Raw genomic sequence first — 144179 nt, forward strand, 5'->3', positions numbered from 1 at the left:
CACCATGTCTTATTTATTTACTTATGTATTTATTTACTTATTTATTTATTTACTGTTAGTTGACCCGGTTAGTTCCACGAGGCCAATGGCTTCTTTTCAGGGAAGACCAGGTAGTCATTTATATTGACTAGCAGATATTTTACCATGGAATCCAGCACTTGCAGATTAAGTTTATCTTGGGCACTGGGCTATTTTCAAAACTGTGCCCCCTGCCCATGGTTTTTGGATCGTGCATAAATGCATATGTTCTTCTGGATTCATCTTCCTGATTGTTTTAAATTATATTTCTTGTTTAATATAGCAACATTGGTTAGAGTGCATTTTCCATTCATAGTTTTAAACAAATTTTCACGTAAGCAGAGAAGCAAAGTATATTAAGCAGTAATGACAAAAAGTGTCCATGTCAGAACATTTCAACTGTAAAAGGTCCTCAAATTGCTAAAATTATAATCCACCATTATATGTACTCATCAGTTTCGTCACTTTATTGACTGTGTGCACATCACATGTCTAATTTTAATAAAAATGGACACATTAGAGAATTCCAATTTGCTTTACACAAATAAGCACTGATCCTGCAAAGACAGACTAATGACCTTTTAACTTTATCAGTTCAACAGGGTCAATATTTTTTATCCACAGATATCCTATACACCCAGAAATTATAGCTACATCATTGGTTGCATTCTTCTTAGATGTCAACACCAAAACATCACTAACAATAATAATGACCAAAGAAATATGCCTCACATTTGTTCCACACAAGCTCACAATAGCCATAATAAAGTATCCCAACTTAGTTTGTATATACACACATGCACACTAGTCCTGCAAAGTCAAATTAGAGACTGGTAAGAATGACCAGATACTAACAGCATAAGGTAATTTCATCCATAAATAGCCACCATCTCCTCCAACAGTTACAGCCACTTGGCTGACTGCCTGTGTATACCCCTTATTGTTATGAAGAAATGAATTACATTTACTGTTTTGATAGTTTTGGCTGAACTACATGAATGAGAATAAACTAGTTTGCTGTGACAAACACTGTCCCCAGAGTTGCAAACCAGATACTCTTGACATTGTATATATTCTCACTCCAACTGTCTAATCAATAAAAAGGGTCTGTTGCCATGGATATGAACTTTCCCATTGTCTCTGTTACCAGCTTGGTGGATATGGGCATCTTGAGGCAATGTAGAAATTGCCTCATGTTTACTAACAACCAGTTAGTTCTTAAACAAACTGATATGGTATGTGAGAGATGTATTTACACAATGTCACAGGAGTCAAAGTTCTCACATAAAAGTACTCCTAATGTCAATAAGGTTGTCAGTAGTACACATGCTGCACCCATCACACACAATCCAAAGTAGACATACAGAACCAGATAAGCTGTGGAACTTAAATGTAACCTTCCTAAGCCCCAAAGACATCATAGATGAAGTAAACATAATGAATACCCTCAGGAGCCCCAGATACATTCTTTCAAAACAACTCCCACATCAACACATACAGCTACATCTCATGGAGCCTTTACTTCTAAACTCATAAGGTAAGCCATTACACAATCCAGCCTTCTGGTGACTGGGGACTTCATTGTGAAGCACACTGATGTCCCTCTCACCAGGTTGAATAAGGAGAAAGTCACAGTCAGTTACTTATCAGGGGCTAGGAGCCACCACATTATACACACACTCAGGTCAGTGGACCACAAGTACCAGTATGACTCAGTCATATTCCATGTGGGAGTAAATTATCTGAGACATACCTCCCTAAACTATATGAAGAGAGACATCATGGAGCTCTCAGAATATGTGTCTCAGGCTGGTATGAGCCAAGTATTAACCAGCACTTTACCTTCTCCAAGGATGATTTAACAATACGAACAAAAAACTGATTTTAATAATTGGCTTAGTTTCTGGTGTCATTCTATGGGGGTGCAATATTTGTCAGCATGGAAGGATATGGTCAACAGACCATGGTGCTTTGTCAGGAATAGTCTGCACCTCTTCCCTTTAGGCTTTTGGATATTAGGTAAAAAAATGTCTTCTCCCATAGTGTCTTTTTTAGGCAATGCCATACTGAAAGTACTTCCAACATAGCAAATCAAAACCAAGAAAATCTAAAGGTATTACAGCTCAATGCTAAGAATCTAAACAAAAAACTCCACTCCCTAGGAGCTCTCTTGACCCAAGAGAATGCTGATATTTGTATGGTCACTGAGACTAATTTAAATCCATAGAGACCACACCAACAGTGCAAGGTTATAATGCCTTTAACACATTTAGATCAGCTACTACGTAGACAGGGGCTAAAGGTGGAGATGTCTCGATTTATATAAAAAAATATACTTCAAGGCTGGTGAAACAGAACAATGCACTGGAGCTGCTCCATGTTCAAATCACCATAGGCAAAATCCTATACCACTTCCTCGAAAGTTATAAGTGACCCAGAAAACCCATACCATATATTTAAACTTACTGGAAGCACTCACCATCCAACCCAATGCCATATTCATGGGAGACTTTAATTACCCCACTATTAACTGTGAATCCTATATGACACCAAAAAGATTCCTGGATTTTGTAAATACAAACTCTCTGGACCCTGCATTTAGTAATGACTGCCCAAAACCCTCCTGGACATGGGCAGTCATCACTAAATACAGTCTTGGGTATTGACTAGCATTTCTATGGTATTACATTGGGATGAAATGACTAGGCTTAAAATGACCTCTGGGTCGACAGCCTAGTAATCTCCTATGGTCCTATGAATACACCAACCAGGGGTGCAACCATACTGGATCTAGTCCTCACTAATATGGGAGTATGCTGCACATTCCCTACAGTAATGTCTTCCCTGGTAAGGTCAGACCACAAAATGGTCTCCTTTGAAGTAAAAATAAAACCTGGACCCCCAGCTAAAGCTGGAATATTCAGGAACTACTATGAGGCTAAATTCTTGCTATTAAGTGATAACCTGTCAAAATTAACAGCCCCCATAAACCCTGAGAACACTGTTGCCTATGCAGAACTGATTACAGAAACCCTGTATAAGCATGTTAATGGCTACATTGTGGAATCACAAAATCAGTAGGCTGTATAACAGCAGGAAGAAAATCATGACAAAAATTAAGAGGTGCAGCATTCAGCAGGATAAAAGCACTCTCATCAAACTAAACAAACAGCTCATAGAACAAATAAAATCTACAAAAGCCAAATATCAGGTAAATTTGGCCTTCCAGGCCAAGGACAACCACACGGCATTCTTTAGCTATGTCTGCAGCCTCAAAGGCAATACTCAATTGTGTGCAGAGCTCATTGTAAATGGAGCCATCTATACTAAGCCAGAATATAGAGCAAACCAACTGGCCAATAAATTCAGCTCCAATTTTACCCATCTCTCCCACTCAACCTTTCCTCAGGAAATACCATCAAATATAACTCCGTCTGCTATCACTAGGGAACAGGTCTTTAATACTCTCTCTAAGGCCAAGAAAACTGCATCAATGGGCCCAGACAACATTCCAGGATGCCTTCCAAATAGCATGAAACATGACCTATTAGGCCCTCTGGAATTGCTATTTAACTGCAGCCTCCAAACAGGCTTTGTCCCTCATGAATGGAGAACAGCAACAGTTAACCCTCTGCACAAAGGTGGGCCACTTACAGACCATGGAAACTACAAACCCATAAGTCTAACTAGTCTTGTATGTAAAGCCATGGAGGGAATTACCATGGAAATGATCAATAGTAATATAGTAAACCTCCAGACACTGGATCCAACCCAGTTTGTTTTTTCCAAGAGCAGGTCATGCCTACTCAAACTGGTGGACAACTTTGAGAAGGTCACCAAAACAATGGATAGGGGCAAAATGGTTCACACTACCTACCTTGACCTGACCAAGGCATTTGACATAATACCACACTCAAGCATTGTTGACAAACTCAAGAGATTATTTACAAACTTACCCAGTGGATAGCCAACTGGCTCACAGACAGGAACCAGGAAGTTAGAATTGGGGAATCAACCTCCACAAAGAGGCCACTCACAAGTGGAGTCCCTCAGGGATTGGTCCTTTGACCGCTCCTTTTTGGCATTTACTTCTTTGAAGTCAAGGCCAATGTCAATTATCTCTGGCTGACTACATTTCCATATGATTGCAAATTAGGAGCTGTCATTGAATCCCGCATTGACACAAATGTTCTTCAGGAAGGGCTGACACATACAAACAACTGGTGTCAGAGCCATGGCCTTAAACTAAATGCCAAGAAATGCATAATAGTATCCTCAGGGAAGTCTCCTACCCCCAGTAACTATCACATTGAAAAGACACCCCTTAGAGATGATCCAGTTGTCAGGGACTTAGTGACACACATAGACAGTAATCTAGCCTTTGACCACCATATATCTACAGTAGTGAGGAACTCATTCTGTGTTGCGCAACTTATAAACAAAAGTATGGCATCTAAGTGCAACAAAGTCATTATTACACTGTATTTGGCATTCATCAGACCTGTCATTGAGTACAATGCCCCCTTTAGTATGTATCTATCCAGGCATATCCAATAACTGGAACGTCCACAGAGGTTCCTCACAAAAAGAATACAGGGTGTAAGTAAAATGTAATATGCAGACTGCATCAAGGCCCTATCCCAGTATTATATCTCCAACAGGCTTTTGAGAGGATATCTATGCCTGGCGTACAGGGAATTATCATACCCTACTCTGGTGGACCACCTGCATATCCACAAAACAAACAGCACCAGATTTACCCATTCCAAAGACTTAAACCTTGCCTGTGATATAAATAGGACCTGCTGGAGATACATTTATGTATCCCAGCGAGTACCCCATTTCTGGAACAGGCTCCCCATCCATGTGAAGCAGAGTTCCTCCCTAACCCAATCCAAGTGCAACTTGACAATTAGATGGGGAATGGAAAATTCATCCCTGGGTTTGGTACCTATGTCTCTAATGGACACAGGCAACCTGTAAATGTTTAATCTCCCAAGCCCCTACTTGCACTAATCTAGGTTATCAGAACTTGTCTGAGATTTGGGTTGCATGGCTATGCTTAAAAAAGCCCTTGTGATTGTTAGCCTAGTAAACACCTATGAATCTATGAACCTGTGAACACCACAAGACCCAGTCAAGTGGAGCACAGTTTAAATGGAAGAACATTTTTTATGAGGATATAAGAAATAATAATCACCTGATAGCATATGCTTAGTCAATTTGCACAATTTCTGTAGAAGTGAAAGACATTTGAATAATCATAATTTAACGAGAGCTATTACTAAATCAGATGTAGCTATTGGCAAACAAATTTGAATTTCAGTACTTTGCCAACAAATGCAGTCCCTACTGTCATCAACGAATGAATGCCTTATTTGCATTAAAATGGTGTCTTCATGGTATTGTCATTAACAGTTCATGAACTAGATCAGATATGCAATAAGGAATGGCTAGCAAAATAATAACCAGATATCCATAATTAATCACTATGCATGCAGTCTATGAGATCATTAAGAAGCCTAGCCCAAATTCTCAATTGTTCAATTGGCAGACATTTTCTAAACAAAACACCTTCATATTGAAAACAGACTAAGTATGAAAACAGTAAATTTCTCTTCCCTTGAAACTCACATTTAGTGAAAATGCATGTGATAACCCATTAAACTACAAGAGACATGCTGAGATTCATAATCAGATGGCATATTGTAAGTATTAATTAGTGGCTATGTAAGGGGTACAAATGTGTAAAGCATTTGTGAGCAGCCTAGGACATTTCACTGGATACAAGTATCTTTTTTCAGGAGTAGCCTAGGAGTACTGTCTGGTGAAGTAACTTAGAGTCACACAAAAAATAAATGAAGGCTGGGGGAATCATCCCATGCACTAATAAAAGAAGATCTAACAGCTCATAACCATACTCACCTGCACTAAGTGCTGGACAAACTGTTACAACTCAAATACAGTGTATTTTATACTTGCATGCATGCAAAACTAAATGAAAAATGCATCAGCAGTTAAAATGGTAACGTTAAATTTGTAGACTTTATGCTGTCCAATTTATGCACAGCTAAATAATAAACTCAGTGACAAAATTCAACAAATCAAGTAAACCAAGGATCATACCTCATAAGAGGCCACTTCTGTTTACTATAATCAATTTACTTCCTTTGCACTATAACTACTGTGGTTTATAAATATTTACCAGGTTTGCAGTCCAGAGGACCATTTAGGAGAATAAGTCCACATTTTCATTTGCCCAAAAAGTGCCCTGTAGTTAAGTGACTTCCTCAAGTTTATACAGTAGAGAAATGAGATCTGAAAGAATCAAACCCTACACCACAGCTCAACGCACTTACTCCCTCCACTTACTTCCAGACCAAAGCAGAGAGGGAGGGAAAGATCCAAACCCCATACTCCTGACACAAGAAACAGCAGAATTACTATGATAATTCATGTTATACATGAAATAGTAGGATGATAGACAACTACAACTCACTTAAAGCATTAAAAGATCAATACATTTTGTTTGTGCATACATTTTCTGAGAAAAACTTAAGCTATACTATCTAGCATGACTGACTGACTGAGTATAATCCTTCGTGATTTACCAGAAAAAAGAAATTAACAAGGGGCAGGACATAATATGAGGCAATTGTGAAGGTTGCCAGCCTAGCCAGATAGAATTTTATAGATAATTCTGTCATTTGTGAATATTAATGTAAACCATAGGCTTATTGTCTTAAATGGTAAAAATAGTGTTACATGTGGAACTGCAAAAACGTAACAACAGTGCACTCTGCTATAAGGAAGCTAAGTCAAGCATTTTCTGACTGTCTTTGATCTTTAAAGTTGGCTCCAGCCTGTCTAGATGAAGGAATTCTTGCTATTGTTTTAAGGCCAGAGTAAAAGCCAGAATTTGCATGCATAAATGTTCTTAATGGCTTTGCTTCCTGACCTAGAGTGAGCTTACTAAAGAATGTAGACTGTTAGCCTGGGAACCCCAGGGAAATGTGTATAATGATGTAATGTGAACCAGGAATATGATTTTAAAACAGAGAGAATCAGAGAGCATTAAGCATTTTTATCTTGACCATCCAACTCAGCGCTGTCTTGCTCTATATGTAAAATTATCTTAAACTTGTGTTTTCTCTTAGAAATTGCTAGAAACTAGAAAGATTAGACTAAGTATTTTTCTGTGATGCCAGAACTGTACTACTGAATTATTTTATGTATTTCTCTGTGCTCTCTGAACTCTTGACTAGTACTGTGTAGTAAAAAGCATTGTCTTGTGTTTTGACTATTTATTATTAAATATTTTTAAACCATTTCAACTGTGGCTGTTTTTGTAGAGATAATTTAAGCTCTTTAGAGTACCTGTATGCCTTTGATAAAATTGTACAAAGCCACTCCAATAGCTTTAGCCGTGGGCTATACTACTAATTGGATAATAATATTGCACAGTAATAATTGGACACCCTTTTTAATGACCTTTAAGTAGCTGATAAATATTAGTGGGTGGTGGCAAGTGGTACTACCTTTTAGACTTGGCAGAAAAGGGGCATAGCTGGAGAACCTGTGCCAGCCTTCCCCTGGAGTGTCTGTGTGGTTGTATAAACTCATATCTCAAAGTGTGTGTGTATGTGTGTCAGCTACTTGAGCAGGGACATGAAGCACTGGTTGGACAGAGAGGGTGCTGGAGATTTTAGCTTCCCCACTAGGCTGAGATCTGGACCCTAAAGTTGTGCCAATGGGGAGTCTTATTGGGGACCTGGAGAGCAAGGGAGCGACAGCCCCGGACTGACTGTGATCTCTGTGTGCTCTTAAGGGAAATTGCACTTTACTGTGTGCATTTGTTATCCTTTCCTCCTATATGAGAAGCCCCTAACTGGTGTTAGTGGTGAGGATTGAGGATCCTTGATTGCTGGGCCAGGGCATGGGCGTAATAGCAATATCATAAATATTCTGCAAAACTGGAGACAAATAAGAGGCAGACTACAAAATTTCACTTAAATCATTAACAGAACCACACCACAAGTTTTGCATCAATTGGATGGGAAATGGGAAATTCACCCCGTGGATCACTTCTGTGGCTCTGCTCGACAGGGGCACAGGAAAATAATTTTCTTGGGTGGCGAAAGCCAGGGTACATTTTTTGGCTAGGCTTGTATGGGCCCTAGGGCCGATAGCCTAGTACCTACCTATGAATCTATATGCATGTTTTGAACTACAAAAACTGTGAAACTCTAATAGCTATCATTATTAACTGACTGTACCCCTCAGTGACCTTTTACCTTCAGTGTTTTTTCAGAAAATAAATTGTATGAATGTTTGACAGTTAGTGTCGGGGGTTAAAGTTCTAAGCTTTTAATGAGCTGCTTCCTGTAGTTAAGGATGCAGGATTTAATTTATTTTGCCTCCAGTTGCCTTCTGTGTAATGGTTCTGCTACGTTTAGTTGTACTTTGGGGATGTAGAACTGCTCTGTTCTGCTAATTGCTGTGGAAGTGTGGAAATGCTTTGGTATTTACTGTGCAGGTGTGGAACTGTTCTGCTGTTATCGGCTGTATGTGGGGGATGCAACTTGCTGCTAGTTCATGTACTGGTTACACATCAGTCTGTGAAAAAGAAAGAAAGAAAACAAGGGATAGAGTGGGAATTTTCTTTAATTTTTATTCTTCAGGTCACAGTAGAAGGGCAAATCAATTACATTGTTTTATTGTCAGGTCATAGGTCCCCCTTGAAGCTGTGGGCCCTCGACAGCTACTTGTTTTGCCCCTATTATAATCTGCCATTGGACACCAGGAAACTACCCCTGCCTTTTTCGATAAGTGCTATGGAATCTTTTACATCTACCTGACCTACCACCAGCTCTAGCAGATGAGGCCTTCATTTCCTCTTGATATTATAACATTTCTGTGCTACTAGGGCAGGAAAATTTATTTCTTAAGTTGTACAATCTGCTGCAGTACTTGGCAAGAAGTCACACTGTAACACCAAGACCAAAGTTTGAGCAGCTGAACAAAGTGGATGAAGGAAAGAGAAGGCCATCCTGAAATCTAGTGAATTAAAACCATAGTCCCCCTGTAAACATATACGTAAGTATTAAAATAAAACATTTACTTCCAACAATTAAGTCCCAGGGTTATCTGAATACTATATCTTTGCAAGACAGACAGACATTTCTGAGTCTGAACTGAACATGACTTCACTAAGCAAGGCCAGAAATAGGAATAAATAAAACACACTACAGTTTAGCGCCTTACAATCTGAATGGAATTCTTCATATTTCAGAATTTCAAAATGTTTCTGTTTTATTAAGCTTTATTAAAGCTGTATATATGGAAGTTTTCATAAGTGAATTTCCTATTAGTAAATGTTTTGAAATGAAACCATTAATGACATATTCTCATCATTAATGTAGCAACCCCTCCCGCACTCTCATACAGCCTTATTCTTTGTGTTCTCCCTCTTTCAGTCTTACAAGTCACCAACAACTCCTAGATTGACCCCAAGCACAGCTGCTCTGGCACTATCCAAATCAGGCCTCTGTAGATTCCTTCAGCTTATTCCCTAAGCTATAAATTCTGATGCCTCAGAGCCTCACCATACTATGCATGGCCCTTCAGTTAAGCCTACTTTGAAACCTTAATAAGATAATAGTCTTCCCAGCAACAAGGCAGTATGAACCCCAGCTGCTATGTTGTTAGTCTGTGAATGAAAGGGGACTTCAACAATGTGTTGGAGGGGAAGGTAAGAGAAAAGACAGGATTGAATATCTGAAAGTATATTCTATGTTTTTTCTCTGTAATTTATGTACTGTAACTTTGTGTCAGTCACGTAACCAGACATTGCTCCTGGGTCCCCCTTGAAAAGGGATAGATATGTTCAGCAGGCTTACCCAATTAATTAACAAACAAAACAAACAGCAATAAACAAATAAATAAATTATATTAGGAAAGAAAGAAAAAAAGCATTCTGATGCTACTGTTTTGCTTCTTTCCCAGTAGATGCTTTCTGTCTAGTGGCACTCTACCTAGGGTGTTAGTACCCTCAGGAAAGCCAGCATTGAGGTAATCTGTCAGGTGTCATACAAGTAACAAGATGCTACAGATATTTTAAGGTTTGGTAAAATGTATATTTTTTTGCCACTAGTGGGAATCCTGTCAGTAGTTATTGTATTAAGCTAAGGTTGATTATTAGTGAATTCAGGACACAAAAGGCCTTGTGTGAAATCATTTAGGTTTATAGGTTCATAGGTAGGTACTAGGCTATCAGCCCTAGGGTCTATACAAGCCTTGCCATAACAATTCCCTGGCTATTGCTTCCCACAAATATTTACTTTCCTTGACCCCTGTCTAGCAGGGCTACTAATGTGATCCCCTGGGTGAATTTCCTATCTCCCATTCAATCGTCAAGGTTCCTCTTGAAGAGGGCCATTGAGGCAGTTTGCCTGACATGTATTGGCAGCCTATTCCAGAGTATGGGGAGTCTCTGCGTCAAGAATCTATCTATCCAGCATGTTTTAGTCATCGTGATAACAAGGTTAAGATCCCTGGCGCATGTGGCTCGGAGGGATTGAGATTTCTTTAAGTGTAGCATGTCCAATAACTCTGGGTTTGACATGGTCTTGTATGTTAGGCAGAGATCACCTCTGAGTAGGTGATATGTGACTGAGTATAGCTAGAGTTTCTTTAGATGGTCAGCATAAGGTATCTGCTTTAGGCCTGTGATTCTTTTTGTGAGGTATTTCTGCGGCCTTTCTAGTTATTGCAGATGTCTTGTGAAGTACATACCAAAAGGGGCATTGTATTCTATAATGGGTCTAATGAGGGATGAGTACATAGGGACAATGTCCTCCTTTTTTCCTGGATGAAAAGCCCTTAGTGATGAGGTGTGCCACATAGAAGGATTTTCTAACTGTTATGGCTATGTGGTTATCAAAGGTGAGACCACTGTCCACCAGTGTCCCTAAGTCTCTTATCACACTTTCAGTGTTTAGTGTACTGCCACCTATGTGGTAGATCATAGGTATGTGTTTTTTCCCAAAGGGGGCAACTATATATATTTTTGGCATTTAGCTTGAGCCTATGACTCTGGCACCAGGCATCTGTTTCGGTAAGGCCCTTTTGTAGTATATCCACATCATGTATGGATTCAATAATGGCTCCCAGCTTACAGTCATCTGCGAACTTTGTAAACCAGAGTCCCTTAGTGTTGGCCTGTACTTCAGATAAGTAGATGCTAAACAAGAGTGGTCCCAGGAGAGACCCTGCGATACACCACTTGTCACTTGTCTGGAGCTGGATTTAGAGTCGGCTACTTTTACAGTTTGCGTTCTGTCAGTAAGCCAGTTTGCAACCCATCGAGTGACATAGGGATTAATGCCCAGCTTAGTAAGTTTGTCTGTATTTCCAGAGTGGGGGATAGTGTCGAAAGCCTTGGCAAGGTCCAAGTAGGCCGTGTGAACCACCTTATCCTCGCCCACAGCTCTGGAGACGGATTTGAAGAAGTCGATCAGGTTCAGGAGACAAGATCGGCCCTTCACGAACCTAAACTGCATGGGGTCCAGTGTTTGAAGGTTTCCAATGTCTTTGTTTGCAAGTTCCATGATAATATGTTCCATGGCCTTGCAGATCAGGCTCATCAAACTGATGGGATGGTAGTTCCCTGGATCCAAAGTGGATCCCCCCTTGTGGAATGGGATGACTGTAGCTGTGCGCCCCTCTGTGGGCACGAATTCTGAGGTGAGGCTATGATTAAACATGACACATAGGTGAGGTGCCAGTTCATTTTGTAGTTCATGCAGTAAACAGCCCAGGATGTCATCTAGTGCCATGGATGCTGTATTCTTGGCTTTGGAGAGTGCATTTTTTTACCTGAGTGGCCGTGATTACCGGAATTTGGCATTCTTTCGGTGTTGAGATGGGCCCTTTAGAGGGTGACGGGGGGTGAAGTTGGCACTGAATTTATCTGCCAGGATATTGGCAATATCCTTGGGATCAGTATATGTAGTGCCATTCTGCTGTAGCTCAGAGCAGATCTGAGTATTGCCATTTAGATTTTTGACATAGCTGTAGAATGCATTGTGATAGTCTTTGGAATCCCTGGCAATTTTGTTTTCATAACTAGCTTTGGAAGATTTTATGAGGTATCTCAGCTTTCTACTGAGGCTGGTGAGGGAGTTTTTTGAATCCTGGGTTCTTCCTCTTTTCTGCAACAGTTTCTTCCTTCTGTTGTACAGCTTGTTTATGGCAGGGGACCACCAGATTGGCTTCCTTTTTTTGAGGACAGCGTCTTGGTTCTATTTGGGGTGGCTCGGTCCGTTCATGAGTGAATGTGCTCGTACAGCACCTTAGTGTAGGATTCAGCAGTTGAACTTCCAGTTCCCATCTGTATGGGTGTCATGAAGTTTATTACTTCTGACTTGAGAAGCATGAAGGTGGCTTTGGAGAAGTTTTTACGGAGGTTTCCTTAAAGGGGTGGGGGTGGGAAGTGGATGTCAAGGGTGATCAGCTTATGGTTTGATCTGACCAACAAGGGAGTGACCACTGGTGTGGAGCATCGATATCCCATGTTGGTAATGACCAGGTGTAGAATATTGGTACCCCTGGTGGGACTATGAATTAGTTGCTCTAGGGCATTGAAATTTATGAATTTCAAAAAACGTTGAGCAAAGGTGTTGGTGCAGGAGTAGTTTTCCCAGTTAATGGCAGGGTAGTTGAAATCACCCAGTATTAGGGTGTTTGGTTGTATCTTAATATTTTCCAGTATGTTAGAAAGGTGTAGTGATAATCATGGTGCATCGTGGAAGACCTGTAGCAAGCTACAATTTGTATTGCAGACTTACCTAGTGTTAGTTGCACCTGGAGAATTTCAGATGCATTGTGTTCATAGGTTCATAGGTTAGTACTAAGCTAACTGCCCTTTTGAGCCATTTTAAGCCTAGCCAATTATCCCCTGTGAGACTCAAACCCTGCACCTTGTGTTACTAAGGCAACCACCTTAACCATTAGGCCACCCTCCCAACCCCTGTTGGGCAACCACCTTGGAGGTGTGAATATCCTTGGTGAATATAGACACTCCTCCACCTTTAGTGTTTTGGTCCTGGTTTGGTGGCCAAAAAGTGTAGCCTGGCATTGCAGAGGTGCTCTCTGGATCTTTGAACCAGATCTCAGTTACTGCACAGATATCGATGTTCTCCATTTTTAGGAGAGCCTCGAGTGAGTGCATCTTGAGATTTAGACTTCTACCATTGAATAGCATTACCTTGAGATTTTGCTTGCTTGTACCTGTTACGGTGGTAGTTTTGTCCTTTGAAATATGCCTAAAAAAGGCAATATAGGGGTGGTAAGAGCCTTAGCCAGTAACCTGAATCCCAGAATTTCCAGAAAACATATTGACAGACTATAATGCTCCAGTCACTCTGTGGGGATCAGCTAAATGTCATGTGTTTTCTCTCCTTTTCTCTGAGACAGAACTAACATCAATTTGTTGCATGATACACAAGGTCCAAGTTCACTGTATAACGCCATTAGGTGTATAAACTCATTTTTTCTACTAAACAAAGTGATAATACAAAAGAAACAGGAGATAAAATCAGCTTTGGTGAGTGTGTGTGTGCTTTGTTGGCTAGCCATGCCCACTTGAAACTGTGGCCCCTGAGCAGCTGCTTGTTTTGCACCTATTATAATCTGCCACTGGGGAACTACTCCTACTTTTTTGATAAATGCCATGGGCAATGTATATCACATTGCTGCTTGTAAGTTACATGTAAAGGTTTGAAGAGAATGCACACATTATATACCCATAAACCATCTATTTTAACCATGCTGTTTGTGTTGAGATTAACTATTACATAACATTTCTGTACAGGCCTCTGTGGTGTAGAGTCACCCAAATGAAACCAAATATTTGCCGAATTATTTGTTTGTGGCATGTTACACCATAACACAGGACACCATTTTATTTGCTTATTTCATATATTGCAGTGTAATGTGTGACTGTGACATGTTTCTATTTTTTTTTTGTTTTATATATTACCTCAGACTATATATGCATATCTATTTTAACTTCTATAGAACTTCCAGGAACAAACTTGTTTTGCTGTAACTTTGGACCTTTATACTTCAGGGCTCCACCATCAATGGGCTCAATCTACTTGCAACCTCCTGGTCATGGAAGACAAATAATTATGTCCATTTCTGTGGCTACATGTAAAATAGATTACTCTAATGTAAATAATCCACAGATGTGTTCAACAAAGAGCGAGAGACTTATAGGAAAACATACAAGTATGTTGAGTGGATACTGTGGAACCTGGCATGTCCTACACTGATGCAAAGGCTTCATGGCAAGAGAATCCTAATAGTAAAATATGGTACTGAGGAGGTACAGTGAAAGTGAGGACCTCTCAGCATGGAGGATAATTGGGCAAATGAGTTCATGTACTGGAAAAGATAGTCTCTCAATGCTCTTTTAAAATGGGGTGAAGAGTGCTAATGAAACCTGCCACAAAAGCTGTGTCAGTCACCTGAGAAGGCTCACTGTCAAGATATGGGCTATGAGACATACTACTCAACATAATCTGTCCTGAGGAATTCAGATGTGATATATTCTGACACCTGATATACTTCACTAACCACACATGGCCAACAAACTCTTTTCTCTACTATTACAGATAATTGTAATGGAATGCCATGCTGCTGTGACAGGGTGAAGAGTCTAAAGTTCGCAGATAGGGACAAGTAGTTTAATGCTTACCTGTATGTTTTGGGCAGGGTGTACAACTCCCTGCTCAAGGAAGAAACTCTGGGTGTGGTAGAGGCCAAATGAAGTTCAACTTTAGGATTAAGAAAGCCCGACAAAAAGCTGCACAGAGCTTAGAATTATAGAGCATGCTACTTATCTTCTGTAAAAGTCAAGTTTCCATTTCTGGACACGTTAACCTATTTAATTAGTACTGTATTTATTATGATATAATATGAACTTATAAAAAGGACTGGCAACATCTGTGCTTATTCAACTTTTTGTGTCTGCTTTGCTTTTCTAAACATGGAAAACAATGCAGTGATAAACCGGGATTACCGTATTAACCAAAATATCCTGCAGGCAGCTAAATAATCTACTGTGAACATGAACGTATAGCAGTGCTAAATCATTTTAAGTATGACATGCATATTTTAAACTGTAAGCTCTTTTCTATCACATCAACTGCTGCCCTGCTCAAGGTTCCAGTCACTCTGCACTAGAGTACTTGAGCTCCTCAAATAAATTACGGATTCAAATTTGTCCCAACAAGATTGTCAAAGAAGACTGTGAGCAAGAGTGCAGTGAAACTGATTTCATGTACATTTTGTTTGAGAAAGAATTGACTTACTTCCCTTCTTCTCAAGTCAAATTAAAATGTTGAATTAAGCAACTTAATGACAGTTTTGCTACCTACTGCTTTACAGCTTTACATGGGCAACTCATATCTGCAAATTTCTTTTTATGCTCTTTCTGCAAAAAAAAAAAACTTTAATATATTCAGAAACGTACACATTTTACATTAATTTTATTGAAGCAATGCATTCTGCCACTATGAATCAAAGCTTCTCTACTTACTGCCTACCACATGTAAAATTGTGTGTTCAGAAATATATAGATAAAATAATAAGAATGAAAACTGTTTCTGATGTCATCTCAGAAGCAGAATATCTGAATTTGCTTTTAACAAGCTCATCCTGTGAAAAGTTAGTAAAAAATGTTTAGCACAAATTCCTTAATCAAAAAGTAAGCAAAATATCTAGAATAATATTATGGTAGGATTCTTACATGCTTATTTGAAGAGACACAACACAATGATACTTTTGGAATTTGCACTCAGGTTTAAATGTTTATATTTCTTGTGATGTTACTAGCTTAAAATTAAAAACGATAAATTCTGTAAACTAGTGCATGTCATATGAAAATATCTTAAAGCTTCATTTCAAAAGGGACTAGTAGCAGTGAAATCTTGGTTGCAATGACCTGTATGGTTACACCCATGCATTTTATCCACTGCCAAGACTATTGACAGAAATGGAGAAGAAACATAATACAGAGCCTGAGGAATTTAACCTCAACCCTTTTTGTCAAAAATGTCTTTCAGAGATACACACCCAGCTCTGTAATCTTAAACTTCCTTTTTGAAAAGCAATATGCCTGAGAACTGCACAGTGCATTTCGGTGCTGAATAAAAGTCACACATCATATTTCACTAAATGACATTGTTCTGCCATAACAGTAGTCACATAGTTAATATTCATATTACTTCATGCAGGAACGTAAGCTCTGTCTTGGCTTTCTTCATGTTGTGTCTCTGTTTATTGAAGTCACTAAGGAACAGGTCTGTAACAATCTATAAACTATCAAAACCTTGAGTTACTGCCCACCAAAAGAATAAAACCAGCCACAGTGTACTTCTGCAGTCACAAGTGCAGTTTGCTGATTTCTTAAACTTCTCTGTATGCATGAAGGTCACAGACTAAATAGACGAGATGTCCAATGAGAGCACATGACAGGCTGTAGCAGTAAAACTGCTCCAGGAAGAAGATTTTGATACAGAATACAGCCCTTTCACAAACTGCACCCCCATTTCTACATGTGTGATAACCCATTTCTTCTCTCAAATCCGCAAACCCAGATCACAGAGCCTCACCCCCTTTTTATTGGCATTTTTGTACTTAACCTCACATTTGCCCATCACAATCCTGCCTAATTCCAGCAGCCAAGATCTCGAACTACAACTAGATACACTAAACAGTTCGCTATTAGGATACACTCGGATCAGTTATCTTAAGTATTTCTTGTACCTCTCCCTCTAACTTTTCCTATAAATCTTAATTCATTTCAGTTCAGTTCAGTCCAACTTTATTTAAGTCATTCATTCATTCATTCATTCATTCATTCATTCAATCATTCATTCATTCATTCATTCATTCATTCATTCATTCATTCATCATAATGGACTATAAACTTCAGTCCATTATACCAATAGTAATATATTCCCTTTTATGTCTTATATTTCTTTTCTCCATGGCAGAGATCTATTTATCCTTGTTTTTATTGTTTTTCTTCTGTCTGGCAGAGTATTTCAAATTCCATGAATTGTGATGCTCATCCAGTTTGTTTTTCTTTTAGCTTTCTTACCTCACGAATAGTCACTATTACTCACAAATTCATCAGCCATATTTTCCATTTAAAAAAGTGTCAAATATTTGACTTCCATACTAATTATTAATTCCCACTCACTTTTCTAATGCAGTGAAATGAGACCCAGAATCTCATGCCATTTGAGTAGAAAGCTAATCTTCCAGATGTTTAAATATTTAACCTACTGTCACAAGCACCTTACCATATTTTTTACATCTAGAGATCAAAATTCATCCGTCAAATTCTAGTTTTGGCTTCACTAATATTTTTAGCTTTTTTAACTTTATTTATTTGTTAATCATGTAAAACCTCAAAACATAAGCACTGCTTTTCATGGAGGATCTGTAAACACCATCTTGTTAAGCATTTGTTCAGAATCTCACTGAAGGCAAATAGGAACAAAGCAACACAGACAGAGGGCTAAAGGATGAAACTCATTAACACCTTATACCCTTCTTCCTCTGTGCTAAAATGTGAAAACAGTATGCTTTGCTTTTATTGTTGATGTTCCTATATTTGTATGACATTCAACATATTATCTGATCTTTTTCTCTTTTTAATTTCTCCAAGTCTTTTGGGTTTCTAATACCTTGACAGGAAAGGACCCCATTCCTAAGTCAAAGTATGATTAAAGTTCATGAAATTGGTATTGTTTCAGTCCTTGATGTTAGCCAGAAGTGCTCTTAGCAGCACATGCAATGTGCCCAGTATTAACTCCCTCTGCATTTCATAAACAGTTACATGTATTAGTAACATGTTTAAGTATGATTGTAAATTCTTTTTTTAAAAGACCTACTGCTCCTACTAGGAACTGTCTAGGTATCCTTCTTCCACAGGGCACTCATTTCTGTCTGTAAATCCTGCTATTTTATGACTTTGTGTGTCTCTGTGTATAAGACACTGTAGTCAGTGGGTGTAGCAATTTCAATGGACAATGCTACTTTTGTCTTCTTTTTGTGGAGTATTATATTTGACTTTCTTGCATTTATTTTTTGAACTCTTGATAATGGGCACTCCCATGTGATCAGTCTTGCCACATTATATTGCCTTTCAGTATACAGTCCTTCTACCATTAGTATATCACAACCAGCAACAAGATGTGCAAATTTCTCCAATTTTGTTTTACAAAATCTACATTTGTCTGGTTCTCCCACATGTTCAATGGACTTTGGAAATCAGTGTGTATGTAGTCCACAGTCTTGTGCCACCAATATTAAACTTTTGTCTTTTGGTTTAAATTCCATACCTGCATTCAGTCCTGTTTCAAGAATTTTCTGTACTTGCAACTATATTTATGCATTTTCCAAATTTCTTTCCTCTCATCTGATCCTTCACCTTATATTCTTTCTTTTGTTTTCTGGAACATTCAGTTGCTACCTGATTTTTTATCTACTTCTGGTTTGATTTTCGTTCCTGCTTTTCACCAATATGCTTCTGCTAAACTAAGCAGGGAAGTCATCTTAGACTCCTTTTCCTCATGTTTTAAAACTTTCACTACGTTTGGGTCTTGTAAGGTCAGCACATATGTATGCAGTCCTATGATTGCAGATCTATACATGTAATCAGTTTTGAGGAGGTCCATACCTCCTGCAGAACAGGGAATATATAGTCTTTGTATACATTAATTTGTTTTTATAATTTTTTGATAAGCATGATGCATCCTTCTTGTTTTCCTGTCCAACTTTTCCAACACCTTTTGGGGACAGTTAACCACTCCAAAACTGTAAGTTAAGACAGGAAGAGCAAATTGGTTTACAACTTGGACTTTGTTCCTAGATGTCAGTGCTGTTTTCAGTATTAATTTCAGTCTTCTAAAATATTCCTTATTAAGTTTTAATAGTATCTGTTCATGTTTTACTGTTAATCCTTTATTACTTCCCAAATTTATACACTCCCTCTTGGCCAAGTTCTTTTTTATCACATTCCTGTCCCAGTGCTGCAGCTTTCCTGCATTAAAGGTTGCTTTTGCACATTTATCATGATCAAATAACATTCTTATATCGTCTGAAAAAGTTTTGACCACTTACTTGCAGTTGTACTTTCAGTTCCTCATCTGATGAATTATACAGTTTTAAATCATCCGCAAAACAAAAATGAAAAGTCTTTACACTTTGCTGTTTTCTGGGAGCCAAATTGAAGCCATGACCTAATTTTGTTAAGTAGATGACTTAATGGGTTAAGGGCAAGATGAAAGAGCAGCAGTGACAAAGAGTCACCCTGGAATATGTCCCTTTGAAATTTTTATCCTTGGAATAATAATTTGTCTTTTATCATGGCTTAACTGCAAAGTGGTTTGCCACTGTTTCATGGTTGCTGTAATGTAATCGATCAGTGTAGTAGGGTTTATCTTATTAATTTTTAAACACTCTTTTATCCATGAATGTGGGATTGTGCCATGTTTTTTGTAGTCTATCCATGCCTTACTTTGATTCTTCCCCATTTTAGAGTTCTTCATTACGACTTTACTTAACAACAAAGGATCCTTTGTTCCATGTCACTTTCTATTGTTACCCTTTTGTTCTATTGCCTTGATTAAGTTTTCTTCTAAATGACTATATACTGTGTCAGCATCAATTCCAGGGTATAGCTTATATGTTGAAGGAACATTATTGGTCTATAGTTTTTAAGATAGCTTGTAGGTTCACTCTTAAGCAGGAGTATTGTTCTTCCTGTTGTCAACCAGGTTGGCATCTGTTCAGTGTGTGCATATAAACAGTTCTTATTCATGGCTAAATCTTCATGTAAAGATGTTAATACTTTTTGCCAGAAGTTAGGTATTGAGTATGGGCCTGAGGTTTTCCAGTTAGGAGCTTTTCTTAACTTTGTTTCAGTTTCTCCGGCTGTTACTTTATCCCATTTCATATCCTGTACATTTGAACTTCTTATTCTTTATTTTACTTCTTCTGCCCATTCAGCCTCTTTGTTATGTTCCACAGGATCTTCATAGATATTCCTCCAAAATGTATATCTTTCTTCTTTTTTTTTTGGTGGTGTTTCAATTCTTTTTGCCTTGTTTCCCAATTCTCTATAAAACAATTTTGGGTCATCAATAAGTTGCTTATTTTGTACTTTTCCTTTATATTTATCTGCATATCTTCTATGTTTTTCTGTCTTTGCTGATATTTTTAGTTTATTATTTGCCATAGTACACAACAGATCCTGATCTGTTCTGATACTGTGCATTGCCTTTATCACATTTATCTTTCTGAGTATTTTTGTTGATCTGTTCCCTCTTCTGTACTCTTCTCACAGTAACTCTGGTCTTAATCACGTTGTAGTTTTCTCTATTCGAAACTTCCATGATGGAATTTGATTTCTCCTTTTCATTTCCCTTACTGCCTTGTGTTTTTGTGGTAAGACCTTATCTGTTATTAATTTAGCTGCACAGTAATATATCCTATTTACTTCTGTTATATTGCATGAATTTCTATATACAGTAGTCCTAATTACTATATTCATTTGTTTTATCAAACTTCAAACTTTTGTGGTTTTATTGGCTTTCCTTAGTCTACTTCTTTCATTGATGTTAATAGATCTATCCATCTCTATTAAATCAAGCAACTCTTCTCTTAGATCAATTTCTTCTAAAGTGAGGGCACATTCTTTGTTCTCCATTTCCTGTGGGCATTCTACAGAAAGTTCCAGAGCATCTTCCTGTGCCACATTCTCTTCAATTTCATTCTGTATCATCAGTTGCTCTGTCATATGAGAACTCCTGGCCTATCACTCCACAACATTGACTGCATCAGAGCTGCCACAGTTTCCTGTTCCTACCCTTGCTGTGCAACTCAGACTGAACTTTTATACTAGTTTCCTGTGGAAGGCTCCAAAGTATCTTTATATGGAAACTGATCAGATGTTTCCTACTCAGCTGGTTTCTCCTTAATTTGGCAATCCATTGCTCTATCCTGCTGTGCTGTTATCAGAGTTAGATTTTCTACACTAAATCCTTCACGTTGCAGGTAATCTGTAACCTCAGTTTCTGTTGCTTTAACTTCTCCATTATGAATCCTCTTTTCTACTTTCCTTTTTCTTTTATTATTTTTTGTATTGTAAAATGTTCCATATCTGGATGGCTTTGCCTGTATTTCTCTTCAAATATCTGTGGTGCTGCTCTTTTTATATTGATTCGTTTTGCTTTTTCCTTTGCATAGATACTGCACCATATTGAATCACTTTTTCTTTCCCCTTGTCTATATTTCATCTTCAGATGTCTTCTGCTCCTCCTGTTTCTCCTTGTTTGGAGACTCATTGTTCCATCATGCTGTGATATAACCTGTGCCAGACTTTCTAAACTAAATCATTCACTTCACAGGTATTCCATAACTTCAGCTTTTATTTTTTAACTTCTACTTTACTAATTTTCTTTTCTACGTTTCCTCTTTGTCATCCTATTTTTTGTATTTTCCATATCTGGATGCCTTTGCCTGTATTCATTTTGAATATCTTTGGGTCTGCTTTTTTTGTATTGATTAATTTTGCTTGCTCCTTTGTGTAAATATTGTACCGTATCAGATCTCTCTTTCTTTCTCATGTCCATATTTCTTTTTTATACCTTTCAAAAATCTCTAGATTATGTTCTTTATATTTTTACACTTCCTCAATCACTTCTTTTTTCCAAACGGCCCAAGATTTCTTGGTGTATATAATGTTTTTCATGAACCTGCTGTGTTAAAGAACACAAATTTGCATTTGTAGTTTTTGACAGTTTTTCTTAAGCAAGTATTTTTCTTTCTTCTAATTTCTCTCTGTTTTAATCTTTTTGTATATCTTCTGTCTGGAAATTCTGGGCTTCCTGCGTAATAGTAATAATAAATCATATTTTTCTTATCCACAGTACTCTACTCTATCATTTTTATTACTCTTTTTTGTGATTTTTGTAGACTATTACTTCCTTCTACAAAAGGGGGGGGGGTGCATCCTCCCCATGAGTCTGGCCTAGCCAAATTGTAGTGATATTTCTATGTCTTGAGAATTCTACACTGTCATTTTTTCTATTCCAGGCACCAATGCACCAACCTGGATTGGGCACTTTTCTATCCTGGGACTTGAACACCCAGCTATAGTTTTTTTTTTTATTTTTAAACTACTTCTGTCCATGATATATGGTATATAACATACAGTCTATATATCAGTGCTATCATGGTGAGATTTTGTGAAAAACATGGTGCACCTTGTGAAGGTACTTACCAAGACATGAGGATGAATTAAATTCCAGCAATAGTACTGTCCTTTGCTGATTTATCGTCTCCCCATTTGGACCCCTCATGCAACAGCCATGTTTCTAAACTCTAAGCTGCCTGCTATATTTGACTGGGTATTTTTTTTTTGTCTGTATTACTACAGCTGAGTAGTATTTACTAAATCACCTTCAGATAATTACCATATTTTATAAATATTAAACCAACTTTATGTGGTGTATCTTGCAAAAATAAGTGGAATAAGACAGTCTCTTCACTCATAAGGAAATCTACCATCTAGTACATAAGCGATTTAAGTTTCATCACATTGTCAAGTACTTAAGGATTAGCTGGGGGAGGGTAGGATTTGAATGGTTGAAGACCAGTTCTCCACTTTTCAGGAAGGAGGGGGGTACAGCATTTTACACTATCCTCCAGTCCTTGGAGGAGATCAACAAATTGCAACCAGAATGCAACAGTTGTGGGCAGTTATATATAGCTAACAACAGTGAAGCACACATGTACAAGCAACCAAGCTTTTTCTTGTGGATATCATTATATACAGGGAACAGGAGAAAGGCAAATAGAAAGCAGGTCATAACAAGAACAACCAGAACCTAAAGTATGGCAGCCACGGGGCTTCATCACCCTTTGAGCAAATTCCTATGGCAGCGGACAATGGTCAATTCTCAGGGGCTTGAAGTGAGCTGCAGTGACCCAGTGCCCTGCTCACACAGAAAATAATAATACTAATAAACACAGATAAAACACTGTTTTTCCTACATTTTCTCTCTGAAAAACATATTTACTTTTACCAATCTAATCCAAAGTGTTTCTCTCCCTCTCAGTCATCTTTCTTTTTCACTCTGCTCAGTCTTTTGCCAACATATCATTTAAGGATTTGAAATTATCTGACCAAACACAGCTATGAAAAGTTCACTGCAGTTTACCAAATTAAACAATTTCTCTGTAGCATAATATATTTACTTTACTTACTTCTGATTGCTTTACTTATCAAATCCTGTAACCTTCTTAAAGAGCCCATATGGTTATATTTAGCACAGATACCCCTTAGAAAAGGTTTGCAAATGCCTGAGGCATGTTCTTTTATGATTTTGTCACCAATGTACTCTAAGACTTTTTGTTCCAGTGGCTTTCCATTATCCAGTGTTTTTTGTCAGCCTATCATTTTCTAAGCTACTTTCTAACCCTAGGAGCAGTAGCCATTATTTTCCACGGACTGGCACTATGCCAGTCTGAGTGCAGATGTTTCGGCTGATAGTGTGTTTGGCCAACATCTGTTTAGTTAACTACTTTTGGTCTCCTAAACAGATGGTCAACAGGTGTATGAGACCTCACAATTCTCATGCATTGGGATTATTCCATTTTTATTATTTTGTCTGATCTCAGCATTAGTATATATAATTAAAAGGGAATGCAGGGGAGCTTGCCTCCTGCAAAAACATTTCTTTTAATTTTTTTTGGTTTTCAGTTTTACATACTCTGAGGTTGTTCTCAGAAGATGTGTTGTAGTGGGTTAACATTCACATTGTTGATGTATTGTGATGTCTGTTTGGAACATTGACAAACACAAATATCAACCAAAGCAAATATAGTCACCAGTGGCATGAGTGGAAGCATATATATGCCTGGGGAAAGGAGTAGCAGGCCCATGCATCAGTGAGCTAACATGAGCCAATCAAGGAAGGGTTAGGTCATATAGCAGGAAACCACCATCCTTGCTGAAATACAGCCATCCTGCCTAACTCTTACCCAAGCCTCACCTGTATATAAGAGATGTATTTTTATTACTTTGTTAACCAGCTAAATGCACTAGACCCAAGGCTCTTTTCAGCAGTGACCCAACAGAACTCTTGTTAAATTGCTTGATCAAAGTCAAAGTGTGGGAAAAATGGAATTTCAGAGAATCAAAACCCACACTAAAAAGGTAAAGCATGTTAGTAGCGCATAGCGTTAGGCTGCTGCACCACAATGTTAGACATCCAGATGTATCGTTAGAGATGTTAAGGAGAAAAGAGGATTAATGGATCAAATGGTGGAAAAACAGACTAGATGATCCCAAGGATTTGAGAAAAAAAAAAGATCAAGGATTATAGAACATGCAAAAAGAACATTGGTTTTAACTTCACCAGTTAAGTCAAACATGAAATATGAAGAGAAACATGATGCATTCAAATGTTCATTGGAAACAGTGTGATTGGTCATAGACCATCAGGAAACACAGACACCTTTACATTGTTTATAAGTTTTTATTACCCAGCCCAGTTTATAGTGGTATAGAGATAAATCCCTTGAAGCCTAGTGGACCAATGGAAACTTATTGCATAGCTGGAGTAAAGCAAGAACCACAAATCAGTCTCTCCTGACAGAGTTACTGAGCCTTGTAATAATTGTAATCCATAGGTTAGCATGCAGATATATGCACAAAACCACAGGCTGGGATTTCATGCAGTGAACACGTTTTTGCAGATTTCCCTTGTGTTAGTGGCAGTGCTCTTTTCCTGTGTTATTCACTCCCAGATCATGCTATAATGCATCTGGATAGAGCACTTTTTAGTGATGCCTTTTATCCTTCCATTTTTTGTTTTCTTATGAGGAGAATGAGATTTTCTAGATCCAATTCTTCTTTGCAGAGCAGTGCTTACATACAGTGTGAGGTCAGAAGGATCAACTCGATCATGGAGATGGCTGCAGTGCTGTTGGTCACACTGGATGACTGATATCAAAGTGCAGCAAAAGAGTAAATGTTATGCATGACCATACCATGAGCATAGGAGAGAAGAATCCTTACGGGAAGTCTGCTCAGTCCACTCAATTCACTGGAATAGCCAATCGTTACTCTAGTGTTGTCCAGTTGAGATGAAGGTAGAAGTGTTGTTTGCACACTTCAGCAAGCAGGTGTGTGTGTGTGTGTGTGTGTGTGTGTGTGTGTGTGTGTGTGTGTGTGTGTGTGTGTGTGTGTGTGTGTGTGTGTGTGTGTGTGTGTGTGTGTGTGTGTGTGTGTGTGTGTGTGTGTGTGTGTGTGTGTGTGTGTGTGTGTATACCACATGCATATGTAACTTCTGCTAGCATATTATAATATGGTATGGCGCATACCTCTCAACTCTACAGATTTTTGCAGAATGTCCATATTTTTGTCTCATATTTTCACTCTGTTTCTCATAAAAATGTGTTTTTCAGGCAAATCATTGAGGGTTGAAGTCAGACAATAATGACAGACATTTGAGTTTCAGAATCTATACCCTTCTGAAAATTCATGCTAATGTAAAAGCTCTCATTCTATCAACTTTCTAAGTTTATAAGAGCAATATTTGAAAAGTGTCCCTATTTTGGGGTCTTTGTCCGCCCATTATTTATGGTTTTGTCCAGATTTCTTGCCCTAAGAGGTTGAGAAGTATGGTTGTAATGCATTCTGCACCTTGTCTAGGTCCCCCCATTATTTATGGTTTTGTCCAGATTTCTTGCCCTAAGAGGTTGAGAGGTATGGTTGTAATGTATTCTGCACTTTGTCTAGGTGATGTCTCACTATCTAGTTCTCAGCTTCCAACCTGAGGGGACGTGGCTAGTATGGCTATGATCTGAGATATTGATACCCATGTAAAATACAGCTACCATGAGGTCACTGAGTATCACAGTGACACAGCTACCTCTGCATCTGTGGTTATATGCAAGGAGTCAGATAGAACTCATTGAAACACTGGTCTCTTCACACATGCTGCATATGCTTCTACTTCAGTAATGTGCTTTCCATTTTCTGGTGTCCTCATCCTGACAAAGTGGCAGTGGTATATAGGTTCCTAACTTTGAGAATACACATTCTCTAAACTTCTGGGCACCTGTCAAGAAAGAAATGTTATTATGAGAGGACTGTACCAATGACTTGTCTGCATACTACAGCATAGATGTTGGCACACTCTGTTCTGTCATAAATGAATCTAATGCAGTTAGAGGTAGCAGTCAACTTGAGGGGACATGGCTAGTGTGACTATTATCTGTGACAGTGATAATGCCCATGAAAAGTACAGCTGCCACCACGTCTAAAAGGAAGGTAGATACAGTAATGAGCACACTGCTGTTGTAATGGATGTTGTTCCCTACACTAATGGTGCTTTAACTCAGGTAACCATATCTACAGTCACAAAGAAAACTCGCACCCCCCCACACACACACACATATATATGCAAGCACTTGCAGACTGACCACTATTGAGTTATCCTACTGGAATGCAGGTATGAGGCACACATACAGGCACAGACAATGTTTTTTTTTTCTGTGCTGCAATGCCAAAAGCAATACATGATGTAACAGTGAAGACTGCAGCTTTACAAGATGGCTGCTGGCAATGCAGTGGCACAACATGCTGAGATGCAGAGGGGGAGCATTGCCTCATGATACCAGACACCATAACCCTGTCTTGCACTGATAATTGTCATAGCTGTGGTATTGCTGGGACATATGAAGCATCACATAATGAATATTACTTCTCCTAAAGAGTGAACCTGCTAGCCATCCTAAAATCTATAGACCAATAACTTGCATTGCGATGATGTACAAACTATATCCTGGAAATGATGCTGACAGAGTTTATAGTCATTTAGAAGAAAACTAAATTATGGCAATAAAACAAAAGAGTAACAAAGAAATGTCATATGGAACAAAGGATCATTTGCTGCTAAATAAGGCCATAATGTTGACTTTAAAAAGGGGAAGACTAACAGTATGGCATGAATAGACTGCAAGAAAACATTTGACAATATTCCACATTCATAAATAAAAGAGTGCTTACAGCTGTATAAAATACACCATATATATTTATTGATTACATTACAGTGACCATGAAACAGTGTCATACCACTTTGCAGCTAAGCCATGACCAGAAATGGATCCAGCACTAGGTGACCTAGGCAGTTGCCTAGGGTGCACTGGTTTGGGGAGCACACTGGGCAAGGGGCTGCCACAACATTTGATTTAAACAAAAAAATACATTTACATGTGATTTCATGACACTGTTTGTACACGGTTTTTAACTCTGATGAAGTTCTAGTGAAATAAAAGTGCAAAAGAGCTCAGTCAGTAAAAAACTGTGTTAAAGACTGTTTCCTTCCTGGGCTTTGTGGAATTATTTTGGTTGTGTCTCAATTCAGTAAGTGTGTGAGATGTGAGAAGGGTGTATTGTGGCGCACATGAGGGAGGGGGGGTGCTGCACTCCTGAGTGTGTCCTTTCTTGGATGAGATACCCGTGAACCTCTTGTTAGTTTTCCAGCCATTCCCTAATGCAACATTAACTGCTTCCCATTTTTTTTTTTTTTTGTTGTTTTAGTGTAACATAGGCAGTTTATTCTTCAAAGGAAGCAGGCACTGAATTTGTACATGAAGCACTGAAATGTAAAGTTGTCTGCCAGCAGCAACCTCTTCATTTGTTACAGATTTTTTAATGTGGAATTCATCAGATGACTTTTACTTCTGCAGAAAGTGAGCATATTGATTGATCTTGCTGGATTGCAATGACAGAAGTTTGAGTGACCTTTTTTGGTTGAACTGTTCTGAAACGGGTAGTTTTGTCATTATTGGCTCATATGTTTTGTTTCATTGATTACTGGAAAAATTTTAGAATGTACAAATTTAAAATACTTTCTAACAAGTGGTGCTGTATTATGCAAGGAATATAATTTAATACAATCAGGAAGGTGAATCAAAAAACATATACATGTATGCACAGTCCTAAAATGTGTGCAAGGAGTCTATGGTTTGAAACAGCCCAAATTTAAACTTAATTTGCCACTGCCCCAATGCATTTTCTTTGAATGTGTGTTTCAATGCTTAATCAATGAATGTTAGTTTCACGGGTAGTGAAATTTACTGTTCATGCTAAGTCTGTTTCGGTATTTTACTAAGTCTGTTTCATTGCAAGACTGCACTGTTTTGTTTAGCAAAGAAAAGAAACACTCACCTAGGCTCTGCAAACCCCAGTTGTTATCCTTGGCTCCTGTTATGCAATGGTATGTGTTTAATGGATTTGTCATTGGTTTCATTATTTGACTTGCGCAGGCTTGTCTTTTAAGTCCTGGAAATGTGCAGAAATAATTTACATGATAATTTTTAACAAGTAAGTATAGCTGATTTATTGCAGCTGGACCATGAAGCACTGTTTATTTGCAAACTAATTTTTGCAGCTTAAAACAATGTTAGCAAAATGTATAACTTTTCGAAATTAGGATATAGTTCTTATGGTTCTACAGAGGACCTTTCTTCTGTAAATAAACAATGCCCATTCAGATTGCCGTCGACTAAACATAAATGGTATGCAGGCTTTCTGAAAAACAGTCTTTTCCTTGTCATTCTTGTTTGAATTCCTGTAGTCCAGCACATTTCAGAGACACAGTCCACACCTGGGCATGCCACTTCACATAACTTTCACAGCCATTCTTTCTGTAACCATTAAGCAGTAAAACAGAGGTTTATGGTGAAGAACAAGCCATGCCTTCTAATCCAGTGACACAGTCTAAGTCAAAAGTGCCTAAAATAGTGCAAATTACTGGCGGAAAAATCAATCAGGTGACATGATGGATGCCTACTGTTCAAAGATAATTTAAGATCAGATCAGGTAGGCACTCCCTATGATATCAATGATTTGACAGTGTTGTAATGTGGATAGCAGTCCCCCCCACCCCCTGAACTGACCACAGCATTACGTTTTCATAGCCTTACTACAGGAGCAAATGGGCTGAAAATATGATTTCACAACTCATATGAAAAACTGGGGTCTATATCAACATCTTGAATGCTGATAATATTGAATTTGATATTGTCGCATTGAGAATGCCGAAAGGGCAGAACATCGAATGGGTAAATGAAAATCTCCGTAAGGGGAAATTTCCGTTTACCTCAATGTAGTGCGGTCTCGGAGTTGGTATATTTAAGTAGAGGATGTTGTGGGGGGGGCAAGCTCCCCTGCCTACACCCTTTAGTATTTTTGTTTTTGGGGGGGGGTTATTTTTTTATCGGCATTGGAAAATGTAATAGGTCAATCATTTCATCTATTATATGCTTTTCCATTTTGCATACTCAGGGATATGATGCCAACCAGTGAAAGTCACGTGGAAGTGATATGATCCATCCATGTTCTTCACACCTATCACATATATTGGTGTTATGACAGTTACAGTGGATTAGACAAAAGTCTATCAAGAACTCACATTATAGGCAGCACGTTTTGTTCAGGTTGCTTAGGAGCAGTTAGCAAGACATGTAGTTAGAGACTGGAGCCTCTTATTTGAGTACATAAAGGATGTCAGTAGCGTGCAGGACATGTAGCATGTTTCTGCACTTGTCAGCAGTATCGTATTGTATCTCCTCTCAAAAAACAGATAGTTTTAGAATTTCATATTTCCTGCCAGTAAAACCACTGTGGCAGACTCTATTTACTGTTGATTCTATTTTTTAACTGTAAGAGAGGGCTAGTACCCCTTAAACCCTACTTGGCTAACTTTATAAAGGTAGCAGCAGCCTCCCCATACACACAGAAAGTATAAAAAATACAGTTTGTTATCTACCTGATGTGGCTGATTGGATATATATATATATATATATATATATATATATATATATATATATATATATATATATATTTTTATTTTTTATTTTTATTTATCATTTGTTGACCGGGAAAGTCCGACTAGGTTCCACAGAGCCTGTTTTCAGCGGAGGCCGGGGAGAAATGCTCCAGATGCATGTCTTTGGAATAAAGACTGTTTATATACACTCAGTATATATATATATATATATATATATATATATATATATATATATATATGTGTGTGTGTGTGTGTGTGTGTGTGTGTGTGTGTACATATATATATATATATATATATATAAAATGCAAAAAAAGCTTCATTCTAAAATCACACAACCTGCAAAACAATCTAGTTCTCAAGTCATTTTAGGCAGGGGGAGCAGACATTGTTTAACTATGCCCATTTATCTTTGACAGATCAAAGCCTGCCAAAGTATGCCAGGAAGAAAGCAGTAGCAGTTGTGATGGATCACAATACGTCATCACTTGCTAGTACTTGCAGAAGCATGTGAGACAATTTGCAAACTGATACCACCTTAGCAATACACTTTTGATGATTGCCAGTATCAAGTAACTACATTTATCAGAAGCTAAAGTGAATGGTCAAAGAATAAGTAACCAGCTAGTGAGTCTGGGAAAAGTTAATTTACCCAGTGAAAGAGATCTATCAGCCAAGCTTTATGAGCATCAGAACATCACTTCAGTGACACTGCAGTTGCAGTAGTCCAAGGTCTAAGTAGGAGTACAAGCCAAAAGATATCCATTTTGAATCATGTGTAGGAGACCGCCTGTTAACCTTTTCTTTTCAATGTATCTTGTGAGATATGCCCTTTACTTCAGAACAGTGAAGATGCCATTTCCATGTTGTATTTACTAGTACTAATAATTGTACTTTAGAGGCCATTGCATCCACCCACTTCCTAAAACTAACAGGAGAAACAAGATGCAATATTTTAATGAACAAAAATTAAATCCTCAGCATCCCATTACCTCTTAGTACCAGCATTACAGAGCAAACAAGAAAAAAATTATATAGTGAAAAAGGATACATTACTGTTTTATAATAGTAATAATAATAATAATAATAATAATAGTAATAGTAATACCCATTTGCTATATGGGTTGGCCGTCTGGATACACAGTTCTTTTTCACGGGCAACCGAGGAACAATATCTGGTTAAGTGACTCAAAGTAGGCAAATGAGGGCTGAGGGAATCAAACCTTGGTGTGCTACAGATCACAATCTTAACACTCTACATCAACTGACATCTTCAATGACTGTATTGAAGAGTCTGTGTCAGGAACTACTGATAAATAGTATGTCATTTTTAAATTCTCCTACCAATTAACTATCATTTGTTAAAAATTCTGATGGTCCATCACCCCTTTCATTCACTTATGGTCAAGAACTTTTAGCTGTGGTGTCCTGGTTCTATTACGTTGTAGCTATGACCTATCTATTACAATCCTTCTACAGTGTAACATGCAGTAGCTGCAACCATTGACTGTTTCACGCTTCTGTTTAGACCTGCAGTCTGCCTAGAAAGTCTATTGCTTCCTATTTGCAAAATCCTTGTTTCTGTTTCCCAGATTCTCCTCCAGGTTCTACATTGCAATGATGTTTGCAAGCCTCAGAATCACCTTGTATGGGAAGTGATATGGCAAAGTCTGTTTCTTTCCTCCCTCCCTAGGTAAGCAATTTGAGAGCTGGGTTATTTCTTGAACTTAGGTCTCCAGTATCATAGACAAAATCCCTGCCGCTATGGAAGTTGGCTGACTCAGACAAGCAACATATATTAGAAAAAAGTCTATCTTTCAGCCCCTATGATCAACAGTTGGAACATCATTTCTAGTGCAGACCAACAGGTGAAAGGGACAACAGCCAACATGTACACAGAATGAGGAGGTTTATACCTGTTTCTTTGAAGAGGAAAAAGGCATGAAATAACTCCAACAAAACTTCTCTAGTGATAGTTTAACTAATACTCTTTAGTGGAACTAACTGTCAGTTTGATTTCACTGAAACAACTGTGTTAGTGGGCTCGCATGATAAATAATACACTTTTTATTTTGCAGTCAGCTAGGGATACAGCTGCTGTACCAGCACATGAACCCAGAGTTGTAACAGGTATATCTGAAGTGCTGATTGGGCTGTCTATGAGCTGGGGCAGCATGTTATATTCCAAGTCAAGGCATGCTTTCTTCTGTTTACCTGTGGTGCTTTTATGTCCAGGAGTGCATGCAGTGTGCAAGCATGACATTGTCCAGTATGCAGCTGGTGTACACCATGACATATGTGCAGAGAATCGTCTGTATAGTTGTCTTGGATCTTCAGGTCCATAAAAACATGGTCTGATATATTTCTAGGCCTTTGTTGTGCTTAGTTGTGTGCTTCTTGACCACCCATCATGTGAATGAGCACCAGTGTAAGTCCTGACTACCCATCATGTGAATGAGCACCAGTGTAAGTCCTGACCACCTATCATGTAAAGGAGCACAAGTCCTGACTACCATCATGTGAATAAGCAACAGTATAAGTCCTGACTGCCTGTCATGTGAATGAGCCACAGTGTAAGTATTGCATATTTTCAACTACTTGGCCATACAGTATGCTGCTTGTTTGAAATGCACCGAGTACTGTAAATGCATGTTTTGTCTTTGGTACTGGAGATACTTCCAAGATGTTTGACACATAAGTCATGTATGCCTGTGTGTGTAGTCACACAACACCTGTATACTGAGGGAGAATTACTCCAGTGATTTCAATATGCACAATAACATCTGTGTAAAGTGCCCTCATACATTCATAAGTTCAGTAAGTCTTAATGATCCTTCGCAGTTCCTGTGTGGAGTGTAAGACTTTATTTTGAGTGTTCACTCTGACTGATTGCATATTGTTTAATATGCTTTGATGCAAAATGCAGCATATATCTCAGGAGCCATGAAACTTCCCATTGTTAGAATGCTCAGTTCTGTGATTCCATACACATACACACTTTGGCACATGCAACATTTTTTTCTCCTTTATTTGGGTCTCCACACCTGACCATCTGCTTCTTCCAGTTCCTTTCTTTTCTCCTTTATCTGGCTCCCCACAACTGACCAGTACCTTCTTCCAGTTCCTTTCTTTGTCCATTAGTTCTTCTGAACCTCCCTAAATATCCCTTGTGCAATACCTGACCCATGCCCAAGACCTGTGAGGATATTGAGATCCTGGGACAACTTAATATTTTCCCTGTCCCTGCACATGCTCAGTAACACTCTTATGGTGGGGTGTGCACTTGGCATCAGCAATGAATCAACCTCTCACTTCCACAAGGGGCTAACATCAGCTGGATGTCACACCCATGCACAAGCAGCACCTCAAGGTTTCTTACCTTAGTCTCATTCAGGGAAATTGAACTACGATAGTATGCCCTGAACATGCCACCTCCTCCCACTCCCCAGGAAGGGGCCATCCATCCTTCCTTTCAGTGTGATCAATCACCCAAGTTCCTATTCAGACATGGATCATCTGGACTATCATCATAGCTTTATCCCTCTATGCCACCAGTGCAAAAATACGTGATATAGCTGGTGCAGAATTATTTTATCAATGTGGTCTAGGTCTGTTTGTTCCACGGTAATAATCACCATGCAGAATGGTACAGTAATGATACTACAATGGTCTTAGCACACTGCCACTGCTGGTACTTACTGCCGTACAGCTGTTAAACCAAGCATCCGTTGGATAAGATTTATTTTAGTTTGGCAGCTGGTCTTTTAAACTGCATTGCAACACAACTGGGTCACTGTCTTCAGTGTTACTTGATGCATTGGTCCCATTCTCCATGTATGACACTGCACTTGTTTGAATGTTGAAAAAGACAGTAAGGTTATCTAGTATGCCTTCAGGTGGGTTTAACATTGTACCTCCCTTTCATCATTACCTTTCCCCTCACATTTTATCCATCTCTCACATGTCCGCTTGAATGCCTCTGTGAATTCCTTCTCTACCACCCATTCTGAAAGTTCATTGTATTGATCCACAACCCTCTTCTTGATAAAATACATTTTTGAATCTCCAGAATAGCTAGTCCCTACAATCTGCTGCCTGTGCCTCCTTCTCCTCCCTCAGATACCCTACTGTGCCCATTCCTCACCCTCTTTCTTTGATGTATGCTAACCACAGGTTATTGCTTGTTTTCCTATGCATTGCTTGCCACTGTGCACTTACATGCCAATTTTTTCTACTTGCTCTGCATTTGCCATTGAATCATGTGACTGCTGCCTTTGACTCCTCCTCTTCATCCCCCAGTTGCCCTCCTGTGCCCTTTCTTCATCCTTGTTCTCCTCTTCCATTGATACATGTGTATCAACAAGTTCTTCCTCATTCTCCTAGTTTGCTGTACCCTTTTTCTGCTTGCTGTGCATTTGTCATCGAATCATGCCACTGCTGCCAGTACTCACCCATGCTCGAATCATGCCACTGCTACCGGTACTCACACATGCTCGAATCATGTCACTGCTGCCAGTACTCACCCATGCTCGAATTATGCCACTGCTGCTGGTACTCACACATGCTCGAATCATGCTACTGCTGCCAGTACTCACACATGTTCGAATCATGCCACTGCTGCCAGTACTCACACATGCTCGAATCATGCCACTGCTGCCGGTACTCACACATGCTCGAATCATGCTACTGCTGCCGGTACTCACACATGCTCGAATCATGCCACTGCTGCCAGTACTCACACATGCCCGAATTATGCCACTGCTGCCGGTACTCACACATGCTCGAATCATGCTACTGCTGCCAGTACTCACACATGCTCGAATCATGCCACTGCTGCTGGTACTCACACATGCTCGAATCATGCCACTGCTGCTGGTACTCACACATGCTCGAATCATGCCACTGCTGCTGGTACTCACACATGCTCGAATCATGCCACTGCTGCTGGTACTCACACATGCTCGAATCATGCTACTGCTGCCGGTACTCACACATGCTCGAATCATGCCACTGCTGCTGGTACTCACACATGCTCGAATCATGCCACTGCTGCTGGTACTCACACATGCTCGAATCATGCCATTGCTGCCAGTACTTACACATGCCTTACACATTTTGGTATGGCTTTTTCATTCTTGATCTTGCCTGTTGCCATTCTGAGGCCAGATTCAGTAATCACTGCATTTCTGCATTTTAATGGTGTTAGAAGATTTCATTTTCAATAATCCTTTTAGTAAAAACAGTTTTATCATAATGTTTCAAATTACAAGTTTACTGAGATAAATCAAAGTTATATCAACACAATGATTAGCCTGTAACAAAAAGCAAACACACAGTAAACTGTTCAATTTTTAATGTAACACAGATAAAAACACAAGGAAATAACTATTATTCCCCACTTTCACTCTCTCTCCTTACTACACCATAAAGTCTCACTGTATATGTCACCCCATAATGAATACTTCTCCCCGAATCCCTGCGAAGTCTGACCTCCTAAATGTAAAGATATACTTAGACTTCCACATCTGCTCATTTTCTATATAAAACTTCATAATCTTATTCTATTACTGTTCAATTTATATCAATGAGAAAATAACCCTTCTGAATGCTTTTTTTTAATTGCATGTTTTGAGTACTCCATTTTGCCAAGTTATTTCTCCCTTCCCACCCTTTTGAGTAATACCTCTTACTCCATTTTTAACATAACTACTTGACTTTTCTCAGACTCTTTACAGTTATCTCTTTTATCAACTTGACCTAGTAAAATGACTATTCATTCCATTGGGTACTTCCTTGTTAAATATTGCTTCTCATTATATTTTCACATGCTCCCATATTTACCTCACCATCTCATAGCTCTAGAATATTTGAATCCTGTTTGTGCCCATCTCAATGCACCTCCAGCATCTTCCATCCTCTACCTGCCATGTGCTGTAATATGCCTAGGTGGCCAATACCAGCTATGTATAACAATCACACATAGGGTTTTCCAGATAATGGTACCCCTCTCACTTTGTCAGGTCTTGCCAAATGAGGTTTGATAACATATCAATTTGTCCAGGGACATCTTCAAGTGGGGGTTAGGTAGAAATAACAGTGGGAGTTAAGAAGGTAGGGGAAGTAGGGTAGTAGGGGGATAAAAGGGTTAAATGTGAATATTGGATGAGTGGGAGAAAATGAGATAAGGGTAATGAGGGGCTTAATGGGTTTTATGCAAGTGTAACTGGGTAAGGTCACACATTTTGGCATGAACTTGCTACTGGCAGGTTTATGTTCGAGGCAACTGTAGGTACATTAGAGGACAGGTAGGCTTTGGGCTAATAACAGTAAGCAGGGAGGAGAGGGGTAATGGTTGCTTTGTGTTTTGTTTTTTTTGTCTCTTTTTCTTCAAGTTTGGGGAATGACACTGTGGCTATGGATGACTTTGGTGATTTTAGTGCTGGTTATTCTAATTCGTGAAAGAGCAGCGATTACATTTTGCATGCTGCAGGAATTGTGGTTTGGGTGTTTAAATCATTAATAGGTGCATGCAGTATTTTTGTTGCACTGTTAGTTACATTGGGAAGTTAGCTTTCCAACTTTTTGTATTTTATTACCTTATCAGTTGATTATGAGAACTTTTCAGGTGAGATGAATGTTGAATAGCAGTTGTTGGTAGATACAAGCATTGCTGGTGGACCAGGTGTTGCTTCTGAGATTTGATAGGCAAGAGTTAGCTTGGGGAAGGGTTTCGAGTAGGTAGTTTGTCAAAATGTGCACTGGCGGCAGTGGTATGGTGATTCATTGTTTTTCTTTTGTCAGCTGAGCCATGAGTGATGGTTGTTTGATATATTTTTTTCCAGCTGTCATACTTTTCAAGTTTTTCCATTAATGATATTTGTTTTGCTGTGGGTTCATTAGTGGAGTTTTCATGCTGGTTTCATTGGTGGGGTAGTCATGTTAGCTTTGCAGCTCAGTTGAGTGGTGGAGCCAATTCTGTTTAATGATCACTGTGTACATGTGGTATAAATTAAGATTTCCAGCAAAAAAAAAAAGAAAGAGGAATGGAAAGATGGGGAGGATTGTGTGCAGGGCTCTGAGGGCACATCTTCATTCTTCTGCCGCAGCTCCAAATGAAGGGTGTTATCTGTCTGTGCAGCCCTGGGTCTTGTTTTATAAAGGTAGGGGTAGTCATGGTGTGATGCTGGGTTGGAGGGGTTCAAGGGCTGTACTGCTTGCCTGTTCACAGGCTGCAAGCTCCTTGAAGTAGTGGTGGATTCCACGCATGCATAGTGGGGTTTGTAGTCTGTAACGAAGGAAGCATTCCTGCACTGATCGTTGGTGGGTGGTGGGTATCCAGGGGAAGGGCACGCACAAGAACTCTGCTATGCATACCTTGTTATCTACAGATACCTTTTAAATGTATAGATATTTGCAGAATGTCCAGAATTTTGTTTCATACGTTTGGTCCATTTTGCATAAAAAAAGTTGGTTTTCTGACAATTTGGTGGCAAATCATTCAAGACTGAAGTTAGAACATAATGGCACACATTTGGGTTTCAGACCTCATGTCATAAAAAAAATCATGCTTAGGTTTATAGGTTCATAGGTAGGTACTAGGCTATTGGCCCTAAGGCCTATATAAGCCTAGCCAAATGGTACCCTAGCTTTTGTCACCCCAAAAAATTATGTTCCTGTGCCCCTGTCAAGCAGAGCCACAGAAGTGATCCCCGGGGTGAATTTCCTATCTCCCCTCCAATCATCAAGTTTTTTCTTGAAGAGTGCTAATGAGGAGCTTAGTTTGATATAGATAGGTAGTTTGTTCCAGAATATGGGAAGTCTCTGGGACAGGAATCTATCCCTCCAGCATGTTCTGTTTATTGTGGTGACAAGGTTTAGGTCCCTAGAGTGTGTAGCTAGGAGGGATTAGGATTTCTCTATGTGGAGCATGTCCAACAGCTCTGAGTCTGACATAGCTTTGTATGTTAGGTAGAGATTGCCTCTGAGTAGGCGATATGCGACAGAGTAAATCTGGAGTTTTTTGAGACGGCCTGCGTAAGGCATCTGTTTGAGGCCTGTAATCCTCTTTGTGAGGTATTTCTGTGGCCTTTCCAGTTGTTGTAGATGTGAGGTACATAACAAAAGGGGCGTTGTACTCTATAATGGGTCTAATGACTGATGAGTAGAGGGGAACAATTACCTCTTTTTTCCTGGATGAGAAACCTTTTGTGATGAGGTGTGCCATGTAGAAGGTTTTCCAGACTACTGTGGCGATGTGATTATCAAAGGAGAGACTACTGTCCACCTGTGTCCCACGTTCTGTTATCACACTTTTGGTGTTAAGTAGACTACGCCTATGTGGTAGCTCATGGGTACAGAGTTTTTACCAAAAGGGATGACAATGCACTTTTTGGCATTGAGCTTGAGGCCATGGCTTTGACACCAGGCATCTGTTTCAGTGAGGCCCTTTTGCAGGATGTCCACATCTTTAGGAGTTTTGATTATGGCTCCTAGTTTGCAGTCATCTGCGAACTTTGTTAGCCAAAGACCTTCTGTGTTAGCCTGTACTTCAGAGAAGTAGATACCAAACAGGAGAGGACCTAGGACTGAACCCTGTGGTACTCCACTTGTCACTGGTCTGAAGTTGGATTTAGAGTCTGCTACTTTCACAGTGTGGGTTCTGTCAGTGAGCCAATTGGCAACCCATCTTGTGACATAAGGATTTATACCAAGTTTAGTGAGTTTGTCTATAATTCCAGGGTGGGGGATGGTGTCAAAAGCCTTGGTAAGATCTAGATAGGCTGTGTGAACCACCTTACCCTCATCTACGGCTTTGGTGAACACATCAATGAAGTCTATCAGGTTTAGGAGACATGATATGCCTTTTACAAACTGAACTGGGTAGGGTCCAGAGTTTGGAGATTACCAATGTCATTGTTTATACGTTCCATGATGATACACTCCATTACCTTGCAGACCAGGATCATCAGGCTAAAAGGCCGGTAATTCCCGGGGTCAGTGGTGGCTCCCCCGTGGTGGCTCCCCCTTTGTGGAGTGGGTTAACCGTTGCTGTGTGCCATTCAGTGGGCACAAAGCCTGAGGTGAGGCTATGATTGAACATGGTACTTAGGTGGGGTGCCAGTTCATTCTGTAGTTCATGTAGCGTTTCTCCCCGGGCCTCCGCTGAAAACAGGATCTGTGGAACCTAGTCGGACTTTCCCGGTCAACAAATGTTAAATAAATAAATAAATAAAAAATAAAAAAAATGTAGAACGCAGCCTGGGATGTTGTCAGGTCCCATGGATGCTATGTTCTTGGCTTTGGAGAGTGTGTTTTTTACCTGTGCAGCCATGATTACAGGTACTTTGCATTCTTCTGTATAAAGATGGGCCCTTTAGGGGATGAGAGAGGGATAAAGTTAGCACTGAACCTAACTGCCAGGATGCTGGCAATATCAGTTGGTTCTGCATATTTAGTGCCATTGTGCTGTAACTCAGAGCAGATCTGAGTGTTGCCATTGAGATTCTTGACATAGCTATAGAATGCTTTGTGGTTGTCTTTAGAATCAGTGGCGATTTTGTTTCCGTAACTAGCTTTGGAGGATTTTATGAGGGATCTCAGTATCTTACTGAGGCTGACCACAGAGTTCCTCCAATCATGGGATTTTACTCTTTTTTGCAACAATTTCTTTCTTCTGTTGTAGAGTTTGTTTATAGCAGGGGACCACCAGATTGGATTCCTTTTTTTGGAGGATAGCATCTTAATTCTGTTAGGGATTGCATGATCCATGCACTCGTGTAAGTGCTTATAAAGTGCAATTGTATAGGATTCAGCAGTCATATCTCTATTGTCCATCAGCATGGGTGTTGTAAAGTTTGCCACTTCTGTCTTAAGAAGCTTGAAGTTGGCTTTGGAGAAATTTTCTACAGTGGTTTCCCTAATGGAGGGCGGGGGTGGGATGTGGATGTCTAGGGTGATTTGCTTGTGGTCAGATCTGACCAACGAGGAACTGACCTCTGGTGTGGAACACTGGTTGCCCATGTTGGTAATGACCAGGTCTAGGATATTGCTGCCCCTGGTGGAGGTGTGGATATGTTGATCCAAGGCATTGGAATTTATGAATTCCAGAAAATGTTGAGCACAAGAGTTGGTACATGAGTAGTTTTCCCAGTTAATGGTGGGGTAGTTGAAATCGCCCATTATTAGCGTGTTAGGTTATACCCTAATATTTTCCAGTGTATCAATAAATGAGGAGTGGGAATCCTGGGGCATGGTGGGGGATCTGTAGCAAGCTACAATTTGCATTGCGGTCTTGCCCAGAGCTAGTTGCACTTGGATAATCTCAGATGCATTATGCTGAGCAACTAGCCTGGAGGTGTGGATATCCTTAATGAATATGGACACACCTCCTCCTTTAGTCCTTTGGTCCAGGTTAGGTGGCCGAAAGGCGTGGTATGAATTATAGCTTGGTAATGCAGGAGTGCTCTCTAGAGCCTTGAACCAGGTCTCTGTCACTGCACAGATGTCGATGTTCTCCATTTTAAGGAGTGCCTCAAGTGAGTGCATTTTGAGGTTTAGACTTCTAGCATTAAGTAGCATTACCCTCAGATTTTGCTTGTCTGTACCTGTTAGGTGGTGAATTTGTCATTTGAATCTTGCCTAAAAAAGGCATTATATGGGTGGCAAAAGCCTTAGCCAGTATCCAGAATCCCAAGGGCAACAGGTGCAGGCCATCTCTGGCAAAGCATTATGGTTTGTCGATCATGTTATCCCAGGCAGACAGATACTGGATCCCCTTAGAATGACACAAGAAGCTTAGCCAATTGTTGAAGTCAATCATTTTGTCCTTTTACTGTGGTATCATTCTGGGTGATGGCAGGATGCTACTCAGGGCTAGGGTCATACTTGCCTGGGCTACAAGATCAGAAAGCTCCTCCATGTCTCTTTTCATGTAGTCCAGGGAGGTACGTCTCAGGTCATTCACACCAACATGGACAATGACAGAGTCATATTTGTACTTGCTGTGGAGTGACCTGAGTTCATGTGTTATGTGGTGGATCCTGGCACCTGACAGGCAGCTGACAGTAACTTTCTCCTTGTTTAGCCTGGTGAGTGGAACAACAGTGTGCCTGACTATAGAGTCACCTATGACTAGAGTGTTGGGTACGTTGTTATGCCTTATGGGCTGTGGTTGAGTGGCACACTGAGTTTGTGGGCTATGTGTCATTTGGGTTGTGTTGGGAGGTGGAGGTTGCTTACGTTTCTGCTTTGGAGGTCCCTGTTGCTTTGATAGATTTTTTTTGAGATCCTCTGCGAATGTAGGTGTGTGTTTTGTGTTTCTATGTGTGTGTTTTGGTGGTGTAGGTTTTAAGGGACTATGTGATGAGTGTGGTGTGGTGCAAGTGTTTACCTTCTCCTCTTGACTGTCAAGTCCAGTCTTGGGTGAAGAGGGCTTTGCTTCCAGTTTGGTAAATCTCTCACAGGTTGCAGTGTTGGGTGGTAGGAGGAGAGGGTTGTCAGTGTACATGAGGCAATTGATGCATTGCCCCAAGATGCCCAGATTCATCAGGTAGACAGGAGAAAACACCGGGAGCTGACCCTTAGGCATGCCTGGATAGGTGCTTATTAAGTACTAAAAACTATTTTCCTCTAGACAAGTGAGGAAAGTTGAGTGCTGTAGTAATATGTAGCTTATTTAGTGCTTAGAATGAGTTCTAAACAAGCGCTGAGCTCAAAGAAACAGATTTGAGTACTGAAACTAGAAAACTGGCTAGTTCTAACAAAATTAAGCTAGAAGGCTTCCCTCCAACACAGAAAGGATTGGGGGCTCAGAAGCTTACAAATGGTCCTGGATACAGCAAATCTGTATCTGGACTAGACAACTTATAGGAAAGGCAGGAAACAAGCTTAGAAAAATTTTTTTTTGTAAAGTGGAAAGGGGAAAGGAGGAGCAGAAGCTAACTGGGTTGGCCTTCTCAAATGTTCTCCCTGGAATAGGTAGAATGAGGTAATGACACTAGACTGGGAGGAGTGTCCCAGATCAAATTTACAGTAGCATACTGCAAAGCCACCAAGTATAAAAACAGAATACCAAGAGGGAGGGAGGGTAGGAAACAAAAATCAGAACAAACAAACCCAACCAGATGCTTAACAATTGTAGAAAATTCTACTTAATACCTCACACATAGTGAGTAAAATAAAAGTGCTATAAATAACTCAGAAATAAGCAAAAAACAGGATACTTAATGTTATATATCACAGATTAGTTAGCTCAGAGCCCTTCCTCTGACTTCCTCCAATTAGCTCAATGCGAAATTTTAATGCAGAACTGGTTAGTCTATCAAATTGCTAAGTTTGCCAAGAGGTTGAGAGGTATGCACAGAATGCCTGGGTTTTTGCCTCATGTTTTGGTCCATTTTTCATGGAGTTGTGGTTGGCTGACAAATTACTGGCAAATCATTAAGGTTTGAGAGTGATGGCAGATGTTTGAGTTTCAGTCTTCCTACTCTCTGGAGGGTTGGTGTAAAAAAAAAAAAGTCCCTGGCCTTTGTCCTACCTTTGTGGTGGCTTTGTGTGGATGTTTTGCTCTGGGAGATTGATAGGTATGACTCACATGCTCGTTTACTTGTAGTAAGCAGACTACTACTGCCCAGATGTGGTAGAATTGGCAGACTTTATCTCATAATTTAAGTCACTCTTCAAATTTTGGAGTAAAAGTTGCTTGCTGCATAGCACATGTTTTCTTTATTAATAAACTTTTGTTTGTAGGATGGATAATAGCAGACAGTTGAGATTCAGGCTGCGAATCCTTTACAACATGCAAGCCAATGATTTCATCAGCATGTTAAATTTGCAGGCAGCTAAGTGATGGTTGTTCTGGTATTTGGTCCTATATCCTGCTATTCATTGTCCTGATTTTTTGTGGAAGTGGGGGGTATTGTGAGACATCGACAGGTATGTGGGGTGACATGGATGGTAGGTGGATGTTCCTTCACCATGTTAGTGTAGTGTGGTGTTGCACTGGGTTGGGGGGAGAGAGGGGGGAAGGTGAGTGAGAGGGAACTTGTGGTTTTTCAGGCAGTTCATTAAGAAATCATGGAGGGTTAGCTTCAGAGGATAACTGACAGGCATTGGAATTTCAGACATAGCTTTTAACCTTCCATTCCAAAATGAAAAACACCAGCCCTCATAACGTGGAACAAATGGGCAAAGGTGGAACACATTAATGGCTTATTAACAATTTCAATTTGGAGATTCATAGGATAGGTAATGTGCGCTGTTTTTTTTTTACGAGATAATGATTCTTGTGGTTTGCCATGAACAGCTGGTAAACTCCTGGTGCAGAAGATGGGTAAGACCCTTGCAATGTGGCACTTTGAGGAACATTTTTCTTTATGACTTTCTCCAGATTTGTTGCTTTAAGAGTTTGGTATGCGCAGAATGTCCGGGTCATTGCCTCATTTTGGTCAGTTTCAGAAAATTCTGGTTATCTTCCAACATAGAACAATATTTATGTAAAAAATATATATAAAATTGTCCATCATTTTTGGGCCTTTGCCCTGCTTTTAATTATAGTTTTGTCCAGATATTTGGCTTGAAACGGTTGAGAGGTGTGCCATGTGTGCTCACTTCTACTGCTACTTGCAGTAGCCAGATGTTGCTACTGGCAGAGGTGGCTGAATGGGTGGATTTTCTCTCATAATTTAGGTCCGTTCCTCCCATTTGGGAGGGTCCATGATGAATCCATAGACTTCGATGAAGGATATAGTGAAAGGCAGGTGCAAAATCATTGCACACTAATAAGGAGATATATCGGAATATGCAGTTGTACGTATATTACTATACCACAGCTGGTGTGTACTCATAAGACCTTGCATATTGAGAATATGGTAATATTCAGTCCTACAAAAGTGAGATGTTTTGCTGGTAGCAGACACATAGTGAGAAAGGGGCACATCCTTGAAGTATGAGATTTTGAAAAAGTACTCTTGTAAAAGAAGTTTGAATGTAGTATTTTGAGATCGGAGAGAGGCATGTTTTCAGTCTTAGTTATCAATGGTACAGATATTCATGGAATTTCCATTTGCCTCTTAATTTTGGGTTGTTTCCATAACTTTGTGTGTAGTGGTAAAGTCAGCAGGGATCAAAGTTAGCAACTGATATACATTTGAGTTTCAATCTTAATAGGAAAGAAAAAAAAAAGTAATGAGAGAGGCATGAGAAAGGTTAGAAGTGGGTCGTGTGCTTTCCTGATGCTCAAAGAATTGGTAAGAGGGAGGAATTCAGTTAACTCATTCCCTCCAGTAGAGCTCTTTTGAGTGTACACCTTTAACTCCCAATGGGTGTGGCTTCAGCCTTTAAAAAATTATGTTATCACCTTACAGTTCTAACAAATACTTATTGACAGAGGTCATATATCAATACAATTGTGTTTGCATTCATATATGCTTCAAGATAAAATATTCTGACACCTTGTGTGAGCATGGTTTTGGAATTATTAATGCAAATATGACCAGGCAATATTTGATGCCAAGAGGAGCAGTAGGAAGTAACTGCAGAAACGCCTGTAGATGTCACTCAGCTGTAATGAGTTAATACAGATGGCACATTATTTATTTGTAGGCAAGTAATTGTATACTGTCATCGTGGTATAGGCTTTTTGTAAAGGGTGTGAAGAGATGTGAAGGCTGCCCGCCTAGCTAGATAGAATTTTGTAGATAATTCTGTCATTTGCAAATGTTAATATAAGCCACAGAGATAATTAAAGCTCTAGAATACATTGGATGTATATAGTGATATTGTACAAAGCCACTCCAATAAGCCTTAAAAAGTTCTGGTCACACTTACAAATTGGATAATAATATTGCACAGTAATAATTGGACACCCTTTGGTAAGGGCTTTTTTAGTAGCTGATATTAGTGGTTGGTGGTAGCTGGTGCTACCTTATAGACTGACAAGAAGGGACATAGTTGGAGAACCTGTGCCAGCCTTCCCCAGGAGTGTCTGTGTGTTTGTATATAACTCATATCTTAAAGTGTGTGTGTGTGTGTGTGTGTGTGTGTGTGTGTGTGTGTGTGTGTGTGTGTGTGTGTGTGTGCGTGTGTGAGTGTGTCAGCTACTTGGGCAGGGACATGAAGCACTGGTTGGACAGAGAGGGTGCTGGAGGTTTTAGCTTGACCACTAGGCTGAGATCTGTACCCTAAAGCTGTGCCAGTGGGGAGTCTTATTGGGAATCTGGAGAAAAAGGCAGAAACCAGCCCCAGACTGACTGTGATCTCTGTGTGCTCTTAAGGGAAATTGTGCTTTACTGTGTGTGTATTTGTTATCTTTTCCAATGTAGACACGTCTCACTGGTATTAGTGGTGAGGATTGAGGCTCTTTGATTACTGAGCCAGTGCACGGGCATCACAAGGGGTGCTTTGGTCTCACAGCGAGAAGGTGAGTGATTAGTATTCTTATAGAATATGCCTTTTAAGGAAATAATGATTCAGTTCAAACATCAATTGTTATGATCCTAAATGAGCATTCTTCAGGATGTGGTACAACTAAGAGGTATGAGTATGTTATGGAGGTATTTCACTTGTTGGTTTGGGTAGCATAACTGTCATTGCTGTGTGCATGTTGCAGTAGAGATGGTTGTATAAGAAGGTAGCACAGAGGTGAAGCTGACAATGTTGCACTCTCTTGGGAATGGGAGATGCAGGGCAATGTAGCAGCTGTGCAGTTGAAGAACAGGGTAGGCCCCTGACAGTGTTTAATGTTGTCATTAAGAACTTTTGGTTATGTGCGTTCTGAGAATTTCCAGTTTTTATTTCCTTTGCAGGTGGGGAAGTGCAGAGTGGGCATCGGTCAGTGACCTGAAGGAAGTGGGCCTGAAAGGTGATGGAGGCTGTTGCAGTGGATGTCCTGGTCACTAAAGTGGTGTGCAACAGTGTCATAGATGGGAGAGTGCAGAGTGAGCAACAGTCAGTAGCCTGAAGGAGGAGAATTTGAAGGGTAATGAATTCTGCTGGGGTGGATGTTCTGGTTGTTGGAGTGGCACACAATTTTGCAGGTAATCTTACTGTATTCAGTGCTCATTAAGGCACATCACAGTTGGTGCAGTTTGCAATAGTGTGGGGGCAAATGAGGAGGATGTATGTTGGGGGCAGGGTAAAGCAGAGTTGGGGATTGTTTAGGGGGAGTCTGGAGTTTCCATAGCTGGGGTAGAGTCACAACAATCATAGGATCATAGGGAGTTACTAGGCTACTGGCTCTAGAGCCCTTACAAGCTAGGTGAGTTGTTGTGGATTAGGGTTCATTTTCATTAGTTTAATATAGCTATCATATGAGTTGTGTTGTCCGTGCTGCTAGATGAGGTGTGTCAGGTTGTGTTAGGATTAAAGGCTTGCTGCAGGAGTCTGGAGCACCTTTCATAAGGAAGGCTTATGGTAGGGCATTGCCAAATTGGTTAAATTTGTGTTGCGGATGTCTGTGGAAAGGAGTCTGGTGGTAAAGATTTAGTTATTTGTCATGTCTGGGAACAAAATAAGGCATTTCATTTGGTCAAGGAGGATTTAGCTGTGAGTGGTGATAAGGCTATGTGAACTTACTAAATCTTGGTCAGTGATTCATTGGTTTGCAGGGTTGGGGGTAGGTTTGATAGTGTGAAGATTGGCAGACACTGGCTATTGACAAGATAGATTTTGTTACAAGGGTTGGTGTTAGTAAATGGAGGTTTGTTGGGTTACAGTTCATGTGGCATTTATTTTATGGATGTATTGAAGTCATTCAGAGGGTGTTTTTTTGGTCAGCAAATGCTATGATGATCATTAAATGCTTTTTGCTTATAATGGATAGTTGGTGTGATGGCAGGATTGCTTTTAAATTGATTTTTGGAAAGGAAAGCTCATTTTGGCCATTATTATATACACGGGGCAGTAAAATAGGGCTACAATTATGCATGATGGTATGGACAAAGTACACTCCACGCAATATCAAAAATAACGATACTGTAGTTTAATAAAGTAAAGTTAGCGCTTTCGTGCAGGTCAATGCCTGCACTTCTTCAGACAAAAAAACACATTGACAAAATCAGTTAAATACCTTCTCCCAACAAATAACCACACCTACCAGGAATCACATGAGCAATTAAACAATTAAATACAATCAAATACATTAACCCATGAGTAAACACACAAAAAAATGTTCTATTTAAAAATCCATTTAAAAACTGGTATGAGTGGTGAAATATTAGCAGGAATTACACTAAAGCCAAGCCTAAAATCTATTATAAATGTATGCATGTCCTAAAAAAAGTAATGGTTAAAAACTTGCTCTATCAAAATAATAAATAGTGTTACACACATTTATATGAGTATATTTAAAAATGTGTAAGTCCTATGATAGGCCAATGGAAACACATAAAAAGTTTATACATAAATAAATGTACACACAAATACAAGGTGTGAGCTTTTATGACAACTTCAATGGAATGTCTTTAGATATTCAGGCATCAATGATGTGTGCTCCATTGCCTGCATTTTAAAACTAAGGAGTTTAATGAGATGAGACCTTTTGTTATTTGTGTGTATATTTATTTATGTACAAACTTTTTATGTGTTTCCATTGGGCTATCATAGGGCTTACACAATTTTAAATATACTCATATAAATATGTGTAACACTATATTTATTATTTTGATAAAGCATGTTTTTAACCATTACTTTTTTAGGACATGCATACATTTATAATAGATTTTAGGTTTGGTTTTAGTGAAATTCCTGCTAATACTTCACCACTCATACCAGTTTTAAATGGATTTTTAAATAAAACATTTTTTCTGTGTCTACTCATGGGTTAATGTATTTGATTGTATTTAATTGTTTAATTGCTCATGTTATTCCTGGTAGGTGTGGTTATTTGTTGGGAGAAGGAATTTAACTGATTTTGTCAATGTGTTTTTTTGTCTGAAGAAGTGCAGGCACTGACCTGTACGAAAGCTCTAACCTTACTTTATTAAACTACAGTATCATTACTTTTGATATTGCTTGGAGTGTACTTTGTCCATTGCTTTTCTTGTTTTTCTTCAGTTTGTTTATTCCTTTAGGCATGATGGTATGCAATTGCCCTTGCGTTGTTTCACGTGGCATTGAGTTTAGTGTTCCAGTGGTACATTTGGCAGATAATGACCTGGGAATCATTACAAAGCTAGTTTGGTAGTTAGGATGAAAATATAGTTAATATACAAAGATTATACAAGGTTATGGTTATTACTTTAACAATTAAGAGGGATCACTGGTTTAATTTCAGCTGTTTAGGCAATTGGCTGATTTGGGTATATATATATATATATATATATATATATATATATATATATATATATATATATATATAAAACAGAGCTTTGGGAGGTTGCTGGCAGGGATCCAGTTTGGTTTTGAGAGGATGGACTACATCGAATGATGCTGACTTAACTCTTTTTAATGTGCAATTAGGTTGTTGGATGTTTTGGTAGAAGGGTGGGGGAACAGCATGATTAGGCTGGTAGGCAGAGAAGAGGGGAAGCTTGTCCTCTTCTGTTCCCCCTCTGGTGTTGGATTTTCATTTCAATGAGCCAGGAAAGGAAAGTGAGCAGTTGGACGCTGCTTGATAAGTGAAATAAGTGAGTGGAGGTAAAGACACTGCTTATTGGGTCGAGGGGACCGAGGTCATGCTGCCCTAGTTAACAGTTATATGGATGTTTATATTATGATTAATAAATAATATTGGTTAATAAAGTTATGTTTATTGAAGTTTAATAAAGGTCATCAAACATCATTCTGTGTGGTGCATGTTTATTGAAGGGTTCCAAGACAAAGCTACTTCCCACTCTTTAAGTAGAAACTCTACCATCCCCCTGTGCAGTGACCCAATGTACTCTGAGTCTTTCTAAACAAATGTCATATTTCTGCTGGATAATTTCTTTGCAAAACTTACCCAATGCATTGTCACCTACCTCTTTATCTCATCTTCTTCTGCATGCAAGCAACATATTTTGAGCATCGATGGCGTGTATAGTCTCTTATAGTAAGCTTCAGCTGCTCAGACTTCAGCCATTCCCCATTGTCTCTTGAACTTATCTTTGAACCCCCCTAACACACACACATTTTAGAAAGGAATAGCAACCCCTATCATCCATTTCCACAGCTAAGAAAAGGAATAGCAACCCCTATCATCCATTTCCACAGCTAAGAAACTTCTTCCTATGTATATGCCTTTTATGCCACAACTTTCACCTTATCATTTTTTCCTCAGGCATAACCTCACGTTTATTCCGCATCGACATTCGTAAGATGACCTTCCCTTTGCTCACCTTCTTTCCCAGAACCTTTGAAGCACCTTAATCTTGATTCTCTCTATAGTCCCTGTTTTCTTATTATCCCATGGCTGTTTGCATTAGCCACTATCTCTTCCTGCCTTTCTCCCATAGCTTTTAATAGACATGTGACTGAGGCCGCAGAGCACAGAGAACAAGAATCCAGTATGCCACATGTCCTAACATTATATAACAACTTCATCCTCTCCACTGTTATTCTTTGGCTTTTTTATGCCCAAACAAACTGCCATAACATGTCTAACATGTTGTTACCCATTTAGAATTTTTTTAACACCTTTATTAAATTATCACTTAAGGCATAGACAAACATATATTAACAGAAAAGAAAATCATATTAACATTTTTCCATTTACATACATTATACATCACACATCTTCTCTTTGTAACTATTGTCAATCCAACATTACATACATTTCTGAATTCCTGCCTTCCCTTTAAAGTCTCTCCTCTTCCTCCTCCTGAACATTGTACTGCATGGTTCCCACAGTTTCCATGTATTTCTATGTAATTTGCTCTTTCCTTTTTCTAACGCTCCCTCTTCCAGTTCTTTTATCTATGTATAATACTCAGTACTATGAATACAGTTAGTTTAGAATCTGATTTCCATTTTCTAGGAAAATTCATTTTTGGCAGCCAATAGAAATAAACATTATAAGCTTTGACTATGTTTAGGCAATTCAGATCCTGTATCCCAGCTCAAAAGAATCATTTTCACAGTTGCAATCATTTGCTCACCCAATATTTCTGACAGGGTACATTGTATGGAATTTTTTTAAATCTGCCAACTGATTACCTTCGCAAAACAAATATTCCCAGTTACCACTTTCTTCACAATCATACCTCCAACATTTGCTAACTACCTAAGGAAAAAATTTTTAAGTCTTCCTGGGTTATAAAAATACCAATGCAAACACTTCCAAGCGAAGATCTGCATGTTGTTCTTTTGTAAATTGCGTTTCCAGTTTCTCTTCCTAGTTTTCTCTAACCTGCTCTGATTGATTCTTATAGTTATCACAGAATATTTTAGATGTCTACTAATTAACCCTTTTTAACAGCAGCTTTTTTCTAGATTCAATTAAAAACTCTACCAGAACAGGTCTTTCACTTTAAGATTCCCCTATCACTGTCTCTTTGCCTACAAGCTGATATCAATTCCTCGCAGGGAGGGCAGTCTTTAGCCTGCAATCCAAATGTATTCTTGGCCTCATCCCACTCTATTACCTAACCCTCTCTAGTAATTTGTTTCCAATATTTTGGTTACTTTAACTAGTTTTCTCCTGTAAATACTAGCCCCCTCTTGCCTACTTTCTGTACTCTTACTTGCCGTAATCCCTACTGGCAAAATCTCCTTTCTCCATTCTCGTGGTGGCTTAGTTCTTAGAACACTTTTTGCTACTTTATAAAAATAATATTCTACATGATTGTTCTTCTTCTTAAGGATATATATCCAAAATTCTTCACTCTTTTTATTCCTTGAACTTCTCTCCTGCTTCATTATCATCCCCTTCCATTCTGAATTATGACCTTCTGCTTGTGTTTTTATATATATATAAATTATAAACAGCACAACTAAAAAAATGAGGGTTATGCTACTCAACACCAGGACTTTAAATCTCAAAATGCATGCATTCAAAGCACTCCTAAGTATGGAGCACGTCGACATCTGTGCAATAACTGAAACCTGGTTCAAGGCTCCAGAGACCACTCCAGCACTACTGGGCTACAACTCAAACCACACATTTCGGCCACAGAACAAAGACCGAAACACAAAAGGAGGGGGTGTATCCATATTCATCAAGGATATTCACACCTCCAGGTTAGTGGCGCAGCATGATACCTCTGAGATCATCCATGTGCAACTAACATCGGGCAAATCTGCTACAGATCACCCTCCATGACCCAGGACCACTACTCCGCCTTTCTGGAGACACTGGAAAACATGAAGGTCTACCGAACACCCTGATATTGGGCAATTTCAATTACCCTACCATTAACTGGGAAAACTACTTGAGTACAAACTCCAAGACTCAGTGCTTCCTGGAATTTATCAACTCAAATGCCCTGGATCAGCTGGTAAACTCTTCTACCAGAGGCCACAACATATTGGACCTAGCCATCACCAACATGGGTGACAGGTGTTCCGTACCAGATGTCAACCCGTCACTGGTTAGATAAGACCATAAACTAATCATCCTGGATGTCCACACCCCACCACCACCTCCAACCAAGGAAACCACAGTGAAAAACTTTTCTAAAGCAAACTTCACCTTACTTAAGGCAGAGGTGGTAAGTTTCACAGCCCCCCACGCTAAAGGATAACACTGCCCAAGATGCAGAATCCTTTACAATTGCACTCTATGAGCACCTACAAGGATGCATGGATCATGCCATCCCTAGTAAGACCAAGACTCACTCCCCTAAGAGAAGGAAACCAGTCTGGTGGACCCCTGCCATAAACAGGTTATACAACAGAAGGAGGAAACTAGTTCAGAAAAAAAGCAAATCCCAAGAAGGAAAGACATCCCTGATCAGTATCAGTAAGAAACTAAGGTCCCTCATAAAATTACCCAAGGCTAACGTCAAAAGAAAAATAGCCAAGGATTTGAAAGATAACCATAAAGCCTTCTTTAGCTATGTCAAGAATCTAAGTGGCAACTCGCAGATATGCTCTGAGCTAGCGCAAAATAGCACAAAATATACTGAACCTACTGATATTGCCAACATTCTGGCAGATAGACTCAGTGCAAACTTCACCTCCCTCTCACCTTCAAAAGGGCCCATAACAATACCGGAAAAGTGTAGTGTCCCAGAAATCACAGAAGCACAGGTGAAAACAGCCCTTTAAAACACCAAAAACACATCATCAATGGGGCCAGATGGTGTCCCAGGCTACATCTTGCACGAACTACAGAACGAACTAACCCCCCACCAAAACACGCTGTTCAACCTCAGCCTCTCCACAGGCTACATGCCTATAGAATGGTGCACAGCAATGGTTATTCCGCTCCAGAAAGGAGGGGCCATAACTGACCTTGGTAACTATCTCCCCATAAGTCTGACTAGCCTGGTCTGCAAGGCTATGGAGTGCATCATCATGGAACTCATTAACAAAGACATTGGGAACCTCCAAACACTTGACCTGACCCAGTTCAGCTTTGTTAAGGGCAGATCATGCCTACTAAACCTGGTTGACTTCTTCAAGACAGTAACCAAGGCCATAGATGAGAGAAAGGTGGTTCACACAGCCTACCTTGATCTCGCCAAGGCGTTCAACACCATTCCTCACTCGGGTATTACAGAAAAACTCACCAGACTGAACATAAACCCCTACATCACAAGATGGGCTGCCAACTGGCATAGAGACAGAACTCACATGGTAAGAATAGCAGGCTCCAGGTCTGACTCTAAACCAGTCACAAGTGGTGTCCCGCAAGGCTCAGTTCTGGGACCCCTACTGTTCGGCATATATTTCTCAGAAGTACAGGCAAACACAGGAGGACTCTGGCTAACCAAGTTCACCGATGACTGCAAACTGGGAGCCATAATTGACTCTCCGGCTGACATGGGCAACCTTCAAAAAGGCCTTACTAAGACAGACACCTGGTGTCAAAGTCATGGCCTCAAGCTAAATGCCAAAAAATGCATAGTCATCCTGTTTCGGAAAAACAAAACACCCACAAATTACCACATAGGCGGCAGCCCCCTTAATACAGAAGAAGTAATAAGAGATCTGGGGACCCAGGTAGATTGTAATCTCTCCATTGACAAGCATATTGCCAAAGTAGTTAGGAAATCCTTCTATGTGACCCATCTAATTACTAAGGGGTTTGCATCTAGAAATAAAGAGGTTATAGTGCCCCTCTACTCGTCACTCATCAGACCCATCATAGAGTACAATGCCCCATTTGGGATGTACCTCACAAGACACTTCCAACAGCTGGAAAGACCACAAAAGCACCTCACCAAGAGGATCACTGGCCTCAAACATATGTCCTATGTAGCCCGACTGAAAAAACTCCAGCTGTACTCAGTGGCATATCGCTTCCTCTGAGGTGATCTCTGCCTGACTTAAAAAGCCATGTCCAACTCAGAATTGATGGATATGCTCCACCTAAAGAAATCCAAGTCACTGCGAGCCACGCGCTCTAGTGAGCTAAACCTCACCACAACAATAAATAGAACATGCTGGAGGGATAGATTCCTGTCACAGAGACTCCCCATGCTTTGGAACAAAATTTCTAACTGCATTAGGCAGAGCCCATCACTAACACTCTTCAAGAGAAGCCTTGACGAGTGGATGGGTAACAGAAAATACACCCCAGGGATCACTTCATTGGGTCTGCTTGACAGAGGCTCAGTTAATTAATCAATGGGGCGGCGAAAGCCGACACACTCTGGCTAGGCTTAAAAATGCCCTCGGGCAGATAGCTTAGTACCTACCTCTGAACCTATGAACCTATATGGATCTAGGACGTTTGCTCGACTGAGCAAACGTCCGAATCCATAAAACCCGAACACACTTTAATGAAAGCGCTTTTATCGAAAAAGCGCTTTCTTTAAAGCGTGCAACAAAAAAAAAAAAATACATTTACATTTTAGCCACACACCCCCCTACTTTAATATTCTCCCTCCAACACCGCACTACAGTGGAGGAAAAGAAAATTTCCCTTACCCGCACCGTAGTACAGCCTTGGCAACAGTCATACTTACGCGAAAGTGCTTCTTCGATGAAAAGCACTTTTGTGTAAGTATGCCCGGCCGTTTGGATTTCGGTTGTTTGCTCAGTCGAGCAAACATCCTAGATCCATATATATATATATATATCTATATCTATATCTATATCTATATCTATATATATATATATGAGCTTTAACTGTCTAGCTCTAAAATATCCCTTCAAATCAGATAATCCTAAACCACAATGCTCTATTGGTAGGATCAACTTATCTCACATAACACTTACCCTCTTCCCCTTCCAGATAAATTCCTTCAACTCTTTATTATTTATTTTCTACAATTTCGCCTCTGGTTGATAAAAATATGCTTGACCCCGATATAAAACTGAAAGGACTAAAAGCATTTTTCACTGCTAATATCTTACTATCCATATCCATAAACAAAGGCTTCCAGGTTCTCTGTTTTTATATTATCTTTTGTTTAGTCTCTTCCCTCATACACAGCTGCCATAACAGAAGTTATTTTAATACATACTCCTAAATACTTCATTTTATCATGTCCCTTTAAATATGAGTATTGCTGAACCAATTGTTGCGTGGGTACATAATTTATGGCTAGAGCCCTTATTGTATTTTCATTCATTTTGTACCCTGAAAAGATTTGAAACTGTCTCAAAATGTTCCACAACACTGAGATGTCCTTTTCTAGATTTATCAGGTACAAAAAAACATTATCCACAAATAAATCCAACTTTTCTTGATTGCCATACCAATTACATCCTTGTATTTTTGAGTCCCTTAGTTTCTTTGTCAATGGGTCTAAATATAAATCAAACAACAAAGCTAAAAGAGTACTCCCCTGCTTGGTTCCCCTGTTCAAATGCAACGCATCAAAGAGGAACCCTCCCACTTTAGTTCTTGCCTCTGATCCTCCATATATCTTCCTAAATGACCTTATTATTCTATCAGGGAATGCAAACGTTTCCATTGCCCTACTCATAATATCCCAGAGTACTCTGATCTACTTGTAGATAGTGTAGGATGAATAAGGGAAACAACATGCTAAGAAATGCAAGAAACAGAGAGAGAGAGAGAGAGAGAGAGAGAGTGATACAGCATGTAAGGGAAAACGGGCAATACACACAAGAGACCAAGTTTATTAGGGAAAGATATAAGGAATGTGATGCAAAAATTTACAGCAGGAAGGGACAGAAGCCTCAGCATGGAGCTGTGGAAAGAAGGAGGATATATAATAGATGTAGAAACAAAGAGACAAGCTGAATACTGAGGCGACAAGGGTAAGGCATGAATTATATACAAGTTGAAGGAGAAGAAACCTAAAAGGCCAAACAGATTATCACTATTATTCTATAAATGTGGAAATGAGAAAATGTGGAAGGTCCTAGAGAAGGACTACAAGAAAATACAGGACTTAGACAACATTTCTAAAAGTATGCAAACAAATAAAACCAGCAGGAGCAGAACTAAAGGACCAAATTGGTAAACAATAAATACAGCAGGAACAAAACCCAAAGGATCCACCGTGGCAGAGTATAAGTAAAATCTTTGATAACCAGGATAAGCCCTTTCGAGTAATCCAACTATTTTTCAAATCCAAGTACAAAACATTAAAAAAACACGCACAAAAATACGACTAATACTGTGCCGTGGTGGATCCTTCGGGTTTTGTTGCTGCTGCATTTCTAAAAGTATAAAGAGGGCCAGAATAACCACGATATATAGCAAAGATTGAAAGAGGGAGGAAGTGGGAAATTATAGGCCTATCATTTGATTAATTGACTTTTGTCTAGAGTGCAAAATTCTATTGGTGGAGTGGTATTGCATTAACTTGTTAAAAGCTAGGCAATGTATCACAGCCAGCTAAAAAAGAGCTGTGTGATGTGGAAGCCCTTACCAGATTCATTCTTTGAGGGCAAAATAGTGGTTTGTTCTTTTGTTATAGTTTACTTCAAATTTGGCTATTTTATTATAACATTGCTGAGGTATGGATGGTTGTAAGACGTGTAGGTTAATGAAGACTGGGACAGCATAGAAGAGAGATGGCAGTACAAAAGCAGAAGTTATAAATCTTCTATGTATAATGCATGTAGGTTTTTATGATTTTTTTTAACCACGTTACACATGGTAGTCGAATCTCAACTATGATGATGCCCGGTAATTTTGTGTGGTTTACTTGTCTGTCATAGCATTGCTGGCAGAGCGGATAGTGAATAATGTTGTTTTGAGTGGTGTATTTTGGGGTAAAAAGCAGCAATTTAGTTTTTTAGGGTCTAGAAGCAGTTGTAAATCATGTAGCCATGTTTTAATCAATAAGAAAAATTGTTGTGGAAGGTCGTGGAGTTTAGGGTAGCATTTTTTTGTAGCAGTGTAGAGGTAATTGATGAATATTTTGAAAATATGGGGCCTAGTACAGATCCTTATGAGACACCAATGTTTAGTGGCAGGAAGGTGGAAAAATCTTTTTTTTCCATTTCCCTGCTTGTGCTCTGAGACATAGAGATAGAGAATTGTAGTGGTGAGCCCTAAGGATGAGAATTTATGTAAGAGTTTCTGGTGGGAAACAGTATCAAAAGCTTATGTTTTGATCGGTTGAATAATAGGTTTTCTTATCTTTGGTGATAAGTATTAGGAGCTGATTTATTTTTTGTCCAGGCATTCCATGCTTTGTCTTCTTTGTTTTGTGAGCTGTTTAGTTGCTACAAATAACCATGGGGCAGGATTGGTTTTCACTCTATTTATTCTCAGGAAGGGTCTAGTGTTTTTAGAGCACCCATAAAGATTTTGTTGAATTTTGAGACAGCATCTTTGATGGGGAGAGTGTTTAGTGGCTGCCAGTAAAGGAGAAGTAGCGTACTAATTAAAGTGGCTTCATGAAAAGTAGAAAGCTTTCTTACTAGGCTGTAAAGATGTGTGTTGGGGCTATTACTTTGAAGCCTTATAGTGTAGATTGCTAAGTGATCACTTAGACTATCTGACAGAGTCCCAAGAGATGACATTTTATTTGAAGAGGATGCTAGGATCCCATCAAGGGTTGATTGTCTAGCAGTGGCTTTGTGGTATCTAGCTGATATTTTTATAAGCTGAATAAATTTATACAGATGTATATTATTAGTCTGATTTTCAGATTATATAGTTTTCTAATTTATATTAATATCACCCCTCACAACATATAAGCCCATGAACTTTTGAACCCGTGTGTTGCATTATATTTAAGAATAATGAAATATTACTTTTCTTAAGAATATAGTTAACTGGGGTTCAAAGATGTGGGTTCAAGGACAGCAATGTCAAGTAAGTGAAATGTGCATTTGAAATGTAAACTAAAACTTATAGTGTTTTGCAGACACCTCTGCTCATGTCTATATTGTTGTTTTTCCCTAGATTAAAGTGAAGTGAATGAGTGTTGCGTAAACACAAAGCATATATATACTCACATAATGGTCATGGTAGAAGTCCATGAATAAAGTCACCTTGAGAAACAGCTCCTGTTCCTTTGTTTTACTGTGAATGTATGCTTATAGCAAATATGTAGCATAGAAGATTAGGACTGGTTATTGACCATAAACATTTTGTTAATGTGTTCAAGACACGGATTCAAGAAGTTCGCCATGAGTGAAACCAAGCTAAAAGGAACAGCTAACAATGGATTATTCACTCTGCAACCCATGCAAATTAGGCAGAATTTATTAGAGAGCAATGCTGTAAAATAATATATTAGGCAATTCAGCTCAATTTCTTCTAGCTAAAAATAGTATGCATTAATAGCGTCATCTTAAATCATGCTAGACAGTAAATTGAAATATTGCAAAAATGGATTTTAACTCCAGATGTTAAGAACTGTTCTTTAATTTCTGACAGAGCTCCATCCCTTTCTTTTTCCTTTGATCAGTATGTCTGTTGCCACGTCAGCGGTGGTATACATTGATGTCCAGAAGGGGAGGAAACCAGAATGGTAAAGGCAAAGTGTTTGTTAAGAATCTGTGCAATAAATCAGTCCATTTATAGTGTTTTCAAATTAGCTAGCTATAAAGATGGTTTTAATAACTGTGAGGTTGTAAAATCCACTGTTGCCAGTTTATAAATATGCAGTTGCAGCTGCTTGCATAAAATAATTCAGTTAAGCCACTTGTACGTTATCACCTGTAGTTTGCTATAAAATGAAAGACTTTATGGTAGGGATACAGGATTGCCAGGTGTTTGTTACAGTTGCTGCTAAGTGAATGCAGTATGAACTCAAAAAAGGGAAGTCTGCTACTAAGTATTTTGTTCCTCTTTTTCATTTTTTTTCAACCAAGACCACAGCAGTACATATTTAAGCAATAATCTATGCCTGTGTGTGGGTAATGTAGGATTTACCCATGGTTGGCATAGTTTGGTTGCAGGGGCAAAGCCTAAGTGATTAAACAAAGTCAGCTATAGGTAAATCCTGCATTACCCACATACAGAAGTGGATTATTGCTATTATACAATGACATTATTCAAGAAAAAACAATCTTACCTTTTCTAAATGTCATTGCATTAAAAGTCTTTATTGCTCTTTCACTCACTTCTGGTAGTCTGGTCCACTTAGCCAACATACTGGGCATGCTGCATGCTTTGTATGTAACTGAATGTTGTTGTTTCTGTTCCCAACCTCACTCCCCAGCTAATCACTTAGGAACAAAGTCTTTAAGTGAGTTGCCAAATAAAATGATTGTACAGTTCCTGGTATGGAAAGCTGAGAGGTTTTTTTAATAGTATTGTGACCTGTTTCATGGAGCAGATTATTAGTTTAAGATTTTTTTAAAAGCAGTTTAAATTCTCTGCTTAGCGGTGTGGAGAAAGTAAGCTAAACTGCTCTTAAAAAATGTTAAACTTATAGTCTGCTCCACAGAGTGAGTTACAAGGATGACATTATTGTGCATATTCCAATAGAAAAAAAGGTTACAGAGCAACCGGACTTCTTTCTATTGGTATATGGCTGATTTACAACTGGCACATTGCTTAGCAGTCTAGTTAGTGTGTTTGTTTTTGAACAGCTATGAGCCATTATTGTATAATCAACAGTAAATGCAACAGAAAATAAATGAGATTTCCCAAATGTGCATTCCTGATTAACAAATGTAAATTAATTAATTAATTAATTAACTGACTAATTATGAACATGAGAAAAAGGCTGAAAAGGAACAAACATATTTTTCAAGTAGCCAAATTAAAAAAAAAGCTAATGATGTTTAGTAAGGAAGCAAAATGAGTTTACAACATACACAGTGCAACCCATTCAAGCATGAGTAATAACTGGTGAAACAAGATTTTTTTACTGGTTAAGTTGATCATAATAAGTGACAGTAAAAAACTATAGGGTAAGAATATCTATGGCAGAGCCTCTAAGGGTAATGAAATATATGACAACAGGTAATAAGTCCAAAGGATAGATAGGTTATTAATATTTACAGTGATAGCCCTTCTTGCACAGTTTTTTCTTAGTTTTGCACCAATGGGTATACACATCTAAGACTGTAAGTTGATAGGAAGGGTTATCTCTGAACATATGTCAAATGAGACTGAGTCAATAGACAACATAAATCTGCTTTCTTTTTTAATACTTGTTCCAGAGCCTTCAAGAGGATGGTGGAAGATAAAAGAGTCATCTTTATTTGGAGTTGGAGACTGTACGGTACTCACCAAATCTGTACAGTTCCTCAGAGCCTGAGAAAAACTGCTGCCGATTTCACAAGCACCAAAGACATTACATATGGTAGGATAAATAACAGCTTTGTGTAAGCAGATGTTAGTAGGAAGACCATAAGACTAATGTGAACTTCAAGAGTTTTGGGATATCATTTGATAAAATCTGCCATATCCGTATCTATGAATGTGTATCTACATAGAACATAAAAAGAAAAGTTGAAAATCCTTAGCAGAGACACATCTATTAACTATTAGTGTAGTCACAAACTTGGTTTTTAGAACATGTTGGCTCCCCTGGATTTTATCTCTTGCCACCTTTTTTCCAGATTCTTTGTAGAAATCTGGCATATGCTTGGTTAGGGTAGAGCAGATAAGGTTAAATCATTCTTTGAGAAGAGTTTATGTCTCATGTCAGCTTATGAATGCCGAGTATAAGTGACAGAATAATGACTTTTATTTTCCCTCATGTGCAAAGTTTTAGCACTGTGATAAATTGATATGCTCCTTTAAATGGACCACAAATGAAATAAAAGGACATCATTTAAACAGTCCTCATATTTAACATCACGTTAGGCAGCTAAAATTAAATACAAAATTGCAAAATAAAATATCAGGCTAATCAGAAAAGCAAAAACCCAAGAACATTGCACAAAAATGGAATGAAAGCAACTGCAGCAACAAAAGAGAAACAGGACCACACAAGTCATAGCTGATAAGACAAAATGATCAAGCAAAGTATCAGAGTGGTGAGAAACGCTGGTTGACAAATATGAAGCATGGTGAGATATACTATTGTTAGAAAAGAGGAAGTTATTATCCAGCCATTGTTTTTTGGTGTAAGAGGTTGTGGACAGTTTTCAAAAAGCACAAGTGCTCAAACCAGATGTTTTTCTAGTGTTAGGCTTTGAAATTGATATTTTCTCATTATGAATCTACCACAAAGAAAAGAAAACATTTGTTTCTGTCACATTTTGCTCTGCCGTGCCTGTCATCTACCTAATCCATCACTGTGGATCTTCTGTGGTGTGTGTGTGTGTGTGTGTGTGTGTGTGTGTGTGTGTGTGTGTGTGTGTGTGTGTGTGTGTGTGTGTGTGTGTGTGTGTGTGTGTGTGTGTGTGTGTGTGTGTGTGTGTGTGTGTGTGTGTGTGTGTGTGTGTGTGTGTGTGTGTGTGTGTGTGTCAACCAGGAACTTATCTGTGGGGCTTTGATAAGATGCAGGCAGTCCTTCCTTCAACATATCCTAGTAGTACTGTGGGAGTGCATATGCAAAGCATATTGTAAGGATGGTTGCTTCCGTTCAAAGGAGATATAACCTCCAAGAAGCTGTGCCTCTCCTTTGACAGCAGGTGCTATGCTACATCTTAACCCTCCACAGGGAATCTATGATGGAACACATGCCCCTCCTTCCTCCCCCACGATACACAATCACAGCACTCCCCTTTACAGCTGAGCATACAATGTCTTATCAGTCGTGGACCTTCTATGCAGTTCTTCCAGAAACTAGACTAGATCGTCGTCAGAGCTTCATCATTCCACACCCCATCTGGCTTTAAGGAAAATATTTGAGTTTTGCCATAATAAAAAGTTCCATTTTCCACACTGTGTTGTGGCCTCAGAGTTAATTATATAATTTAACAAAGAGGGCAGCTTCATATTAAACGGTTTGAAAAACTATAGTGCCCTGATTTTATTTTGCATTTTTGTTGGTGGAAATATTTTGAAGCATTTAAAATGTGGCTTAATTATCTGTTTTCCTTTTACTTTGTCTAGCCAGGTGTTGGAGGCTTCCATAAAAATTGGAAATGAATTCCTGTGACAGAAATGTAATTGCTATATTTTTCTAAGCGTGGGAACACCACTGGCTTTTGCAGAGTTGTTCATTGGTTAGTTCTTTTGTTTATTTTGTATAATTTAATGGCTATTTATAGTATGATCTAGCATGCTATTGCTGTCCTTTTGGCTGAACTACTCTGAAGCTACATCTCAGTGCATTAGTTTGCAGGCATTTATAACCTAAAGTGACAATTTACTGAGTATCTTGGCATCAGGAAAGTAAACGCTATATGGAACTTGATTTGTTTTGCTATTTACATTGACATAATAGCTGGTGTCACTTCAGCAGGATCCATTACACTTCATTTTAGGACAAGACAACCTGCATCTTTCATTCAAGAGTTTCCACATACTGGCGAAATCCCTTTCTGCTCCATAGTGCCTTTTTATGTACAGTCAATATAATGGGCATCCCAACTAAGTAAAGTTCTTCACAAAATAAACTGGACCAAATTAAAATGATTCCTGTCAATGCTTGGTCCCTCAGTGATTAATTTCCTGACCTGGAGGTGTTCCTGCATCTGAAACACACCCATGCATGTATAGTTACAGATACTTGGTTTAAACATAAAGAGAGCACTCTCTCCATACCTCTCTTTTGTATGTATATCATGTCTTTAGGCCTGGTAGTAACTGAGGTTTTTTTTTTCATATTTGTTATGGACCACATCTCGTCTAGACTTATGCCAACCATAGAATTTCAGTTTGACGTGTACAAGACAACCTATCAGCTTACTGCATGCTACAAAGCAGGGTTGGCCTTTGGTCAACTGGTGGCCTAGACAAGAGGGCTGCATGGTGCCCCCCCCCCCCCAAGACATCATGCTGCTGCCATTCTGATCTACCCACACCATCTAGATTACTTCATTCTTCCCTTTTCTCTCAGGTTGTCTAACTCTTCAATTTTTTCTGTATTCATTCAACACATTTTAAATGGGCAACACTGCTCTAGTTAACTATGTATGAAACAACTGCATTCATCTGAGGTTCTAGATGCACTAAGATGCATGTCAAATTTTTTTAAACAATTTTTTTTCATCCAATGATGGCCTGAACAAAAATCATGATTAAGGGAAGGAATTCAATCCTGCTCATCAACTTTGCTTTTTTTTCCTGAATACTTTTAACATACCCTAATGGACCAAGACTACACTGTAATACTTGCAGTGGAATAAATGCATTAAGCCAGGGTTTGTAGAGGCTTGGAGGTGTATTTTACAGTTTTATAAACAACCCTTTCATCAAATGATGGCCTGAACAAACATCATGACTAAGAGAAGAAATTCAGTCTTTGTCTTCACCCATGGGTTCCCAGAATCATTTTAACATACCCTAACTGACCAAAACTACATAGTAATAATCAAATTAATCTGGAGGTCTAGCAACCTCTAGGCAGCCAGAAGGCATAGTTATAAATGCTCTGAGGTGAATTTTAGTGCTTTTTTCCAACATTTTGATTCAATGAAGGCACAGACAAAAATCATCCATAAGGAAAAAAATTAAATTGTACTTCTTTATTTAAGGAGAAAATGAGCTGTATCCAAAGATGAATGCTCAAAGTTAACCAAATAGCAGTGTGCAATAAACACAGAAAACAAATGCATGTAGTGATACATAAACCGTATCTTAAAATAGTACTTGCATTGATAGGTAATCACTTGCTGTGTAACCCCATCTGATGTTAAATTAGGATGAAAATTAAGGGACAAATGGACAATCATATATTCAAAGTTGCTGGTGATATATATATATATATATATATATATATATATATGTGTGTGTGTGTGTGTGTGTGTGTGTGTGTGTGTGTATATATATATATATATATATATATATATATATATATATATATATATTTATATTTATATTTATAGATGTACATATTCACATACATATGTACATGTAAATTTATATTTATATTTATGTATGTACACACAGGCAGACACACACATACAGCATGTCTCCTCATCGCTTCCACAAAAGACAGCCTTCTTCTTTAAACCCTCTAATGTCAGACTTATACAGAAGTGAAAAACAAATAAAACATATTGGTTGACAGCCATGCATAAATCAAATGCTTCTTTACATTCCTACAAAAGGCAGGCACCTTTATATGCATCTAATGCTTGATTGTGAGGAAAATGAAAAAAAAAATGTTTTTAGTAATGTTTTCAGATTGTTACTTTTAGACAAATCTTAGTTGACCCACTGTTCGCCCCTCTGAAATTTGTAGGGAAGTTAAAGAAAAAAATGATCCCACAAGAGTGGTCATCACTGAAGTCTGTGAAGAAAGTTAAAGAAATAAAGTGATAAAGGAATATCACATGATTCCCTGTAAACAAAACATCAAACAAAAGAAATATGAACCATGAATCACAGGCAAAATTTAAAGACAAATTATATAAACAAATAAACACTTTCACTTCTATAGAATCTGAAAAAAATTGAAGAAATAATGACATCATCCCCAGCGCCCCACTCAAGCTACAATGACCTCTTGTGTTCACCTCTGAACAAGGCTGGTTTTAGACTTGGTGAGGCTTAGGGCAGACACCACTGCTAAGCCTGTGTCAAAATTGACTTATACAACCTTGGTGCATGGGGGTTACCAACTCCTAAGAAGCTGTGAAGGTCTGAATGTTCTGCAATGCATTTTATGCCTTATAGTTTTGACAGAGAACTTAAAATGAGCAAATCACAAAAGGGTAATTTTATTTCATTCAGAAAGCTCCCATTGTAGATAGCCCTAACAATAACTACTTTGTCTATGTATATATCAGATGTCCAGTTCAGTTGTCGAACTTACTTCACACAAATGCACACTAGCCCTGAAAGCTAGATAGTGACTGTTTAAACTGAAAAATAAGAAATCAGTTTGCTTCAACAAACAGCTCCAAACCCCACTCAAGGGTTATAGCTACTTCTGTATGCACTTTAGATGTTTCTGATAAATAACGGTCATGTATTGTATTCCAGCTCCATCAACTTCCATGCAAAGAATAGCCACACACTAAAATATCCCAAGTTGCTTCACATAAATCATGTTAACTCTGCAAATGCAAACTAGTCCTGCAAAACAAGATAGTGATTGCATAAAATCAGAAAACAAGAAGCCAAGTCAATTTCAGTAGACAGCCCCTCACCTGGAATCACAGCTAAAAATCATAGCCATGTATTGCTTTTGACAAAACTTACTTTAAACACCCTGCAGGGTATGCCATAGCAACCCCACCTCTGATATCTAGTCAGTCAGCACACCCTCCATTACTTTTGTTTAGACAAGTAGTATGATGTCTGTTGGGAGGAGGGCTGCTTACCCCTGCTCCTCCCACCACAGGACCATAATGCTTTAAACAGGTGCATTAGTAACAGTTGATGAGTTATGTGTCATATTTCAGCTTTGCTCCTTGGAAACAGTAGTCACATGTTAAAGTATTCAAGCTGCTTTACTTAAATGACAGTAATCCTCCAAATGCACAATACTGCAGCAAAGCCAGACAGTGATTCTTTAAACTAAGTAAACAAGAGCTTTCTACAGACAGCTCCCACCCCCATCAAACAGTTATAATAAAACATGACATCCATGGCATATATTTCAGTTTTGTTATGGAAACAGTAGCTATACACAGAAGTATTACAAGTCCCCCCGTACACAAATTACAGTAATCGTGCAAATTCAGAATAATGAGCAAAAAACAGTTATAAAGGAGGGACATGACTCAACCTCAAGGCACATGAAACCTGGACAATGTCAAATAATGACTGGGGGGGGGGCAAACTTAGGGCCAGGTTTAAAATAGTTATCTCATATACTTAGAAAATTCCTAGAACAGATTTTGTATTAACATGCATTTTCTGAAGGATATGGAGTCTAAAATTGAAATGCTAGCGTCACAAAAGGAGGTACTGACAGCCCAGCTATCTGGAATTGTGTAAACAATTATATGTCATTTTTGATTATATTAACATGATTTATATAGAAGTGTGACAGAACTAGATACTGCCAGCCCAGGTAGCTAGAATTTTGTAAGTGGCTGTGTGTCATTTGTGAATGTTAACATGCTCATGTAAGATGCTTGTGCTACAGATGTATTAGAACTGTATGTCATATTGTACAGACGTGCTGAAGAGATATTTTGTAACGTACTGAGCAGAAATGTATATGCACTATTGTAACTATTTTGACATATATATTTTAACAGGGGAGTCTGAAACACAGGTGACTGACTTGCAAAACTTCAGAAGAATAGTTGAAATTAAGTTACTTTATGGCTGGGCCATTAACAAAAGAGATGTTTTCTTTCAGTTTCAGTGTAACAGGAAGCATAATGGGCAGGATTCACAAAGCCTCCGTGTAAGAGATACAAGGCTTACACGGAGGCTGCAGTTAAACGGTGTGACGTCAGCATGTCATGCATATGCATGAGGGCATGCTGAATCACACCTAAGGCTAACACGGTCCATGGAAGACAGTAGGGGGCATGTCCGTAGGCCGAGCCCTGCAAGCGGACATGCCCCCAGAAGAGTAAAAGTGCCCAAAGTAAACACCCACGACAGAGGCCATGGAAATGTGAATAAACATAACACAACACATGCCCCCACAGACTATGAACATAAAATATATAAATGAACATGTTATATATTTTTTTAAATCGTAAAGATGTTTGCCGGTGAGTGGGCTCATTTACGCGGGTGTGCCTGTAGCATAGCCACAGTTAGCAGTCAGTGGAAAAGCATATAAGAACTAAATATGCAAAATAAGCGACGAAGCAATAGCATAGCAGTAGAGACGTTGGCTGAAGAGCAGGCAGTCATGGTTCAAGCCCCCACAACATCAATTTTTATTTTTAGTAAAATAAGCACGAAACAAGTCCCTGACAAATATGTACACATATAAAATTATATTTTTTGTAAAATGTAATGAAATAGTCCATTTATTTTGAAGAAATGTGAGATAACAAAACAATAAAAAATGTGACATGTGCCTATAGCTGAGCTACAGTTTAACAAGGTGAGTGCATCTGCCCATAGGTGAGCAGTGGTTTAACACGCTGAAACTGTTTGCCCCTAGCTGAGCTGAGCGTAATATGCGTGGTGACAGCCAAATGACGCGTAAACCAGCGTACCCCGTTTGTGCGGAGCTGCGCGCCGTGCCAACAAGCTAACCGACGGGCAACGTTGAGCAAGCTGCATCAAAACTGCCTTTACACAGACACACCCCCTAGCCCGTCTAGACAGTCATAAAATATAAAAAGCAGTGGCCAGGTTCGAACCCAGGATACCATGCACCATAGTTAAGGTACTGAACCACTAAGCCATGACAGCAGCACCTGGAAATGCAGTAATAGCAAATATATAGGAATGAATACAAAGTGGAGCATGACAAAGCAGGTTTTGTGAAGTTGATACAATTCCAAAATGGCCAATCACAGATAAGTGCGGGAAAAACAGCATATATAAGCCCCATAGGCGGGAATACACAGCATAAACAATTGTAGAACTAACTTGTAGCCAGAATGTCAGGAGTAGGTGAGGGTAGTTGCTTTCAAGCACAGAGGTGGGGCGTTGAAAAGTCCAGATACATGGTCTGGCTTCTAGTCCACAATCATGAGGCCCAACTAATGCAGGGCCAGGTCCTGCGGGGAGCATATAGGGCTGAGGCGTGGGACCGGTTGGCTCATGATCTCACCAGTGCCACAGGGATTCCAAGGACTGGTGAGCAGGTCCGTCACCACCATGCGGACCTGAAGAGACGTAAGCAGGACTAATTGAACCTTTGGATCCAGGAGGCCTGGCAAATGCCCAATGTCCCACTACTGAGTAAGTTACATTTAATTATGTGTGTAAGAAATTAAACTAGCTGATATTATAGAGATGTGTATTCCAATATTACTTAATTTATATTACAGCTGCAGGTGTCCGTTCTGCGAACCGCAGAGCCTATGGTGTTAGGCTGGTGCAGTTGTGCCACCAGGCAGGTCAGTAATCCACTCCCAGTAACTGTAAAGAAATATAAAAGTATGACAGTAGGCAAAAGAGTGCAGTGTAGTCACTAAGTAATAAAATGTGCAAGTAACAGTGTAAGAGTGTTTGCAAGTATTGCTTGATTACAAAAGTGTGTTGCAGTCTGTAATCCAAACAGAAAAATGAAAATGTCTGAAATAAAGTCTGAAATAAAGATGCCCCACCTGTAATATAATAGTACACAACCTGCAGCAGGCTGAAAAGTACAGCTGCAGAAGATGAGCAAATCACATGTGTGAAATATATCCCTGTTGAAATACTGAAACATGACAGAAGTGAGACTGCTGGAAAGGATTGTAATAACTACAGGTAAAACATGTCAATAAAGCCTAGAAGTAAGTACCATCCTGAATAGTAAAATGAAAACAAGTGAGAGAGTGTGAGAAAGAGTTATGGATCCACCAATAAAGTAGTAATAACCCCTGAATAAAGTATACTGCAGTCAGTACAGAATTAAATGAATGTGACAAGTAGAACCAAACTGCGAAATGTGTTCAAAGTGTTGCTGCAGCTGGAATGTGTATCCCAAAATCTGGATATGTTGCTCTCAGTCTGCAATATGCAGATAGTATGATTGTCTGAAATACCAAACATCCACAATTGTCTATAGCTATATAAAGCAAATGTAGCAGGATGATGTAGCTGAACAAAGCCAGATATGAGCGTGTATGAAGAACAATAAAATGTATATTGATGTAGCAGTAACAGTCCTATCACCAAATTGAAGTAGTTATCATATAGGAAACTGTAGTTAGAACAGTAGTGTGTATATATCTGCAGCTATTAGAAATGTACAGCATATGTATTGGTATTCAAAGGTGTTAATATTATTTTCTTCACCCCACCCTATAACCACATATGATCCATTCCACGTGAAATTGGTATGTGCAATCACAATTAACACCCCTGGACATTTGTCCTGTTGGGTCATAAATATTTGCATGTACGTTGATGCATCTGCCCTGTTCATACATCCAGACCTGATGGCCTGTTGCCATCAATCAACCCTGCATGTTGTTGGACTGTGTATTGCTGTTCAAATTATGCATGTGTTATGCTCGCTGTTCAATGGTGTGAATATCTGGGTGTTTGGTTAATGGGAATACTAATGCATGCTGTTACAACTAATTGCAAATGGTATTGTATGTTACTAACCCAAACTGTCATGACATAATGCAAAACATAGGATGACAGGGAAGGTAGGTTCCAGCGGACCCACCTCTCCCACCTCAGCTGGCGAGTGCACCTGGCACTAGTGCCCAGTCTGGACCCTCCTCTGGTGGCCCTGTGCCACCTGCAGGTGGAAGTGCTGCAGGGGATGGGGCCCGTCCCCCCTCTGCAAGTGTGGCTGGAGGAGAACCACCACTCACCCTCCGTAGCGTCCGGACTGTGGTGCGTAGGGAGATCCGGGACTATGTTCTTGGGCACCTACGCCAGCTTGAGGCACAGGTGGCACTACTTACGGGCATGCCTGTTGCCCGGCCTACACAGCCCCCAGCACAGCCCTGTCCTGGGCAGTGAAGGAACAGTGGCAACTGCCCATGGGTGGGGATATCAGTTCCACTGTTGCCATCTGTGGGCTCAGGGGCTCTGGATATCCAAACATCCGTCCCCGTCAATTGTGTAACCCCCCCACACGTGTCATACACCGCCCCTGTATGCGTCTTGTTTGTCTTGTCTGTTGACCTACCCAACCTACCTCCCCAGCTATACTGACTTCCTTCACCTGACATACCACTCTTACCTGAAAAAAAAAAAAAAAGGGCACTCTGTACTCACAAAAAAATTACGCCCCATACATAGCTGCCCATTCTGCACACATGTCCGCTGGACATGGAAACTATCAATTCCAATTGGCTGTACAACAAGTATTATTGTTGTCCTGACACCTCTCTCAGGGGTGGAAGGTTTCAAATGTCACACCAAATTACATACATATGCACAGCTGTTGCTGATGAAGAAATGGGCAGCTATGGGCCTTACCTACATCCCTCCTGCAAAACCCAAGCTTGTTTCCCTACTGTCTTACCCTCTTTGTGACCCCTTTTTCACCACTTTCCTGTCTCCCCATTTTCATTTCTTTCAAAGAAAATAGAGTGGGTGTGCGCCAGAGTAAGCACTGTTAAGCGGTTGTAAGTGGGTGTGCGCGGAGCTGAATGCCAGTGCGCATGCGGGAGCTCCACGCAAAGCAGCGCTAACCCAGTTACATCTGCTTAAAAGTGCCTTAGTCACTCTGATTGACAGGTCCTGTAGTCAGTTCAAAAGCAAAATAAAATCCCACTGTCAGTCTCGAACCCAGTACCTTAGAAATAGTAGTCTGCATGACCTACCACTAAGCCATGACTTTTATACAAGAACATTGTGCTAAAATAAATATATCATGTAATAGTAGGAATGAATGTAAAGGGAATATAGGATGTGTAGTACACAAAGCATGTCATTCATACTTACTGTCAAAACTAGTGGATTTCCATAATAGTAGTGTGTGAACAGAAACAGCCATGCTAGTTGGTAGCTAGTAGGTAATGATGTCAGTTTATGTACATATATAAATGTATGTATATTTACATATATATATATAGTTGTAGGTGTCAGTGTGCATACACACTTACTACAGGAAACAGGAGAGAGAAATGGAGAAATGTGAATCTACAACACAGCCTGAATCATGAGAGAGATACTAACCTTTACACTCACAGAACAGTGTCCACAGCATACCAGCATGGTCCCCGCCCTTACAATCTGAAAGGGCAACACCTATCTCACATACCCTTTTATAGCACTGTCCTGAAATCACAGTGAGAACTGCAATCAGTACACAACTGGCTGCATGCAATTAGCAAATGCTGGCTTACAATTGGTGCAGAGGCCATCACATGGACTTATGCAGATACCTACAAAAGCATCCTGTACTCACACTCCACACATGCAATATAGCCATTGCACTGTCTGGAGGCAGACAGAGAGAGAGAGAGAGAGAGAGAGAGAGAGAGAGAGAGAGAGAGAAAAAAAAAATAACAACACAAACAACAACACACAGTACACAAACTGAGTTGAAGCTGTCAGCAGTGACAGTACCAAGCCATGCCAGCAGCAGCAGGAAGCTGTAGTAGCGGTAACACAACCAGCTGCGACAAACACAGGTAATGTAAAGTAACAGGTTAATAGTCTGCATACTGTGAACCCTCCATATGTGTCATAGGTCTGTATCTATAGGTATGTCCATGTGATATGTTGTGTGCATGTAGTTCCACCCAAAGGGGATGACTATACATTACATGTCATTCAGTGTTAGGCCATGATCCTGGCAGCAGTTTTCCATTGCAGTGAGGCCTGTCTGTAGGATGTGTGTCAGCTGGTGTAACGACTATGGCGCTTAGTTAGCAGTCATCTGGGAACTTTGTCATCCACAACCCACACATGTTTGCTTTTACATCTGAGAAATAAATGCCAAACAAGAGGGGTCCTAGGACAGAGGCCTGTGGGATACCACATGTGACTGGCATTGAGTCTGACATGGCTCCTACAATATCGATATTATGGATTTTGTATGTCAACCAGTGTGCAACCCATCATGTGACATATGTAGTAACATGTAAGCTAATGAGTTTGTCTATGATGCCTGAGTGGAGTACTGTGTTAAAGGCCTTAGGCAAGTCCAGGTAGGCTGTATGGATTGCGTTGCCCTCATCAATGGCTGTAGTGACTGTTTTGAAAGGTCAATCAGGTTCAAAAGACAGGATCAGCCCATCACAAAGGCAAACTCACCAGGAACAAGTGTCTGCAGGTACCCAATATTGCTGTATATGCGTCCCATAATGAATCATTCCATAGCTTTGCAGACCAGGCTGGTTAAGCTTATGGTGCAGTAGTTCCCAGGGTCAGTAGAGGTGCCTCCTTAGTGGAGTGGGACCACTTTTGCTGTATGCCAGTGTTCAGGTACATATCCCGTAGTACGGCCAAGGTTAAATATCAGTCTTATATGCGGTTGTATGTCCTCTTGGAGTTCACGTAGCACACATCCAGGGATACCATCAGGTCACATTGATGCTGTGCGTTTTGCTTTGCTGAGGGCGGCCCTCACCTAGACATGTGAGATGATAGGGAGGTTACATTCAGCTGTGATAAGTATTTCTAAGTGTGGGGGAGAAGGAGGGGGATACGTGCACCGAACCTGTCTGCAAGAATGTTGCCAATATCTGTGTGTTCGGTGAATGTTAAGTAGGTGTGTAGTAACCCAGAGCATATCTTAGGCGTTTGGTCCATATGTGTAACATAACTTAAAAAGGCCTTGTGGTTATCTATAGTGTTCGTGGCCATTTCCCTCCCAGAGTAGGCCGTGGATGTTGTTATGAGAGACCGTAGCTTATTACCAGTGCTGACCACAGATGCCTTCCCTTAATGTGAATCTGCTCTGTCCTGCAGTAGCCTCCTTCTATCATTATACAATCTGCCTTTGGCTGGGGTCCACCAGACAGGATGCCTAACCTTTGTGCATAGGGTCTGGGTTAGAAATGTGTGTGTATGTTCCATGCAATCTTTGGGATGTCCATGGGAAGCATTCGCAAAGGGGTCAGCAGTGTGGGTTGTGGTTTCCACTGGCCCAGTGGGCTGCATGGATACCATCTCAGTCCTAACAAGTGAATAACTGTCTAATCACATACATATCAAAGTAGTCTACTGTGCTGGTGGTGGTGGTGGTAGGATATGTATATCCAGGCCGAGTAACTTGTGTCCAGATCACACTAGTGGATGGTGTTCCACATACAGTACCTTGGTATGAACCCCCAGAGTGAGCTTGTGCATTGGACTCATCGCAGTGTGCTGACCGATAGGGCATGCTACTACGTTGTATGGAATGTGGCAGGTATTGTTGCACAGGTGTTGGCTGAGCACTGATATCTGGCCATGTACTTGTGTATCCACCAAGAGACACACATATGCTACATATGGGAGTAGTAGTATATCACTACAGTTGAGTATCATGTATAGTATATGTGCCATATATTGCTGACATAGTCTGCTGATATCCTGTTTGTGTTCTCTTCCAGGGACATGGCGCATCAGCGTAATCCTGCCAACTCTGCAGCAGAAGATGAGGAGATACACCAGAGCCTGGTGCAGGATTATGACATACTGTTTTCCCGCACCAGCCAGAATCAGCAGGAGAGGGCTGCACTGTGGCAAGACCTTGTCCGTAGGGTAAATGACATTGGCACGCATAATAGGACATATGAGCAGGTACGACATCACTGCAGTGATTTAATCAGAAATGTCCATCAGCGTGCATCGGATATCCACAGGCAACAGGTTGCCACAGGAGGTGGGGTGGCCACACATCCCCCCCTCACCAGACTGGAGGGGCTACTCCTAAGTGTTGTGGCTCCAGCCCTGGAACAGCAACAGCAATACACCTGCATCATGATGGAGGCTGGATCCACACAGCAGCACGACATGGAGCATGCAGGTAATATGCCATATGTACACTTGACTGTTCTGTACACTGTTAGTTTATGCATGTGTAAGGTGTGTCCGTGGTATGTAGCTGTCAACATAGTATGTAATTGTGCAGGTGTGATATTGCTAATATCAGCAGCTGACGTGTGAAAGGCAACTGGTGTACTACTGCACTGTATCATATGCAGTATCAATGGCACAGTTGTGCCCACTGACATTAATCTCCTCATTTCTGCAGGTCCCTCCAGTGTTACAGCAAAGTAGCCCATCCATGCTGGTGAGTGTGTTTTAACAATACCTATAATAGTCCTGATAGTGCTAGTCATACTAGTGTAACTCAGTAGTGCTCTGTGTGTATACTGTGGGGTGTGCATGTGTGCATGTGTGCCTGTGTCCACGTGTGCATGTGTGCCTGTGTCCACGTGTGCATGTGTGCATTTGTGCATGTGTGCCTGTGTCCACTTGTGCATGTGTGCATGTGCATGTGTACATGTGTCCATGTGTGCACATGTCCACGTGTGCATGTGTGCCTGTGTCCACGTGTGCATGTGTGCATGTGTGCATGTGTGCATGTGTGCACGTGTGCATGTGTGCATGTGTGCATGGTGCATGAGTGCCTGTGTCCATGTGTGCATGTGTGCATGTGTGCATGTGTCCACGTGTGCATGTGTGCATAAGTGCATCACTGGTAACATTGTGTAGACATTGTAAACTGTGTTTCCTGTCTTCCTCCCACAGGTTCTGGTGCTGCTCTGGTGTCCCGCAGCAGGGAACCTGAATCTGGTGCCACAGGTACTGATAATGATGATATCTGTGTAATGGCACAGGAAGGTGTGTCAGGGTCCATCATTCGTCAGCCAATTGACAGTACACAGCTGTCAACCCCATCATTGTGCACAGTCACCCTGCCAGTACATCCTATGTCACCATTGTCCCTAGGTGATGAACAGGATACAGTGGGCATTGACCAGGGTAATGTGGTATCTGTGGCACATGCCTCCCCACACAGCATCCATGGGCAGGGTCCTGTGGTGGCACCACACAGACAGTTGCCCTTGGGTTCTCGTGGGAACATCCATGGGCGTACTGCCTCTGGCAGACCTGCCCAAAGAGGTCTGTCATCCTCAGCTATGTTTCGGGCTGTCATGCAGGCACAGTCGCATATGGAAAGGTACACCAGACAGGGTCTGAGGGAGCTGAGAGCATGTCGCACAGCCATGACTGACAGTATGCGTGACATCGCGGATGCTATTCGTAATTTCACCGATGTCATAGACAGACGTTGCGGGGACATATTACAGCAGTTCCACAACCACATGTCCATGAGCCAGGGCAATGGTGGGTGGTTGCGGCGTCGACATGGCCGTATGCCAGCAACAGCAGCAGCTGGCAGTCGGCGCAGATGACAACAGGCCCGCTGATGCCCCCATAGTGCCAGCAGCAGCCCCAGCAATGCTGGGTCTGTGCTGTCATCAGAACGCCCCAGGAGACCATGTGCACGTGGCTCTGGACAGTCCCAACAGGGACCTGTGTCCAGTCAACACACTCCCACTTCTGATGACAGTACCCAGTCTGGCTTAGTACCGGATACGGTTCGTAGCACCCCTGCCAGGCACAGGTACCGTGACCGTGCCCACAGACACTGATCTGTATGACCTGCCAGGTGCAGTCTGTGGCTGTCCACAAACTCCTGTATATGGCAGCCATGAGGTGGAACTGTGTGCATGCATACACACATGCGAAATGTTAACACCTAGGGCTACCACATACATGCACACACTGCACCAACAGTGCCCCACCCTGTACTGCTGTCCCTCACCAACACACATACACACACATGTCAATTGGTGGTATCAGTGGCAGACTCAGGCATACCTAATTCACACCCTGTGCATATGATGAAACTGTGCCACCTTCTGCAATCTCCAACATCAGTGCAGGAACAGGTAAACACATTGCTGATGCACAGGGTGACTACATAGAAGTGTATTAGTAGTATCATGTTGGTAACAGTACAGTGTGCTGATATGACTGTGTGTATATCCCAGCATGCCTGATGCAGTAACTGTATGACTGTCCTGAATTGTTATCTACACCCATAGTACGTACCAAAGTGTAACAGTTGCACATTATTGCATACTGGTGGTAAGGATGTCAACAGATAGCCACATACATGGGTAGCACAGGGGGGAAGCTAATGCAAGTAGTGATACGCAATGATGGACATGTACAGTAATGGTGGCAAGTTGCCCACAACGACTATGCAATGTGGATGTTTGCGCATGTTGATATATGTGCAGTACCAGTGTAATCCAAATCACAATTAACTATGACATAATATCAGTTCTACCATGGACATCTGAGCTGTTCATTCCTGGGTACATGTTGATAGTGCCTACATATTTGCACTGTTACCTACTGTTAGTGTTACCCCTTCTTTGTTGTACAATGGACTACTTCCAGCCCTGCTTACTGTAGCTTTGTTTGCATGCATGTTCGCTTGGGGTTCCCTGGAACACTGCTTCCCCTGCAATGCAGAGTTACAGTGCTTCTGTGGACTCCTAGTGACATCTGCATAGCGTACTATATGTATGTCAAGGTTACACATGACAGAACGTCACTGTCTGTCCTGTTCGCATGTACGTTGCCTGTGACACATTGCACATGACTTACCTGGCATTTACCCACGTGTGCAGTCATATATGCCAGTGCTATGAAATCAGTAGCAGTACACCCACACATACACACCTTCAGTATGTTGTTCCCCATTGGCCCTATGTGTTGGTAATCACCATGGCAATCACACTACTATGGTAGCATGTGCAAAGGTAACCTGTGAATCGCCTCTATGGTCCAGTTGTGGTTTATGTGAGTCATGTGGCAATGTCACAGCTGCCACATGTATGCAGTCAACCCTCACCCCTGACCAGGAATGTACAACACATGTGTGGGATGCCACCACATAGCCAATCTGGGGACTGAGCACTCTGAACCCAGTAACGCCATACCCTGTCAGGTGGCATGACATACTACAGTGACTACAATACCAGTCTGACATAGACCCGCACTGACAGCAATCTGAACACACTAAGGCATACATGGAGACTCAGAATAGCATCCTGCCTGAGCATCACACACCTCCACAGCTGGCACACAGGCATACGTTACGTCGGAACAGAGCACATGCCACACATGGCACACACATCCCGTGTGCCACACACTCACAGCCTGTAGGGCTACACAACACACCTGCTACAGATGTGTCAGGTACCTCTCTTGGCCGCTGCAGTGGGGTCCCGCTCAACAGGCTGTACATGGTGAAGGTCACAGTGATATGCCTGTGGGGCACTATGGTCCACCACAAAACACATGCATACAGGTCAGTCAGAGGCATGGACACATATGACTCAGTCATTGACCATGCCACTATGGATGACCTGAGACATACCTCCTGGACTACATGACAGGGAACATAGAAGGATCTCTCAGCATGTGGCATGGGCCAGTATGAGCCTGATCTTGGTTGCCATCATACCCTCAACAGGTATGCTACCACTATATGTAGGAAGGGTGTTCTATGTCTACATTCTGCTCAATCTCCAATGTCATTCATAGGGTATCCACTGGCTGTCAATGTGTGCTTACATGCTAGGGAAGCCACAATGATTTGCGAGGGGCAGCTTGCACGTGACACCCATGGGCCATTGTATATTGGCGAAGCCCCCTGATACACACATAGTGCCTTTTGCTGCAGGACACGGATTACATAGCCACCTCCGCGGGTATCACACAGGATAGGACACTAACAGTGATGCTACACAACACCAGCAGTGTACACCGCAAGATGCATGCACTGGACACTGTCCTCAGCACGGTGAACTGCAATGTCTGTGCAGTACCAGAGTCCTAATTCAAGGCTCACAGGTGCAACCCATCACTGCCAGGTTATACCTCATACCATGCCTGTCGTCCCCTACACATGTAACACACATGGACAGGGGGTGGTATCCCAAGGCACCACAGATACACACACCTCCAGGTTGTTGGCACAGCACAAAGCATCAGGGCCTATTCATGTGCAGCTAACAGTGTGTTGGACTGCCTTCTGGTTCATAGCCTGGCACACACAACCCTCCCATACACAGGAAACCCACCTATCCTCCATAACAACACTGGCAATATGACAGTCTCAAGAAATGTCTTTATATGGCTGGACTGCATCCAGCCAAACACTGTGCGTGAGCATTACTGTAGCTACAACACACTAGCTGAAAGGTTCCCAGCATGTGGTCACTGAATTGCAGTGGAATAACATGTTACCACTCCCACAACAGGTGGGAACATGCAGCACCTGTTCATTGACTGCATGTAGACTATATGGTGCAGACCAGATGTGTATCCCCTGCTGTAGGTATTTTACCATATACAACCCACACTGTATAGACACATACCGCGTGCGGCCCCTGCACAGTAAGACACAGTCATCTTGTTATGCATTGCGAATACCATTTATCCACTCGTGGCACATGTCAGACATGGTAACTACTGCAGGTCACAGGTATTTATGTGTATGTGTCACACACATACATCATGTGTGCATTGCCATTGCTGGTTTAGGCAATGGCATGCATTGTTATGCACAAAGTTCCACACAAGGTCATATTGTGTGACACAACCACATGTGGCAGTTGTGGGTTTCCAAAACATACCTATCTGTGCTCTGACAATGGTAATAGACCCAGTAGCGGAGTGCACTATTGGCATTACTGGCCAAGAAGCCCTGTTTGGCTGTACTGATAGTGTGGTGACATCCCCTGTGTTTACTGGGGGAATATGCAGCATCTGGTGTATTGTAGTAGTTGCCAAAAGGATCTGTTCTCTCACACTTGCAATTACACACACCCTACTGCTCTGACAATGGTAATAGACCCAGTAGCGGAGTGCACTATTGGCATCACTGGCCAAGTAGCCCTGTTTGGCTGTACTGATAGTGTGGTGACATCCCCTGTGTTTACTGGGGGAATATGCAGCATCTGGTGTATTGTAGCAGTTGCCAAAAGGATCTGTTCTCTCACACTTGCAATTACACACACCCTACTACCCTATAGACCCAGTAGTGGAGTGCACTATTGGCATCACTGGCCAAGTAGCCCTGTTTGGCTGTACTGATAGTGTGGTGACATCCCTGTGTTTACAGGGGGAATATGCAGCATCTGGTGTATTGTAGTATTTGCCAAAAGGATCTGTTCTCTCACACTTGCAATTACACACACCCTAGCACGTGCGGCCCCTGCACAGTAAGACACAGTCATATTGTTATGCATTGCGAATACCATTTATCCACTCGTGGCACATGTCAGACATGGTAACTACTGCAGGTCACAGGTATTTATGTGTATGTGTCACACACATACATCATGTGTGCATTGCCATTGCTGGTTTAGGCAATGGCATGCATTGTTATGCACAAAGACCCACACAAGGTCATATTGTGTGACACAACCACATGTGGCAGTTGTGGGTTTCCAAAACATACCTATCTGTGCTCTGACAATGGTAATAGACCCAGTAGTGGAGTGCACTATTGGCATCACTGGCCAAGTAGCCCTGTTTGGCTGTACTGATAGTGTGGTGACATCCCCTGTGTTTACTGGGGGAATATGCAGCATCTGGTGTATTGTAGTAGTTGCCAAAAGGATCTGTTCTCTCACACTTGCAATTACACACACCCTACTACCCTATAGACCCAGTAGTGGAGTGCACTATTGGCATCACTGGCCAAGTAGCCCTGTTTGGCTGTACTGATAGTGTGGTGACATCCCCTGTGTTTACTGGGGGAATATGCAGCATCTGGTGTATTGTAGTAGTTGCCAAAAGGATCTGTTCTCTCACACTTGCAATTACACACACCCTACTACCCCCCCCCCACACACACACACACACACACACACACTTGCCAGATTTATACCCCTACCTAACTATGTCACGACACGTGAGAGAGACGCATTAGCGGAGTGCGCTATTCTGATTACTGGGAGGTTCCTCTTCTCCGGCTGTACTTATAGGGTGCTGACATCATCACTGTTTGGAAAGGGTATTGTACATCATGTAGTGTGATCTCCTGATTGCAAAAAAGCACATGTTTTTCATACAGAATTGCACACACACAAACTCCCCACATCCAAACACACACACACTTGCAGGTTTCAAACTCCTACCTAACTATGTTATGACACTTAAGAGAGACGCATTAGCAGAGTGCACTATTCGGATTACTGGGAGGCGTTTCTTCTCCAGCTGTATGTATAGGGTGCTGACATCATCCGTGCTTAGATAGGGGAATGTGCATCCTGTAGAGTGCTTTCACAGTTGCCAAAAGGGACATCTCCTTCACACAGACACTAATCCCTCTCCCCACACACTGTGGCAGTTGCAGGATTCAAACCCATACTTAACTATGTTATGACACTCGTGATAGCCGCATTAGTGGAGCGTGCTATTCGCATTACTGGGAGGGTTCTCTTCTCCTGCTGTACTTATAGGGTGCTGACATCATCAGTGCTTAGATAGGGGAATGTGCATCTTGTAGAGTGCTTTCACAGTTGCCAAAAGGGACATCTTCCTCACACAGACTTGCACACACACTAACCCCCCTCCACACACACTGGGCAGTTGCAGGATTCAAACCCCCTACCTAACTATGTTTTGACACTCGTGGCAGATGTATTAGCAGAGCATGCAATTCACATTACTGGGTGGGTTCCTTTCTCCTGCTGTACTTATAGGGTGCTGACATCATCCGTGCTTAGAAAGGGGAATGTACATCCTGTAGAGTGCTTTCACAGTTGCCAAAAGGGACATCTCCCTCACACAGACTTGCACACACATCAACCCCACTCACCCACACACACACACACACACTGAGCATTTGCATGGTTCAAACTCCTACCTACCTATATTATGACACTTGAGGGAGACGCATTAGCAGAGCACGCTAATTGAATTACTGGGCATCTGGTCTGCACCTGCAGTATTTATAGGGTGCTGACATCATTATTTCTACAGAGGTATGTACATCTAGTACTACCTGTCAGGTGGGGGATAGCATATATATGCATTTGCAGCCACCTACGTCAGGGTCAGATATGCACATCGCACTGGCAGGTTATGTTCTATACCATGCTTCATGACCACAGGACCTGTAACACACAACACAACCAGTCCAGAACACCACTCCCACATCCAGGACACACACTTTGCTTCCCTGGGAACAGTGCCGGGATATGCAGCTGTTCACATATACCATTCCAGTTGTTAACATCAGGTACAGGCATATTGTGTGTGGGAACTACTCAGGCCTCTACCACTTTACCCTACAGCCACTACAATTTGTGGGTCCATGTGCTATGGCAGAACCACTCACCACAGCCACATGGGGGAATACATATTGCACCTGTCCATCTGCAACATGGGTACTCACTGTTTCACACCAGAGCTAGACCACCACTGTTGATATCTGACCATACCCACTTTTCCCTGGACATCCATATCCCATCCCCACCCCCAGGCAAGGTTGTCACTGCAAACAGTATTTAGCACAAGCAGACTCTACACTTGTGAAGACTGGGGTGGACGACTTCAAAGGACCCATGCTGGGGGACTATACTGGCCACTCTGCATAATCCTTGACAATTGCATTCTATGAGCAAGTGTAAGGTTTGCATTGATCATGCTATCCCACATATACCCATGACTGCTCCACAACAAGACACCTGTCAGGTGTACACCAGCCATATATGAGCCATCCAACAGACAGAGTGAGCTAATACATTGCAGAGCTGTAACCCACAGAGGGAGGACATCTGTGAACAGTACCGACACGACACTTCATTCCCACATAATCATCACAACACAGTTTTGACAGTGGAATTGTCCAGACAATGCAGATAGGGCTCCCCTCAGTCTGTTATTGACGCCCACTTACTGTTAGAGGTCCTCAGCAACCCTCTTCCAGCACACACCAACAACATGGCTGTGGCTTAGCACATTCAAACCCTGGGATCTCCACTGTGCCCCTGCTTGATAGAGGCACAGCTCACTAGCCACACATGTTGCCTTATGTGACCTACTTTACAGTGGCACAGTAACCTACTGTACTGGGGATGCAGATGCCAAGCACACTCTGGCTAAGCTGTCATTCCCTAGGGCAACAAGCCTAGTATTGACCTCTACACCCATATGTTCAATTGTCAGATGCATAATATTTATTGTGCTGTTAGACTGTTTGCAGATCTTTATTGCCATAGCATTCCCTGTTTCTATGAACAACTTGAGTATCTGTGGAAGATGTTTGAATATGAGGGCGATCCACTATATCACTTATGTCTCTGTAGTCATTTACTGTGTGCTCTGGGCAGATTGCTGTGTTGTGGTTGGTTCCTGGAATAACACGTACAAATACCAGATATGTGTGGCCAACTGCTAAATGGAGATATGGCCGAAGTGTGTGAGCATGCCCAGTTCAGCCTTTCCATGGCATGTTGTCTGACATATGTCTCATTTTTCAAAGTGCGCGAGCATGCCCAGTGTGAGCTTTCCATATGTTGAACTCTGAAATCCACCACATATTTGGGTGTGTGTGAACATCAACAATATGTCACGTTTATGGTTGTGTGTTGGGTGTCATGTTGTGTACTAAGTGGCCAACTGCTTCGTGTCTGCCACAACAGGGATTATACTGTGCCTGCAGTGATTGCATGGGATACTTTGCATACAGTTGTCAACATCCTTTCATAATGACCTAACACTGTAGTACCGTATAGTTTACTGGTTGAGTACTTTCTGTGGTGGACAGTATCCTGGGCTTTAGTCCTATCACTGCTTGACATCTTCATAGTGAGCCCAACAGACTGTGTACGGGCCAGTTGTGCACATATGACCATGTTGCATTATGTTCAGATATGGACTACCTACACCACGCTTGTCCAACATTGGTAGTGTATTCCACAACATAGGTGGACATTGGCAAACACTAGCGATGCTCCCTAGGCCATTTCTGATGCTAGTCACAGAGTGTGTTTGTCCTTCGACACACATTGTAACTGGAGTTTGCCATGACATATGTCATGGTTAGTATACTGTGCCTCCGTCTACTTCTGACATAACAGTGATACCCAGGGTTAACCTACCATCTCCCATCCACTCATCAGGATTCCTCTTGAGGAGTGTCGATAGGTGACTCTCTGGCTAACCTGTACTGGGAGTTTACTCAAGAGTGGGGGTGCCTTCTGTGTTATGGATCATTCTGTACAGCTTGTCCTATGTATGTCAGTCCTGGGGTTCAGGTCTCTCATGTGCATAGCTCACTGCCATTCAGATTGTACAAGGTGCAGCATGTTCATTGATTCCAGCTTGGACATGGCTTCATACATCAGGCACAGCTTGCCTCTGGGTGGGCAGTATGGCAGTGTGTGGAGCTGCAGTTTGTTTACTCAGGCAACACATGGCATCTGTTCATGCTCTTTGCTACTCCTGGTGGGGTACTGTTGTGGACTTTACAGTTGATGGAGGTGTCTGCTGAGGTATATCCGACAGGGGCTATTGTAGTCAATTGTGCTTAATGAAGGATGACTGCAGAGCCACAGTGACCTCCCTTATCTACATCTGACAACCTTCATGATTGGGTGGGTATATGGTATGTTTCTCGCAACACTACAGCCACATGTTTGTCCAATGCAGGATATCTATCACCTTGTGTCCCCAGGTCTCTCATTACATGTTAGGTACATACTGGGTTAACACCTGTGTGGTAATTTGTGGGCACTTACTGTATATCCATGGTGGTTGTCTATACACAGTTCTGTAATTAGCTTGCTGACATGGCTATGGCTCCAGTTGTCTGTTTCTATGTGGCCCTTTTGTGGGTTGCTTGTGTCAGCTGGGGGTCGGATATGGTGGGCAGTTTGTACTCCTCTGCATACATGTTCAGTCACAGTCCTTCCATGTTGGCCTGTACCTATGGGACATATATACGGAACGGGGGAGGTCCCAGGACCAAGCCTTGTGGGATGCCACTCATATCTATTTTGTAGTCTGACATGGATGCAGCATGTCTGACCATGTGAGTTCTGTCCTTGGTCTGGTTTGCAACCCCTCTACTGACATAGGGGTTTATATTTAAGCTGGTGAACATATCCATACTGAACTCATAGGGTACTGTATGGAAGCATATGCATGGTCCAGCTATGCTGTGTGGACCACATTGCCCTCATCAATGACCTTAATGACTGTTTCAAATGGGTCAAACATGTTTAGGGGCAGGATCTGCAGTTATGACAGCCACACTGGGTAGGGTCCCGTGTCAGTAGGTCCATGATAGCTTTATGTCTGCGGTACATACAGATCCTTTCCATAGCTGTGCAGACTAAGCTTGTCAGGATCCTGGGGTGGCAGTTTGCAGTATCCATTCAGGCAACACCTTTGTTGTGAAGGACCACTGTTGTTGTACACTGCTCTTTGGGTACATATCCTGTGGTAAGGCTACATTGGGCAGTAGTGTGATTTGGCATTCCATTATTCTTGGAGTCCATGTTGGCCTCAGCCCAGGACACCATCACATACCTTTGCTGTTGTGTGTTTTGCTTTGCAGATGATGGCTGTTATATCAGCATCTGCAATGTCAGGGGACCAGCAGTCTGCTGGGATAGATATTTTGCATTCTGGGGGGGGGGGGATTGCACTGAACCTGTCAGGTTCTATGTTGGCAATATGTGTGTGTGTTTGGTATGTTGTTTGTAATATCTGTGTGATTCGGAGCATATTTGTGAATTCCCAACATGGTTCCTACCATCAGTTAAGTAAGCCTTGTGATTATCCTTAGTGTCCTGTACAATTTGTATCTTATCTTCATAGGTTCATAGGTTCATACTAGGCTATCCACCCTAGGGCATTAGTAGGCCTAGCCAGAGTGTGTGTGTCTTTCGCCGCCCCTTGCTATGTGACTATTATGGCCATTTATGATTTTCTTTACTGTGCCTCTGTCTGGACGTGACACAGTGAAGACCCCCAGTGTACATGTATGATCATCCATCCACTTGGCAATATTCCTGTTGAAGGGTGTCAGTGAGGGGCTCTGCCTAACATGGATTGGGATCCTGTTTCTGGGTGTGGGGAGCCTCTGGGTATGTAGCTGTCCTTCCAGCACATCCTATTTCATTATGTGTTGAGGCTGACATCTGTCACTCTCACAGCTCCAATGGCTTTGATTTCATGTGGTGGAGCATGTGCATTACTCCTGTGTTGGACATGGCCTTGTACAACAGACATACAATGCCTCTGTGTAGGCAGTCTGTGACTGCATTCAGCTGGGGTGTCTACAGCCAGGCAGCATATGACATATATTTGACACCCTTTATCCTATTGGTGGGGTACCTTTGAGGTGTTCCTAACCGCTGCAGGTGTCAGGTATGGTACATCCCATATGTGTCATTGTACTAGATTATGGGTCTGATAAGGGAACAGTACAGGGGCACAGTGACCTCTGTTGATGTAGATGTGAATCCTTTCATGATACGGTGTCCAATATAGACAGTCTTGCTAGCCACATTGGCATTGTGAGTGTCACATGACAGGTTACTGTCGACTTGTGTCCCTAGGTCCCCGATTACTCCTTGCATACATAATGGTTTATCACCTATGTGGTAATTTGTGAGTACCTTGTCTGGTATTTGGTGGGACATTCATACTGTCCAGTGTCTTCAGGATGTCTGGGTGGGGTTCCTGTGTGTGAGAGTGTGGTCTGTCACATGCTACAGACCGTACAGCAGTTTTGACTACACTTAGGTGCACATGGGTGGTCTCCACTGCTTTGTGCATTGTCAGTTACCTGGCTGTATGGGTGTCTGTGCTGCATATGGATACTCCCCCTCCTTTGATGTTTTGGTCCAGGTGTTTGGGCCATAACGCGTGATATGTGGTAAAACCTGGTAGTGCTGGTGTGCTATCAGTAGGCTTGCAGCAGGCTTCTGTCACTGCACAGACATTGATGTTCTCCATACTGGGAAGTGCCTCAGGTGCATGCATATTGCAGTTTACACATCTGGCATTGGTCAGCATTACCCTTATGTTTCTTACCACTTATGTTTTCTAGGGTGGTGAGTTAGTCTTTTTGGCCTTGCCTACGTACGGCTCTATGGAGGTGGCAAAGCCTTATCCAGTATCCAGACGCCCAGGGGTAACAGGTGCAAGCCATCCCTGGAACAGCAGCATGGCTTGTCATGCATGACATCTCAAGCAGACAGACATTAGACCCTCTTGGACTGACAGCTGTAACTGTGCCACCTGTTAAAGCTGATCATTCTGTGTTTGTACTGTGGCATCATTCTTGGTGAAGGTTGGATGCTGCAAATGGCCAGTGTCATACCAGCCTGGAGTACATACTCAGAGAGCTCATCCATGTCTCTTTTCATGTAGTCCAGGGAGGTACATCTCAGGTTATTCACACCAGCATGGACAATGAGTGCATCATATTTCTGCTTGCTTTGGGGTAACCTGCGTACTTGCGTTATGTGGAATATTGTGGCAGCCTACAGGCAGCTTACTGTACCCTTTCCCTTGTTCAGTCTGGTGAGTGGGACAGCAGTGTTTCTGCCTATACAGACACCTATTACAACTGTATCAGGCATGTTGTTTCTCCTTCTGGCCTGTAACTGTTTGGCACACCAGCTTTGTGTACTATGTGTTGCATGTGCTATGTTTGGAGGTTGTGGTTGCTTGGGAGGCCTCTGTTGGTGTGGTGTGTTTGTAATTAGGGCCTCCGGGAATGTTTTTCTGTGTTTATGTGTTTGGTTTACAGTTGTGATAGGTCTATGTGGACTGGGTTAATGGTGTATGTGGTTACCTTCTCCTCCTGACTAGTTTTGACAGTACTGAGTTGGGGGAGCTCAGCCTCTGGTTTGGATAAATGGTTGCATCTCTCACATATATTTGTATTTATTGGGGGGAGTTGTGGGTTGTCTGTGTACTTGGGGCAGGTGTCACATTGCCTCTGGATTCACAGATTCTACTTGTTGTGGCTGGCCTTAGTGGATTGTATGTGTGAACATATTTTATTGCCATACTACTGATCAGTGATTACTTCCCTTTTTATGTTTGCTCTATCATGTAGTAGCTTACTCATTTTCTTGCATGGTTTGGTAATGGCTGGAGTCCAGCATGCCAGATGCCTGCGTGTATGGCATTGTGTCTTGTTTTTATTTGTGATTGCATTATCCAAGCATTCCTGGCTGTGTTCATGGAATGCCTGTATAACATGTTCTGCGGTGTGTCCCATATTCTGCACTTGCACAGGGCCTTTCGTGGATTCCACATCGGTTTGAAGGAGTGCAACCTATGCTTTACATATGTTTTTCACTGTGGTTCTCTGGCCAGGGACTGTGGTCAGGATGTGTATATCCAGTGTGATTACTCTATGGTCTGGTCTTACCAGTGAGGGATACACTTCTCATCTTGCCATCCAGTACACATGTTGCTGATTATCACATCCTGTATGCTTACCCCTCTTGTGGGAGTGGTACATTGTTGCTGGGCATTTTAGTTTATGGATTCTGGGAACTTTTCTCCTACTGTGTTTGTGCTAGTATAATGCTCCCAGTGTATGTCTGGGTATTTTCAGTCAAGCAATATAATGTGGTTTGGGGGGCTTGATATATTCATGTATTCCAACATAGGCCAGGTGCAGTTCCTGGTATTAGGACAGTAGTCTGCAGCAGGCTATATACTGGGAGGCAGTTTTAGCCATTGGTATTTTACCATGGCTAATCCATGCTGCTTCTTGTTGTGGTACCAACATGGGGGTGTGGTTATCCTTGACATTTATTGCTTGTCAACCTCCTTTTGTAGCTTGTTCCATGTTTTGTGGCTGTACAGCACAGTGTGAGGTGTAACCTGGTCGTTTTAGGGTGCTGATGTGAGCCTTCACCCAGTTTTCTATTACAGAACTGATATCAACATTCTCCATACTGTGTGCGTTTACACTGCATGCATCTTGCTGTTTAGACTACTGGCATTGGGTAGCATTACATCTAGGTTCCTATCCCTTGTGGTACCTATGAAGGGGGGGGTTGTGTTTTGAGACTTACCTATTCAGGGCATGCTGTGGGTACTGACAGCCTTTGCCAGTATCCATGGGGCCTGGACTGATAGGTGCACACCACCCCTAGCAGGTGGTGCATCATGTCATGCTCAGCATGTTTTCTCAGGCTGAAACACATTGGCTCCCCTTTGACTATCTGCATTACTTCAGCCAGTTATTGCAATTGATCATCCCATCATCATTTTGTGGCTTCATGCTTGGTGAGGGTGGATGTTAGTCAGGGTCCTCAGGTGTGCATAAAGTACATGGTGTTACATTACTTAACACATGGCATTCATGCCTCAGGTGGTGCTGCAGGGCTGCCTCTGTCGGATGCACATATTACACTCCCTGTACATGTTTGTGAGCAGGTCATGTCATTTTAGGCATCCCTGTTATTATTTGAGTGAGTCAGAGGGGGTATCATTCCCAGGATTCCTACTGAGCCAGTGTATGTGCTATGTGCTGCCTTTTGCCAAGGCCAGGGCATACTGGGCATGCCTCCTTCTGCCTACTGGGGCAGGCTCAGGTAGTTCCTCCTCTGAGTCACGCTCTGCCTGTGATGGCCTTGGCAATGGTGGGGGGCTGTTTGGCCCAGCCCTATGCTGGTCCTGCTGCAGCTGTTTTTGCAAGATCATATTATGTAGCATAGCACATACCATGACAATTTGGGTACATGTAGTTGGTGAGTACTGCAAGGCTCCACCAGATGTGTCCAGACACCGGAACCATGACATGAGCAGCCCAAACACATGCTCTATTACATTACGTGTTTGTGCATGTGCCTCATTATGGTGTTCCTGTTCAGGTGTGTGTGCGTTTTTGATGGGTGTCATCAGCCACGGCTCCAGTGCCATGTGGGATGTCCCCATTGGCAAATGTCTGGTACAGCTGCGTCAAATGCCAGATGTGGGAATCATGGTAGCTCCCAGGGCAGCCAGCACACACATTCATTATTATGCCCTGGGCATCACACACGACCTGGCAATTGATGGAGGGGAAGCCCTTGCGGTTAATGTAGGCCCTACCCTGCTCACCGGCTGGTGCTTTGATGCATATGTGCGTGCAGTCTATTGCACCCACTAACTCAGGGTATTCCACTATTTGCTGGAAGAGACGCATATTGCTGGCCAATACCTCATGGGCATTGGGGAAATATACATGATCACCGACATGTGCTGACATGACATCCAGGAACTGGTGCAGTACCCTGGAGGCTGATGCCTGTGATATCCCCATCATATCACCAGTTGGTCTTTGGAAGGTACCTGTTGCTAGTATTCTTAGGCCAACGCATACCTTGGTTTCCACTGGGATGGGTTCCCCTCTGTTGGTTCTGTGTGTGAGGCGTGGCCTGCACAGCTCGACTATTTGCTGCAGGAGTTCTCTGTCCACTCTAAAGCGCTCTACTATCTCCAGCTCATGTAACCCGTGGTAGGTGACCCTGGGCCTGTACACTCTTCTCTGTCTCCTCACTGTGGGTTGTCTGGCACTATCTGCATTGTCACCATCCTCAGCAAGTCACCAATGTCTCATTATGACAGCTATGGCAGCCCCTAACATTTCTTCTCTGAGTTCAGCTTTTTCAGTTTTCACTTCTAATAGCTTACTCCTGTCTTGCAGTGTCTCTTGAGAGAAACATTCTGCACTGCTGTTTGCAGAGTTTTAAGTGCTGGGCTGGGCTACTATTCTGCCTGTGTAATTGCCTGCTTCTAATTGTTTTCACCTGCTAGCTCCAGCAGTATTCCCTGCTAGCTTCCTACTAATTCTGTTGCTTCCTTTTTCCTTTCTGTTTCCTCAGGGGGGAGCAGCATGCATACCAGCAGAAACGTGCTCACAGTGGCTTACACGGGCACACACATGCTTACACGGTTCAGGATCTGCCTATACGAGTTAAAACGCGTGCACACCAGCGCAAACAGTCTTACAAGTCTGCCAACAGGCTCCCACATGCTCAGTCTGCCTTACACACATGCACACTGCCCTACTCGCGCTTCATGGTGCGCACACGTGCGCATGCACGACCAGCAAGAAACTTTGGTGTAAGTAGCAGTATACACCTTCCATTTCTTGACTTTCCCATGCTTATCTTGTGGCACTCCTCTTTCCCTGATCTGTGTCTGTCATCTGTCATGTTACACTGACCTCCAATGAACTGCATGTCTTTCTACCATTCCCCCCTGTGATGTCACCTATCTCCTACTCTATTCCTCCTCATTATGTATCTCTTACACTACTCAGACTGTGCTCATTTGCTATGTGACTGTGGGATTCAGTATCCTAACCCTCATTTACATCAGATTGCCTACTAATGCTTAGTTACATGTCTTAGATTCAGCTTCCCCCCTTAGCAACCACTACACGGTGGCCATGTTGTTTTTGGTCTGCTGGTCCCTGCATTGTCATTCCATGTATTGCATAAAACCCACATTTGTGGGTTTATATCCTTCATTTTTATGTTTTATACAGTGCAGCCCATTTGCGCAGGGCTGCGCTGGGTTTAAACATCGTCGATCGCCGAAAAAAAAATATATATTTTTTTTAATATTTGCATCGGGGTACCTTGCCAATGGCCACATATTTGGCCATTGGCATGCTGCCTGACACATATGCACCCTTTATTTGGAGCTGACATGGCTCCGTTGTGATTTTTGCAGAAACTTACTCAGTTGTCAACTGAGTACATTTCTGCAGCTAAAACATCTCTTACACGGGCTGGTTTCTGCTTCGTGAATCGCTAATATACCTCATTTGCATACCTTTCAGCTGCAAGTGAGGTATTTAGCATATCCACGCCCAGTCCGTGTAAGAGACGTTTTAGTTGGTCTCTTACACGGAGTTTCGGGCTGTTCCTGAATCGCGAGGCTTGCATGGAGTGTTACACGTCTCTTACACTCCATGCAAGCCTTCATAAATCCTGCCCAATGTCTAGAACCAGAAGTTTTTTGTATTGTCTTTAAATGTGGAGGAATGTAAATTATTTTACGACTTCCACCATTTGCCTTAGTTTTAAGGGAAGTCCTTGTTTATGTATTTTCACAGGTCGATGCTAAACACTAAGAGACGCATTAGTTGAGGTTTTCACCTGGGATAGCCAGATGACAAGAAGTGATTTAATGCTCCAAGTATCGCACCAGCAATATTTGAAATATTAATTTAAGAACTCTCTGAGATAGATTGAGCATTTTGTATTTGTCTTTGACCTGACAAGAACATCCACTCACCACTTCTGCATGCTTACTCTGTAAATTAGTCTAGGGAACAATATAATTATTTTAGATACAGTCAGGAATATAGCCAAGCTCAATTTAGGTACTTTTATTTATTTGAGACAGTCCTGCAATATTGTTTTAAGTATTTCCTGTGATTTTGAACTCTGTTGTTACTGTGATTATTTACTGAGTATTTTCTTGTTCTTTTATTATTTATTATTAAATATATTTAAACCTTTCATGGTGGCTAATATTTCTGAGACATATTTAAGTTCTGAGAGTACTTGCATATTTATTTGTTGACATTGTGGGCCACTCCTAATAGCCTTGCTCTTGGTCAAACTACCATTTGGATTAATAGTAACATTACACAGTAAGATTGGACACCCTTTGTTAAGGGCCTTAAAGTAGCTGATAAAGAGTTGGCTGGTGGCAATAATAACTATGCTATGGTATGGGCAGAAGGGGACATAGCTAGTAAACCTCTGCCAGTCTTTCCCAGGTGTGTGTGTGTGTGTGTGTCTGTGTGTGTGTGTGTGTGTGTGTGTGTGTGTGTGTGTGTGTGTGTGTGTGTGTGTGTGTGTGTGTGTGAGAGAGAGCTACTTGGGGCAGGACACAAAACACTGGTTGGACAGAGTATGTTGGAGGTCTTGTCTTGGACACTTAGCTGAGATATCAACTCTATAGCTGTGCCAATGGAGAATCTTAATGGGGATCTGGAGAAAGAGGGAGTAACCAACCCCAGAATGACTGTGGTCTCTGTGTGTTTTTAAGAGAAATTCCACTTTACTGTGTGTGTACTTGTCATCCAACCAATATACATCCCCCACTGGTGATAGTGGTGAGAATTGAGGCTCCATGATTGCTGGCCAGTGTTGGGGTGTCACAAATATTGGTTGGCAGTGGTGGGGTACTCACATATTAGGATTCAGTGGTGTGGATATTGAATTCCTGTAGCCAGTGTTGTCTGGCACTATCTGCATTGTCACCACCCTCAGCAAGTCGCCTATGTCTCATTATGACAGCTATGGCAGCCCCTAACATTTCTTCTCTGAGTTCAGCTTTTTCAGTTTTCACTTCTAATAGCTTACTCCTGTCTTGCAGTGTCTCTTGAGAGAACCATCCTGCACTGCTGTTTGCAGAGTTTTAAGTGCTGGGCTGGGCTACTATTCTGCCTGTGTAATTGCCTGCTTCTAATTGTTTTCACCTGCTAGGTCCAGCAGTATTCCCCGCTAGCTTCCTACTAATTCTGTTGCTTCCTTTTTCCTTTCTGTTTCCTCAGGGGGGAGCAGTGTGCATACCAGCAGAAACGCGCTCACAGTGGCTTACACGCGCGCGCACATGCCTACACGGTTCAGGATCTGCCTATTTGAGTTAAAACATGCGCACACCAGTGCAAACAGTCTTACAAGTCTGCCAACAGGCTCCCACATGCTCAGTCTGCCCTACACATGCGCACACTAGCGTAAACAGTCTTCAAAGTCTACCAACATGCTCCCACATGCTCAGTCTGCCTTACACACATGCACACTGCCCTACTCGCGCTTCATGGTGCGCACACGTGCGCATGCACGACCAGCAAGAAACTTTGGTGTAAGTAGCAGTGTACACCTTCCATTTCTTGATTTTCCCATGCTTATCTTGTGGCACTCCTCTTTCCCTGATCTGTGTCTGTCATCTGTCATGTTACACTGACCTCCAATGAACTGCATTTCTTTCTACCATTCCCCCCTGTGATGTCACCTATCTCCTACTCTATTCCTCCCCATTATGTATCTCTTACACTACTCAGACTGTGCTCATTTGCTATGTGACTGTGGGATTCAGTATCCTAACCCTCATTTACATCATATTGCCTACTAATGCTTAGTTACATGTCTTAGACTCAGCTTCCCCCCTTAGCAACCACTACACGGTGGCCATGTTGTTTTTGGTCTGCTGGTCCCTGCATTGTCATTCCATGTATTGCATAAAACCCACATTTGTGGGTTTATAACCTTCATTTTTATGTTTTATACAGCACAGCCCATTTGCACAGGGCTGCGCTGGGTTTAAAGATCGTCGATCGCCGAAAAAAATATATATATTTTTTTAATATTTGCATCGGGGTACCTTGCCAATGGCCACATATTTGGCCATTGGCATGCTGCCTGACACATATGCACCCTTTATTTGGAGCTGACATGGCTCCATTGTGATTTTTGCAGAAACGTACTCAGTTGTCAACTGAGTACATTTCTGCAGCTAAAACATCTCTTACACGGGCTGGTTTCTGCTTCATGAATCGCTAATATACCTCATTTGCATACCTTTAGGCTGCAAGTGAGGTATTTAGCATATCCACGCCCAGTCCGTGTAAGAGACGTTTTAGCTGGTCTCTTACACGGAGTTTCGGGCTGTTCCTGGATCGCGAGGCTTGCATGGAGTGTTACACGTCTCTTACACTCCGTGCAAGCCTTCATGAATCCTGCCCAATGTCTAGAACCAGAAGTTTTTTGTATTGTCTTTAAATGTGGAGGAATGTAAATTATTTTACGACTTCCACCATTTGCCTTAGTTTTAAGGGAAGTCCTTGTTTATGTATTTTCACAGGTCGATGCTAAACACTAAGAGACGCATTAGTTGAGGTTTTCACCTGGGATAGTCAGATGACAAGAAGTGATTTCATGCTCCAAGTATCCCACCAGCAATATTTGAAATATTAATTTAAGAACTCTCTGAGAGAGATTGAGCATTTTGTATTTGTCTTTGACCTGACAAGAACATCCACTCACCACTTCTGCATGCTTACTCTGTAAATTAGTCTAGGGAACAATATAATTATTTTAGATGCAGTCAGGAATATAGCCAAGCTCAATTTAGGTACTTTTATTTATTTGAGACAGTCCTGCAATATTGTTTTAAGTATTTCCTGTGATTTTGGACTCTGTTGTTATTGTGATTATTTACTGAGTATTTTCTTGTTCTTTTATTATTTATTATTAAATATATTTAAACCTTTCATGGTGGCTAATATTTTTGAGACATATTTAAGTTCTGAGAGTACTTGCATATTTATTTGTTGACATTGTGGGCCACTCCTAATAGCCTTGCTCTTGGTCAAACTACCATTTGGATTAATAGTAACATTACACAGTAAGATTGGACACCCTTTGTTAAGGGCCTTAAAGTAGCTGATAAAGAGTTGGCTGGTGGCAATAATAACTATGCTATAGTATGGGCAGAAGGGGACATAGCTAGTAAACCTCTGCCAGTCTTTCCCAGGTGTGTGTGTGTGTGTGTGTGTGTGTGTGTGTGTGTGTGTGTGTGTGTGTGTGTGTGTGTGTGTGTGTGTGTGTGTGTGTGTGAGCTACTTGGGGCAGGACACAAAACACTGGTTGGACAGAGTATGTTGAAGGTCTTGTCTTGGACACTTAGCTGAGATATCAGCTCTATAGCTGTGCCAATGGAGAATCTTAATGGGGATCTGGAGAAAGAGGGAGTAACCAACCCCAGAATGGCTGTGGTCTCTGTGTGTTTTTAAGAGAAATTCCACTTTACTGTGTGTGTACTTGTCATCCAACCAATATACATCCCCCACTGGTGATAGTGGTGAGAATTGAGGCTCCTTGATTGCTGGGCCAGTGTTGGGGTGTCACAAATATTGGTTGGCAGTGGTGGGGTACTCACATATTAGGATTCAGTGGTGTGGATATTGAATTCCTGTAGCCAGTGAACAGTGGTCATTAAGGAAGGTGTTTGTACTCTCAATCAGCCACACAGTGAACATTCGAGCTTCATATCACAATTGTTTTATTTTTTTTTGTTAGCTTAGTTAGTCAGAGAGAGAAGGCAAGGATGTTAGCAGAGGAGTATGGCACGCTGACAATGAGCCAGCTGGCTGAGATGTGCCAAGCCAAAGGACTGGTGCATGCCAACTTGACTAAAGCAGAAATAATTGCAGCCTTAGTCACAGCTGCATCACAGACCAGCAAACAGTAGGACAATCAAACTGGCCTTGGAGATGTAAAACTCTCTGAAAATGGACAGTTCAACCTTTCTGCAAAGGACTTAAAAATCCATCTGGAGTTAAAGAGACTTGAACTGGAGGTCAAACGTTTGGAAATGGAATCAGCCGAGAGACTGCAGCAGGAGAAACAAATAGAATTAGAAGCAGCATAGAGACTGAGATGTCTGGAAGCTGAAGAAAATGAGAGGAAGAGGCAAAATGTAAAGGAGATGCTGACTCTTTGCCAGTGTCATGGAGGTAATGGGGAAAGGAGTAAACATACCCCAGAAGCAACAAACGTCAGTAAATTTCTTCCACAATTTACAGAGGGTGATGATTTTGATAGTTTTATTTATATGTTTGAAAACATTTGTAAACAGTATAATGTTGAGCAAGGCTCTTGGTACTATTCTTGACCGCCTTACTCCATTTTGAGCTGTAACTGCTATTTCCAAATTGCCTGATATTGATTGCTTAAATTACAATACAGTTAAAAGTTGTTTGTTAGAGTGTTTTAAGTTAACACCTGAAGCTCATAAGAAAAAGTTTCATGAGCATAGACGCAAGGCAGATTAAAATGTCTGTGAATATATTGCTGAATGAAGTACTTATATTCATAGATGGATGAGTGGGTGTCAGGTCACCACTTCTAAAGGGCTGTCAGACCTTTTGCTGAGGGAACAATCCCTTTGCACTTTGCCTGAGGAGATGAGAATCTGTTTAGCAGATAGACAATGTAACACAACAGATGAGTTGGGGGAAAAAAGGAGACCTATACCTAGTAAGCAGGGCATCACTGCACAGGAAAGGGATACCCAGTGCTGCTTATCGGCCCAAGGGAATCCATGGTGGGCAGTCTAAAATGCCCCAGAGTTCGCCAGTAGCAGGGGAAGCCATTAGTCCAGGTACATGTAAATGCAACCAGTGGAGCCATGTACCTTATAGATGTCAATGGACACAAGATGGGGAACAAAAGGTGGGAGAGCCAGTAAGTGGGAATGACAGAATGCCAGCAGTAAGTTGCCTGGAGACAACAAGGGTACCAAACTACCACAAGAGGTTATATCCCATCTTAGTAGATGGAAAAAAGGCCACTACTAAGTGAGACACAACCTCTGACCTAACCTTTGTGAAGCCTGCAATGGTTAAAGAGGAGCACTACTTGCTTTGGGAGTCTACTCCAGTCAGAGCTTTAGGAGGGACCCCCATTCCAAATACCTTTGGCTAGGGTTCACCTTGACTGGGAGGGTGGAAAGGGAAGCAAGCAAGTAGGTGTGTTTGAGGATATCCCTGCAAATGTCCTGATAGGGAATGATTTTGATAATGCAGTACTTTGTGTGCATGCAGTTACACATAGGCTTGGAAACAAGCCTGTGGGTCTGGTAGCCTGGGGGGGGGGGACACAGACAGACTGCACACTTGAATTCAGGACTGATGGGGTGGTTACTTCAGAGAGGGAGCTACTCTGTAGCAGTGAGAGTGAAGGTGAGCCACAGCTGCTTGTGGGTACTAGTGTTCCCTTGAACAGAGTGACTGCATGGGCAGAGGTGAGTAGGGTCTATATTATATGGACGAACACTTAAAATGTTGAGCGCCCATTTGTCAACACATTTTAAGCAAACACTCTTATAAGTGAAAGCTCTAAAGATCTAAAATTTTAAGATCGAAATGTCATAGTTGGCCAACACATGCAAATGTAGCAGTGTGTTCATCATGAATTATGCATGTTTACCTTAATTTTAGTGCGATCTTGGAGTTGGTATATATAATTAGCAGGGGGTGTAGGGGGTGCAGCCTCCCTGCAAAAATTAGAGAAAAATTGCAAAAATTAGAGAAAAATTAGTGTATGTGTGTCAGCTGGTTTGTGTTTCGGGAAAGTGCTATTTTGGTCAAGTGTAATTTTGGAGTTTTACTGTTGGCAATTGGTATGGCTACTTCATTTACTTTACAAACAGGAAGGATTGTAGCGTATATTTAGGGTGTTCATTACAAGTGAAATTTACTGTGTTTGCAGTTCATGTTCAATGCAGCAGTGAGGGATTGGTGTTGGACAACTAAAACATTTTGAATATGTCGGTTTTAACTTTGTCAGCTTTCGCTTATAAGAGCGTTCACTTAAAACATGTCGACAAAGATGTGTTTGACATTTTAAGCGTTCATTCTTATAATATAGACATGGTGAGTAGTAGCACCCAGACTGACAGTGAGGCAGTGCTGCTAGAAAATACCAAACTTCCTGTAAAAGGGGAGCTGGGAAGATTTACAAAGAGAGAGTTGAGACAGGCTTAGCTCAAAGACCCTACATTACAAGGCTTGAGGGAGATAGTCAGGAAGGCACTTGATTCTAAAGAGAAGGGGGAATCTGTATACATGGAAAATGGGTTACTGTAAAGAGTGTGGACCCCAGAGGGAGGGTTAGAGGATGAGGGAGTACTGCAGTTGGTAGTGCCCAGACCCTACCATTTGGCACTTCTAGCCAAAGCCCCTGATATTCCCTTTGTAAGTCATATGGGCATAAAGCATACAAAAAGACGTATTATGCAGAAATTTTATTGGCCTTGGATTTCATAGGATCATAGGAAGGTACTAGGCTATTTGCCCTGAGGCCCTTATAAGCCCAGCCAGGAGTTTAGCCCATGTATAGACAAATCAGCGCTTGATGCCCCTGTCCACCAGAGATACGTGTGGAATCCCAAGGATGTATTTTCTATTTCCCATCCAGTTATCCAGGTTGTGCTTAAAAAGGGGTAAAGAGGTACTCTGCTTGACATGGAGAGGGAGTCCATTCCTCAAATGGGGGAGTCTCTGGGACACAAACATGTTCTGCCAACAAGTCCTATTGATATCACAGACTAGGCTGAGGCCGTGTGCGCTGGTTACTCGAGTGGAGCTTGACTTGTGGATATGCAGCAGTCCCATTAAGGCGGGGTCCAAGATCGCCTTGTATTCCAGACAGATGTCACCTCTGAGGAGTCTGTATAAAACACAGTAGAGGAATAGAGCTTTTAGCCTATCTATGGATTTTCCTGGTGAGGACTTTCTGTCTCTCCAGCTGCTGCATGTGCTTTGCGAGGTATATGTTGAATGGGGCATTGTAGTGAATAATGGGCCTTATAAGGTAAGAATACAGGGATGTTATGACCTCCTTGTCCCTGGATGAGATACACTTACTTATGAGGTAGGCCATGTAGAAAGCTTTCCAAAGAATGGAAGCAACATGGTCGTCAAAAGTCAGGTTGCTATCAATCTGAGTGCCCAAATCCCTCACGACTGACTGCATGCTTAGGACATTGTTATTAATGTGATAATTTGTGGGGACATCACTCTCCTCAAAGGGGATGATGATGCATTTTTTTTGTATGCAGTTTGAGGTCATGTTTCTGGCACCAGTCATTTGTTTGGGTGAGACCCTCTTGGAGGATGTCCACGTCACTAGGGGAATTTATGACAGCGCCCAGCTTGCAGTCATCTGCAAACTTGGTCAGCAATAGCCCACTGGTTTTGGCCTACACATCAGAAAACTATATCCCAAATAACAGAAGCCCCAAGACTGAACTCTCGGGTACGCCACTTGATACAGGTCTACTGCCTGAGGTGGCTTCCCCTATTTTGACTAAGTGGGTTCTCTCAGTAAGCCAGTTAGCTACCATCTGGTAACATACGGACTGATGCCTAGTTGAGAGAATTTATCTATTATGCCCAAGTGGGGAATAGTGTTGAAGTCATTGGACAGGTCAAGGTAGGCAGTGTGCACTGTCTTCCCCTCATCCATGGCTTTGGTGACTGTTTCAAAGACGTCAACCAAATTTAATAGACATGACCTCCCCTTGACAAAGCCAAACTGTGTGGGAGTGAGTGTTTGGAGGTTGCCAATGTCCTTGTCAATGAGGTCCATGATAATCCGTTCCATGGTCTTGCAGATCAGGCTAGTTAGGCTAATAGGTCTATAATTTCCTGGATCAGTGGATGCTCCACCTTTGTGTAAAGGGATGACAGTGGCTATCCTCCACTCAGCTGGGACAAAGCCAGTACTCAGGCTTTGGTTGAATAGGCACAGCTGTCTAAAATTTTGTAAATGGTTATGTGTCATTTCTGAATGTCAACAGCTTCTTGTAAGATGCTTTTGTTACAGATGTATTAGAACGGCATGTCATATTGTACAGACATATATGCTGAAGAGATATTTTGCAAAGTACTGAGCAGAAATGTATATGCACTATTGTAACTGTTTGGATGTATATATTTTAACAGGGGAGAATGAAACACAGGAGATTAGCTTGCAAAACCTCAGAAGAATAGTTGAAATTAAGTTATTCAACTCTGGTTTGCCTTTTTCTCTGTGTATGGAATGACCTGCATCTCACTGGATTACCTTAAAAGGTTCTACGGGTGATTTGTGTGCATTATTTCTCTCATTACTACATGTTAGAGCGATGAGATTTCACATTGCGGCGATGGGCCTAGTCTGCTATTCACTTTCATGTGCTTATTCTTCCTGCTACACCATCCCTGTTGGTTTTCCTGTCTGCTATAGCTATAGCAGAGTGCGTTTTTAGCACTACAAGGTACTTTTACTATTTTACATTGATGATATGGTTTGGGAGTGGACTGCTGCATTCAGGACTGGACACCTCTGATGGATTTACTACGTGAATGTATTTATTACGGAATGTACTCTACTTAATCGGCCGACGAAGATTTCCTGGGATCTATTTATTTTCACTAACTGGGTCTTAGCATCCAACGAATACATCAGGCTTCTACAATTTTTAGCATTTACTGCAGGGCTTGTGGTTTTCATGCTTGGATGCCATTGAAGGTCTCGTTAATGTAGAAAACTCATTACGGAGGGCATGTTTTGGCTTATCTTAGTGACGAACTTCACTCAAGACATACCCTTTTACAATAACTGGCTGACATTTTTTGATATGTTTTGTGAGCTGATTGGGACACGCTGCTTTACCAATATCTTTTAAAACTGTCTGGGCTGCTTACGGTGTCATTTGCAGGGTTTGTTTTATATATATGTAGGCTGTTTTTTGGTCATATTTATTTACAACCTCATATTCAGTAACTGTATATGTTCAATCATTCATGTGTTGCTTATATTTTTGTTTGTTTTTTTAGATTATTTTTGGACAGTTTATCTACTTCCTTTTGAGGGAAACCTTTTTCAGCAAGACCTAGGGCTCTGCGGGACATAAAGGAACAACTTTCATTTTTTAGTTGGGTTTGACTTATTGTTTTGGTTTCAAATTCAAATTTTATGTATGTATGTATATTACTGCATGGCACACATTTTTTATTGTTCTCAGAATTATTTACCTCCATTGCCAGTAACTTCATAACCAGTTTGCAAGCTGTATGTATTAAGGATTTATGTATTGAAGGATACCATTGGTTGGCAATATTGTGTATAAAGTCCTGATTTACTCTTATGGTATACTATCAGGTGTATCAGGGTTGGTTTTGGCACCCCTTTTTGGTTTTTTCATTTATGGGGTCCATTTATATTGTTTCCATTAATTTTGGATATAAAGTATTTGTCCTAAGGTGGGACTTGTTGTGATCATTTGTTATCATAAGGTGACTGAATATCCATTAGTTGGACAATCTTCCCATACCAGTTGGGTTTGGTGGATGTGGCATTGCCCGATTTATAAATAGTATAGTTGGTTAGGTCCACTATTTATTTTTAAGGTTCCATAAGCCTTCATTGTTGATATTATTTTCAGAAAATATACCGAATAGTCTAAGTTTTATAACGGATCAATATATGAGCAAGGGCCATCATTGTCCAATATATATTTTTACATTCCCATATATAAATCCAGTTTGGGGGTTATTTAATATACAAATTATTTGGAGTTTGACAGATGTGGCATTGCTTGTTTCATTCCATTTGGCCTGTGGGCATTTTTTGACCTAACATTATTATTGCTTGGACATAGTCATGACAAGTGCCAGTATTTGGCCATTTACAAGTGATTTCTATATTGGGGCAAGGGCCATTATTATCCACTTTTTTTTATCCTATCTACACCTGTATTTTTGGTGAATAATTACAACTACCTGTTTGTGGACATAGCATTGCCAAATCATTTGGATTACTGTTGGCTTGACATTAAAGAAAATACATAGGATTGTTTTGGCAAGGGCTATTATTGTCCACACTGTATATTGAGCCCAATTTGGGTTGAGATAAATATCATAATATTTAGATTGGGATAGGTTCAAAATAATATACTACATCAACATTCTTTTTAATGGTATCCATTTTTTAAACCTTGGATTCAAGGGATTTGCAACAAGTACTTCCTTTGAAGCCTTAATTTAATAAGCTTTTCATCTCATAGTATACGATTTTAATATGGACTTAACCACAATTCTAGTGGGGCTTTCTGCTGATAGGGAGGACTTGGGAATATTTGGATTAGAAAACAGCAATATTACTCACAATGGTATAATCACCATGAGTCCTGAACACAGCTGTGAGGCCCTTTTTCAAAAACTAAATAAGAGTATGAGATCTTTTAGATCTAATGTGTGCCACTGCAAGCTTTTCAAAGCTTATTTAGTGAAGGGTATATCCCCTAGAGGTGTCAGAGTCAGGACACAGCCTTTGGTCAATGACATTGATGCTGAACTGGCCAAATGATGGGCCAGTATCCAACAGCAAGCATCCATGGGGTTTGTGGATGCACTGGCTAGGTATTATGAAAGAGTAATAGATAAGGAGATCATAGACATCACTCAGCTATGTGAGGAGACTAAAATCTATGAGGGTCAGCCCTTTTATATTGCATGTTTGAACAAACTGAGCACAGAACTTTTAAGCCTGGAACAGCAGCTATGGGGCAGGAAGGTCCATAAATTTCAGCATGACCAGACAGACTATGAAATGGGGAACCCATTTATTCACAGTAGACATGTCAGGTCTGAAGGGAACACAAGCAACACCACCAAACGTAAGCGTCCTAGATCTATACTCAAAAAATGAGGGACCAATACAGATACATCTGGGGCAGACTCATCTTCAGGTACAGACCTGGACATGCAGCAAGCCTCTGACTCACCCACCCCCAAAAGGAGCAACACTGCAGCCCCTTTAGGTCCTAAAAAAAGAGCAGGACGCAAGCACTCAAAAAATAAACAGCATGGAGGGGCTTTTGGAAGTATTAACCAGGAAATTAATGTATGTAGGAATACCAGTGTGTTAAACATCTCTAATGTTGTTCTGTCAGAAAAACAAACAAATTAGTTGAATAAAGGTCTTGATTTTATCCCCAGTTTCTTTATTTTGGAAGACATTTTAGCACAGGATGTTATGGCTTTTTATGCATTATAATGTTCAACTTTTCCAATTTAGTGTTCTCAAAGATTTACATTTCAACTTTAGGGTTCTACCATTAAGGCAAACAATCTCTCAAAGAATGATATGGATGCCTTATTGGAACTAGTCGCTAACAAGGAATTGGTGATCATTTCTGCTGATAAGGGTGGGGCTGTTGTAGCTATGAATTGGCAGCAATACAATGCTGAAGCATCTAAACAGCTCATGGATGATAGATACTACACTAAAATGCCTTTGGGCCCCACATTCATGTTCAAGAAACATATTGATGACTTCTTGGTGTTAGCTGTACAGGAGGGCCTTATTACTGACCAAATGAAATACCATCTTACGGTGTCAGATCCCAGTAGCCAATACATATACTTTTTACCTAAGATCCATAGAGATCTTTACAATCCACCAGGGAGACCTATTGTTGCGGGTAATGGATCAATCACTGAGCCCCTCTCCCAAATTCCTAACCTAGTATTTACAACCCTTGTTGAAGTTGGTGAGATCCAGAATTCAAGATACAATGGAGTTTTTGGACATTATCACTGATATGCAACTGGAACACTCTACACTAACATCCCACACTGGGCTTGGCTGGATGCAATAGAATATTGGCTATACCTGTCTAACCTGTATGAACCTGGCTTTAACACCTTCTTAACATGTCTAACAGAACATGTGCTAACCAAAAATGTATTTTTCTACCAGGATCAATGTTACTGGCAAGTCCAGGGAACAGCTATGGGGGGCATCCTTTGCCTCCAGCTATGCAGACCTGTTTATGGCACATGTGGAGGAACATATTATATATGATGGAACACATAACATCTACCTGGATGAAATAGACATATGGAGGAGGTACTTGGATGATTGCTGGATGGTGTGGAGGTCAGATGTGGAATACCTAATGGAATTTGTGGGATATTTGAATGAAAACAAATGAGGAATCCAGTTTACAGTAAATTGGCATTCGAAATACATACATAACATATCTTGATGTCTTGGTCACCAGGAATGATGACAACACATTACGTACTGAGGTGTTCCGCATATACCCACAATATAATTCCCTCCTACACGCATCTAGCTTTCATCCACCTCATATTACTAAAAACATCCCCAAATCCCAGTTCATCAGAATGAGATGTATTTGCTCACATGATTCCACCTTTCAGGTTTTTCGAAAGGATCTCACTAACAGATTTTGGGAACGGGTTTAGAAAATGGGGTATGTTTTAAAGGCTAGCAACTGGGCTGTAACACTTAACAGGGAATATATATAAGGTCAAACAACAAGGATCAAGCCCTGTTACATGATTAACCATGACATATGGAAGAAACACTGATTTACTGATAAATAGTGTACAGAGGCATTGGAATATTCTGTTAGCCGATAGCAATCTATCACAATTTCTCCAGGGCAAATGTTGTTTTTCTTTCTGAAAAGTAAAAATCTGGGTTCTTATTTCAATTATTATAAACGGGGATCAGGTACAGTTTCGACTGGACCAACACAAACTACACTTTTGGGTGATAAATTGATTGGTTGTATGCCTTGTGGACACTGCAGCCACTGCAATAGAATCATGAAATCTAAGCAATCCACAAGCAGAAACTGTGGTGCTGTTTTTGATATTGACTTCTTTGCAAACTGTAGCAGTGACTGGACTATATATTTGGTCTCATATAGCTGCTTTGCATTTTACGTGGGCCAGACCTCTAGACCACTTAGGTTGCATATTTCTGAGCATCTTAGTGATATGAAACACAAGAAGACCAGTAGTGTACTTTACAAACACTCAATAAATCACCCTACAGCTTTTTTCAGATTCATGATTATTGATAGAATTATGGGGAATAAATCCAATAAGCAGTTGGCATTCCATTCTTAATACTAAGGTGAAAAAATTGATTATTAAGTTAGGTGGTCTTTTTCTGCCAGGATTAAAAGAATATGTATGAGGTATCCAATCACAATTTGTATTACACTTGATGTACTATATAAAAGGAACAAATGATGGCATTTGTCTTTTAACACTGATGAAAGCTATGTAATTATCTTGTCCAAAACCGGTCTGTTTTCTGTTCTTTTGTTATTATGTGAGACTCATTAAATATACTTTGTTATATATTTACAGCATGCAGAACTGGACAAACGATGGACTTACTTGTTTAGAGCTGTGGAGTTACCTACGTGCAGGGACCCAATTTGTAGTGACACAAATTTATGATTCCACATCCACTGATTTAAACTGCACTTGAATAAATGCAGAGAAAAACTTTGCTTCACATGGAAGAGAAACCTGTTCCAGAAAAGGGGTAGCCTCTGAAATGCTTACCTGCCCACTCCAGCAAGTCCTATTTAAGTCACAGACAGGGCTTCATACCAAAGAACCATCATACTCAACAACTGATCTTATGATGGCAGAATACAATGGAACAATGACATCTTTGGACATGGACACCATACCCATAAGCTATGAAACACAGAATGATTTCCTTACTATTGCAAGCACATGCTGGTCAAAGGCCAAGTCATTGTCTACTTGCATTCCCAAATCCCTGACTACTGGGTCTATTCTTATGGAGGCATTATCAATTAAGTAAAATGTGTGGGTGCCTGTCTTAGCAAAATATACTATTATGTACTTTTGGGCATTATGTTTACAACCATGACTCCAACACCAGCTATTAGTCTCTGGTAGGGCTGTTTGGTGGGTATTTTTGTCTTGGGAGATTCAATGACATCGCCTAATTTGCAATAGTCTACAAACTTGGGTTGGTCAGCCAGTGAGCTTGTTTACAATGCTAGACTGGGAAACTGTGTTGAACACTTCAGGCATGTCAAGGTAAGCAGTGTGCACCACCTTGTCTAGTCCACTGCTTTAGTTACCTTCTCGAAGATGTCCACCAATCTGAGTAAGCAAGACATACTCTGATGGAACCATACTGGATTAAATCAAGTGTCTGTAGGTTTCCTGCGTAATCACTTAACATACCAATGATTCTTTCCATAGCTTTTCATATTAGACTAGACTAACAGTCAGGCTAACTGGTTAATAATTTCCTGGGTCCATGGATGGTCCATCCCTGTGGAGTGGGATAATCACTGCAGTCCTGTATTTGTAAATTGCTGTCTTCAGTCTTAACCTCTCTAGTAGAGACTGCAGGCCTTAATACTGGGTTTACAATATCCTTATACACTGTCAGGAGCCAAAAATGCAGGAGACAAGCATTTTCTCCAGTAAGGTAAGCCCCTGTCTGGTCTTATATTAGACCTTCAAGGACATAATATTCAACAAAAGCACTGAGTTAACAAAACACCTTAAACTCAACAAATTCCTTTTTATTTATCAAAAGGTTGAAGATTTTGTCAGTAAACACCCCACCCATCCAACAGTACTAACAAACTCCTTTTGCCAGTCTTCAATATTTAATACTTTTATTCTGCCTCAACCCTTCCAGAGCTAAATGTTCTTTCTTGGGTAAACTGTGGTGTCTATTGCTGGGAGTTGTTGTGGAATGAATGTGGGGTGAGGGAGTGTTAAACATTTTTTAAAAAGTCATAACTGACTCAGAAACCTTGGGCTTGCCATTGCTTATGCTGCCAAAAATTCAAGTTCAAGTTATAAACCTACTACCTCAGAAAATTCAAACATTCCACTGCCCTGCCCACCCAAGACAACACAATACAAATGAGAAGCCTTTACTCAAAACCCTTGCTTCCTATGTTGACAGAATCTGACTCAATACATTTGTAATCCTGAAACATTCCAATAGCTCAGCAACCAATATATGTTCCCTGATCTATGAAAGCCCTCAGTAGTTCTGGTAATTTTTCCTTGTTACCTCTCCTCTCCTCCTGTTCCCAAATGTCCATTTAGTAACATCTCTCTATGCAGTTTGCACTGAAGCTGTGTTACTTCTGTTCACATCCTTTGACCATCTTCCCCTTGAAGGAATATCTGCACATTATGTTTCTGAAAGATTTTGATACTCCACTGCATGCAGTTTCTGAAACTGATGTGAAACATGCTGTTGCTGCTTCCATCCTTTTCCTGTTCAATGTGCAAAATGCGGAGACCTAGTGGGTTTTAGCATCTGGGTTTTTTAAAAAATCAGTCTCATCATCCATTTGTTTGTTTTGTTCTTTAGTTAAATTTTCACTGTCACAGTTCAGTTATGCCAAAAAAGAGAGGAAGGAATATCCCAATACATCTTGTTCTTTGCAAAATCAGCTCAGTCCCATTTAAAATGTTTCAACCTTCCTACTTTCTGAATCTCATTTCTTTCAGCATTGTGCTTTTCAATCACTTCCAGTTCAGATTCAAAGTTTGAATCTGATGGTTTAACTTTTAGGTCAGCACATAACATTTTGACTTTATCTTCTTTTTTTGGCTTTTCCCAGTTAGAGGTCACCAAAGTGGATCACCTGTTCACTCATGATTGGCAGTGGTGTTGAGTTGCCAGCCTGTCACCCAACCTTCCACAGAAGGTACACACATGCACGCACTCATGCCTAGGACTAATTTAGAGTTTCCAATCCACCTACAGCATGTCTTTGGGAGGAAACTGGAGCACCCAGAGGAAACCCATGCGACCACATGGAGGACATGCAGACTCTGTACAGAAGGCAGCCCAGCTGAGGATCGAACCGGAGAACCTCTTGTTGTGAGATGGCAACTCTAACCACTGCACCACTGTGGCTGCCCTTTTGATTTTACCTTCTGATGATCTCATTTCATTTTGGTCAATTAGCATTTCCATGTACAAAGGCCTTCTCAGCAAAATTCACAGTTATCATGCCCAATTTATGAATGACTAGAAAGCTATCACCCATAGACCTCTAAGTCCTATCAGCAACATGTTAGTCAACCCACACTCTTCAAAAATAAATCATTCCACTGCAGCCTCTTGATTATAAAGATTAAAGCTGCTCATGCAGGGGTTGGGATACCACTATGGAAGCATCACAAATACTCAACTTCCCAAATGAGCTTTCTATCAGTTCTAAAATTGAAAATAATTTACATTAAATACCCCCATATTTTAATTGATTCTTGGGATTTTCTGAAGAAAATAGGGACCCATCCATATGGGGATGAAATTAGGTTTATTACAATAGATGTAAGAGATTTATTTTCAGTTATACCCCACACTGAGGTCGTTAATATGGTTTGAATATATTTAGATCTGAATTTTATAAATACATTAAAGGCTACTACCGCTTTCTGGATGATATTTTTATTTTCTGGGAAGGTTCTAAGGAAATAACAGAGGAATTTATGTATTGTATCAACCATAGTACCACATTTTTGCAATTTACTCATGAAATAGGTACAGATGGAATACATTATTTTTACATTAAGTTAAGAAAAAAATATAATAAGAAGATTTACAAGTCCTATATATACAGAAAAGAATATCATTCTAATGCATATCTTCATTATGAGAGTGATCATCCATACCACCTAACAATGAACATAGTCAAAGGGCAAATGATACGGATAGCAAGAATGACATCAGGCAAAAATGACTTTTTAAATGAAATAGAAAATGTTCAGAGAATGTTTCACGAGAGAGGCTATCCAGTTGAATTGACTGAACCAATTAAAGAATATGTTATAAAGAGATGGGGAACTGTATATACACCATTACTATACAATAAAGAGAATGAAAACAAAACAACTGAAGTTGAATATGATGTTAGAAAAAATAAAGAAGTTAGGGCGATGGCTCTACCATATTTAACATTAACATATTATAATGGTATTGGTTGGTTATGGAAATGCATTAACGAAATGTGGGAAATGTTTAGAACTATGCCAACTAGGGTTAGTGTTTTTCAGAACAACCTGAGATATAGAAGAAATAAAAATGTCAAAAATATTATGGAGATGAAAAACAAAACAAATTTAGGGGGCACAAGTTTGCAAAATGGTACTTTTAAATGTGGAAGATGTTCACAATGCCCCTTTATAGCGGGGGGAAAATAAATGAGAATTCCTAGTTTAGAAATGACATTGAGAGCTAAAAAGTACAATAGTTGTTATTCCAAAGGAGTGATTTATTTGGCATATTGCAAAACTTGCTGGGGGTATTATATAGGTAAAACAGAATGCCATCTTAGAAAGAGAATCTATGAACATATGAGGGATAGTAATAGAAAAAATGAAAACAATGCCCTTTACAGACATATTTTAGTATGCAAAGAGGCTGATTTTAAGTTTTGGGTCCTTGAACAGGTAGAGCATTTTTAAAGAGGTGGAGATTGGGAGACTAAGTTAGAATTTAGGGAAATGATATGGCAACTGAGGCTGGATGCATGTAGTGGAAAAGGTATGAATGACCATATTTCCATTACCCCAACTCTAAAGGTACTTTTGGAAGATCCCAAAAGGCATAATGTTAAAAGTAGTTAATTGTATGCAATATACTTTGTTGTATACTGTCACTGTGACATGTTAACATATATATAGATATGTACACATATATATTGGTGTATTTTCAATTTTTCTATACATATAAGCATTTTATTTAACATTTTATTTAATATATACTTTTTATATAAAATGGGGGTATTTAAACATACATATGTATTTATTTATTTATATATTTACATATTTATTCATTATTTAACAGTAGCATATTTCACATGCATTTATACATCATACTTGTATTTGTATGGTGTTTTGCATTGATGTTTTTTTAAATATATGTAAATTTTATTCTTACATATATATTCAGCTGTAATGTTTTTTTATATATAATTTGTGAGTAGTCATATAAAGTCAGTAAAAAGAGAAATTGTATGAGAGAAATTGCTACATAACCGGATAGGGAAATACATAGTATGTATACGGTCTGTTTTCCTTTTTCTTTCATATAATATGTTTTTTTTATATAAATATGTCTTCTTTTATAAAATATGTTTTTCCACAAACAAATTTTATAAATATACGTGTTTTATAAAAACATCTTTTTAAATCTTTGTAACCGTACATGCTGTTGATTGGTAGGATGAAATACAAGTGATTTTTTCTAAATACACACAAATATTAGAATGTGTGTATAATACAAAGATTTAAAAAAATTTGGTTTTTGGTTAATTGATTAACTGAAGCTGTAATGGCCAGCCAATGAAGTTTAAATTGAATGATATAAAAGGAATGGAAAATGTGTTATCTGTGATTCTGATGAAGTCTCCAGAGAGAGATGAAAGCGCTTAATCCGTGGTTTTTGTTTTATAAGCTGCATCACTAAAGTTTCTTCATTTACTGAATTATTTTGGAACGTTTTATCGGTGAAATGAAAGTGTTTTAAGGGAAGACAGTCTTCATTGCACCGGAGCTACACTTTGTTATCTGTTTGGTTGTTTTGGTTCTGTTTGGGTTATTAGTTCTAAAATATTATCCACATTTACACTGCTTACCACAATTTGCTGTAAAGATACTGGAGCATCTTTCATTAGAAGTTGAAATATCTGATCATCCAATGCTTGGAAATGTTGTTACTGAAGGTGTTTCAGTCAGTGTGAGCCATTATTCTTAAGAATATTTTCTGCTAATTTATGAATACAGTATTCTTTATCATTATTCCCCTTAAAGTCCTGCATCCACAATCCTACTCTCTCCTTATTTCTCAAACCTCTCCCATTTTATCATCCCTTTCTATTTTGATTATCTTCTGCTTGTGTAATGTACAGCAGTCTTAATTGCATAGCTATGATGTAGCCATTCATATCAGGTAATCCTGAACTACCTTTTTCTACTGGGAGGATCAAAGCTCTCTTCCTCTCCCAAATAAATTAATTCAAGTCTTTATTAATAATTGTCCAGAACTTCCTGACTGATAAAAATACACCAGACCTGTATAAAGTAAAGGGACTGAAAACATTTTCAATGCTTGCTATCTTACTATCCACATTCAAGAGCCTCCAGTTTCTCCATTTTGGCATTATCTTTTGTTTACTGTCATCCCATCTCCTTAGCTGCCATAACACAGTCCTTTTTAATCTATACACCTAAATACTTAACCTTGATGAGTCCCTATAAATGTGGGTAGTACGGAATCGATTCAGCATGGGTACAAAGTTTATAGTTACAGCTTGTGCTTTATTTTCAATAATTTTATATCCAGAAAAGACTAGAAATGGTCTCAAAGTGTTCCACAACACAGAAATGTACTTTTTTGTATTTATCAAGTACAAAGTAATATCATGTGCAAATAAAACTAATTTTTCTTGATTACCATAACAAGTTGTATCCTCGAATTTGTGAGTCCATTATGTTCTTTGGCAATGGTTTAAAATATAACCCTGTCTGTTTTTTCTTTTGAAGCATAGTTTGTTAATGAGTAAAGTACAGTTGCGCAAGTCCTACTTACCTGTAACAGCAGATACTAGAATTCCTCACTCCTGTAGTGATATTTTGGGTTGTCTGCCAAGGTATCCCAATACTGGACAGCTTTCCAAAGATTAGACTTCCCTGCATTGCTCTTCATCTGACAGGTGACTGGCTGAGCATATGCCCAGAGGGAAACCTTTTTGACTGTTTTTTTCTGTCTGTGCCTGCTTCACTATTTGAACTGTATTTTTTTTTGTATTTATTTAACATTTGTTGACTGGGAAAATCTGACTAGGTTCCACAGATCCTGTTTTCAGCAGAGGCCCGGGGAGAAATGCTCCAGAAGCATGTCTTTAGAATGTGGGAGGAAACCGGAGTACCCAGAGGAAACCCACGCGAATGCAGGGAGAACATGCAAACTCCACACAGAAGACACTCCAGCCGAGAATCAAACCAGGGAACCTGTTCCTGTGAGGTGACAGCGTTAAGGTGACCGCTGCACCACTGCGCCACTGTAATATTGCTTAGATAACACATACTTGATCCAACTTGATGAATCTAGCCTGCTTTTGATACACTTGAACTCAAATCAAGCCATTTTACATTAAGAAGGGCTCCCTTGCACCCTTGTGGCAGAAAAGTGTGGATATAGCCCTGTCTGAGCTGGGGACTGCTGGAGGAAGGATCATTGTATGATTTCCTACTGGCAGACTAGTATAAAGCTGTTTGATTTTGCCTGTATATAAGCCTAGTGCTTGCGTGTAGCTGCACACTGTGCAGCGGGGGTTAGCTGTGCCCTGTATAGACACAAATGCATAGAAACTATTTTTCCCTAGGCATCTGTCAGTTGAACCCTCCCAAGCTTCCCTGATGTACTTAACACCACACTCCTTCATCCCTAATCCTCAACAGAACAAGCCCCCTTGTTAGTTCAGTTAGTCCTAGAGCAAAAGCTGATTCAACTTGCCTACTACCAAACTAGTACTTATGGTTTAACCTGCTAAAATGGGCAGCCAGTTTCCACCATTTCACCAGCCAGCTTGATTGTCATGGGCATCCTGGGGCAATGTAGTAATTGCCTCATGTATACTGACAACCAGTTGTTCCTAAAGCAAGCAAATACAGAATGTGAGAGATGTAACTATACTATGAAAGTGGAATTAATCCTCTCATGAAACAATAAACAAGACATCAAAAACAGGTTGTCAGCACACACACCTCTCCTCTCAGACAAGACAAGGTCAAGTTAAAGGGACCGAGCCTACCAAAGGAGCAGAGACCTTCCAAGTGCAAACAAATCCCACATGCTGGAACATGAACAGACCTCACTACATACAGCAACACATATATACAAGTGTCTCAACAAATAAGCCTGTAAGGCAAAACACCTCAAAATCTAATGTCCTGGACATAAGCAATTCAACAGTGACCAAGACAGATGTCCCCCTCACCAGGCTTTTCAAAGAAAAAGTCACAGTTAGCTGCCTGGCAGGAGAGATCCATCAAATCATGCACGCAGTCAAGTTGCTTGACAATTAACATTATGACTCTGTCATAGTACATGCTGGAGTGAATGACTTGAGATGTACCTCCCTGGACTATATGAAAACAAACATGACTGAACTCTCAGGCAGGTGTGTCCCTAGCACTAAGCAGCATTTTACCTTCGCCCAGGATGATGTTACAAGACAGACAAAAAAAAATGATCGACTTCAACTATTGGCTTAGCTTCTGATGTCATTCCAGGGGGATCCAGTATCTGTCAGCCTAGGAAGACATGGTCAACAGACCACATTGCTTTGCCAGAGATGCTCTTCACCTGTCTCCTCACGGCTTTCAGATACTGGCAAAAATGCTTACCTCCCCCATAGTGCCTTTTTAGGTAATGTCAAAAAAACTAAATTCCCGATGGAAAGAAATCCACTGAAGACAAACTCAAGGTTATGCTTTTTAATGCTAGGAGCCTAAATAGAAAACTGCACTCCCTGGAAGCACTCCTCACCTTAGAAGATGCGGATGTCCGTGCAGTCACTGAGACTTGGTTCAAGGCTACCGAGAGCACACCGGCCATACAAGTCTTCTACACATTTGGACCTCAAAATGAGGGTGAAAGAACCAAAGGTGGAGCCATATCCATCTTTATTAAATCTAAATACACCTCAAGACTGGTTAAACAGTATGACCCTCTGGAGCTACTCCAGGTACAAATAAATATAGACAAAACACCCTATCACATTAGCGGCAGGTCCCCCCACCATGAACCAAGAGAAACACATCGACTACATGGACTTACTAGAATCTGTCCCTGTGCAGTCAAACACTTTGGTTGTGGGAGATTTCAACTATCCTTCCACAGATTGGACAACATATTAAGAGAATAAATGCAATTGCCCTGAGATTCCAGGACTTTGTTAATTCAAATGTTCTGGAAAATTAGTTTGCACCCCTACAAGGGACTCGAATGTCCTGGACCTGATGCTCACCAACATGGAGGGGGATCATTGCACTACCCCCTGTGAACTGCCCACCCTGGTAAGGTCAGGCTATAAATCTGTCTCATTTGAAGTAAAGATCAGACTTGACACCCCAGCAGGAGCAGAAAAACTGAAAACTTTCTCCAAAGCAAACTTTAGCCTACTAAGCGAGGATATAAAAGTTTCAAACCCCTTGTTAACACAACCAACAATGACTCCTATGCAGAGAAGTACACAAATGCCCATTATAGACACGTAAACAACTGTACAGACTCAGCTGTACCCATCAAGATCAAAACCAGGTCTTCACAAAGATACAGGTCACCCTGGCAGACCACAAGTATAAATAGGTTATGTAACAAAAGGAAGAAACTTTCATCCAAGAATAAGAAGAAACTTGCTCAGCAGAGAAGAATACCCTACACAACTTCAACAAGCAAATCAGATATCTTGTAAAGTCCTGTAAAACTAATGATGACACTAAATTAGCATCTCTAGCTAAAGACAATCATATGACTTTTCTTCAACTATGTCCAAAATCTTAAAGGGAATGCCCAGCTATGCTGCCACTCACACTGAACCTGAAGAAACCGCCAACCTGCTGGCATGCTGATTTGGCACAAATTTCACCCCCTGTCCCCACCAGACATACTCCAAAGCATCCCTGTCACCAGTCTACTACCTAGCTTCTCCAAAGAGCAGGTCATATCCGCCCTCTCCAAGACCAAAAACACTGCCTCTATTGGACCAGCTACCATCACAGGCTGCTTACTAAAAAATCTGAAGGAAGACCTAGCAGAATAGCTTGGCATTCTCTTCAACCACAGCCTGAACACTGGCTTTGTTCCAGCAGAGTGAAGAACAGCAACAATAATCCCCTTACACAAAAGGGGTCTATCAACTGACCCTGGGAACTAAAGACCCATAAGCCTAACCAGCCTTACCTGCAAAGCCATGGAAAGAATCAACATGGACCTTAGGCAATCTCCAAAGTCTTGACCCAACCCAATTTGGCTTTGTTAAGGGCAGGTCTTCCTTATTAAACCTGGTGGACTTCTTTGAGAATATCACCAAAGCCCTGGATGAGGGCAAAGAAGTGCACACCCTATCTTGACTTAACCAAGGCTTTCAACACAATCCCCCACACAGGTATCATTGAGAAACTCTCAGACCTGGGGATTAACCCAAACATCACTAGATGGGTAGCCAGCTAGCTCACTGACAGAATGCATATAGTCAAAGTTGGGGATTCCACCTCCACATGCAGATCAGTTACCGGTGGTGTATCACAGGGATCTGTGCTGGGCCATCTATTTGGAATCTACTTTTTGGATGTCCAGGTAAAAGTAGATGGCCTGTGGCTTACCAAGTTCACAGATGACTGCAAACTAGGCACAATCACTGAGTCCCTCAATGATGTTAACATATTATAAAAAGGGGCTAACACAGACTAATGGTTGGTGCCAGAGCCATGGACTAAAACTATAAGCAAAAAAACGCATCATTATATCCTTTGGTAAAGTAGTAGCTACTGCAAATTACATTATAAATAGCAACCCCTAAGCTCAAACACAGTGGTGAGAAACTTGGGAACACAGGTTAACAGCAATCTTAAATTTGATCACCATGTGCCCAACAGTGGTAAGGAAAGCCTTCTATGTTGTGCATCTCAAAAGTAAGGGGCATCATATCCAAGACTAAGGATGTTATAACTCCTCTATACTTGACCCTCATCAGACCACTAACTGAGTACAATGCTCCCTTCTGCATGTACCTTACCAGACACCAGTATTAACTGGAGAGACCACAGAGGTTTCTAACCAAGAAAATTCAGGGCATCCAAAACATGACCTACATGGAAGGACTGAAGGCCCTGCCTCTGTACTCTGTATCCTACAGACTGCCAAGAAACAGCCTGTACCTGGCCTACAGAGCGGTCTCTGATCCTGCCCTAATGGAAATGCAGCATGTTAACCTGTGACAAACAGAATATGTTGGAGAGACAGATATGCCTCACAGAGACTGCCACTCCTCTGGAATAAACTTCCACTTACGTAAAGCCTCAATGACTCTACTTAAGCGCAACCTTAACAATTGGATAAGAGACCATAAATTCATCCCAAGGGTGGCACCTATGTCCCTCATCAACAAGGGCAATTGGTTCTAATCACTGATTCACTCTGCTAACAACAACCATCTTCCATGGTCAACTATGGAACAAGGGTAGTACATGGCTAGGCTTGTAAAGGCCCTAGGGCTATTAGCTTAGCAACCTCCTATGAACCAAATCTAGTGACAGCAGTCACAATACCATATAAAAAAACAAATCTAACAACAAGCAAAGCAGAGAGGTTGAAAGCCAGCTCAGCTAAACACAATCTGGGTGATAATGGGTGGGTACTGCCAATGAAAAATTCTAACATCTATTGATACAGGTAAGGACATACACAACTGTACTATGTTAATCATTCCCACTGCCAAAGCTGCATTTTTGGGTAGATTCCCAAACTTCAACCTGCTTGTGAGGTGGAAAGATAAGGATCAAGGAGGCCCCTGGAGAAAAGTCCTAGCAAAGCCTGCTCTGGACATTGAAAAGGAACCTAGTCTATAGTGCTTTGTTAAGGTATGAAAGGAGGACCATGTCGCTGCCTCTAGAATGCTTCTAGAGTCAACCACTTTCTAATATGCCACTAAAAAGGATAAGGCCCTAGTTGAGTGAGCCTTAACTTTCCTGGAAAGAGAGTCACCATGTTGGGAGTAACAGAAAATGATTGCAGAGGACAACCATTGTGCAACAGTTTGCTAAGAGATAGGCTGAGCTTTCACAGCCTCTGTATAGGAGACTAACAGCTTTTCAGCATTCTTAAAGGGCTTTGTTCTGTCAAGCTAGTACTGGAGCTGTCTATGTAAATCCAAGGTATGTAGAATCTTTTCTCTCTTGTTTTTAGGATCAGGACAGAAGACTGGGAGAATTTTGTCTTGATTCAAGGTACATTAAGAAACAACTAAAGGCAGGAACAATGACGTTGTGCATAACAATTTTGTCCTTGTGAAAAATCTAATAGGGTTGGCCTACCATAACAGCTTGCATCTCAGGAGACTTGCTGTGCAGATGTCAAGGCAATGAGTAACAGTCTTCTAAGTAACTTATCAGTAAATCTGAATTTTTCAAGAAAGAATTTGAGATCCCAGGAGGATTAATTTGCTTTTGAGGGGGTCTCACGTGCGACACTCCTTTCATAAAATGTATGAACACAAAGAGATAAAAGAGGGGGACCCATAGACAAATGAGGGGGATCCATGGTCAGAGAAGATGAAATGGCCACAAAATGCACTTTGACAGAAGCATATGTGAACTTTGGTTCTAGATGTCTGTCACTGCTGAAGTGACACCCCGATCTCATGTGCAAACATGGGAAAAGGAGTTGTGGGTGGATGGATATGCAAACCATTGCTAAATCACTCACACAAATATTACAAAACCAGAGGAGTTGAAATCCTTTTGGGACCTCTATTATTGGCTCGGCCCCACCTAAAAAAAACTCTTCCATTTGTAAATATACGATTTTTTAGTTGCATTTCTTGCCTCCTTAAATATCTGCTGTACAAGTGCCTAAACAGTATCAAAGAGAATCATCCACGCTGTCAGTTACAATTGCTCTAAGCTGGGATGTACCATTCACCCCAGATGCTGTGTGAGTAAATCCATCTTGAGAAGAAGCTTGTGTTAATTGCCTTTGACTAATTCCCTTAAAAGTGAGAGGCAAATTGTGTAAATTGCCTTTGACCAATTCCCTTAAAAGGGACAAGCAACTTTGCCTGGGCCAAAAGGAGGTTAACTACAATGATCCTTGGTAATATGTCCCAGATCTTTAGAAGTACCTTGGGAATCATTGGAAAAGGTAGAAATGCATCCAGGAACAGTCCTTTCTACTGGAATGATGCATTACCAGTCTCCCAAGCATGGTTACAAGGATGTTTTGGGTAGAATTTTTTCAGTTGCCTGTTTTGACAGGAGGCAAAGAAATGTACCTGAGGGGTTCCCAACATCTGGGTCAAGTCCTGGAAGACTTTTACACAGACATTCCCAGACATGTCTGTCTGCCACTGTGTTTTGCTTAGAAAGAATGTGCAAGGCCTGAAGAATCAGAAAATTCTATACAAACCACTACCAGACCACCACTGTCAACCGGGAGAGGGTATGACTTTGTACTCCCTTGATTGTTCAGGTACCACATCATGGCAATGTTGTCTGTGACCACTAAAAGAGGAGTAGACTCCATCAATAGTGAAAAACTTTTAAGACATGAATCATTGTCCACATTCTTTTATGTTTATGTGCTTTGGCATGTCATAAGGACCCCAAGAGCCTTGCATTTAAACACCCATGGACATTGCTCCCAATGCAAAATCTGAATAGGCCATCTGGACAGATTGGACTGAGGTCTGAAGAGAGAAAGGGAGTTCTGGAATCAGAGACAGTTGCTCTCTCTACCACTGCAGTTCCCATTTCACAAATTTCAGTACTAGTATCTAGAAATATAAAGGATAAAGGTGTTATGTCTAACAGAAATAGAAAGGATGAAGGTGCTACATCTAACAATTCTTCACATGCCACTGAATTTTTCTCATGTGTAGTCTGGCTCGTGGCATCTTGAGGATCACGGATGCCATGAGGCCTAGAATTTTGAGGAACTCTCTTGCTGAGGCCATATCTCAGAGAGAGAAATCCAAGAAAATGCCCTGATAAAACCAGGACTTTGACATCTGTCAGGAAGGCCATACTCTTTGCACTGTCTATCATACACCTCAGAAAAACAATTTGTTGAGAGGTTATGAGGAAGAACTTTTGAAGGTGCAATTTGAAGACCAGGCGGGAAAGGAGGGGATGCAAACTTGTCTAAGGACTCCGGGTACCTGGATATACAATCTGCACAAACCATAAAGTCAATGAAATAAGGTAAATATGGATGCCTAGGGTTCTGCAATAGGTAACCACGGAGGCCAGACATTTTGTAAAAACAAAGGGTAATGTAGAAAACTTACAATGTAAGCCAGACACAGCAAATCTCAAAACTTTCCTGAAACTGGGAGCAATACAAATATAAGCTTCCCTGAGCTGCAAATCCACAGTGAAACAGTGATCTAGAAGCAATTTTAAATTTTGGAACTTCTACAAAGAAAGGTCTTCAGAGAAAGGACAAATCTAGGCCAGGCCACTTGGAGAAAATTTTTTGATACCAAACATATTCTGAAGTAAAAGCCTTTGCCTTTGAGTATCACTTGCTTCTACCATGGGATGTGACATTGGAAGAAACAGGTCTGTTTGGTCAGCTTGATGTGGGAAAATTCCCTTGAAAGGAGGAGGATTTTCTGTCCACTGCCAAGTGTATCCTCTCAGAATTATTTTTATAAACCATTTGTCTAAGACTACTTGCAGCTAAGGCTGCAGTGTGAGAGAGACACACGGGGAAAGAGGAAGAGAAGGAAAGGCATGGGTATGGGTGCTCTTGACTCAGCACAGTCATTCCTTTGCATGGGGGGTGTTTCATTTTCAGAAAAGAATTCCTCATTTGGTTCCAAAGAATTATCCTTCTGCCATTTACTTTTGGATTCCTGACTTTTGTTTGGTTGGGATTTTTGTTTGTTCTGCCCCTTGACAGAAAATGCTTGTTTGGGGAGAGCTTGAGTACATCAAACATCCTACACACACCATGAATTAATTTGCCTCCATCATTTCACTGTTTGAGAATATGTGTAATGGAGAGTGCAAACACAAATTCAGAATTTACAGGTGCATTCAACATTTTTGATTTTAAATAATCAGAGAAGTTCTGATTATGTAACCAAGCAAACCATCTTAATACAACAGAAGAATGGGAATGGATGGGAAATTGAAAATTCACCCCTGGTCTGGCCTCCATGTCTCTGATAGAGGTAGGCAGTACTCCCCAAACTAACATACCCCCACACAGACTCTGGAAACTTTCTAACATATCCAGTCCTAATAAATGACCATGATACACAGGGACACAATTTGGTTGGGTTGTACGGCTAAGGCTTATATAAGCCTCTGGTGGTTACTAGCTTTGTACATATCTATAAAACTGTGAAGCAGCAGCATTTCTTGAGACTTTATCTGCACATTCAAGCACACCTCTCAAAGCATATTTCGAAACCTGAGTCAAAATAGAAAATTTCATTCATATAAGACTTCTGCTCTACAGGTAAGGATGCAGCAAAATCATCCAAACTGTACACACCGGAAAATAAATTTCCACATATAGGCTTGAAAATTTAACATTCTAAAAGCCAGATTACTATAGAGAGACATCCTTCTACCCTGAAGAAAAAAACATTTTCCCTATTTATTAGGGGCAATGAATTAGATGAAGCCAAGGACTTTTTATCTGAGCAGGTAGCTGGAGAAACACAGCCGGGTTAGCAGTTAAAGAAGAACTGAGACCTGTCATATCCAAGGAGTCCCTACATTTTCTCTAAGCCTTTTTAAGGACTGCTGTAATAGATACTGGTGTTGAACTGGCAGCTTTATAAACTTCATCCAAGGATGATAAGAGAGGGGGATAGCAAAGAATTGGAAATCTTGTCCAGTACAAGGCCATATATCCTTGCCTATCTCTGGGATGGAAGTGACTGCTCCCAAAGAAAAACAACACTAAATGTAGCAATCATCTGAGGAAAAGCAAACATTTGTTTGGACTTAAGCTCATTAGGTTCACCTTCTGAAGAACCAGAGTTACTGGACTAGGTGTCAGCCAGGAAATCACCATTGTCCTCACCAGATTTCTCATCAATCTCTGAAATAATAGAAAGGTCTCTACCTAAACTAGAATCATGTATAAAATCACCATAATTAGCTGTCTGCAGAACACACTCAGCCAAGAAAACCACATAAGCATTAAAAACAGCTATAATCTGATTAACTTTATTTCTTTTTTGTGTAAACTTCAGTACTAGATAAAATATCTAGAGGCGGTATTATGTCTGTCAAGGGGTCTCTTACCCTGGACTACTCCTGCACCTCAAGGGTTTGGTTCTCCCATACCTCCACCAGGTGCTGGAACAGCCCCAAAGGATAAGTATAAACCACCTTCCATAGTGGCAACACAGCTACAAAAGAGGGAAATAAGGCGAATGGTAAGTGGTCTATGGGCCAAGGAGTGGCCCTGACAGTTATCACTAAGTGTATGCCGAGGCATATTTTTATTTTACTTTTTGTTTTTAGGTACAACCAGATTTGATAGTGGCTACCAGAGTTAGGATCTGTCAAGTCAGATGAGAGGACTCCAGCCAGAATAATAAACTGACAGTATAGGTTAATGCATCATAATAAGCACTTAAAGTTTCTATGAATAAGCACACCCCTACACAACTAAACACTGCCAAACTGTCCTTTTACCAGAAAAAGCATCCTGAAATGTGGTCAGAATTGTTTTATAACTGACAGAAGGTAAAAGAAATTCTAATATGTAACATCAAAACACCAAAGAAACTCATGTGTCAAACCATTATTAAAAAACTTAGCTACACATGTTAACTATTTTAAACTGACAAAAATAACATTTAACAGCAATTTAAAATGTCCATGGTACGTATGAATAACTTCATCTGTGGTAAAATCTCGATCCAATGTTAAAACACACACAGCACAGCAATACATACAGTAAATAATGCACATATGCTGAAAAAATCCAAATTCTGTAATATTGTCCTGTCAAAAGATGAAAATAAATCAGAGTAACGAGCAATTTTCAAAGAAAGACAAACACTGCTACAAGTAGAAATTCACACAGAAATTAGTGTAAACAATGACAGAAATAAATTAAAACACAATTTTAAATAAACATAAAAAAATAGAAAAATAGTAACAAAACTAATAATATAATAAGAGGAAGAGAATCCCCAAATTGGGGCTTACCTGAGCAGTAAGCTGGAAAAATCAGCACTGGATCCTGTGAAGATTCAGCAGACTTTTTTCTTTGGATAGCAGAAAGACTGAATATTAACTTCCTGTGACAGCTGTATAGTTTCCCACTCTGGATATACTCAGCCAGTCAGATGACACAGGGGGAGAGAGGGAGGGGAAGGGAGGGCAGCCTAAGCTTTTGATAGCTGGCCAATACTGGATTACCCTGGCAGATAATCCAAAATGCCACTAAGGTTGTGGGAATGATGAACACTAGCTATATTAACAGAAAAAATGTTCAAGCTGTTCAATAAGCTAGTAGCAGAAAACCTAGCATTATAATATCATGTTCTGAAGAAACTAAATTACAAGAAGATGTCAGTCAAAATGGACTCTCTTACAAGATGACAGACCTGCTGCATACAGGTCAACAGCCTTTACAAATGAATAAAACAGATTATACTTAAGTAGTGAAGGAACTAGCAACAAAAGTGCAAGGATGTGATATAATCCACAAATATTTCTACTGTGAAGAGGTTTGGGTGAAAAAAATACTATAAAAACCTTAAGTGAATATTCAAAATGTGCTTATAGAAATAACCTCCAAGACTGTGGAGAATGTTATTACTAACAGAAGTACTATCCAAAACAGGAACATATATAAGCTGAGGGAAATACAAATTGTAGTTATGTTTAGCAGAGCATATTTACTGAAAAAAACAGATGGTACACTGCTATAAGAAAAAAGTACAATTGTACAAGTATACTCAAACAATGTTAAAGTAAGACTACTGCAGCATGACATATTGGAATTAGTCACAGGTGATTTCCACCTTACCGGTCAACTGTCAAGAGCTCCACAGATGCTGTGATGTAGGATAGCCACTCTTGCACCAAGACACAGCAGTTACCTTGTACCACTTTCTCCTTCTCCAGGACAAGAATTAATTGGGGGCTGATGCTGCTAGTTCAGACAGATGCAAGGTTACGTTTTCCAAGACAATCTTAAGATCTTAAGGAGGGAGGATAGCACTTTCTTTGTGGATTTTTATTTATTTTATTTATTGTCATTTGTTAACTGGGTTGGTCCAACTGAGCCAGGGGACCATTTTCAATGGAGACCCGAGGAGAAAAGCTTCAGATGCAGTTCACAATATCAAAAACAGAGATATATTTACAATGGTAAAATACAAAGTTGTTATACATAGAAAATAAGAATCACAATTTTACAGAGTTGTTTACAAGATGCATAGTGTTAGTATAAAACAGCAATAAAAAGTTCACATGCAGAAATATATACAGGTTTCAGCAATAACTCTATGTACAGCAGTATTTACAAGAATCAGGGTATAGGTCTACAGTAATAGATGTATTAGAGAGACAAATAGAAAAATATGATGTATGCAAAGAGTCAGGAGATAGAATTAAGAGGAGAGCAGTAAGTGGAACTGTTTTCCAGCATGTGGCCTACAACAGAGTAGCCAAATGAAGATATACTGAAATGGCTAAGATATGAACTTTTGTAAATGTATCAGGAAATTTCTGCTGCAAAAACATCTGAAAGATAAAAGACCACCGCAAGAACCCCTACTGAAGTGGGGTTCTGGGACCACTTCTATAACAAAATAAGAATGTACCTGACTTAATCAGATATGACTTGCTTACGTGAGAATTCCACACCTTCTTCATAATGTTAGTCTCCCTGAAAAAAAGGTGCTCCAGTGGAATAAGTGTTAAACCATACATGCTGCCACAGCCTAAGGCCATTGGAGGTTTTGGGTGCACTACATTTCAAGGGGACTGAGTAAACAACTCTACTATCGGAGGCAGACAATAAGTGGCTTCTTCCCCAGCAGCAAGACGCACAGTTGTGTCAGTCAGAAATACGGCATGAGAATCATCTCAGGCCTTTCTACCCTTGTGTACTGCAAAACTCTACACCAGTAGAAAACTGGGGGAGTATCAGTACAGAAAGTGGTTGTTACTTAGGAACAAGATGCTCATGAATCCTTCCATTAAGTACTGTACAGAAATTTATGTGATGATTGTTGTCTGTGAAGGTGAAACATTCTGTGTTGTGCCTCCCATTTTACCCTTATCCTACTGAAGATGGCTTTGTTCAGAAGTTACTCATGGTTGCTGGTTAACAATCTGCTGAGGGTATCTGCCATGCTGTTCAGCACTCATAGGAAGTGCAACATATTGAGAATGATCTTTGACTGCAAAGCTAGTTTGCAGGCTTGTATGACCTGTACGCAAAGGAAGTACTGTGTTCCCCATTTATGTAAAACATGGCTGGTATCTGTGGTCAGGTGGAAAGACTCGGTTTCCTAATCTGTTTCACTTCATTCACATCAAGGATCAGTGACATCATCACTTTGATGTGAATATGTTGCTTCACCTGTTTTGGGTCCACTGATTCTACACCTCCATGTTCCAAGTGTGTGCAGAAGCTTAAGCCTCTGAGCTATTAATTAGCTGGTTCCTGGGTCTGATGCATCAGAAGACAAGGTTTGATGGTAAAGAAGAAGTTGAGAAGGCATCCCAACAGTGTCCAAACTCATTAGCCAAACTACATCTGCATGAACAGGAAGACTAGGAGTACCTTTTCTAAGGACTGTAAATGTTGATCCCACTGATTCCTTACGTAACCATAACAGTAGATGTCATAATGATCACTGTTGCAGTATTCTGATACCCGTGGGTCATCTCAGCAAGGAAACTTGACAGCTGGCTGGGGTAGCAAAGACACAAAACCTTCCATATGAACAACATATAACCCTAAGCACATGAGCATAAGGTTACATATGAATATGAGTGTAAGATCCTCAGACTATCTCTAAGCTAGGAGACCTGGAGACACTAGAGGAAAAGAATTAGAATTAAGGAAAAGGTCTGCTAAGAAGAGGAAGCATGGAGACCCCCCCCCCAGGCATTAACCATCCAGAAGATAAACATTAGAAAAAAGGGGAAACGAGGGTGGGAAGTAATACTGCAATGATAAGTAGGACATGTACTGTTACAGAAAAATCTTACTCATTTGCACTATTCACTGTTCCAGTATTCTAATACTATTTAGTGATTCGCAAAGCTAACTAATTAGGATGGATGGACCTGGAACAAGGGAGCTGTCAATAATTCCAGAAAGCACAGATCTAGTAAAAGCAGCTCTAGATGTAGAGAAAGCATCTACCCTGTAGTGTTTTGTAAAAGTGTGCACAGATAACCTAGTGGCTACATCTAAAATAGCCCTGGAGTCAACTCCCTTGTAAAAGCTCTAGAGGCAGAAACTGCTCTAATGGAGTTGGCCTTGACTAGAGCAGACAAAGACTTACCATAATGGGAATAATAAAAGGATAATGGCTTATAAATCCAATTAGCAATTGTTTATTTGGAAGTAGGATTTCCCAACCTCGTTTTCAGGACAGAAATAAACAGTTGGTTTATCTTTATAATGTCTTTTGTCTTATCCAAATAAAATCTGAGTTGCCTGTGCACATTCAAGGATTGTAGCTGTCTCTCACCCTTATTTTGAGAGAAAGTAGGCAGATTAATAGCCTGGCTGAGAGGCAAATCAGTGATTACTTTAGACTTAATGGAGGGAATGACTCTACAAGATACCTTATACTTATAAAAAATAAGGCAGGGGAAGAGGCCATTACAACTTGAAGCTAAGTTATAATTCAATAAAAGTGTTCGGGGGGGGGGGGACTGGAAATCCCAGTTTAAATGAGATGTCTCTGTTTTTGTGACACCAAACAAAAAATCTTTTCCACAAGGATAAACAAGATTTTCTGGTGGTAGATATTCTTGCCTCCTCGAAAACCTGGACCACATCCTAAGAAAATTGTTGTCTGAAATCAATTAAAATTCTATCATCCACAATTTCAGGTTGAGGGCTAGAAAGCTGGGATGAAGCAGAAAAAACATTTTTCTGTTTGAGCAAATCCACTCTGTGGGGTAACTTATGATGATGACCCTTGCTAGATGATGAAGGGGGAACCAGTGCTGCCTAGGCCAAAAGGAAGTCACCAGGAAGATTTTTGGTCTGTCCTTTTGGATCTTGAAGAGAGCCTTCAGGATTAGAGTTAGTGTAGGGAAGGCATAAAGGAAACTTCCCTCCCATGGAAAATACATGGCATCTGTTATCCAGGCCTGGGGACAAGCAGCCCTGGAACAAAACAGCCTGAGCTTTTTGTTGAGTGAAACTAAATGAGATATTCCTCAGACAGACCTATTTGTGGACTATGTCTAGGAAGACCTCACATTTAACATCTTATCCATGATGGCCTTCCAGGGACCTGCTAAGTAAATCCACAAGAATATTGTCTTGGAAAGGTATATAAACTGCTTGTAGGGACAGATTGCTTTTTCAGCTATGCCAGAAGAGAGAGTCTGCATAGTTGACAGGACTTTGTCCTGCTTGTTTCTCTGTTATGTTTTTTGTGAAAATCCTGAGGGGACCTGGATTCCATGAGTGAGAAAAAGTGCAGAGCTAGAATGATTGCCCTTGTTTCTTTCACACTGATGTATTCCTTCCTTTGTTTTGGAGTACTTTGATGCTGAACTGCTGCAGTGCTTGTCCATGCACCCCCAAGCTAGATCTAATGGATATGTGTGCAGCTCCTGAGTTGGAACAGTTGGTATAAACAATAGTCCCGGAATCAGATGCACCCGAGAAATCCAGCAATGCAACTCTTCAAAAAAGGAAACAATGGAATCTGAGTGTCCAATTTATTTATTTAACATTTTTTTGTCCGGGAAAGTCTGACTAGGACAGACCCTTTCAGTGGAGGTTCTGGGAGAAACGATCCAGACACATATCTTTGGAATGTGGGAGGAAACACATGCAAATGCAGGGAGGACATACAGACTCTGCACAGAAGGCACCCCAGATGAGAATCAGACAGACAACTTCTTGCTGTGAGGCAACAATGTTAACCTCTGCACCACTGCACTGCCCACCTGGTGGTAACACTGAGAACAAAGAGACTTTAGGTACCACTGGATCTTTCACATATGAAGTTTGGCAAAGGGAATCATGAGGATGGAAGCTGTCAAAAGGCAGTAAAGTGGTGGGGAATGCCTTAACAGGTCTTCCTGAGAGGATGCCTGTACAAGAGGGTCTTTGAGGTTTCTGAGTCCCACACAAATGGAGATAGCTGAAGCTAGAGTTTTGTTATCTACAAAAAAACAAACAAACAAAAAAAGCTGGCTTAGCTAGACAGTTCCTTTGATACCTGGAAATTGAGGTGAGAAAGATTTGCTTTAAGTCTTGCATTATTTTTCTTTTCTCCAGAAATGATTTGAACAGATCTGCAGCAGCAGGTCCAAACAGCTCTGTTAAGAGCTGAATATAATAGTTTAGCTTTGACAATCATCAGGCAGGGAGTGGGATGAACCTAAGCAAATTTTCTAATGGCAGACCTGGTAGCAACTACCAATGAAGAAGCATCCAGTGCATCATAATTACATTTGATGGTATGCCTGGCCACTTGAGTAGCCTGACCAACCATAGCGAGAACCTATTCAGCTTCAGAAATCTCAAGGTTAGTCAAAGTTTTGTTCATTCACCAAGCACAGACAACAAATTTTAGTAACTTGAGTTTGATAATTCAAAGACCTGAAGGCCAAAATGGCAGAAGAGTAAACTTTCTTTCCATGTGTCACTGACCCTATTGTTTCTATCTGAATGTAAAACTTGGCAGCAAGTTTGTAAAGCTTGTCAGTGGAGACAGAAAAACCAGAAGGATTTACCAAAGGATTTTTATACAGCAGTTTTAGATCAACTAGCACTATATAAAACCTATTATGCATCTTGTGTACCGGAGCTGTCACTCAGTTGAGGTAGAAGTGGATGCAAGTGAATAAAGAAATGCCTCCAAAAGTGGAAGGAAAGGTGCTAAGGTAGGAGCTCCTACTTCCAACAAATTGAAATATCTCTTTTGCATATCCAAGACTTGTCTGGATTCCCATTCAAAATGCTGCATCATTTTTGATGGTTTCCCCAAGCAAGATAATGTCTCCATCATCTGAAGCCATATGGCCTGGTGAATGACTCTGAGATGCATAAGCTAGGGAGTGCTCATGAGAATTATTATTTATCTGAAGAGGATTTGTGCAGTCTCTTCTGAAAGTTGGGTAGGAAAAGATGAAACAGAAAGGAGGCAGAGGGGCTTGTGAGAAAAGTGGTGTTATATAGGCCTTGTGAAAAGTTCATCCATTCCTTTTCTTGAGACATCTGAGGTGGAGAAACATTCTTAGTCTTTTGCTTCTTCCTCTTAGAGGCGATTTCTGCTTTCACAAAGCTTGACAGATCTGACCTCTAGTGTACCTCAGCCACCTCTTCCCAAACCAAGATTTCAGAATGCCTCCTGGCCCCTCAGAAATAAGCTTTGGTTCTCACTTCTCAACCTTATTGGTATGATCACTCATACTGGACGTGCAAACATCAGATGCCATACTTGCCCCTGGCAGGGTCATGGGAGCCTGAGAAGTGATCAGGCATACTGTGGGTTCTTGCAACACCAATGGATACATTAGAGTCCAATTCAGCAGATGATGGTTCAGGCCTAGGCCTTTTGAATTTCTTTTATGGAGTGGGATGTTGGATGCTGAGGGTTCCACCATTTTGAATTCAGTGAGAAGCTTCAAGCACTGAGTCTCTAAGTAAGTTTTTAATGAGAAAAGACGTGTATGTAAGGCATTAGGAACAAATGACTGTCAAATATGACAATTCTTATAGTCACATTCAGCCCCCTGAAAAAAAAACATTTATATCACATTATCGAAAGATGAAAATAGCAAACACTATTTCATCGGCTCCAAAACATCTAAACATGAAAATATCGAACATTCAGAACAGCTAATTTTTTCCCATGGAAAAAATTTGCTGCTCTGAAACACATACACACAACACAAGCACATCAAACAAACAGCAACCACACACATACACTTAAATTCCTACATCTAACGCTACGCTAAACTAAACATACACTACTATCTACCCACTTACCTTAACCCAAACCCTAACCCTAAGGTAGGTCACTATCGCATACTCACCTAACCCATGCCCTAACCCTAACTCACTTAAACTGCCTCTAACCCTAAAGTCTGTCACTATCACACACACATGCCTAACCCGTGCCCTAACACTAACTCACTTAACCCTCCCCTAACCCTAATGTACAAACAATCGCACACTTACCTGAACCCAACCCATAACTTTCCACCACAGTGCTAAGAATAGTGAAGCCACAGAAATGGCCAACCAAATTCTTTCCCAAGGAAAGAATTTGCTGTTCTGCAGTTTCGCTATTCTTAGCGTTCGCTGAATAGTGTTCGATATCAGAACATTCAAAGTTTTAATACTTTGATGTTCTGATATAGACCCGAAAAAAACTAGCACTGGGAGTGGAGGTCCTTACAAGGGATCTGACTACTACAATCACATTTCCCTCTCTTAGCTTAGCTTTGATAATACTTAGGCGGGGAGTGGATAGGAGTCAGCACAAGACTCAACAGAATTAAACACCAAAACAAAAGAAAAAAGGAAGGTTCTCCAATGGGGCACTTATCTAAATAATCAAAGGCAGAGGTAACACCAACGACCATGTCAGCAAATAGACTGACAGGTGTGAGACATGCATTTGGACTGGTGGCGAGACAGTCCGGGGATCTGACACTCCTATGTCTGCTTACGTCCACTAATGCCCATGGGCTTGGATCGTACAGCAGACATATGGACGAAAGGAAGTTTCTTTAACTTTGTTACCCTGGCCAGGTTACCTTGGTGAGATAACCCAAAAGTACCGGAATACTACAATGGTGATCTAAGAGAGGACATCAACAGAAATATTTATAGAATCAGTTTAATTAGAACACACATCTAAAAACAAATGAATATCTGTGCAATGATCAACTACAGATGGAGAAAATGCAACTCACTCTTGCTGCATCAAGATCCCACTTTTCTTGACACATTGTATGCAATACTAATCTACAACCCTGCCAGTTGACAGATATTCCCAAGCTGTGAATTTCAGGGCAGCCACCTACGAACCAGCTTTGGTCTGATCCTGGGCATCATTATCTTCAGCTCAAAATAAAATAACTCTTTCATGAGTCTGGATAATGTTTTAAATTCTGGTGTATTTTTAATAACCGACCCTTTTAGCCAGTAGAAGTAAAAGATAAAAGTGTGGTCTCCTTATTTGAGCAAACCCTTCCTACCTCTGTAAACATAATAAGAAAATATACCTTTGGTGTAAGTGTCAATGCTGTCATCTAAACTATGCTGACCAACCTTTGCAGTCCTAGTTTAAATTCAGCCAAAGTTGGACACTCCCAGAAAATACATTACTAAGTGTGCCAATATGAGGATCATGGCATCTCCAACAAGTAGGTGGTACTCTTAGAAATATTTTACCTAATCTAGCTGGAGTACAGAAGCACATAAAGGCATAGCCACCCAAAAATATATATACTTTCATAATTTAGTTGTGTATCTTACCAATCTTGTTAAGTAAGGCCAGTGCTCTGTTGAAACCCTACATGACAGGGACTGTTCCCACTTCAATCTAAAATTATTTGCTGCTTTCATATGAACATCCCAGAGCAGCCTATAGCTACTGAAAATCAGGCTGTTCATTGTGGGTACCTGCCCCTGCCTCAGTTAACTATCCTAACAATGTCACACTCTTTCAGACCAACCTGCCTCCATTTTAGGCCATGTTCGATACTTGAGTGCGTATTATACATAGTACACTCGCTGTCACCCAAATGGTGTTGATCATAAAACTCTTCCCTTCCCCAGTATGTGTGACTTCAAATAAGTCTTTGCAATAAAAAGGGACCCTCTCTCTCCACCCAGCCCTCTGCTCATGCACTAGTGAATAGGGCCCATCTCTGGATGCATCCATATCAGCAAAAGCTCTCTAGCCCAATCTCCTGCACCTGCAGCCTCAAGTGATCTCTTAATGACTAGTACCATATCTACATGGATCCTAGTTAGGCCTCTCATTTCCTAAACCAGTCCCCTCACTGGTTGCTCCCAGAAATTTTAGATCCCCCAACTCCCTCAAATGCAGTTCCTTCTATTCAAGTCTGTACTGAACACTCATCACTCCAAGTACAGGCAGAAATGCAAAATTCTGGTTTCAGTGCTTCCAACCCTCCCTGTCACATCCTAGTGTTAAATGCATCCACTGTACTCCTGACTTCTCTTCAGCCCAAATAAATCTCAAGATCAGCTTACTCCAGTCTTTGAAAATATGCACCGAGGGAAGAACAGGATGCGCACTTGCTGTATAAACCACCAATGGGAAGATGTACCACTGCAAGGCCTTAATTGTTTGGGTTATATGTAAAATATTTTTCCAATGTTTAATAAGCTCCTCTGTCTTGTTAATTGAGGAAAGCATAGTTGCGCAAGTAAACTTATCATAACAGTGCATGTCTGAATGATCAATGCTGCAGTAGCCTTAGCTATACAAGTTATATCCTGCATAGGATAGAACAGTTGGACAGTTTCCAAAGCTTCAGGGCACCTTCCCCACTCCCAAATTATTAGTCAGCTTGATCTTAACTGACTAAAAGCACAAGTTTAGGAAGAGCTGCTTAACACTTTTAGTTCATCTTGTTCCTCCCAGATCAGAATTTCCACCATTTTAATTGAGTACAAAGTTTTGCCAAATCTACCATTAGGATGACAGACAACCATATAAACCCAGGGAACTGAAGCCCTCTCTTGCTGTGAAAGATGTCTTTGGATATTGTTGTAGGGAAAAAAAGTTATCTAGCATCTCTTTTTCAGGAAGTGGGAACCCCATTTTTATGGTAGTGTCCATTACTGATCCCAAAAAGAGCCTGAATGAGATGGATATTAAACTGGATTTGTTATACTCAGTGAGAACAAGGCCTTGGAAACACTTAAGAGTAAAATGGAATCTTTACCTACCACTCATCCAAAGGCTGAGCTTGTAAGAAGGAAGTCTTATCATTCAATGATGGGTAACTGTGAATAGCCTTTGTCCTTAGGAAAGCAAATATCGGACCAAATATTTCATGAAGATCATGACAGCAGTAGACAGCCCCCAAGGGCAAGAAGGTAAATTTGAAGCAATGATTTTCTGCTAAGAATCTACCGGCACAACAAGCAGTACACTTGTGTTTGGTGCAGAAGGCTATGGGTTCTAGTCTCACATCAGGTAGATGGATTGCTGACACTGCAGTGCAGCATAAGGGAGATGCTACACTCCTGAGTGTGTCATCCCTTGGAAGAGATTTTAAACCAAGGTCCTATCTGCTTGAGCTGATGGTAGCTCAGGTGGATATAAAAGATCCATTAGCACCTACTAAAAATAGTAGGGGGTAAGTTCCTAGATACCTAGAGTCTAGTTGACCCAGGGTCATTTAGAAAATGTGACAATCTTTACTAAGTGAGAAAAGAGTTTACAAAAAGGTCTTCATTTGCACAGCAATATCAATAAGGAGAAAGGGCCTAGTAGACAGGAAATTTTAGATGTTACGCTATCTCTTGTTGACTTTAGTCCTGCTGGTGAAGATGAAATTCCCAATTCCATATATTCCATGTTAATTAAGACTTCTGAAAGGCTGAATGTGTGGCTATATTATACCGGGTAACTAGATTGTCCATATGTGATAATATGAGCTCTCAAGACCTACTTGAACTCACTTTCCTCCACTTCATCCCATTTTGCCCAATCAGCTCATTCTGTCTCCATGATACATGCAAGGGTTGACCAGAAGGGGCCATAATTCAGCCAGTCAACTGGGTAGTTTGTTCCTCATGTGACTCTATCCCCCCAACAAACTTGGTAAAGTGTCAAGGAGGGGAATGTGCAAAGGGCTGATCATGAAATACTATCCTTTTATTTCCACAAGGGGAATTCCCATTTAGTAGTCCCACTCCTTCTCCTAAAGGACAGGAGTTGGTTCCCTGGTCTTCACTAGCTAAATCACACCTACTCAGTGTGCTCCTGAATCCATACAACCCATCCCAGTTTCCTGGAGAGGCAAGTGACCCATACCCTTTCACTCCTCCCTGTATCTGCATAGCTTCTCCAGTTGTGAGATCACAAATCAAACCCCAGTCACCTGGATTGAAAGTCAGGGCTCAAATCCCTCTAAGTCACAGAAACTGGCACACGTAGTAAATTTTAGGGGTGCTAGAGATTAACCATTGTTTATTCCTTATACCAGTGAAAAGTAAATAAGGAAAGCTAAGAAAGAAACACACATACATACATCACAGTATGCTAAGGAAATTATAACGAGAATACAATATAGTGTCACACAGTTTTTGGAACATTCGAAGATGGAGAAAGCTAAAAAGACCAAGAACAAACCAAAATAAAAAAAACAAAAAACTCAGTTGAATTGTCAGGCAGAAGATTTTAATTTAAGGGTTTTCATCAAAATATCACATGACCAAAATCTGCTAATGGCAATTCATTTCACTGTCTTGTAAAATACAACAGAAATCATTTAAATGAGATATTATCTGCTTCCAAAGTGAGTTGCAAAAACAATTTGCTTTTAAATGCCTATTTTTTCGAATCACCACCTCTTTCAAAATATATTTTCTGAGGGCAAAAATGAAACGTATTAAAATCAGAACCCATCTGACTCTGCCTTGCTACTGCATAAGCAGTATGTGCAGAGTAATAGTAATAATACTGGGATGATTTCTTGTATCACGTGCAAGCAGTCCAAATACACTATTGTTGGAGGAAGAACTTTCTATGCCAGATAGCATTACAATTGTAATATCACAGGTGATGTTTACTTAATGTTTTGCTTATCATGTCAATCTTTTTATATTGGCAAAAATGGTTATCAAGTTAAAAGTCAGAATATACCAGTAAGTTAATGCTGTTGGCAAGAAAGGCAAGAAAAATGCCCTAGCAAAAGTATAGTAAAACCCATTCAGATAGATGTGCTTAATAATTAAAAAGCTTCTTGCTTAACAAATCAATCAAGCTTTTTGTTTCTACAAATGTATTAATATAAAATTATTTTTATATAAATACATATAAATATATACACAATTATGTAGAGTGCAGCCATAGTGACTCGAGTTAACTGCATTTGCAAGTGATATCACACAAACTTGTAGTCTGATGGAGTATAGCAAAATTCCATTATGTAATGCCCCCCATTGGTGGCATATGCATGAAGCTTTACTGGGAAGATAACACTTAAATTTTGTTTAGAATTTTGGATAAGAAGATATTTCTTTCAGACCACCATTGAAATATTCCCATTCTTTAGAGCCTAGTAAGGAGAAGCAATGATCTGTGAATGTTTAGTTTCAGAAGTCTGTAGGATAGAACCTGGGTGGCTTTGATTTCTGAGGTTGTAGGAAGAGGATTTCTTATTAGTTTGGCTGCCACTGAGGAAACTGTCTGGCTGTGTATTACTTTGTAAATTTGATTGCATAAGAGCAAGTCAGACCACCACTTAGCAGCCAGTTTGCTTTCTGTTAATGTTGTTCAATGGTGTTTACACACTGGGGTGTGTGAGGTGAACCAGCAGATTATGTTTGTAATTGAAACATATTGGAGTTGTTTTTTTTTTCCTGAGGCATGCAGTATTACTACAAGTCTGTATTCAACTTGGGCTAGGAGAATGCCTTTGCCTCTTGCTATTCTAGAATATTTGGAAAGAAAGGGGAAGATTTTGTTGGCCCAGAATAGCAATATGTTAATTTTTTCCAGTGTCGTTGAAGTTAAAGAATGAGTCTTCCCAAATTCCTACTTACTTTAATGAGGAGCAATTTTTTAATGCAGAATTAGCATGGTAGTGTTAGTATGATAAAAGATTAATAACAGTGAGGGGGTTGCTTAGCTTTGGCATGGATCTAAAAATAATTATTTTTGTTTTGGAGAGTTAAGAAGCTTTTTTGTTGCTGATCAGGAAAGTCAGCCTGTAGTTCTTTCTGAGGTACAGTTAAGGATTTAACAAACTGGAATAAGACAACAACATCAGTATACAGTAATAGGGGAAGTTGGAATAGATATTAGAGTAACTTCTTTATGCAGTTGGAAAAGAGAAGGGGATCATGAACGAATCCCTGTGGTATTTGTTATTAGATTTTGGCTAGAAGCAAGAAGGAAGAGTTGACTTTTACACATAAGTGGCACTTAGAATAACTTATGGAATGAAGGTAGTATATCTGAAATACTTCTTATGCCAAGTAGGTGGTTTAGTTGTAATATGAGAACAGCAGTGTTGGGCAGGTCAATAAATACAACAACAATGGGGACTTACAAGATGACTACACACTGAACAACAGCTTAATTCCAGTTCTCCCAGTGTGAAAACAAACTTGAAATAAGAGCCAGTCATGCTGTCATCTTGGGTAAAATTCAGAACAGACTATTAATTTTATGAAAGCACAAATAAGCAAATTAACTGGTACACCACAGCGGTATTTGTTAATTGTAAGACCATATGCATGTTCCAAACCAGGCTATGAGAAAGCAGTCAAGGCCTACATTAGTAAAGATACAATCATACCAGCATAAATAGGCAATATTCACAAAGGTGTGATAGAAGGTGAAATTTTTAAAAAACAGAGTAAGCAAAGTGTTTCTGGAAAATTATTACTCACTGCACACCAGGCAAAACAGAAGAAAATGTGTTCAAACAATCAGGGAATAACAGACAGGAGTGAAACTGAAGCTGTTGTATCCAACTGTCTACAGAATATTTTTTTCTGGATGATCAAAGATATTTTTGGATGCAGAACAGGCTAAACAGGAAATAAAAGTGTATCCAACAAAATGTGAACCAGCAAACAGAAGGGGACTCTTTCTCATTTTTCTGACAATTAAGCTTACACAAACACTTTGTCAGTGAAGCCTTTCTCAATGTCCCAAAGAAAAATGCTTGAGAGACTGAAAATAGCACACAAACAGACCAGAAGAATCAGGAATATCTTGGACTTGAACTACCATGTGGTGTTGAGAGATAAACAGTAAAGATGACCAGCAACACTGAAATTAGTGAATAAATGGAAGACTACAAAGTATCAGTCCTGTTTGAGAAACAAGAAAAAGGTGGCTGAGAAAGTATGGAATTTTGTTGACATTGTTAAACTTACTGGTGAATTGTAAAGCATATCCCCCATTTTATATCATTAATGTTTAGAAAGACCCTATAAGGGGGGAAAGTAACTTTTTTGTTCTTAAAAGTTTTTGTATTAAATGTTTTATGACAAACCGCATCCTATATAGTAAAGCAGTTTTCTATAGTGTGCAGTCAGGGGTATTTTAAATGTAGGGCAGTCTTTTCAGTGACAGCTGTGTGTGTTGAATATATTAAAATAGACAAGTACTTTTTTAGTTGTAAGAAAGATGGGCTTTACAGTATAACAAGTGAAGAAAGGCTGAACAGAAGCAAGTTTAAGTTAATATGCTGTGATCCTGGGCTGCTGAGTTGGATCTGGGATATAAAAGTGCACTGATTATATCTCATATAGAATTAAGGTAATTTCTTTTAATTTTACCAGGAAGGATTAGAATAATGCCCATGGTTTAAACTGTAAACATGTTTTTGTAAGCAAGTAGTCTTGAAAAATAAAACAAAATTATAAAAATCATGAAAAATGCTAAGTGTCTTGCACCTGCAAAAATATTAGCTTGTTTGTTTTTATTAACAAATGTTTTCAACTGGAGTTAAGAAGTCTGCAGCTGAAGGTAGAAGATGGCCAGGGGAATTCTGTACATTCTGTACAGAGTACAGTAGAGAGTCGATTATCTGAACCAATAGGGACCTAAGGCAGTTTGGATAATCAAACTGTTCAGATAATCAAACATGCATTGAACTGGATAACAAACTTCTAAAATCTTGTTGTTTTTCTGCACGTATGGAATGTACTTTTCAACTATTCAGGGATTCCAGTGAACAATAAAGAATATTTATCACACACGAGCAGGCTGCATGCTCAAAACTGTGCACAAGCAAATACATACAGTGTTTACATATTCAGACTTAATGATTCTTCCTACTTGAAAACTTTGGAAGGCTGCGTTCGGATAAATGACGTTTCAGATAATCTACGTTTGGATAATCAACTCTTGACTGCAAAACTTACAAAAATTCCTTCACGCATGTGCAGAATTGTTAGCTGTGCTTTTTTTTCTTCATTGCTGACTATTTTTACTTGGAGACAACTGTCTGCAGGTGTAAGCAATCAGTTGTGAGAGTTGTGAGCATTCTTTGCTGAGGAAAATGCAAAATTTAAAGATACAATGGCAAGCAGTTCAGTGATACGTAAAGTTCGAAATTATGGGAAATTAATAAGAGAGAGCAACCTCCCTAACAACCTTCCCACTTAAATGCATTTAACAGTAGAGAGTACAACTTAGTTTCATTTAATGATAGCCAGTATACTACTTAGAGCTAAACGTTAATGCCTTCTTCAAGCATGCAATCTGTTTTTCACATCTTGGAAGGGAGCAAAGATAACAAAACAACAGACAGTAATCAGCTGCGGTGGAAACATGGGCTGTAACATGCGATTTAGCAAGGATTACCTTAATTTTACATTAGGTAATGGCTGTGGGTACAGCTGTCAATTTGGGGAAATTGCTTTTATCTGGAAGGTTAAACTTAATTTGCTGATGATGTACATAGTTTTGTGCATTTGTTGTATGTTAAAACCGGATGAGGTTTTCTGAAAATGTATTTAGTTTTTCTGTTTTAGGGTTTTCATTAAACAAAAAGTCTTGAAAAATGTGACAGGTTCCATACTACCTCAGAACAAAAATGGTCTTACAGGTAAAGACAAAAAGGAAACAGTAATGAATTACATTAAGAAAGGCAGAGTGCAAATAGCAACGCTGCAGGAGACACATCTGGAAATAAATGAGCATGTGGATTTGGATTTCATGATGGATATTCAGCAGAATATCAGGGACAAAGACAAAGGGAAGTAATACTGATTAATAGCAGGCTCCAATAATGACATAAGAGAGAAAAAAGACAATAATGGCAAATTTGTCTTAGTGATAACACTGTCATGTAATTATATTCAATGAAAACTGCTATAATGGAGCTTACAAAGGTTTTGGAAGAAATAATCATCTTTCAGCAGTGCTTATTACTTACAGGTGGGGACTGGAACTTGACATTTAAGTGAGGATGTATCAGAGAGACCTAGAAGGGGAAATATAACAAAACAGCACAGATTTCTGAAGAAATTTATGAAAATATTTGGTATGGAAAATATGAATTCTGTAGAAGGAGCTCAGACAGATTTTATATATTATTCCTCACAGTGGGTCTGTGTTAAAAGATCGATTTTTTTAAATAGTTATATTTCATAAACTCAAGTAAAGTCAAATATAACCCTATTCACTGAAACAGTGAATTGTCATGAGAGTACAGTACAGTGCAGATTGTGAAATATGCACTTTTCTCCACTGTAGGGAAACCTTGGAGTTGGTATATGCATAATTAGACAAGAGGTGTGTGAGGTGCAGGAGGGCTGGCTCCTACTAAAAGGCCATTTCTCAGTTTTTGCATATGATGACTTTTTAAACAGCTGATCATACGAGTTTGATCGTATGAAATTTTACTATTTAAAAAGTTGATCATATGACATAGGTCTTTCCCGCCATACAATAACTGGGCTAGACTGGATAGAAATTATTTTGCAGGAACGTGCATTTTATTGAAAGCTTTGACACATTCCAAAGCTATTTCAGAACATGTACCAATAAAACAAACAAAAATGCAGGGCAATGAAGTAAAAATGAGACAATGAATTCCCTATACCTTTCTTTTTGCCTATACTTGGATACCAAATTCTGGTAGTGAAGGCAGTTCTCCAACTTATAGTTCAGATATCTTCTTGGCCTCATCCTTCTCTATTACCTTTCCCTCTCTAGATATTTGCTCCCAGTACCTGTTTCCTTTGCCTGTTTTTCCAGTAAATTACAGCCCCATCTTGCCTATTTTATGTACCCCTACTTGCAGTCATCCCTATTTGCAAAATCTCCTTTCTTGTCTTGGCTTAGTTCGTAGAATACTTTCTACAGGCCAAAAAATCTTGCTGGTGACTCTCTTCTGGCCCAGAGAGCATTGGTTCCACCTTCTATTTAATCTGGCCAGGAGCAATCACCACAAGTTAGCTCACAGAATGCAACTCCTCACACAGGACAAGGGATCTCTCATTCACCCTCAATTGTCCACTATTCAATTGATTCTTTGGGCAATAAGGTCGTGCCATCTTTTAGATACCATTTTTTTGGGACATGTTTTGGATTTTGCAGGAGGCCAGAAGATGCACTACTAGAAAGCCCTATTTGGCTAAATGGAAGAGATTTTTTGTTTAATGTCTCAAACAAGACTTGGACCCTTTTTCTGGTCCTTTCTTGTCTGTGCAAGCTACTCACTTAGGTTCATACATGTTTACTAGGCTAACAAGCACAAGGGCCTTTTTACACCTAGCCATGCATCCCAAATCTCTAACAAGTTCTAGATACCCTTGATAAGTGTAAGCATGGGCCTTGGAGATGAACCATTTATGGGTTGCCTGTGTCCATTAGAGACACAGGTGCCAAACCAGGGATGAATTTCTGGTTTCCCATCCAACTGTCCAAGTTACACTTGAACTGGGTTAGGGAGGAACTCTGCTTCACATGGATGGGGAGCCTGTTCCATAGACGGCATAGTCTCTGGGATACATACCTATCTCTCCAACAGGTCCTATTTATATCACAGGCAAGGTTTAAGTCTTTAGAATGGGTAATTCTGGTGCTATTTGTTTTGTGGATATGCAGGAGGTCCAGCAGAATGGGGTCTGATAATGCCCTGTATCCCAGGCATAGATCTTCCCTCAAAAGCCTGTAGGAGGCAGAATACAGGGATAGGGCCTAGAGGCAGTGTGCAAAGGACATTTTACTTATACCGTATATTCATTTAGTGAGTAACCTCTGTGGATGTTCCAGTTGTTGGATATTCCTGGTTAGGTACATACTAAAGGGGGCATTGTACTCAATGATATGTCTGATGAATGCCGAATACAGTGGAACAGTAACTTCCTTGGACTTAGATGCCATACCTTTGTTTATAAGTTGTGCAAAATAGAATGATTTTCTCACCACTGTAGACACGTGATGGTCAAAGGCTAGATTACTATCTATATGTATCTCTACGTCCCTGACTACTGGGTCAACTCTAAGGGGTGTGTTGTCAATATGATAGTTACCAGGGATGGATGACTTCACAAAGGATACCATTATGCATTTCTTAAAATTTAGTCTTAGTCCATGGCTCTAACACCAGTTGTTTGTCTGTGTTAGCCCCTCCAGGGGAAAGAATAGTTGTGTAAAATCTTACCATAACCATAGATGTCCTTCTCTTCCATGTTGCAGTATTCATACTGTGGGATTCTCTGCCTCAGGTGACCCAAACGTCGGCTCCTATACAAACATTTTCAGCCTGGTTGCTGTAGGTGCGTAGGACATCACATGTAGGGCCATAAACCAGAGGCCTTAAATGTGACATCTGTATGCACAGACCTCAGAACTAACTGCCAGTTGGACAGTAACCTAGGAAATACAAAAAGAAAATCCAAAAACTGAAATACTCCACAAGCAGTATTGAAAAATGAAGGCTCAAAACCACAAGTAAATTAAATGTAAGCGCTTTCGTTTACTAATATACAGCAAACTTCTTCAGACAAACAGCTGAATACAAAAAAACAGTTTAAATACTGTGCAAGCGTGACATCATCACACATATTGGACAGACCCTGCCCACATTTAAACTGACAACAGCCAAAAAGTGAATCATAACAAATGAATAAAATTCATCAAATACAGTAAATTCATAAAACTAACCCAAATTATTACTCATTGGTTTAGGTGAATGCGAACATGTGATAGGAGATAGGTTGAAGGGGAACACAATGTGACAGGAATTGGTTCCCATACAAGTAGATGATTGTTTGCCACTTATTTGTGAACAGAATCCTATGTTGGAATGCACCTATACAACAAATGATAAAGAACCACTGAAACTGCAAACCACTAGGGTCAATACAATTGGCTTTGTTACCACTTTTTCACTGGATGCACCCCTATTGAGGGATATATTAATAAAAAAACTGGTGTTTCCTTCATGAAGATACATCCATTCGAGATAAAGTGGGTGATACACCAACAATGGTTTTTAGGAGGGGGTGGAATTTGAAAGCAATACTTGATAATTGTACATCATATACACACTCTCCTTATCATGGCATGTCTAAATGTGGGCATTGTCGGTCGTGCAAGTATATTAGCACCAGCAGCACTTTTACAATACAAAATCATCACTTTTTAGTTAAGGGGAAATTTAATTGTGAATCAAAGGGGGTTGTTTATTTAAGTATGTGTAAGCTTTGTCTGTCTTTTTATATTGGAAAGACGGATAGATCTTTGAAGCTTAGGATTTACGAACATATTTATGATATTAATAAGATAAACTTGAATAATGCTTTGGCTAGGCATGTGAGTTTGAACCCTACTCATGAATTCCTTTTTCTAGCTATTGACAGAGTAATTGAGAATGATAGAGGAGGCCCGACATCATTGAGATTAGAGGAAAAAGAATTAGCCTGGTAGCTTAGGCTTAATGCTCATACACCCCCAGGGCTAAATGACACCTTATCTATTAAGTGTATGTTGAAATTAAAATCTTTATTAAGATGATGCATTTATTTTTGCAAACATATATATTTTTTGGTATACATTTAATTAATGATTCCTGATGTTTCTTGGTTGGCGGTTTAAATTCCTGTGTACGTGTATATATACATGGGTTTATACAGTTTTAATATAAAACATTTTTGATACATAGTTTTTAATGATTGATACAATTATATATGTTGTAACCTGAGTATGACATTGCTTTTAGTGAGTAATAATTCGGGTTAATTTTATGAATTTACTGTATTTGATGAATTTTATTCATTTGTTATGATTCACTTTTTGGCTGTTGTCAGTTTAAATGTGGGCAGAGTTTGTCCAATGTGTGTGATGATGTCACACTTGCACAGTATTTAAACTGTTTTTTGTATTCAACTGTTTGTCTGAAGAAGTTTGTTGTATAATAGTAAACAAAAGCGCTTACATTTAATTTACTTGTGGTTTTGAGCCTTAATTATTTTTCAATACTGCTTGTGGAGTAACCTAGGAAATGCCAAAAGCTGTCTTTCAGATAGGTGAAATGCCACAGACTGACCCAGAATGGACCTAGTGCTGGTAAGTGTTAAATGGAGTCTCTTAGTCCTGCAACTATTTAAGAAGGGGGTCAGGAGGGAGGTAAAGAATACTGCAACATGGAAGAAAAGGACATCTAAGATTATGGTAAGATTTTACACAACTATTCTATGTCCTTCTATTCTCCTGTTGCAGTATTCATACTGTGGGACAGTGCCACAACTCAGGAAGGAGGAAGGGTAGAGGAAGAGGTGGTGGATTCCAGAAATCCTTGCAGGATTGCACTAGCAAAACCTGTTCTGGTTCTGGATATATGGTCCAGTTTGTAATGTTTGGTGAAGGTATGCACAGTGGACCAGGTGGCTGCTTCAAGGATGGTAGCTGTGTCCAAGCCTTTGAGGAAGGCTTTGGAAGAAGTTACTGCTCTAGTGGAATGGGCCCTGATTCTCTGATTCAGTGTCTTTCCGTGGTATGAGTAGCAGAAAGAAATGGTATTACTGATCCAACAGGAAATAGTCTATTTGGAGACGGCCTTGCTCAGGGCTCTGGGGTAGAAGGAAACAAAGAGTTGGTTTGATTTTCTGATGGTCTTGGTTTTGTCCAGATAACATCTTAATTGCCTGTGAACATCCAGGGAGTGTAGTATTCTCTCATTGTCATTCTGAGGAGAGGAGAAAAAGGTTGGTAAGTGAATGGATTGGTTTAGTGAAAATTCACTGACCACTATGGGCATGAAGGAGGGACTGGTGTGCAGGGACACCCTTCTTGCAGAAGTGAGGGCTACCAGTAAGACTGTTTTCCATGTGCACATCTGCAGTGATGCAGAAGTGGCTGGTTCGAATGGAGTTCGCGTAAGTTTCTCCAGGATATAGTTCAGGTCCCAGGGTAGTGGAATAAGCTTTCTGGAAGGTCGTATGTGTAAGACCCCTTTTAAGAACAACTTTACATCCAACCTGGAGAGTAAAGGAGGTTCCAGGGGTAGCCAGACCGAGATAACAGAGAGGTGTACTTTAACAGAAGAGTATGAAAGGTCTGCTTTAATCAATTCACACACACAAGCTAAGACTAAAAGGACATCCCCCAGAAGGGGGGGGGGGTTATGTCTTTGTAGACACCATATGGAGAATCTCTGCCATTTAGAAATGTAGGCTCTCCATGTATTAGGTTTTCTGGCCTCCTGCAGGATAGATAGCATGTCCTCTGTGTAGCGGTTTCTAAAGGGTACTAGAAGTTGATCACCCAGAGAGTTAAGATCAGCATCTTTAGATGTGGACGGTTGAGAGTTCTCTTCTGTTGTGTGAGTAGGTCCACCTTGTGAGGCAACTTGTGGTTATTGCCCTTGGCAAGTGACTGTAAAATAGGGAACCAATGCTGCCTTGACCAGAAGGGAGTCACCAGCAAGATTTTTGGCATATCTCTCCTGACCTTCAGGAGGACTTTCTGAATGAGAGAGAAGGGTGGAAAGGCATACAAAAACTGTCCCTTCCATGAGATGGTGAAGGCGTCCACTCTCCAAGCTAGTGGAGAGGGTGTTTGGTACAGGATTTTTTCAGGGTCTGTTCAGGGTGGAAGCAAACCAATCTACTTTAGTGGTACCCCATTGGTGGACAATGTCTAGGAAAACTTCCCTGTATAACATCCACTCATGATGTAGGGAGAATGACCTGCTTAGGATGTCTGCCTGCTGGTTGTCCTGGGAAGGGAGGTATGTAGGGATACGTTGTTCTGTGAGGCTAATTCCCAAATTTTCATTGCCAGCCTGCACAGGAGGTAGGACCTTGCCCCCCCCCCTTTTTGTTGATGTACCACATGACAGTGGTGTTGTCTGTGAAGATCAGCAGCAGGCCTGGCTGAAGGATAGGGAGAAAGGCCTTCAGAGTTAACAGAACCATTGTCATTTTCCTGACATTGATATGCTTTTTTAGGAGAGATGTCTGCCAAGGTGCTTGTACCTTGAATCCCTTCATAGCAGCACCCCCCCAGCCCAGATCTGAAGCATCTGTGTGCACGTGTTGAGCTGGTGTGGGTGTGTGCAGAGGAAGGCCTGGATTCCTTTGAATTTGTTGTATCCACCACCTTATTTCTGTCTATAGACAAGGAAGGAAGGGTACTTGGAGTCTAAAAGATGGCAGTGCTGGGACCATACATTCTTTAAGTACCACTGAATTTTTCTCATGTGCATCCTGGCTAAGGGAAGCATGGGAATGATGGCTGCCATAAGACCCAGGAGATGTAAGAACTGTTTTGTTGACAGCTGGTCTGTGTGGAGAAGGTCCTAGAAATGATTTGTCAGGGAGATAACTTTTTCTTGGTGTAAAAATGCCTTCATTAGGTCCATCTGGATCCTGCACGCTAGGATACCTTGCCTTGTTCTGGGGATAGGGATGATTTGGGGAGGTTCAGAGTGAACATGGAGAAATGGAGATGCTTTTTGAGGGTCTCCTCTTGTTCTGCTAGAATGAGGATATCGCCAAGGTAGGGATAGATCTTGTATACCCTTGGTCCTGCAGAATCCTATGGCAGGAGCTACACATTTTGAGAAAACTCTTGGTGCAGTGGACAAACCAAAGGTCAAGGCAGTAAATTGAAAATGAGAGCAGGTGCTAACAAACCCTAAATATTTTCTGTTGTTTGGGTGTATGGGGATGTGGAGGTAAGCCTCATTCAGATCTAAAGTGGCCATGAAAGCTCGTGGTGGCCGTAGTGGAATCAGGGCCTGTAGAATCAGCATTCTGAAAGAGGGGAATTTAAGATAGAGATTTAGGGCAGATATGTCTAGGATAGGTCTCCATGGTCAATCCTTTTTTGGCACTAGGGAAGTCTGGAGTAGAAACCTTTTCCTTCTTGTCCTAATGGGATGGGTTCTATGGTGCCTTGAGCCCGTGAGTTCTGTATAATGTGATGAATTAGGTGGAGTTGATTTTTTGGTGGAAAAGGAATGCCCTAAAGGTAGGGTTCTTTTCTGCCAGGATAGGCAATATCCATTTTCCACTATTGCCAGCACCCAGTTGCGAGGTGATTTCTTTCCAGAGGGGTAGATAATGGGAGAGACCGGAAGACAGGGGAAGTAGGGGAAGGCAGTAAAGCATTGTCACCATATTATTTCTGTCCTGAAAGGACTGTCTTTGAGGTGGCTGAGGAGAGGTAGTCCTTAAGGGGGGTTGTCTCCTAGTCCCTTTCCTATGCCTACTAGAGGGAGGAGAGTCCATAGAAGGAGCTCTTCTGACATAGGATGTCTTAGCTGGATAGTTTCTGTAGAACTTGGGTATGGGTGAGACCAACAGGTGTTTAATGTCCTGCAAATCTTTGTTTTTTTCCTGCAGATTTTTAAAATGTTCTGCAGATTTCTTTCCAAACAGGAGGTTATTGTCAAATGGGGCATCCAGGAGTTTTGACTTAAAGTCCACTGGTAGTGGTTGGAGGCTGAGCCAGGAGTTACACAGAAGTGCTAGAGAGTGAAGAATAAACTTCTTTGTGGAAATATTCTGCAGTTAGTGGTTCTTCTTAGTAGTGGATCTGCATCTTATGGAATGCCTGGC

Source organism: Protopterus annectens, chromosome 13.part0, assembly GCF_019279795.1.
Source record: "Protopterus annectens isolate FY-2018-M chromosome 13.part0, PAN1.0, whole genome shotgun sequence".
In the NCBI taxonomy this organism is placed as follows: domain Eukaryota; kingdom Metazoa; phylum Chordata; order Ceratodontiformes; family Protopteridae; genus Protopterus; species Protopterus annectens.